At 38.4% G+C, this 144,179-nt stretch overlaps 1 protein-coding gene and 1 long non-coding RNA gene across 2 annotated transcripts; one reads left to right on the top strand and one right to left on the bottom strand.

The window, feature by feature from the left end:
• Nucleotides 1-25,559: 25,559 nt before the first annotated feature.
• Nucleotides 25,560-54,022, bottom strand: FUNDC1 (FUN14 domain containing 1). Its single transcript, XM_020996000.2, has 5 exons — nt 53,832-54,022; nt 52,247-52,403; nt 39,944-40,019; nt 29,026-29,154; nt 25,560-28,106 (listed from the first exon to the last, which is right to left on the bottom strand). The coding sequence occupies exons 1-5, from the start codon at nt 53,857-53,859 to the stop codon at nt 28,029-28,031; spliced, it is 468 nt and encodes a 155-aa protein (XP_020851659.1). The 5' UTR covers nt 53,860-54,022; the 3' UTR covers nt 25,560-28,028.
• Nucleotides 54,023-57,023: 3,001 nt separating this feature from the next.
• On the top strand, nt 57,024-141,097 carry LOC110214908 (uncharacterized). The gene is made up of 3 exons (XR_002326386.2): nt 57,024-57,622; nt 106,131-106,192; nt 140,909-141,097. It is a non-coding gene; the product is annotated as an uncharacterized LOC110214908 (long non-coding RNA).
• Nucleotides 141,098-144,179: the final 3,082 nt, after the last annotated feature.

Below are 144,179 nucleotides of genomic sequence, written 5' to 3'. Positions count from 1 at the left end.
GGATAGAGCTCTAGCTTTGGAGTCAGGAGGACCTGAGTTCAAATCTGGCCTCAGACACACCATATTCGCTAGCTACCTGGGCAAGACATTTAACCCCAATTGTCTAGCAAAAAGGAAAAAAAAACTTGAACTTTTACAGAGACAACCCACAAATCAACTTGAAAGCTTTGTTCAGATGCTAATGCTTCTAGGAGCATTCTAGGATGGGAATAGAAAACTAACAAAATGCAGCCTAAGAAGATAAAAGAATTGTTGTTGGGGGGGAAAAAAAGGAAATATACACATATCACATACATGATCAAAATGTCATCTGTTTGAAATTAGTTTATTATTTCAGTGAAAGTAGAATATGTTTAATATACATTGAAAATAATGTCTATTTTGCATAAACAATTTCAGAATCATAGAATTTTGTGCCCTATAATTCTTATTCTACATCATAATGACAAAATATATACCAAGTGATATGGAAGTATAGATCAAATGAGATAATATTTGTAAAGCACATAGCACAGTGCCTGGCACATAGTAAGTGCTTAATAAATGTTTATTTCCTTCTACTATATAGATTTGTTTCAGGTTCTATTAACTAGCAATGTAACTAGTATAATACCTCCCTCACTCTGGTTGAAAAGACAGTCTTGGGATACTATGTGCTGTTCTTTGTGATCTACTGATTATGAGTAAGGGAGTATGACTCCTGATTGGCTGAAAGAATGCTGAGCTGTGACACTGCCTACCTACCTGAATGGAAAATGGATTTCTTCAGATGGTTGGAGGACTTTGGGAGAAGTGGTCAAGAGAGGCAAGCATAGATTTCTGAATGGATATGGGAGTCCTCAGAGATTCAGACTTATAGAGGAAACCAGCCACCACCCCAAGCTTTCTTCCCCTTCTCCATTCCAACGAGTTTCTTGACTTTCAATTCTTGCAACCCTGGAGAATGCTAAGAACAGACTTCTCTTCCTTATCCCTGCCCTGCCTCACCCCCCACCCCGACCTGTAAGATCTTTTTTCTCTTTGCTGGAGCTGAGATCTTACTTATTCCCAGTGAAAAGATTTATTTGATGGTCTATTTTAATCTGCATATTTTCCCTGATTTCTTTTTACTGCTTATTTTACTGTTCTTCATTTCTCCCCAGGCTCCACTCCTGAGTCTCTGGACTTACTCTGTTATGCCACAGAAGGGTCCTCACTCTGGAAATTCATGCCACTTCCCACCTTCACACACTGGAATTATACTTCTTCTAATTGGCTGCTTCCTTCCAAAACCTCCATTTTAAGGAAAGCACTAAGGCCAGTCATATCTTCATTCCTCTCTACTTTTTTCTCCTGTCTCTGTGTATTTTTTCTGCTGTGTCCTTTTGTGGGTAGCTTCTTCCTCCCTGCCCCTTTCAGCTTCCTTTTAGTGGTCTCCTATAAGAATGAAAGCTTCTCGAGAGCAGGGACTTTCTTACTGCTTATATTTGTATTCTCAACCCTTAACAAAGTGCCTAATGCTTATTAAGCAGTTAAACATTGACTTCACTATTTTTATGATGTTCTTTTGTGTAACCAGTTCCTTTCCTAGGAAAGAAGTAGGCTGACAATAGTAGGTTAAATATTATCATCCCCTTGAGAATGATCAGGGAAAATGGCATTTATCCTGACCTGCCAGAGTACTATACCTCTATATTCTCAATATCTGAGATGTGGTAGATAGATTTCATTCTAGCCCAATCCACTGCTTGGAGACAAAGAAAGAAAGGAGTAAATGTCCAGAGAAATCCCTCCTCCTACTCCCTACAAAGACAAAAATTGCATTCTTTCTGGGAAAAGGATGGGTCATATATCCAATAAGATATTTATCCAAGTCATGTGCAAGCTGAGCTATATCTATATTTAGATGGTGATCACCACACATATATCTTACACTAGAATGGAGTAACAGAGTACACGAGGCTTTGCCCAAGTATGCTAACATATGGGAAGACACCTCCTCAACACACTTTTCCCCCACAATAAATCTCATCCCTATGATATTATATAATCTATATAGTAGAAGGAAATAAACATTTATTAAGCACCTACTATGTGTCATTGTCCTGCGGAGTCCCACTGCTGTAGGCGCCTCTCTTGAGACCCACTTTCTCCCATAACCCACAAAGGGTTGAAGGACAGACTCTGAATTCTTTGTGAGGTGGGCTCTCCTGGTACAAATGCATCCACAGTTAGACTATCCTCTGTTCCTCCAAATGAATTTTCCCCAGGCATAATTAGGGATAGTTACAGCTCTGCATTGAGCTCTCAGAACTAGAAAAGGGCAGATGGTACCTTGAAAAGGCATGATTCACTTGCTTTATTCTTTATCATCACACTAACAATTGATAATGGATCTACCTGAGCTTTTTAATGGAAGCAAAAGGTAGTTAGAGACAGACATAGAAAAGAAAAGCTGAAAGGAGTGGAGCTGCAAACAGTTAAATAAACTCAGTCCCCTGAAGGGATGCCTGAATATCTATCCGCATGATCCTTCCAAGCAACCATTCTCTCTAGGCATGACAGCAGATGGATGCAGGGTCAGGGTGCTAAAGAATTTCTAAGCAAGCCAGGAAGTATAGGAATATGAGTTAATGAGAGTGAATGTACAGAGGCAGAGAAACAGATGGGTTTCAAGACCAAAAGAAAAGTTCCTGGAGCAAGTCAGAGAAAGAAATGAGGAAAAAGAGACAAAACTGCAGAGCAGAGGGACCAACCTGGACCTTGCCCTTCATTGGTATGGATATTTTATGAATTATGAAAGTACAGGAAGGGAAAAGGACCAAGGCTGACTTTCTACTGATTCTGGATGTTTCCCTCATGGAAGAGGACTCCACCCAGGGTAGTATTATAGGTCTAGAGGACTAACGAAACCCTGGGAGGGTAGACTTCACCAGAGAGAGGGGAAAAACTTGGATAAAAGCATATGTCTCCCTGTTTTGGATGTTTGATATGAATATTTATTGAATCAGAAAGACTCCTGACAAGCTATATGAATGAGTAGTAATTTCTAAGGAAACTAAATGGCCTTCATTACCTCAAAACATCAAGAAATATGCCAATAAAAGTAAAAAGAGAAAGGGTTAAAAAAAAAGTAGAATGGAAAGAAATCCTCACATAGAAAACCAGCAGGCAAAATGAGTACAAGAAATAAGAGACATTAATTCAATTAATAAATAACGTGGGGTAAAAGAATGCTGTCACACAGTAAGAACTTAGAAATATGAGGAATACAGAAAAAAATGGGAAGAGCTGTATGAACTGATGCAAAGTGAAATAAGCAGAACCAAAAGAACACATGCACAATGACTACAATAATGTAAAGGTCACTTTAAGGAAATAAAACTTGTAGCAACTGAAAACTCACTAGGCCTCAGAGGAAAAATGAGGAGACATACTTCTCTTAGCACAGAGGTGGGGTACTACTAAGACAGAGTGATGTATATATTGTCAAATGTGAGCACTGTTATCAACGATTTTTTTCATGAAACTTTTTTTGGTTACACAGGAGGGATCAAATGGGTGCAGGGTAGGGGGGATATCTCTAGAAAATGTGTGGTATAAAAACAAAAGGCATCAATAAAACCATTCAAACGGAAATCTCCTGAAGGAAGTTTCTGTGACAACTAAAACTCCAGAAAGGAGACTGGAAGTAAATACTGTAACACCTTTTACAGTGATTGAAAAGCTTGATAAAAGAACTTGAGTCAGATATAAGAAAGGAAATTGAGCTTTTAAAGAAGAGTTTGAAAAGACAAATATGAAGTTTAAAACACTCACAGTGAAACCTTAATAAAGAAGTGGATGGTGATAAAAGGGAAGGGTAGAGATAAAACTCAAAAACTCCAAGAGATGGAACCTCATAGCATACAAGAGACAGCAAAATTAGGCATGAGATTTCTACTAATCAAAGCAACTTACTTCACCAAAAGAATATGACAATCTTTGACCTTCTGGAAAAATATGATGAAAAAGTCAAATACCATTTTCAGGAAAATCTCTGTCTCTCTCTTTTTCTCTCCGTCTCTAGCTCTCTCTGTCTCTGTCTTTTCTTCTTCTTCTTCTTCTTTTTCTTCTTCTTCTTCTTCTTCTTCTTCTTCTTCTTCTTCTTCTTCTTCTTCTTCTTCTTCTTCTTCTTCTCTCCCTCTCTCTCTGTCTCTCACTCTCTCCCTCGCTCTTAAATGACTGAGGAAACAAAGGTTCATTCTTCCCAGCATATTAATTTGTTAAGCAATGCATGACAATTGCCCAACAAATTGGGACCAGGCCCTTTCAGCTTAGGGCTGGATCTTGAATGCAGAGGAACACAGACTTTTTTATACATTAAAAACAATCAATCAAATGAAGCCAATTAATTAAAAGGGAACAATATAACATTAGAAATTGGATGGAAGATTAGGAACTTTCCAAGTTAGGAGGGGGAGAGTGAACAGGTGCAATTCCCTAAAATCAGAAAAGGACTCACTCCTCCCCATCCCCATCCCTCAAGGGTCTGTGGACAATCAAAGGAACATGGAAACAACAACTGATTGATCAGTGTGTGGCCAGTTTTCACATAAGATATATAGGTTGCTTGAGGTGTGCAATTGTGAGAAAATGTCTTACATCAATCTTTGGATCTGAGTTTCTGGTAGTATAACCTAGGTCCTTAGTCAAGGGTATCTAAACATAAGGTAGAGGTGGTTCAGCTTCCCAGCCACGCAGGGCTAAGTTCAAACGATGCAATAAGGTTTTCTCTCAATTCCCACAATTGAATAAAGTTTTTCCACAAGACAGAAATTGTTCTTATTTGTCTTGTGTTTTTTTATTTGTGCTTTCTTTCACAACATGACTAACATGGAAATATGTTTTGGATGACTGCCCATGTATAACCTATATAAAATTGCTTGTCTTCTCAATGTGGGGACTGGAGGGGATGGAGGAAGAGAGAGAATTTGGAATTCAAAGAATTTTTAAAAACAAATGTTAAAAATTGTTTTTACATGTAATTGGGGGAAAATGAAATATTAAATTTAAAAAATTAAACAATTATTGAAAATTCACAAACCAAATAAGTACAAAGAAATTTAAATAATTATGTTCAAATGAAATTGATTTTAAAAATAAATTTATAGTATTATACCTCCGAAGTTATTACAGATTAAAACTTTTTAAAAAACTGAGACAGAAGTTGAACTACACTAATAATTGAATAGAAAGGGAATTGAGTTAGTTCCAGAATTAGGTCACAAGATGGAGTCAGTGCAGTTCACTCAATTCCCACAATTAACCATTTGTTGTCCTAATCCCCTCAATTCCCTCAGTATCTCTCTCACACACACACACACACACACACACACACACACACACTCACATGGCCAGAAATACTAAAGAAAGAAACTAAAGTACAGATCAGTAGGAATCATGGAAGTCCATCATAGAGGAGCCCCCCATAAAACCCGTGCAAAAATATAATCACCAAACTCCAGGCTTTTGTTGGTGGTGTGTGTGTGTGTGTTTTTTAAGAGGTATTAAAAATATGCAAGAGGAAGCAGTTTACATATCAGGGAATACTTGTTCAAATTACACAGGACAACAAAAAAGAAAAGAAAGAAAAGATTGGAATATGATATGCCAAAAAGCAAAAGAAAATGGGTTGCACTCCCAGATAATGTATCCTGTAGAGATGAGCACACACTTACATGAGAAAAGTGTGTACTCTTCAACAAGATGACAAACTAAGTCATATCTCTAAAGAAAACAAGAAATAAACAGTCTTTGAAATTGAAACAAAACCAACAAAGGAAATTTAATTAAGATAAATAGTTCCATATACTGTAGCATAAAAATGCTAGGTGACAACATTAAATGGTTATGTGATATAAGGAAGAGATAAAACTTTTATTTTAAAAGCACTGTTTTGTCTGAATGTACTGGGTGGATCAATGAGAGAACAGGCATAGGCTAATCCCATACCTCTCTAAATTCTTGTGACATTCTTGTGAACTCTCTCCTACCTAGTAAATTGAGGCACGTATAGGTTAAGTGATTTGTCTGGGGTCACACAAATCTTGTGTCTTTGAGATACGTTTTTGCAACTGGACCCAAGTCTTTCTGACTCTGAAGTTGTCTCTTTATTTGTTATATCATGCTTTCTACCTTTAAAAATCCAACATTCATCTAGAAAGGTAATTCTAGAACCTTAAAAATCTGTGATCCTGGGGGGAGAGAAAACAGGGAATGAATTACCATCCCCACTCCCCTGCCAAAAAGCAAAAACAAAAACTCATTAAAGTGAAAAGCTTAATCTGTAGAGTTTATTTGCAATGTTGAGTTTTCTACTTTGAAATCTCTTTAAAATCGATCCTTCTCAGTCTCTTTGCTGGATCTTCATCTTATCTGCTCCTGCTAATTCTGGGTGTCCCATAGGTTTCTGTTCGGAGCCTCTTGTCTTCTCCCTTCATATGATTTTGCTCGATGATTTCATCAGCTCCTGTGGATTCAGCTATCATCTCTATGCTGATGATTCCCATGTCCATCCCTAATCTCTCTATTGCCCTCCAGTCTTGAATCTCCACCTGTCAATTGGACATCTCAAACTGAATGTCCCTTGGACATCTTAAACTCAACATGCCCCAAATTGAAAATCATTATCTTTCCTCCAAAATCCTCCCCTCTTCTTAACTTTCATACTATTATTGAGGTTACCACCGTTCTCCTGTTCATCCAGGCTCAAAACCCAGGGGTCATCCTCACCCCTTATGCCCAATCTGTTGCTAAGGCCTGTTGATTTCACCTCAGTAACACCTCTTACATTCCCCCCCATGTGTATACATACACATAAGTGTATACATACATACATGCATACATACATAAAATCCAGTGATCTGGGTCTCAGCTAGGCAAAGGGAGAAAGAGAAACTGTTGGTGAGGACAGAAATCTTGACCAAATTGCTTTAAGAAAAATAAACTGTAGTTACTTATGAGTGATTTTTTTTTTACAGGATCATATGGACAGGGAAATGAACCTGACAATATAATCTTGGAGAAAGTTGCAAAATGTATAAAAAAACAAAATTCGCCAATCTGCTGTATTCAAGAAACACACTTAAAACCCAAAGACACACATGGAAAGCGAGGACTGGGAATAAAATGTATTACAGTTAAAATGTATTACACTTTAACTGAATCTAAGGGGGGAATAAAGGAATTACAATCATAATTTCAAGTAAGGAAATATTAAAAATAGATTGTCAACAAAGGTAAACTAGGAAAATACATTATGTTTAAAGGAATCATGGATAATTTTTTTAACATTTAAATCAGTATTAAGGTTATATGCACTGAATGGCATAGTATCTCAATAGTTGTATTAAGACCAGATAAATAATGTTTTAGCAGTTCCATAATGTCTGGGATATAGCTGCCATATGCCTGAAGTATTTATGAAGATATGTCTATTATTTAAAGTTTTTGTAACTTCCTATCAGCTTTCTTTTGCCAGTGTAAATGTATACTAGAGAGTGTATACTTGTTTATACATGCTCTGTTGATAGACTGAGGTCCCATTATCCCTAATACTAGAACCCTATTGAAATTTTTCTCTCCTAGAAGCTAGGCTACCATTCATATGTAAAATTCTCAAGGGGAAAGTATAATTATTATTGCGTCTGGCCCTTCATAACCCCATTTGGAATTTTCTTGGCAAAGATGCAGGAGTGATTTGCCGTTTCCTTCTCCAGCTCATTTAACAATGAGGAGCTGAGGCAAAGAGGGTTAAGTGACTTGCCCAAGGTCACACAGCTAGTACACATCTGAGACCAGATTAGAACTCAGGAAAGGAACAGCACTCTATCCATTGAGCCACCAGCTGCCTGAAAAGTGTAATACCTTAAAGTAGAAGCTTTATTGTTCTTTTATCAAATAACTTACATCAAAACCATTGCCCTAGGCAGTGGCCAAAACTATTTAAGATAAAGAAGACTAGGGGCAGCTAGGTGGTGCAGTGGATAGAGCACCGACCCTGGAGATCCGAGGACCTGAGTTCAAATCAGATCTCAGACACATGTTACTCACCAGCTGTGTGACCCTGGGCAAGTCACTTAATCCTGATTGCCTTGTCCCCCCCCCAAAAAAAAAAGATAAAGAAGACTAATTGAGACATTCTAGAAGGAACTGATACCTGCTTACCTTCACAATTTGTTACCTGTCACTATTTTGCCTAATGGCACTAAATTGCCGAAAATATTCTCCTTACTTAAAAAAATTATAATACTAATCTCAGCCCAAATGAAGTCTTTTTTCTTTGGTAGCACACTAGGTTCTATTTCAACACACACACACACACACACACACACACACACACACACACACACCACACACAGAGATGGCTATATCCCAAGATAAAAAAAAAAAGATAAGGTGGCCCAGGGGATAGAGTACAAAGGCTAGAGTCTAGAGCCTAGATCTGAGTTCAAATTTGGCTTATTAGTTGTATGATCCTGGGCAAGTCACTTAACCTCATTTGCCTTAGTTTCCTCATCTGTAAAATGATCTGGAGGAGGAAATGGCAAACTACTTCAGTATCTTTGCCCAAAAGGGGTCATGAAGAGTCAGACATGACTGAAATGACTGAACAACAACAAAGATGAAGTCAGGAAAGCTAAGTGGTAAAGTGGATATAGTACTATTGAGGTCTAGGGGTATGGGGAACCCCAAAGTTCAAAGGCTAACGATGCAGGTCCTGCCTGTTAGAAAAATCTGAAACAAAAATCTACTACGGTGAGTTAGTGAAGGAAAGTCTTTATTATGCTTCTTGTGAGAGAAGCGGGCACAACGTACTTTAGTAGCACATGGGCACTGGTTCAGTGGTAGAATCAACTTTTAAACCATTAGTAAGATCCATACTCCACCCATCAGGGTTATGATTGATCTGGTTCATCTGAGTTACACCCTTCCTGAACCACCCATCACATGTTCTTTCATGTTCTGTCCACTCTGCCCCCTTCATGGGTCCCATGCTCGAAAATGGTGGCTATGTCTGCACTTGGGGTGTGTCAGTTCATATTCAATAAGCTTATTAAGCAAGCACAGTGGAGAAAATCCTTTGCCCTACCAAGGCTCAGTCCTTGAACTCCGCTGCTTGCAACTGGTTTAGCCTCCAGGGCCCTTTCTTAAGAACTAGTTGTTTATAATAAAGTTTGGAGTGCTTTCTGATTGGTTGAGGAACTATCCCACAAGATCTGGAATTTCTTATCCTCCTCTGGAAGCCTAACACCCTAAAATCTTTCTCACACTGCCTTGAATGAATTTGATCCAAGCCTTCTTTCAGCCCAAGACAAGGTTTATTAAAACACTGGTTGGGGTAGGCTAGATTTTAAGAATCCATGCTATTGGCCAGATTTTAAGAATCTGAGCAGAAACAAGGTTTTCTATTGCCAATAGAAGTGGCCCAGACTCTTAAGGGATCTGAGCCATTGGCCAGATTTTAAGAATCTGACATTTGCAATGAGAATACAACCAGGCCAGACTCTTAAGGAATCTGGAGGCAAGATGGACCTTTATATAGAAGACTGTGGGAAGATGTAGGAGTGGCCAAGTAATCTGGGATGACTAGGAAGTAACAGAGTAGGCCTCCAGAATGGCCGGGTGCCCCAAGAGAACACCAAGGGAAAGAGGTGTGAAGTGGCCAGGGGTGATCCTGAGGTAACAGACAATGAAGGGATGGGCTAGGTTAGAGATAACAGTGAATTGGAGATTGGGGCTCAGTCAAAGCCACACTGAAAGGATTATAGCCTCAGGAGAACGCCAGGGCCATGTGGAAAGAAAGTTCATTAGGGGTGGGGGGTGTTTCCAGGGCCCTTACGCTGTCAGTACCAGGCCTGGAATCAGGAAGACTCAACTTCCTGGGTTCAAATCTGGGCTCAGACACTTACAGACAATGGGCAAGTCACTTAACTTTTGTCTGTCTCGGTTTCCTCAACTACGAAATGGGGGTTAATAATAGCACCTATATCCCAGGTGTGTAGTAAGGCTCAAATGAAATATTTGTTTAAAAAAAGAGATTAACATAGTGCCCGGAACACAGGGCTATACAAATATTTATTCCCTTCACCTTCCTCTCACCTTATTTGTGAACATATCTAAATCTTCTTACCAGATTTTAAGTTCCTTAAAGTCTTGTCATATTATTCTTCACAGCACTTAGTACATTGCCTTATATTAGGATCATTGTTATACATTATATTATCAATCTGCACAAGTCGTTTTTGTTATATGTGATCAATAGATATTGTTCAGTGAATTATAGAAGCTTAACCTGCATCAGAAAACAAGATTTTATGTAATCCAAAGACTGTTATATCATTGTCCTACTTTTCTGGCTCTTCAAAATCTTAGGGCAACAGAAAAAAGGAGAGTCTTTTAAAATTCTTTTTAAAAATTTTACTTCTGATATTAAAAAAATAATAATATAACCAATAGTTGTGGAATATTTAAAGAGAATTTAAAAAATAGCTTATGCACAAATGTTGTACAGCACACAGTAGGAACTTTTTAAAACAGTCAATAAGCATTTATTTAAGCACCTATTATGCGTCAAACAAAGGCAGAAAGGGATGAAGACAGAGATAGAAACAGAGTCAAAGACAGACAGACAGAGAGGAACAGAAACAGAGTGTGATAGAGACTAAGACAGAGGAAGACAGAAACAAAAAGAGAGAAACAGAGACACACATGAAAAAGAGAGATGTGACTGTAGGCCTGACAATATGGCGAGAAGCCAGAGAGAGATTAGTCCAGGCTGTTGGCCTGCTCATGAGTGAGAGAGGGAGGGATGGAAGAAAGGCAAGAGAGAAAGACAGAGAGAGAAAGAGAGAGGGAGAGAGAGAGAGAGAGTTATATTTGCATTATCCCTATAATCTTCCTACTAGTTCAAGTCATACATTTAGCTAAGGCAATTCACCAAAAATCCTATTTCTCTGTGCTGGAGTCTTCAAACCCTGCACCTCAAAGTCCCTTAAGTGTTAAAGGCAAAAATGCATATTCTGCATTATAAATTCCATCCCATATCTGATGGCCAATAGCTCCATTTAAAAATATCTCTGCTTTTTAAGCAACAGGTCAGTTGGAATCAAAGGAGTCTTAATCAGTTAACAACAGAAGCCAGCTCTTCAGTTCACCAAGCCTTTAATAATATTTGCCAGGCATTAGGAATACTAATACACACAAAAACAGACCCTGACCTTAGGGAGCTATCATTAATCAAACAATGAACAAGTTCCTACTAAGTACTAGGCTCTATGCCAGGTGCTTTTACATGGTACAATCCCATGTTATGACCCATTGATGCTCTCTTTAATTATTGTTCTGCCTAGAGCTGGAACTGAGGGCATGTATTATTATGTCCCCACTTGAAACAAGATGTTTCAACATAACCACCTCATATAATTCTAGGCAAAACTTAGAACTCATTCTTCATAAAATTCAAATATTAAATGTTATTTTAAGGCTTTGGGGGGTTTCCCAAATGTAACTAAGGCTCAAAGTCCATTTGCACAAGACTCCTCAGAGGTGGAGATTAATTACTCAGTGTTTTGCCTCTGTGTAAGGGGTAGAGCTAGGAAGGGCTTGGGAGAAGAGAGATCTCAGGATTCAGGATTCTAGTTTCAAGAGCAAAGACGTTGGCTTCTAAATTCTGAGCTCCTAACAGCCCCTCTCACACATAAGGAGCACTGAATAATCAATCTTCACCAAAAAGGAAATCTTGTGGAAATAAATTTTGAGCCAGGGTTACATTATTTCTATAAAGAACCTTTTTCTTTCCTTCTCCCAATCTATTTAACACTGCAGCTAGTTATCTCTTCTTTCCACCCAATATCTCATTCTTCTTCTTTTTCTCCTTTTGCTTATATAGCTAAAATTTGTTTATGCAATAAAAGCACATCCAAAGGGAAAGGCCTGAAATTCCCATAAGTCTAAGACCTCAAAGACAAATTTGACTAAAGTTCTCAAGACTTGAATTCTGGTGAGATTGTGGACATTCTGTACAGAGGAGGTGTCATATACGTGGCCAGATTAAAATGTAACTAGGAAATATTTAACAACATAAATAAAAATACAGTAAAACATGGTTAATGTTAATTTGTGGTTTTCTAAGTCTGGAGCTGAGGGCTGCAGGATCCTTGTGTACTTTAGTGGATCCCCCACCCCTACCCTCTCAGATGAGATCCATGCTTCATATTTTACTGGAAATATTGAGGCCATTTGCCAAAAGCTCCCTCTTTTCTCTTTCCCCTCATCTTACATCTCTTGACACCACTGCTTTATAGGATAATTGCATCATTTATGGCATAGAACACTCTTACACATATACACATGCATACATGTATGTATGTTTATACATGTACATGCATGTATATGTGTGCTGTATGTGTATGCATGAGTGCACACACGATGCACATTACATGCATTATCTCATTTGAGCCTTATAACAACCCTACGAAGTAAGTACTACATGTATTATTATCTCCATTTTATGGATGAGGAAATGGAGGTACAGAGAGATAAATGCCTATGATCACTCTATTTGTGTGCATGTTATGGGAAACAGAGCTGAGTAATTCTTATTAGGGCAGCTAGGTGGCCCAGTGGATAGAGTTCCAGGCCTGGTCTCAGGAAGACTCATGTTCCCGAGTTCAAATCTGACCTTAGAGACCTACTACTTGTGTCACTCTGGGCAAGTTACTTAACCCTTTGCCTCAGTTTCTTCATCTATAAAATAAGCTGGAGAAGGAAACGGCAAATCACTCCAGTATCTTTGCCAAGAAAACCCCAAATGGGGTCATGAAGTATTGGACATGACTAAAATGACTGAATAACAGTAAGACTTACTAGCTAACCTACCAATGATATCAGTTGTGAATCCAGATCCAACTCATTTCAATTGTCTAGCTCAGAGAGAAGAATAATAAAAAAGGTACATTTGAGGTTAGAAAACCTGAAAGCCAAAAGCAAACACGCAAAAACCCATACTAATTAATCATGATGCATCTACTTCCTTAAGACTAGCAGCTAGTTATTTGTTTAAATAGAATCACCTGAGATGTGATTGAGTATTTTTTTAGTTTCTTCTGTTGGATGAAAAGGACGTAACAGAAGGGGCTTTCCAATCCAATAAGCTTGCAACCATGGGAGTATGGATTGTTTAAAGCCCAAGGGAGTTCTTTGCAAGTGGTAGTTGACATCCTAATAACGATAAATAAAAAAGTTATGTGCTTTTGCACCTTTCCTTTGCCGAGCTCCAGAACTTAGCAAACAAACACATAGCTTTTTGTGAGGCAGTATGTTGTGATAGGAAGAATGTTAGAGCTGAAGACAGGATTTAAATCCCAATTCAGTCACTAAACTGACTGTGGATAAATTCTTTCAAGTCTCAGTTTCCCCATCCACAAAATGGAAATCATTATAATTTCTCCACAGGGTCGCTCCTCTGTTAGCCGCAAATCCCTAGGTCAGGGGTCCTTAATCTTTTTTGTGTCTTGGACTCCTTGGTCTTTCTGGTGGAGCCTATGGATCAGAGGTTTTCTGGTCCCCTTAACAGAAGGGGCACTCCTCAGAATAATGTTTTTAAATTCATAAAATAAAATACATAAGATTACAAAGGAAACTAATTATATTGAAAGTTATCAAAAAAATTTGAATAAGTTCACAGATTAAGAATCCACACACAAGATAAATGTGAGCTGTAATTTAATTGCACCGTACCTATTCCTCTATGTCTAAATGAACAATCAGAGGCACAAAGGACTTCAGTCACTAATTCAAGAAGGCAAGAAGACCAAAGAGGCCTTTCTCCTCAGTGGGCCTTTGTTTCCACATGGTTTCATTCCAGATTTCTGTAATATGTCACAGGTACTTTTTATATTCAAGCTTATCTATAAAGTCCTTCACGATCTGGCTGCCACCTTTACTTTTATTTCATCTTCACTTTTGTTTCACATTTCTTCCCTTCACATTTTCTGTTCTAGTCAAACTGATTTTGCTATCTGCTTATATAACATTCCATCTCCCATCTCCCACCACTCTGTCGTAAATGTTTTCCCTATGTCTAGAAGGGGGTTTTTTGGGGGTTGTTTTTAGGCTGAAAGTCTTGTGGCCACTCATGGCCTAATGCTGATCAGCACAGAAACTTTGACCTTCTCTGTTGCTGACCTGGGCCAGTTCAACCTTCCTTAGGTAACCTGGTGATCCACCCCCCTGACCCCTACTTTCAGGAGCTCACCGTACTGGTGTGAGATTTAGTGCAGATACCCAATTAGCTTTAGACCTAATACAGTTCAGAACTCCAGAGCTCAAGGAATCCACCAGCCTTAACCACCATTATTGCCCCACCCCAGTAGCAGTGATTACAGGTGTATGCTATTATATATGGCCATGTCTGAAATGTACTAACTCACTCCCTCTTCACCTGTGCCTCATAGAATCCCTAGATTCCTTCCAACAAAGCTGAGGAACCACTTCCATACACAAGGCTTTTACCTCCACAGTTATTAATGCTCTCTCCCACTTGAAATTATTTTGTATTTGTATAACCTATACCAAACTTCTCACCATCTCAAGGAGTGAGAAGGAAAGGGAAGGAGGGAGAGAATTTGGAACTCAAATTTTTAAAAAAATGTCAAAATTGTTTTTACATGCAATTGGGAAAAATAAAATATCTTAATAAAGAAATTATTTTGTATTACTTTGTATATTTTGTGTTACCTTGTAAGTATGAGCCCCACATACAATGTGGATAATATAGATTTTTTCATTCTTATTTGCTCATTTATAGTTAATCAATTCCTCAACTTGCCAGCTGACATGTTCTCTTTTTGTTTTGTTTTGTTTTGTTTTATTTTTTCCCCCAATCAGCAAAAATCTGTTTCTCTCCTTCCCCTTCAACCGAAAATGAAACTTCTTTTACAAAAGTATAGTCAAGCAAATCAGATTTTCACATTGGCCAAGTTCAAAAGAAGATCTATTATAATATATAATTATGTATTATATAGTTATATACAATATTATGAGAGAGAGAGAGAGAGAGAGAGAGAGAGAGAGAGAGAGAGAGAGAGAGAGAGAGTCAGTCTCATTCTGCCCTCTGAATCTTTCCTTTTTTTTAACCAGAAAGTAGATACCATGTTTCATCATTAGTCCTCTGGAGTCATGCTTGGTTCCTAAATCTTTCAGAGATAAGAGTTTCTAAATCTTTCACAGTTGTTTGTCTTTACAATAACATTGCTGTTTAACTTTTTCTCCTGCTTCTGTTTGCTTCACTGTACATCAGTTCATACAACTCTTCCCAGCACAATAGCACAATTTCTTACAGCACTATCACACATATATATCATGACTTGTTCAGTTATTCTCCAAATAATAGGTACCTCTCCAGATTCCTATTTTTTCTCACCTCAAAAAGAGCTATAAATATTTTTGCACATTGTAAGGTAACATTTATTTTCCTTAGGACTATTCTCTCTTAATCTTTCTTTGTTGTTGTTCAGTCAAACTCTTCATGACCCCATGTGTCTTACTCTTCATGACCCCATTTGGGGTTCTCTTGGCAAAGATATTGGAGTGGTTTGCCATTATTTTACAGACAAAGAAACTGAGGCAAAGATGCTTAAGTGACTTGCCTGGAATCACCCAGTTACATGTCTGAGGCCAGACTTGAACTCAGGAGAATGAATTTTCCTGACTCTAGGCCTGGCACTCTATCCACTGAGCCACCAATTCCCTCTGTCTTACTCTACCCTTCCTCTAATTCTTCTTCCCTCTTCTCCTTTTCCCTCCTAATTCCCAACTGAGTAAAATGTATTTCTGTACCCAATTGTGCATGGTTGTATTCTTCCCTCCTTTGACTAATTCAGATGAGAATGAGATTGAAGCGTCAACTGCTCCCCACTTCCTCCTTGTTTGTATTGACTTCTACTTGTGCACTATGATTATTTGAAATGATTTCCCCTAACCTTCCTTTCTCTTCTCCCTTTTAGTGTATTCTTTTTCTCCTCTCTTTCCATCCTTCTGTTAAGGTCATTTAGATATAAAAGAACCATTATTAAGACTTTTGTCTAATTAGACTCACTCTATGGCTCCTAATGATTATAGAGTTCAGAAAGGACATACACTACATATATATGTATATATGTATGTATATGTACACACATATGTGTATGTGTATATATGTGTGTGTGTGTATATATATATATATATATATATATATATACATATATATAAAATCACCTCCCCAAATTAGAAAGTAGTTTATCCTTGTTTCATCCCTTATGATTGCTTATCCATGTTTACCTTTTTATATTTCACTTAATTGCTGTGTTTGAACTTCTAAGTTTCTATGTAGCTATGGTCTCTTCACCAGGAATGAAGGAAATCTACTTCATTAAAGATCCATTTTCCTCTCCATATGGTTATATTCAGCTTCTCTGAATTATTCTTAATTGTAAGCCTATTTCATTTTCCTTCTGCAATGTCATATTCCAAGCTCTATGTTTCTTCATGGTGGTGGGTGCTAAATCACATGTGATACTGATACTGACTATGGCTCCTTGGTATTTCGATTCTTTCTTTCTGGCTGGCTACAGCATTTTTTCTTTGACCTTGAAATTCTGGATACTGGCTAAAATGTTTTTGGGAGTTTTCATTTTGGGGTTTCTTTCAGGAGGTGACTCATGGGTTCTTTTTACTTCAACTTTGCCTCTGGTACTAAGAGACCTGGGCAGTTTTCTTTTAAGATTTCTTGAAATATAATATCTAGGCTCTTTTTTTCAGTCAAGTTTCCAATGATTCTTAAATTTTTTTTTCTACTCAATTTGTTTACCATGTCAGTTGTTTTTGGTGTTAGGTACTTTACATTTTCTTCTATTTTTTATTTTAAAAAATATTTGTCTCATGGAATAATTTACTTTTACTTGGTCTGTTCTAATTTTATTTGCTTGGGCAAGGCTTTCTTGTGCCTTTCCAATTCTTTCTTTCATAACTATAATTTCTTTTCCCATTTTTTTTGAGCACTCTCATTTTGTTAAAAAAAAATTTAACTCTTTTTTCTTAAGCTCTTACTTCACCTCTTCTAGTTATAGTTGAATTCATGCCCAAGCTGTATTTTTATTTGAGGCTTTGCTTATAGATGATTTGGAGTCATTCCAAATTCAAGCACCTCATAGAAAGACATTTTTTTCAACTAACAATTCAAACTACTAGTGCACCTCTTCCTCTCTGCATCTTCAATTCAATAAATTCAATAAACATGTATTAACCACCAACTATGTGTAGACACTGCACTCAGCACTAGGGATACAAATAAGAAAAAAAAATAGTCCCTGTCTTCAAGGGGCTTCCAATCTAATGGGGGAAGACAACATGCAAAAAAAAAATCCAGGTGTGGGGAGGCCACCAGGAAAACTTGGAGCTGGGCCAACATCATGTTACGTGGAGTCCAAACCAACCATAGCTGAAGATGGAAAGTGGAGAGTTTGTTTAAATATACAGTAACATTGTGTGAGAACCAAATAAAATAGGCATAACATTTCTCTTCATGGCCAAAAATGTTCAGTCCCCTGAAAATTATTTAGTGGTACCTCAAATTCTCCTTAAATTTTACCACATGGTAGTAATGGGGAGTAAAGCTGGCTGAACACTTGCTCTGTTACTCTCTTTCCAAACAGGAAAAAAGGGAAATGATCTGAATCCACCCAGATTACACTTTTTTCCTTCTACTGGGTAGACTCAGGAATATAACTTTCCCTTTGGTCTGTGCTTCTTTTCCTAGCTCCTTCCCCTTCACATCAAAGGCTGAAGTTTTGCCTAAGGCCTTTCAATTTTGAGTAACCACTCCCAGCTCCAGGATTTGAGTTCATTTTAGTCTACTTGCAAAATGCGCCCCACCCCCACCCCCAAGCATGTGGTCCATACGAATCACTTTCTTTGCTATGTTGGGTAATTCATATGAGACAAAAAACAACATTAAAAAGAACATAACATCTCAAAGCCCCAAGTTAGGGAAAAAATGCAGATACTCAGATAGAGGTTTAGATCTCTGCTTTATTTAAGTTCTGTGAATTTCCAACCAACCCTTGGCTTCCTCCTTCCTCTTTGCCCAGCACAAATGGAATATACAGACATGGAGTATAAGCCTTCATGATCCACCATGAATTTTTCTATAAAGTAAAAATTAGTATAAAGAAAAAGATTAGACTAAAAAGGGTTTTTTTTAAATTACATAACAATGTCTGTTATCAAATAAACAAAGAGAAGGGGAATCTGGAGAGAAGAAACCATTTAGAGCTTCTCTGGCACCTTGAAGTGGTGATTACAATCAGCAGCCTTGGCCTGGATTCTTTGTTTAAGGATGGAAGTAGAGACCCGAGGGTTTATTGTAATTATCCCCTTAGCTGCTATCTACTCCCCCCACTCTTCTCCTTCACTCTCCCACAAGCAGATTGCTTGCCAGTGTGCTTCATCATCTCCGCTCCATCTATCTCATTTCTCTGGCACAGTGTGTATACCTCTTTTTAAGACTTTAGGGTATGACTCCAGTCTGCTTCCCAGTTGAAAGACTGTGACTGTCCAAATCTCTCAGGGATATAAATGAACACTTGTCCCTCTGAACTATGAATCCCAGAAAGTCAATCAGTTCTCAATTCCTTATTAGAGATATTATATAAAATATACATGTCACAATGCAAAGCACCATTTGACAATTTGATTTATATGTGGAGGAAAACAATATGAAAATGGCAATAGCAATAATGAAAATAATTAAATAGGATCAAAACAATATGGCATTAGTAATTGTCATAATAATAGTTAAAAGAATAATGTATACATGATATAAAAAATGTGAAACATTATATATAATTCAACAATGAATTACATGTATCTGACGGAGTAACCATTCCTCCTGAAATATCGTAACTTTATCTATTTATGTGTTGGAAAGATCTAATCCATTTTGACCTACTTGTATTTCTCTATCTGTAAGTAAATTGATTGATATTATAAACTTACTACCATTTTTAGCTTCTGTGGCTTGCTTCTTTATCCAAAGGAATTCCACAGCCAAGGTTCTAGGCAAGAAAGGTACTGTCTCTGGGCTCAACTGTCCCCCCCCATATATGAACTGGGGTCCTCCTCAGTCCCAAGCAAAGTTATTGGATTTCTATATGTAGTGTCATTAATGTAAAACACAAAGTACTATTTTTCTCAAGAGTATTCTGTACTGACCAGAAAGAAAAAGAAGCTGAGCTTCAGCATTCTTGAGATGCTGTTTCAATGTATCAGGGTTGCTTTTTTAAAATTTTTAAATAGATTTTTATTGATTTTTTAAAAATGTTAGAGATTGCTTCATCCCTGAAGGAAGTGCAGGAGCCATTCCCAGGTCCAAACTCAATTCTGATCAGCATGGAAGCTTGATATGTCCTGTTTTTCCAACCTGTGCCAGTTTGCCCCTCTTTGGGCAGCACGGTGGTCCTCCACTCGCAAGGGTTTGCCATATGTTGATGCCACACTCTTGTATCTTTCCTGAAGCTCAGAACTCCCAAACTCAATCAAGTCATCAGCTTCAGCCTTCCCCAGTAGCAGGGATTATAGGTGTGATCTGACCCAAAATCTTCTGTTTTCATTTCATCTAGATTTCTGCCTTTATCCTACCTCCTCTCTTCCAAAGAGTTTCCTTATAACAAATAATATTTTTAAAGGAAAAAAGGAAGAGGAGGAAAATATTTAGAGATACAATGAACACATCAAATAAATAAATCCTGATTTATATATATCCTACAACCCTTCACGTTTTACCAATTTCTTTTGAGCACCAAGAAGTTTTTTGTATCAAGTGGATGTCTTGTTGCATTTCTTTTAAAAGTATGCCTTTGTTCTACCCACTTTCCAGGTTCTTCAGGTGAGATATCTATCTCACATTTAAGCTTTTCTATCTGGTTATTAAATTTCTCAAATATTTTCTTAATACTCAAATTTTGATGACACTGGGAAAGTCATTTAACCTCTGCTGCCCCCATTTTCTCAGTAGTCACACACACACACACACACACACACACACACACACACGTATATATGTATGTATGTATGTATGTATGTATGTCAGAAGAAGTGATACAAGGGCACTCTTAAAGTCTCTAAAGAACTTTGGAATCAACTATGAGACATGGGAGACACTGGCATAGGACCTCCTAATATGGCATGCCCTCATCAAAGAAGGCACTTGTGCTCTATGAGCAAAGCAGACTTGCAGTAGCTTAAAAGAAAAGTGAGATGTGCAGATTTAGAGACATCTCCACTCCAAATGTTCATATGGACTATTTGTGCCCAAGATGTGCAGAGCCTTTTGAACTCATACTGGTCTGATTTGCCAGTTGGACACACAGTACCTTGATTCCAACATGGTGAAGTCATTTTGGTCCTCTCCGAGAATGAAGGACAACACCACCGTATATGTGTGTGTGTGTGTGTGTGTGTGTGTATGATATCATACACACATTTATATACATAGATGTAAATACACACGTTATCAGTTAGGTGGCACAATGAATAACGTTGTTGCACCTGGATTCAGGAAGATCTGAGTTCAAATTAGGCCTCAGACATTTACTAGCTGTGTGACCCTGGCAAGTCATTTAACCCTCTTTGCCTCAGTTTCCTCATGAAGCTGGAGAAGGAAATGGCAAACCACTGCAGTATCTTTGCCAAGAAAACCCTAAATGAGGTCATGAAGTTGGATATGACTGCAACAACTCAGCAACAATATGTGTGTGTTTGTACACATATATACGAAAATGTATATTTCATTTGTTGTTTACATTCAGGACAAAAATATATTTTAAAAAGGAAAAAAAAGTCTGCTAGATGGTCGGTAAGAACTGTAAAATGGAAGGGAAAGGAATATGCATTTAGGAAGTGCCTACTATGTTGCCGGACTGAGCCATTCCCAGACTTCATGTCTTGCCACAGGACCCTCATGACTCTGGAGGAGAAAGTGAGGCTGATGACTGCACAGCCATGCCTCGTTTAAATCCCATTCACTTGCAAGTCAAGACATCACTCTGCTGATGTCATTGGTCCTCTTTAAGAATGAAGGACCACCAGCTGGATGGCACAGTAGATAGAGCTCTGGCCTTGGAGTCAGAGGACCTGAGTTCAAATCCAGTCTCCCATAACACACAACACTTACTGGTGGTGTGACCCTGGGCAAGTCACTTAACCCCGATTACCTAGCAAAAAGCAAAACAAAAAAACCCAAAAAGCAAAACAAAACAAGAATGAAGGATCACCACCAAGAACAATGCTATGTTCTAGGCACTATACTAAGTCCTTTACAAGTACTATCTTATTTGATTCTCACAACAGCCCTGGGAGGTAGATGCTATTTTCATTTTAAAATTGAGGAAATTAAGGCACACAGAGATTAAGTGATATGCCCAAAGTCACACAGATAGTATCTGGGACTAAACTTTAATTCCGGTCTTCCTCACTGCAGGCCCAGGTCTCTGTCCACTGAGCACTATGGAGCAAAGTAGTTTGTAAAGCATTAGCAGTGGAGAGTGGAAGGTTTTCAATAGGAACATTTCAAGGGCCCTCTATAAAGAGATGGTTCAGCAATGGACATTAATATCTGATGAGAGGGCAAGAAAAAAAAAGACTAAAGTCAGCAAAATTCATAATGAGAAAGTCAAAAGATCCAAGTCTGTTCACAGGGCTTTGTGTAGTTTCTCAGGATTAGAGATCTAAGAGGACCCAGTGTGTGTAGAAATGAACCTAAAGCTTCTTCCTGAAATCACCAGTGGGTCAGTGCCATGAAAGGTTCTGACTTGTCTAAACTGAGGTCAGCTGATGAGAAAGATTTTAGTTTCCCTTATTTCCTCCAACCCTCTCAACTGTTTGCTATTCCATCTCCCCACCCTCAAGCACCTTGTTTCTTCTTTTCTTTTCTCCATTTTTGCCAAGTTTTACCAGCAAAATGGCAACTGACACAATGTTCTTGTATTTACTGGCAAATCAAAAGCACTGCTTCCGTCTTCAGTTAGTATCAGGTCTTTTCAGTCAGAAAAACCAACTAGTGATTTTTCAGATTTTCTGTGAGCTTCCAGTTCTTAATACCATGTCTTTTGCTTCTCTCTAATTTCTATCTATGACTTCAAGATTTGGAAAAATAATAGTAACAGCTAGAATGCATGTAGTGCATTAAGGTTTGCAAAATACTTTAAAGCATACCACATTTGATCCTCATGACAAACTTTTAAATCAGATGCTGTTATTATCCCCATTTTTTGGTTGAAAAAACTGAGGATCAGAAAAGTGAAGTGACTTGGCCAGGGGTCATAAACCTAGTGTCTGAGAGGGTTTGAACTAGTTTTCTGGCTCTAAGTCCAATACTCTATCCACTGCACCACCTGGCTGTCAGATAAAACTGCACTACTTCAACATTGAACTGTACTTCCAAAGCTTTCCTCATTTAAAATGCATTTTCAAGATACCACAACTAAAAATTACAAATAAAACATCAGTAACTGTGACCTAACTATGGTAGCCAGAAATCTAAAGATGAGCCTTACTGCTTGGTGTTAAGCCTTTTCCAGTGAAGAAAAATCTATTATCTAAGAGATCCTATTCCAATCATATCAATGCCCTTGTTTTATTCTTATTGCTTCTTTGCTATCAAAATTTCTTCTGCTGTTTTCCCAATCTTAAAATGAAAAGAAAGTAGCTTGAGTGTTTTTGTTTTAATAATCACAAGCTGAAAGCCTTCCACAATCTTTAAGATACAAGTATATTTCTTGGAAAGGATGTCTTATAAATTCCTTGTGTTGATCACTACCCCCTTCCCCTCTCCACCTCCAATTCTCTCCCCAATGGCTTTAGTATTAAAAAATCTCCAATTTTAGGCTATCAAGTAACGGTAGATTCAGGTCTTCCTCACTGCAGGCGCACCTCTCTATCCACTGGTTCTCAAGTTGAGTTTTGATAGTAAGAAGTCTCTTCCAAATATTCTGTGCATATACCAAGGTTTTCTCCCTTTACCAGGAAGGTGTCAAATCACAAACGTCATTATGACACAATATTCTGGAGATCCTGGTTTGATTTAAAACTGACTCATGGGCAAAGAAGACTTTCCTAACTCCTGCCTCTCCATCTACTGATGGAGTTACATTTGCCTCATCCTCACTAAAGATATTAGTAAGATTTTAAGAATAAATATCTGTAATGTACTTTTAAATATCCAATTACTTCCAAACCTTCACCTTCCCAAAAATCACATTTACTTGTGTAGCACCTGAAGGTTTACAAACTACCTTCCTCATGAGGTTCAAGTACTCCCATTTAAAGGTGAGAAACTGAGGCAAAAGGGGCAAAATGGCTTTTTTGCCTAGGCTCCTAGCGTCATGGCCAGACCTCAAATGTAGGACTGCTGATCTCACTGTTCTTTTCCCTCCTGCCATACTAATTCTTCAACCTCTTTCTTGAAGCACTATTTGAGGACATGAGGCAGTAATTGTTCATTTGCTGAATCAAAAGCAAACCAAAGCTTATTACTTGTTGGGTACACTTTAGAATTCCTTTGTGGTTTAAATATTTTATAAGTCAGTGACAGCTTTGATCATGATGGAACAGATGAACTCAAAGGGCCAAACATCTAAAAGAAGCAAAAAGAAATGGATTCAACAGAATTGTTTGCACCAAAGGGCTACTGTTCTAAGATTTTCTCTAGCTTCTTTTCTGATTTACAGTTTTTGAAGAAGAAAATAGCTTTGATGTTTCAAATTCTTTGCAGGAAAAAATTCACAAGAGAATTTCAGGAACTGCTAAAAAAACTGAGTTAACTTGAGCATAATACTTAAGTCACTAGATCTGGTAACTTGAAAGGATCTTCTTTCTCTAGGTTAGGTCCAAGTAAATGCCAACATCACCACTGTATCCATAGACTGTATTCTCCAACATTTCCAGACAAAGGGAACTTCCACTGATCAACAGGAATAACCTCTGTCATACTTCCCAGTATTGCATTTTGTGGTGCTTATAGAAGCATTTCTCCCAAAGACTACAGTGATCATGTCGCCTACATAAGGCCCAAAACCATTAACAGACCAAAGGACCACAAAATATTGCAGCTACATTTAAGGGGGAAAGATTTTTAATCAAGCAAGCAGAAAGCATCTTTGGAAGTAAATTAGCCTAATCCTGTTTACAGATGGTATCCATGGAATCTTGTCCAATTGTAGGCTTTCCATTTTCTTGCTAAACTTAAGTTAGCTTTCAAGAAACAAATGTTTCCTTGTACTTGATCAGCAGACACAAAAAAATATATTCAGCCTCTAAGGTTCTGAAATGCTTGATATATATTATAAGTATTTTTAATACAAAGTGAAAAGAGTATTGGCTCAAAGTCTGGGGACTTCAAATCTTTTTCTATGATTACTATCTATATGACTGAGAAAAATCACTCAACTTCTCCATGTCCATTTTCTCATGTGTAAAAATGAAAGGGTTGGGCTAAATAGCCCTTGAGGTTCCTTTCAACTCACAATCTATGATTTTAGAAAAATCTCATAAAAATTTTTAGGTTTTTCTTGTCTCTACACAGTGCTTTTTGTGTGCAAATATTGTTTATATTACACATAAACACACTATCCCAATTAGTTAATATTGGAGTAAAAGGAGTGTCCTAAACAATGATAGACAAGTTCAACTATCAAGGATTTGAAGTTTTCATAAAGGAGAAAGACTTTTGGCTAACCATGCCCAAAGTCTTTCCTTCACTCGCTATATATGTAGTAAGGTACATAACAGTACATACCTTACTAAATATTAACATATTGCCTCACCCTTTGTCTTCAATATCACATAGTCTGTGACCCAAAACTAATGAAAACAAATCAATTTGTAGCTATTTCCTCCTACTTAGATGTTTAACAATGTGAAGGCAAAAGCAAAGAAAACTTCTTGAAAAATTTTTAATTCACATATGTGGACTTTCCTAGCATTTACCCATTTCACTCATCTGGCACCTTACCATGAGTGATCTGTCTCACATTCTTATATTATTATTTAATACTTCAGGTTTATGTTTTGTCTTACCACTAAGCTTTCAGAGCAGGAACCATTTATTGTACTTCTTTTTTTATCTCCTATATTGCCTACACAAAGCAGCAACCATTTATTGTACTTCTTTGTTATCTCCCATATTGTCTACACATTATATGTTAGGTGTCCAATAAATAGTCATTGAACGAAGATTTAGATAGCTTTTATGGATTTTCTCCCTTTGTTCTAAAAATGCAAATCTGAGTTGTACCACAATGTCAAATGAGAATTCTGTACTGATATTTGAAGAACTCAATACAACAATGGCAAAAGTTCCCTCTGTGGCTCTGATCATATTTTGACATCTTGGATTCATGTCTACTTATCTGTAATCTTCTTATTCTCAAGAAACAAAACTTGTTAAGGGAATAGTGACAGAAAAAAAAACACCGAAAGAAAAGTGTTTACAAGTGTAATCATTTCAGATTAATAAAGTATGGAGTTTATTTAGCCTCATACCTGAGGCTATCACTGATGTAAAGGAAAAAAAAATTTGAGAAACAACACGAACATAATTCTTATGATTACAGCTACCAGATTATAACCAATCACAGAAATCATGTTCCATTTTTTTATGCTATACAAAATGCAAAACAATAACAACTAGAAAACACACTGTGTGAAGCACCTGAAAATGGAAATGATATTACGTCTATGTACTCTGAACACATACTACACTGGCTTTAAATTCCCTCACTTTTAAATTTAGACCCTACCCTGGGCCTGCACAACCTGCGGCCCTCAGGCATGCCGAAGGATTTCGGGGGCCCCATGAAAAATGTAGGGGATGTTGTCCTCCACGTTCTTCACAGGCCACTCGAAATCTTTTGGAGTGCCGCAGGTTGTGCAGGCCTGCCTTACACAGACATAACCGTACATATTTTTTTAGAACAGGGAAAGATCACAAGGAATTTTCCTTTTCAATGAAGTATACATATTGTATTCATTCCCCCTCAGAAAACAGTGGGATGTCTCAAGGTTCAAACTGATACTAAAAGTCAGAAATTTCTGCAATTTTATTCATGTTTTTACATTTCAAATTAGATCAACTAAGTTATTCAGCTTAAGCTACAAACAACTTCACAATTATATAGACTCCGGATGCTCTTCAAAGCGCGCTATCCTTATTAAAAGCTAAAAACTGCTCTTACTTCCTTTTGAAATACGGGACTGGAATAGTCTCATTCTTAGAAACTTGAGCATTTGATTTGGAGTCAGAGGACCTAGTTGTTCAAATCTTGCTTTTGTTGCTTACTAACTACATGACCTTTTTTGTTGTTACTGAGTCATTACAATCTCTTCTTGACCCCATTTGGGGTTTTCTTGGCAAAGATAATGCAGTGGTTTGCCATTTCCTTCTCCAGCTCATTTTAAAGATGAGGAAACTGAGGCAAAGACAGTTAAGTGACTTGCCCAAGGTCACACAGCTAGTAAATGTCCGAGGCCCGATTTGAACTCAGGTGCTCCTGTCTCCAGGCCCAATGCTCTATGCACTAGGACACCTAGCTGCCCCATGTGACCTCAGGGTCACTTAATCTCCCTGAGCCTCAGTTTCCTCATCTGTAAAATGAATGATTTGGACCAGAAGACCTCTAAGGTCCCTTCAAGCTTTAAATCTCTGATCTATGATCATCCTCAAGACTAAAAATAAATCACTGGCACAACAAAGAGCAATGTATTTCAAGTCAGATGACTTAAACTTGACTATAGGCCTTTGCTACTTGCTACCTGTGTGGCTTTTGGCAAATCAAATCCCCTCTCTTGTTTCTTAGTTTTCTCATCTGTACAATAAGTGGGGTGGGGGGCCTGGATAATGTCAAAGCCTTCTTCCATGGCTGAATTCCTGTGACCCTCTCCAGAACATAAATTTTCTTCTTCCTAAAACATTAAAGCCAACAAATAAGGAAAACGTATTCCAAAGATAAAGAATATATACAGTAAGATGTGTTTTAAGGATATGACTTAAAAATTTAATGAAGAAAAGGCATTTAAGATACAATGAAAAAATGTGCTAGAATAGAGCATCCAAGAACGTTAGCATAGCTATTATTTAAGCAAATAGGCAGCACAGCACAATGTACAGAGAGGTGTCAAGCCCTCCTGGCTGTCTGACCCTGGGCAAGTCCCTTAGAGAACTGCCTTGGGGCATCAAGAGCTCAAGCTGCAGCCAACCTGGGTTAGTAAGTGGAGGTAGCTTCTTCACTGGGGAACTCCTTACACTATGAAATCAGTAGCCCAGTCCAATAGACTATGTTTGTAGGAAAATAAAATAATCTTTAAAAAATACCACTAAACAGCAACAGAAGAGTCTGTTTAATTTGTTTTTAATATCTCTAATAAATATTTCTAATCCTTCCATAAAAGTACGTTACAGTTCTACAATTTATTGCAAACAGATTTCTTATCTGTTGATATTCAAACTATAACACATATTATTTAATTATTGGCACTATTTACTCTACAGCACAATGGAGAATGCTTTTTTAAATAAAGAAAAAATAGCAATTCAGTGGGGAAAATGTCAAATAAAAGGTCCTTTTCCAAAGACAATTACATATCTACATCAACAGTTACATTAAAAATGCTAATTTCTGAACAGGCACAGGATTAAAAAGTCATGATGAAAGTTAGCCAGGTTTTGTCCAGAAATGTGATATATACTGCACAGTTTATTCATTCACTCATTTATTTATTTATTTATTTTTAGCAAATCCTAGTTTGCCAAGCTTCAGAAGGCAAAAGCCTAAAAGTATAAGTTTCAGAGTTGTCCAACTAGTTAGTCTTCTTGCCCAGAAGAATCTGGTGACTGGTAATACTTTGCAAGAGAGCACACTGTCACCAATGTTTTTGTTGTTAATTAATCCATCAAAACAGCAACATTCATGTCCTTAAGATGCCAGGCCTAGCAAGAAGCCTCCCACAAATCCGCTGGATACCACTATATTCTGTTTGATAAATTCTGTTGACTAAAAAAAAAAAATACTTTTGTTAGTTGCATACTATTAAAACATAAAATTACTTGACATTTTCTAGCCTTATTCAATTTCAATGAAAATGAGTTCTCACAGAACTTTGATATTAGAGAAATAAAATTTTAGAAAATGAGAGACATAGGTATCTACAAAAGTACAAGATCTTTATGTTTTCATTTCAAAAGTGCAGGACCCTTAGCTTATTTCGAGGCATGATGGTAACTATGGATCGTACCTTGAATATAGTGAGTGAGACTGCCCTAAGAGGCCATTTGTTAACCATCAACTCAAACTTCAAAGATATGTGGTTTAATCAGCATGGGTATTGTCTTCATTGCTACAGATAACAACTCTTCAAATAATTTAGAACATGGTCTTTAAGATTTACTGTGCCTCTAAAATTCAGCACCATGACAGTGATGAAACTCTTCAAATCAGCTGATTCAGCCCACTAAAGTTCTACTCTAATATTAACTATTAAATAAATTTCCACATTGTGCACACTCTCATTTTATTGGGAATAAAGGAGAAACATGTATGATGAAAAAGCTTTAAAAGGCAACTATTAAGTGCTCCAATACACCTATGAATATCAGTAAAATGAATTTAAGTCTTTTAGGCTCATTTTGTGTTGACTCCAACTAAGTAAAGATAAGATACTGAGCTGGGGACACAGTGACCAAATTTTCAGTACCACTGCTTCTGGAAAGGATGTTGACTGATTTGATTAGATCAAATGGATATCCCTGTCATTTCATTTACCAAAATGTCTCCCTGATCACTATTCCCCTACATTTTCTGTCTTCATCTAATAAAATGCAAGCTCCTTGAGGGCAAGTCCTATTATACTTTCTTGTATTTATTTGTATTTCACTTAAAAAATTCCCTCATATACAAGAATATTTTATCTTACCTCTTCAATGATGGTATTGATTTCAGGTGCAGCTTTATTTGCTCTTTTTTTAATCTGTCTTTTTGCTTTGTTTACATCTTTTTCAACTCTCTTCCAGTCAACTTGCACATAGCCACTGTGACTGGCAATCTAGGAAAATTGAACAAAATGATAAAATGGTATTAAACCAGTCAATCTGCTAAGCCATTCATTAAAGTTCCACTGCTGTTGAAATTATTACAACAGATTATTAAATAGAGCTACTTATGGTGTTCGTGTATGGGAAGCCTTTGCTATAATATGAACATTCTAAAGTAACTCCGAAGTTACTTCCTTTGGGGAAGAGAGCTGGACATTGTGAAAATACAGACATTTGAATATACAATTACTAATGTGAAGGGAAAAAACAGAGTTGATAAGATCTTTCCTTACTGCTATAAAAGCCCATCTTAAACTAACTTACTCCTGAAGGTAGAATGTAAAAATGTGGCAAAATTATGCTCTACCTAGTTTTTCATTGCATAAATCCTTTAAGCACAATTATAAGTAAATGCTTATTGTACAAAAAAAAATATAACATGGTAGAACTGAAGCACCATTATATTTGTGGATTAGAAAATATTTGCATATAAACAGGAGCACTTTAGAATACTCAAACAACAAAATCAGAAAATCAGACAAGCAGTAAATAACCCAGCCATATCATCTATTAAGAACCTCTTCTTAGAGTACATTCTATGTAAATCAATTCTTTGGGCTTTTCAAATAATGAAAATATCTGATGTCATACACAAAGGATGATTCTGAATCCTGGACATTCTTCTATCAATGTCACCCTCTGAAGAATGTATTTACCTACAATTCTTCTTTATATTCTTTTACTACGTCTCTAAAAACAACGTAAGAAATATATACTGTGTAGATCAAGTAGAAGATCAAATCTTTTTTTGGCAGAAACGTTTAGATAGCCAGCACGAAGTTGATGATAAAGTTCAGTGTTTAGTGTCCAATCCATGAACTCAAAAGATCTGCTACTTAACTCGAATCAGGTTTTGCAAGATTTATATTTGCTGCTGCATTTACTTACCGGTTTCTGATCATGCAAACCCTATGAGGGGGGCATATCTCTTTTGTGTATGTATATGGCTATAATTCTTATAGGGAATCAAAATGTTTCCTACACCAGTTTTCTTCCTGCCAACTTCACTAAAGTATAATTGCTTTTTTTTAAATTTTATTAATTTATTTTGATTTATCACAATCACTTCCATATGCTTTTGAGTTTAAAATTTTTCTCCCCCTTCCTCCCCACCACCCTCCCCAAGACGGTGCACAATTTCATATAGGCTATACATTTGCATTCCTATTAAGCATATTTTCACATTAGTGAAGTTGTAAGTAAAAATTAAAACCAATAGGAGGAACCATTAGGAAGAGGAAACAAAACTCAACAGAAGAGAAAAAAAATGATAGCGATTCAGCTTCCATAGTTCTTTCTTTGGATGTGGATAGCATTTTCCAACATGAGGCCTCTGGGGATGTCTTAGATCCTTGCATTGTTGAGAAGGGTTAAGTTTATCAGTATTAGTCATTGCACAACGTGGCTGTTACTACGTACGACGTTCTCTTGGTTCTGCTCACTTCACTCAGCATCAGACCATACAAGTCTTTCTAGGTTTTTCTGAAGTCAGCCTGTTCTTCATTTCTTATAGCACAATAGTATTCCATTACATTCATATACCACAACTTGCTTAGCCATTCCCCAATTGATGGGCATCCTCTCAATTTCCAATTCTTTGCCACCACAAAAAGAGCTGCTAGGAATATTTCTGTACATGTGGGTCCTTTTCCCATTTGTATGATCTCTTTGGGATATAGCCCTAGAAGTGCTATTGCTGGGTCAAAGGGTATGCACATTTTTATAGCCCTTTGGGCATAGTTCCAAATTGTTCTCCAAAATGGTTGGATCATTTCACAACTCCATCAACAGTGCATTAGTGTCCCAATTTTCCCAGATCCCCTCCAACATTTATCATTTTCCTGTTTTGTCATCTTGGCCAATCTGATAGGTGTGATGTGGTACTTCAGAGTTGTTTTGATTTGCATTTCTCTAATCAATAATGAGTTAGAGCATTTTTTCATGAATATAGATGGCTTTAATTTCTTCATCTGAGAACTGTCTGTTCATATCCTTTGACCATTTATCAACTGGGGAATGGCTTGTAGTCTTATAAATACCTTAATTCTCTATATATTTTAGAAATGAGGCCCTTATCAGAGAGACTGGTTGTAAAAATTCTTTCCCAATTTTCTACCTTCCTTCTAATCTTAGTTGCATTGGCTTTGTTTGTGCAAAAACCTTTCAATTTAATGTAATCAAAATTATCCATTTTGCTTTTCGTAATGTTCTCTATCTCCTGTTTGGTCATGAATTCTTCTGTTCTCCATAGATCTGATAGGTAAACTATTCTTTGTTCTCCCAGTTTGCTTATAGTATCAGCCTTTATATCTAAATCATGAACCCATTTTGACTTTATTGTGGTATATGGTGTGAGATTTGGGTCTATGCCTAGTTCCTGCCATACTCTTTTCCAGTTTTCCCAGCAGTTTTTTTCAAAGAGTGGGTTCTTGTTCCAGAAGCTGGGGTCTTTGGGTTTATAAAATAATAGATTACTATAGTCATTTACTACTGTGTCTTGTATATTTAACCTATTCCACCGATGCACCACTCTATTTCTTAGCCAGTACTGTGAGAGATGATCTCTCAGAAGTGAAGCTTCCTCAAAGGGTCATTAGTTCTTGTTAATGGTTCTGGTATCGTTGCTTTTGAGTGGTACATGGGTACCAAGACTAAGTGAAGACCCCTCAGAATACAAGACCCCCTCCCCTAGCCTTCTGCCTCCCCTACTCTTAGATAGTGTTAGCAGAAATTCCTGAGCCATAACAGCATCCTGTCTATCTCATCCTCTAGCTAGTTATATGACCTTGGGTAAAAGGCTGCTGAAACTGGGAGGCCCTGAAAAGGGGAACATGCTAACATAATTTCTATACCTCTTTGTTCTCTCTGTTACTGGGATAGTTTTTACAGGGAATAGATTGTACACCTGAGGCTCAGCCAATGAGCCGACGGGATGGCGTTAGGGTGGGCTACTGCGTTAGGGTCTTATATAATCTTGCCTTAAACAAAGCGCACTCACACTCTCAGGGCAGCTTAGGCAGCACAGGGGTGCACTTTCTCGAGAAAGTCAATAAAGAGATCTCTCCTTTTTGCAAACTTTTGTCAAGACTCTGGTTTTTAACTGAGTAAAACAATGTAAACAATGTGAGATCTCTCAGATGGGCTGAGTGTAGCACACTGTCTTAGACTGTTGCAAATTCGAGGTTGGTTACACTAACCTGAATAGGCCTAAGTTTCAGGTTCCTAGAGATCACATGATTTGTATTGTTACATCAGCATTAGGTAATGGCTAATTACTAAATAAGGATAAATAGCTAGGATTGGTAGTATTATAATGTGGTTTCTTGTTTCTGGGGTAGATTTTCACATTTTAGATTGTAAGGCTGAAATTCCTGTCCAATGGGAATTCAAAGCCAGTGGTGGGTGGTTATCTCTGCATTAGGGCTATATAACCTTTGTCCTGGCCTTTGTGCCTTGCCTAGCTTCACTCGGACTGCCAGATGAAGCAGACACCCACTTCTCATGAGAATGTAATAAATCTTTCACTTTATACCTAGAAAATCTCTGAATGTTATTTTTGGGCAGCTGTACCACACAGTACCAAGCAGTTTTGATGACTGCTGCTTTATAATACAATTTAAGATCTGGAATTGCCAGGCCACCTTCCCCTGCATTTCTTTTTATTAGTTCCTTTGATATTCTGGACCTTTTGTTCTTCCAAATGAATCTTGTTATTATTTTTCTAACTCTATAAAATAATTTTTGGTAGTTTGACTGTAAAGTATAATTGTTAAAAATACTTTAAATTGCAAATTTAGCAGCTCACAAAATATTTATCATTAGCTAGAAATGTATATGGAGCTATCATTATACTAACAGTAGCTGACATTTATATATTAGAATTTACAAAGTACTTTAAGATACAAATGAAATATGCTAACATTTAAGCCTCACAATAACTCTGTAAGGTAGACAATATAGGTATTGTCTTCATTTTTTTAAACAAATTAAGAACCTGAAGCTTAGAGAGAATGAGTAACTTGCCCATGACCACATTAATTGCGTCTGAGGAAGAATCTGAACCTAGACTTTTCTCCTGAATTATCACATTTTCATTATCTCATTACTTCCTGTGTATGTATAAAAAAATATAAAATGTATAAAACAGGGAAGTTATCCATTATATTGTTTCAGATACACAAAGAAACAGTCAACATATAACTATAAAGACTGGTTCTGTTAAGTCACACAACACATTACTTTATAATATGTATTTTTATGTATTTCATTTGTATGCACATATAGTTTACATATAAAATATATATGTAGCCATTTATGCAGCTAGTTCTCCCATTAGATAGGTATCCCAATCCAGATATGGAAGATGATGTTAACAAAGACCTACATTATTGGGAACATGGTAAAGCTACTAACTAAAATATTAATCCTCATTTAATCATGATATCTTAACATAGCAGTCTAATAACAAAGTGAGTGTGATAGGATAACATTTCTCTAAACCTACCCTTAAGGGATAGTCTGGTCAAATCCTAGGTATATACGTCCTAACAGGAAAATATGCGATCTAGTTCCAAAATATCTAACAGTATCTAACTCGGCTTCAAATCACACCCAATATAGAAAATACAAAGAAAGATAAACCAATCAGTGGTTCAGGTCTGACCATGATCAATTTGCATAGCATATCATATTGTATACGTGCCCCAATTCATGCTAGTAATCACAATGTATAGAACATTTTTCCAAAATAGATCAAGTATCAAGATGGAAAAAAAAACAAAAACAAAAACTGGTCCAGCTTCTAGTGAGGTAGAGAAACTGCATATTTAGTCATAATAAATAATTGGTAAACATCTGCCATGTAATTTTTGAATGAATAGCTAAAAAGCAATGTAGATTAGTAGATATTTTTCATTAACATACTCTATGGCTCAAGAGATCTGAAAAATCTTTAGCTTTCAGACCCTTAATTGTCTTGAAGCAGCTGGCGCCTCAGTGCTCTGAATACTTCCATACCAGGATGAATGAATGAAAAAGTATTTATTAAGTACTTACTATGTACCAAGCACCAAGGTCTTATGAACTGGCCTATATGAATATATTAGTAAGGTCCAGAGATTTCAGTGAGAAACCACAGAGCCACATCTATCTTAAGCGAAACAGGGTTGAATAATATACATGTATATACCCATTCAAAAAGGGCATGAAGGATATGTGTGACCTCCCCCTCACTACTATAGTGGGCCATCATGTTCACTCGATCTCAGGAAGTGAAGTTGTATAAGGAAACTGATGAATCCCAGGAAACCAGCTGAGCTTAGGCAATCAACTGGTGCTAGAGGACCTGTCAAAATGAAGGGGCTAAAGGGTTTTATACTGAGAGAAAAAGGGACCTGGATACTCCAATTTAGGGTAAGAAACCCCTACCACCTTTGAACACTGTAATTATGAAAAGGTTCTATATTTCTCTGCTTCATTTAGTAACACTAGTGGACTAGATGATCTTTAAGGTTTCTTCCAGATCTAAATGTATATTATACATATATCTGAATGTATCTAGACATGAGTAAGAGCCAAAAAAGCAGGTGATCAGGGCAACCCCAGGTTGGAGTTTTACAAAGGATTAACAGTGACAGGACAAGAAGTTCAAAGGGGGGCTGATAGTGTGTGGCTAACTGGTCAGACACATGCTAAGGTAAAGAAGTGAAGTCAAAACAGGGATTATTAAAAACTTAAGTCAAATAAGGCTAAACTTAGGGGTCGGCATAATTCCTTTGTGTGGATATTCACTGCCACATTCTATCCATCTTTGCCTCTATCTGCATGGCCCACTTGATCCTCTGGGTAAAAGGCACGTTCTATAATCAGCCTGCATCATTGTGTTTTTAGTAAGAGCTAATGATAAATAGTTTTGAGGAGAAATCTTTGCTATTAGAATATAAGAATCTTAAGACAAGTCATACTCAAATTGTTCCTCTATAAATCAAAGTAAATTTAATGAACATATGATAGTAGACTTAAAAGAAATTTAACATTCTCTCTCTCTCTCTCTCTCTCTCTCTCTCTCTCTTTTTTTAGGCAATTGGGGTTAAGTGACTTGCCCAGGGTCACACAGCTAGTAAATGTGAAGTGTTTGGTCTGAGGCTGGATTTGAACTCAGGTCCTCCTGACTTCAGGGCCACTGCTTTATCCACTGCACCACCTAGCTGCCCCGAAATTTAACATTCTACCACTTCTTTTAGTTCCTCTAAGTTTGGTTTTCATGGCTCCATGTTTATAGTGAAACTATACTGCAAGTGGATGCTTGTGTTCTTTTTACCTTAGTGATACAGAAGGACAAAGACAGGGAGTGAGGAAGCTTGCATAGCAAACATGGATGCAGAGTAACGCACATTTCATGAATGGATACAGAATCTCATAGCTTAGATTGTTCAACACTATTTGTATGGTGGGCAAAGAAAGGCTGGGGTGGGGAGGGGGAGCAATCTCTCTGCTCTTTGTGGATTTGTGTAAGAAGTGTCAACCTTGTCCAGCATTTTCAAAATACAATACTTATACGCTGGCAAGGTATGAAAAGCAGTTACTGAAAACTACTGTGGATCTGAATGAAATGGAGAAAATGCCAAATATTTAAGTCACAACAGAGTGAAGTTTAAAAGATAACAACATACAAAGTTTAGAAAACTCAAAAGTTTTCATGGAGCTGTTTTGTGATTATCTGAAAAGTACAAAGTGATATATTACTGGCTGCATCTTCATTCATTCTCCTCAGCTCAATGGTCTGAGGGGGCAGTTGGAATACTCCTTGTTCCCCACTGTCACTTCCAGGTTCTCTCCCTACCTCCATCACTCAGTAACTTCTCTTCCTTTGAGGATCATGCTATTCATCTCTACCACTCAGTTAAAATCTTGGTAGCTGCTGTCTACAGACCACCAAGTAACTCTCCTTTCTTCTTCAATGGGTTTCAGTAGATGGCTCACAGTTTTTCTCTCCTCTCCAATTCATGCCCTCATACTAGGGCATCAAGTACCTCAATCACTCAGTTCCTCAAATCACTCATTCCCCATGACCTACTTACTCCACCTCACCTAAGCCACACTCAAAAATTGTTATACCTTTGATCTTTCCATTACCTACAGATGTAACACCTCCATGATCAAGAACTCTGAAATCCCCTTATCTGACCATAATCCATTGGCTTTTCACCTCTCCCTCTTCCTTCCCTTACATAACACTACTCTTTCTCTCACTATGACCTCCAACCTCTTGCCCCCTCAATTCTCTCCTAGTCTATCTCCCCTGCACTAGCCACTCTGTCCTCTCCTCCTCATCTTGATTTATTGGTGAACAAATTCAACTCCACACTGCTCTCCTCTCTATCACCAATCACGCCCAGCTACAGTTCGGCCTTGCATTACTCCCACCATTTGTCACTTCGTTCCTATACAAATGCTGCTGAACAAAGGTAGAGAAAATCACTCAACCATTCTGCCTGAACTCACTACAAACATGTTACACAATCTCAACTGGCCCTCATGCCGCTAGGCAATGCTACTCTATTTCCCTCATCAATTTACTACCTCGACAGTAGCTCTTCCAAACTTTTTCATTTCTCAAACATCCCATGGACCCCTCTCCCCTCATTCTCTCAGCTGAGAGCTGTGTCCCATATTTAACAGAAAAAAACTGAGGCCATTCGCTGTAAACTCCTTCCTCATTTCCTATCATTCAGATACCTTCTGCCACTATCTCCTCCTTCATCCCTGTCTCTCATAATGAAGTTACTTCACTCCTAACTGATCTACTTGTACAAATGATCTCATTCCAACTCAACTCCTCCAACAGACTGCCCTCTCTGTCACTCCTATTCTCTCACTTATTTTCAATCTTTCCTACTGCCAATATCTCCCCCACCCGGAAAAAACTCTCACTGGATCCTTCCATCCTTGCTAACTATAATCCTATTTCTCTTCTGCCCTTTGCAGCTAAACTCCTTGAAAAGGCCACCTGTAATAGATGTCTCCACTTTCTCTACTCTCTCTTCTTAATGCCTTTACAAACTGCCCTCTGATCTTATCATTCCACCAAAACTGCTCTCTCGGGAAGTTACTGATTATCTCTTTGTTGCCAAATTCAAAGGCCTTTTCCTCAGTCCTCATTTTCCTTGACCTCTCTGTAGCCTCTTACACTGCTGATTGCTCTCTCCTCCTGGATACTATCTTCTCTCTAGGTTTTCAGGACACCACTCTCTCCTGTTCTCTTCCTACCTGACTGCTCCTTCTGCATCTCCTTTGCTGGATCCTCCTCCAGATCACTCCCTCTAACCATAGGTGTCCCTCAAGGTTCTGTCCTAGGTCCTCTTTTCTTCTCGCTCTATACTACTTCATTTGGCAATCTCATCAGCTTCCATAGCTTTAATCACCATTTTCAAAGCTGATGATTTTCAAATTTACCTTTTCCGACTCAATCTTTTTGCTGACCTCCAATCTCACATCTCCAACTGCCTACTGGACATCTCAAACTGTATTGTCCTATAAACTTCTTAATACTCAACCTCTCCAAAACTGAATTTTTTCTCTTAAACCACTCCCTCTTCCTACTTTCTCTATTACTGTAGAAGTCATCACTCTCCTCCTCATCCCTCAGGCTCACAACCTAGGAGTCATACTAGATTCCTCACTCTCACTCCCCCCTCCACATCCAAATTTTTGCCAAAGCCGGCTGATTTCACCTTTGCAATGTCTCTCTAATAGCCCCCTTCTCTCCTCTAACAATGCAACGACTCTAGTAGAAGCCCTCATCACCTCATGCCTTATTACTGGTCATTCTTCCTGCCTCAAGTCCATCCCCCACCCCAATCCATCTTCTAACTGATTTTCTTTAAGTGCAGGTCTGATCGTGTCATCCCCCCTACTCAAATTCTAGTAACTTTCTGTTACTTCCAGGAGCAAATACAAAATGCTCTGTTTGGATTTCAAAGCCCTTCATAATCTGGCTCTCTCCTTCCTTTCCAGTCTTCTTACACCTCACTTCCCAACACATACCCTTCAATTCAGTGACAGGCTTATGGCTGTTCCACAAACAAGACACTCCATCTCTTGTCTCCAGGCATTTTCTCTGGCTGTCCCCCTTGCCTGGAATGCTCTCCCTCCTCCAGTGACCACAAATCTCCCTGGTTTCCTTTAAGGCCCAACTAAAATCCCACCCTCCTATAAGGAGGCAATTCTATTGCCTTCCCTCTTTTAATTATTTCCTGCTTATCCTGTATATAGCTTGCTTTGTATATATTTGTTTGTACATCTCCATTAGATTGTAAGCTCCTTGAAAGCAGGGGCTGTCTTTTGTCTCTTTTTGTATCTCCAGCTCTCAGCACAGTGCAAGGCACATAGTAGGCACTTAATATTTATTGACTGACTGATGGCTGCTGTGTGCTATTAAATCTTTTAAAACTCTGGTGTGGATGACAATGTTCTGGAGTTACCAATATTCATTCCTAGGCATTCCCAATTTTTGCTTATTGTACTTATTACTTCACACTAGATTACTGCAATAGCCGCTGATTGCTCTCCCTTGCAACAAGACTCTCGACATTCCAGTTTATTCTCCTCTTGGCTGTCAAATTGATCTTCTTAAAACACAAGTGATTTTCTTATTCAATCAATTCTAGTGGTTCCCTATTACCTTCAAAATCACATACAAAATCCTTTTGACATTCAAAGCATTTCATGACCTAGCCCCCCTTTCTAGTCTTCATATAACTTACTTCCACTACTGGCCCCTCTTCCCTTCTAACTCCCCATAAACTCTGTGATCCAGTGACACCGGCCTCCTCGCTCCTTACACAAGACACTCATCTTCTAACTCCAAGGATGTTTACTGGCTTTCCCCCATGCCTGGAACTTTCTCATTTCTTCCCTAAGCTTCAAGCCTTGGCTAAAGGAGTCCCACCTCGGCAAGAAACCTTTCATAATCTTCCTTGATCTTAGTGCCTTCCCTTGCAAGAAACTCTGAGAGTCTTCCTCTCCCAGACTGATTCTTTTGTGAAGGCAAACTAGGCCATCTTTTGTCTCAATTCTAACCAAACCTTTAATCACTGAATGGGTGTCGCCTCAGACAAACTGAGACCTGGGAAAGTCAAGCCCTTGGCTTAAAAAGGCAACATCTCCCACTGCATCTCCCACTGTTTTGACTTAGGTCTTGCCACTGAACCCTAATGAGTCTGGAGGAGACAGTGGGGCTGATGACTTTGCACAGCCCTGTCTCCAGTTCACTTGCAAGTCAAGACATCACTCTCCGGACATCATTGGTCATCTTCTGAGAACAAAGGATGAACAACAGCCTTCCCTCTGAGATTATCTCAGCTTCTCTTGTGCAGGTCTTGTTCATACACAGTTGCATATATCTTATTCCTCCATTACACTATGACCTCCTTAAAAGGAGGGATTTTTTTTTTTGCCTTTTTTTGTATGTCCAGCACTGAACATAGTGCTTGGGACATAGCCGATGCTTAATAAATGCTTGTTGACTTGTACTCGATCTTCAGTGAAGGGTTTGTATGCATATATGAAACAAATATGGCTGTCAGTGTAGCGATAGGTATCTTCTGAAAACATCTTTATAACTGTTTTGAAAAGGAAATCAATAAAGCTCATTTTTCATTCCACTAACTGCTTAAATTCACTCACCTGCTGGACTTGAGGAATGGCTACACAAAACAACAGAATTCTGTAATCACCTACCTGCAGGAGAAGAAAGCCACCGCCCACTGCAGTTGCTGCAAGTTTTCCAACTTTCTGGAATAAAAATCCTGCACACCTTAAATTAAAAAAAAAAGTAGAGAGAAGGGAAAGATTAGTAAAATTCTAAAATAGTTCTCTAGCTTTCCTGGGGAAAACGTTAATTTTATTTGACTACAGAAAGATAGCTTTCCTTTCTGTATTACTGGGTTCTTAAATGGATTGTCCCTAAGTACTGGATAAAAATCCTAACTCCTTACTCTGGGAAACAAGATATTGTATATGCCAATCCATCCTATCCATTATCCAATCTTAGATCTCTATTCAGCACTCTATTCAGTTTATGGGACACATCACTCTCATACCGAACTTTGCTCATGCTATTGTGACCCCTTCCTTAGGTTGCTTTCTATCTTTCTTATTCCCCCATCTAAAGATCATTAAAGAAGATCCAGGTCAGTCAAGCTCTACCTCCTCCAGGAAAACCTCCAAATTTACTTAGGCCCACAGAGATCTCTGTCTTTTCTGAAACACTACTGAATTAATCTCTGTAGTACATCATAGCACTTAAACAAGATAAGGCAGCATGATTAAGGCCTTCACACACAAGTCCTATCTATCATAACCTACTATTATAAAATCTTTCCATTATTTTTCTTAAATATATTCTTTTCTCTCATTATGACCTCTAATCTCTCTACTCCTCAAGTGCCTTCCTTGCTCCTACTTCTCTGGTCTCCCTTCTCAGTCTCAATCCTTTAACTAGCCAATTTAACTCTACACTCTTGAATCCCTTACTTTATCATTACAATTTGACTGGATTAATCCCACCATCTACTTTCTTCAATTCTACTCACATGCCACTTATTCAGTAGATCTGGAGAAAATGATGTAATCACATTGATTGGGTCAAATTTATCTAATGCCAACCTGGCTCTCATTTCAGCATGGATCAATCCTTTTATTCCATTCTATTCTCTATCCCACTTTCCATAGAAGATATTGTAAAGCTCCTCTTCTCTGCTCAAAACTTCTATTATCAACCCTCTTACAATACCTTGATATTACCTTCCCATTCTCTCTTCTTTTATTCAGATCTTTAGTGGAGAAGTGAACCTTCTCCATGTCAGTAACAGCCCTTCTACAAGTAATCTTGTGCATCTACATAAGACTGACTCTACTATCACCTCTTCCCTCTACTGCTCAATCTTTCCCTATGATCTATAAACTCACTCAAATCTCTAATGTTCAATCTTTCCCTATTTATCCTTCCCTGCTATCTATAAACTCACTCAGGTCTCACTTATTCTTAAAATTCCTCACTAGATCATACCTACCCCTGCAAGCTATTATCTCATATCACTTTCTCAACTAAACTTGAAAAAAAAAAGTGTACACTCATCGCCTTTACTTTCTTCTCTTCTCAATCTCTTCTAAACCTTCTACAATGGGCTGATGACTTCATCATCCAACTGAAACTGCCCATTCCAAATAACCTCCTAATTGAAAGGCCTTTCCCAAACCACACATCCTTCTTGACCTCTCTGCACCATTTGACACTAAGATATATTCTTTCATCTCTGTTATCTCTTGGTCCTCTACCTGCAGGACTACTTTTCTTCAGTTTCCTTTGGTGGATTATCATCCATAACATGCTCCCTAACTGTAGGTATACTCCAAAGATCTCTTCTAGTCCTTCCTTTCTTTTCTTTCTATAATCTGTCTAATAATGATGATCACTCTATTCACATGGGTTTGTCGTCTCTACACTACTGCCTCCAGATCAATATTTCTAACTCCAACCGCCTACTGAGCAACTCAGTGTCCAAAATTGACCTCACCTTTCCAAGCTCAACTTTCTTCTAAACATTCTTTTCTACCGAGATCACTATCATCCTTCCAGTTTGCAACTTCGGTGTCATCCTCAGCTCCTTATTTAACTAGTTGCCAAACCTTGTCATTATAACTTCCATACCGTTTTTTGTATCCCATTCCCCTTCTGTCTACTCACAGAACCACCACCACTGCTTAGGCCCTTTCATCTGGAGTACTAAGATGGCGTACTAAGAGCTATCCCTGCTTCAGGTCTCTTTCCTCTGCAAACCATCCTGCACAACTGCCAAACTGATCTCCCTAAAGCAGAAATCTGACCGTGTCATTTCTCTATTCAATATGCTCCAGCAGCAACTTATTATCTTCAGGATCAAACAGAAACTTCTATTTGGTACTTGAAAACTGTCACGACATAACTTTTCAACATTATTGTATATTCCTGCCCTCCACACCCACACTGCAGTCCAGCCTCATTTTTGGCATTCTACTTCTCACCTCTGTGCTTTTTGTACCTTCTCTCCTGGATTTTCAGCTTCCTTTTGTGTGTTGTCTTCCCTCTTTAGACTGTAAGGTCCTTGAAAGCTGGAACTATCTTTCTTTTTCCTATCTGTATCCCTAGTATTTACCACAGTGCTTGGCATACTAGGCACCTAACAAATATATTTACTGTAAGTAAAACAAAATTAAATGAACATACATTTACTAAGTCAGCCAGTAAATATTCATTCATTCATTTATTGATTTTGCACTAGCTATACTTACTTGCTTACCCTGATTTTCTTCAGCTCAAGCACCATCTTCTACAGAAGGTCAATTTTAACTCCCCCAGGTAAGAGGACTTCAATCACCTTGCATCTATTTTGTATATGCCTCCATACAAAGCCATGTTGTTTCCTCTTCAACCTCCCATTAGACTATAAGCTCTTTGAGGGAAAGAGCTATTATCTCTTTTGTCTTTGAATCCCCCAGAGTCTAGCATAGTTCTTGGCACATATTCAGCACTCAACAAATCTGTGTTGATTGCTTGTGTCCCCAGTAAAACAGTAAGTTTCTTAATGTCAGAAACCATATCTTACGTTTCTTTAGTATCCTCAATAGCATCCAACATATTGTTCTAGGTACACAAGAGACGCTCAATAAGTAATTTTAATGAAAAAAATTCATATCCCAATTATACATGATCCTTAAATTTTAGGATATTTATAGCAAGGTACCAATTTTTTGGACATAGTCTAACAGAAAAACAAAATGAACAAATTATCTGGTTATTTCTATCAGTTTAGTTCCATATTTAGAAAACAGCTTTGTCACCCCTTCCAACTAAATGCTAATCTCATGTGCTAGTAATGTTTTGAGACATTAAAAAATTGGTTTAATGTACACTGAAACTGAAAACGTGAAAACAAATCAGCTTTATGATTTGAAAGGTTTTATGTAACAAGTACTTTAATATTTTAAATTGCATGAAAATGATTATAAAAATAAATGTGGCACAGTGAGAAAAAGTATGTGATTTGGAGTCAAGGGCAGGTGGTTTCAAATCACAGCTCTTCTACTTATTTGTTGTGGGACTACACAGTTTGTCTCCCGTGGTATTTCAGAAAACTTTTTCATTTTCTGGGCCTAACCTTTCTTAGGACACATTGCTTCTGCTCTAGACACAGCCCACTTCTGTTTTCTGGCGTTGTTTTCTGAAATTGTCTAGACATGCTACAATCCATGCTAGGAACTTTGACTTCCCATTAAACCTCACTAATTAGCTGTCTATATCATCAGAGGAGAATAAGACCCCATTCCTCTCTATAAAATACTTGTCCCTTTCCAGGAATCTCTGAGCCACCATGCTGCATGGAGTGACCAGGAGTTCAACCCATCCAAACTAGGAGCTACACCAAACTAGGAGCTTGGTGTAATGATTGCCTAAGGGACAGTCTCTTGCATCATGGACTCTCTCCTTTATACATGCCCTGAAGATTACCTTGCTCCCAAAGGCACTGACATATCTAGCTCAAACTCTTTCATCTTTCCTCATTCTACCTGCCAACCCAGTTTGGAGGGTAGCTACCATATCACTTCATTTGTTGCCCTTCTTGCCCTCCTTACTCCTCAGCATTAAGTCACAAAGCTTTTCCTTAAATGCCCCCAAATAAAGGCCTATCGGACTAGCCTAATTCTTCTATAAAATCCCCTTAAGTCTCAAATAGACAGGAATGAATTCTCTGAACCATCATCATAGTATCTGAGAGTTGGAAGGGGCCTTGGTAGTTCCCAGTCCAACGCATAAAAGAAAAGGAATCTCCACTATAATATACCTGACAAGTGGCCTCTATACTAAGATTTTCATAGAGGATGAACCTACCACTTCTTAAGGCAGCCTACCCAATTTTGCATAGCTTTAATTATTAGTAAGCTTTTCCTGACCTCAAGCTTCAATCTGTCTTTTTAGTAACTAACACTTATAGCTTGTGGCTCTATCCTCTGGGCCTAACAGAACAAATCAAGTCCCTCATCCAAATGACAGTCATTCAAATACCTTAAGACAGCTATCACATCCCACCCTTCCCTCCCCACAAAAAAATTGTTTTCTCTTCTACGAACCAATCATCCCCAGCTCCTTCAAATGATTCTTATATTACATGATTTCAAGACACTTTACCAACCCTAATGTCCTCCCCTGGACACTTTCCAGACAATCAATGTTCTTCTTAAACCATCCTGTCCACAACTGAAGACAAGTTGAGGTCTGATGAGGTCAGAGTACAGAGGCACTATCAGCACCTATTCCTCAAAGCAATGCCCTACTTAATGCAGTTTAAAATTGCATTAGCTTTTTGGATTGCCACATCATGCTGCTCACTCATATGGAACTTGAAGTCCACTAAAAACCCCAAATCTTTTTTTCAGAACTGCTATCTAACCAGGCCTCCCTCATTTTATATTTATAAAATTGTTTTTTTGTAAGCAAGTTTAAGACTTTACATTTATTCCTAGCGAACTTCATCTTACTAGATTCAGCCTAATACTAGCCTGTCAATATTCTGTCACCCAGTATGTTAACCAGCCTGGTGTCATATGCAAATGTGAGAAGCATACCATCTATGGCCTTTATCCAAGACACTGGAAAAAAAAATGTCAACAAGCAGAATCAAGTAAAAATCCTTGGAGCACTCCACTGGAAATGCCCTGCTATAGAGATACCAAATCATTAATAACTAGTTAGCCAGTTTCCTCACCTGTAGAATGGGAAAAACATTAGCACTACCTCTCTCACGGGGTTTTTGTAAAGAAAATGAGGTGTTTTATGTGTTGTTATTTTTACACACCAAGAGAACCTACATTTTAGTTAAAATATTTTAGGTAAAAAAAATTTTAATTACATTTTTACATTGAGTGAACTCGTTATTTTCTTTTTTTCTTTAAGCAAAAATGTCTTTTTATTACTTTCTAGTGATTGTTGCCAACCTTTTGTTCCCATCTTACCATGCAGAAGCTGGTTTTAAATTCATTTTTTTTTGCAAATAGTATTTTTTCTAATTACATGTAAAGATAGTTTTCAATATTCATTTTTATAAGATTTTGTGAATTCATTATTTTCTAAGAAAATTAATTTGGTTTGTATAAGAATCACCTTCATTAACCTTTCAAAAATCCTCTGCTAAGCTTTACGCAACTTCAAAACTAAAGTTGTGACTAGATTTAACCATAGGCTAGTTTACCTCTAATTTGTTTAATCTTTATACCTAAAATAAGGGGGGGAAAGACCTATTATAACCTTAAGATCTGAACTAACAACTGGTTAAATATGTGCTTATTATGTATTTCTTCATACACACTACAATGGAGTAGCTTAGTGGACCTGAAGTTAGCAAGACCTGTGTTTACAGCCTGCCTCAGATATTTCCCAAGTGACTCTAAACAAATCACTTAGTCTCAGTCTGCCTCAATAATCTCATCTGTAAAATGAGGATAACACCTGCCCTCAAATAAGACCATATGTGTACAACACTTTGCAAAACTTAAAACACAATAAAAATGTTTGCTATTATATTACTTTCAAATACAATTCTCTATAATTAGCATAACATCATGCTATCAATTTTTAAATTCTTTAACAAAAAAAACCCCACACTTCTTCAAAACATCAATATATGGTCTATAAAAAAAATCATTTCTCTCACTATAAAAATCTTTATTTATTTATTTTTCCTGATACTAATAGGGTTAACTAGTGGAACCTCTTGGAATTTGGCTCTAGAAGAAATATCTCAACCAAGTTTTTCCCTGTCCATGTGTTTAAATGCTCTGAGTTTATTTCAAAAAGTGTAGAAGTACATAATCTTGCTATAACATTCATGTGGGCACAAAACTTCAGCTTATTCCCCAACAATTTTAAAGTAAATTTCTTTTGCTGTCATCTCTAAACACAAACACTCCTGATTTTTTCTTATCCATTCCTATCCACCCACACACTGATTTAGATTCACCTTAACAAAATTATACTATAAAAATATAAAAATAAAAACTAAACTATATATAAAATACTATACTATAAATATAAATATAAAAACTAAACTATATATATATTAAAAAAAAAAAAGAAGGATCCACACAGAGCTAACAGAAGCATGGCAAACTACACTAAAAACCTAGGCTAAGGCCCTAGGTTAAAAGGTCTCCTATCCAACAGGATGAGGATAGTTTAAAACTGGTACTTTTCTTATTCTCACCACAAGTCTATGAAAGGAACTGTGTTCTTAATTATGCTCCACTCCTGCATGCAGTCCAATAACAGAATTTGGCACATGCAAAAAGGAATGACAACGTCCTCCTCTATCAAATGATCAAAGTGTTTTGAGCAAGGATGTCCTGTTTTTCTTTATGGGTCCATCAAAGTTTAAAATGATAGTAAAGAAAAGCTACAAACCTTGAACAGAAAGATCTATTTTTGCTAAAAGACATGACAGATAAATACAACGTTGCCCAATGTAAATACAAAATTCAAGATGGGTAGCACAGAAGTAAAAATGTCAAGATCTTGTGGGGAAGGCTCCTAATTTGTACATTTGTATTTAAAGCCATTTTATAACTTCACAATGTAACTAAATGTCTAAATCAGCTATGTATACAAAATAATTCAATTACATTTCAGGCATTCATTATTTGTTAATAGATATTTCTATATATTTTAAGACCTCCCTGTCAAAAAAGATCCAATCTAATCCAACAAGAACTGGTCCTGGAGTCAGGAAGAACCGAGTTCAAATCAGGCCTCAGAAACTTACTAGCTGTTTTACCCTGGGCAAGTAACAACCCTGTTTGCCTCAATTTCCTCAACTGTAAAATGAGCTGGAGAAGTAAATGGAAAACCACTCTAATATATTTGCCAAGAAAACCCCAAATGCACCTACCTCCCAGGTTTGTTGTGAGGATAAATGAGATATTTGTAAAGCACTCTGCAAACTTTAAAGGGCTATATAAATGCTAACTATTATTGTTGTTATTATTATCTCTGCTTTTCTCCCCTCTCCCTCTGCCCCCAATTCATAAAGACTGGCAACCGCATAATACTGAGCTCAGTGTTGGGAATGGAACAGTGAAAGGCGAGTGGTCACAAGAAAGAGTTTACATTCTACTAAAGGCTTTACCATATAAACAGATAAGATTATACATAATATGAGGAGAGAATACTAAAAGCTAAGATGATCAAGAAAGACTGGCAAAAACTAAGGATTGTAAGAGGCAAGATGGGACATAGCTCGTCAAAAGCTCAAAAGCACAAAAGCAGACAGAGGGCCAAATTCAGGGAACAAGTAGATGAGACGGGCTTTAATGTAATGCGTATGAAAGGAAATAATGTGAAAAAGGCTGGAAAGGAAGGCTAAAGCCATTGTGGGAAGAGCTTTAAACGCCAGGTGGAAGCATTTTCTTTTTATCTAAGAGGTAATAGGAGAGAAGGTTCCTGAGCAGGTCAGGAACATGGTCAGACCTGCACCTTAGTAAAATGATTTTGGGATTCATGTGGAAGACAGATTAGAGAGGGGACAGCCTGAAGCCAAGTGAGAGAGAATAAAGCCCTGAAGTGGGGTTATGGCCATGTAAAGAGACAGAAAGACATAAATGTGAGAGATGTGGAAGCAGAACTGGATATGAAGATAGAGGAAGAATGAGGGGTTGAGGGTAACTCTGAGGTGACAAAGTGATTAGAGGGAATGTTTTGAATAAACCAAAATGGAGAAATTCGGAGGACAAATAAGTTTGAAGGGGATAGCTCCATTTTGGACCTATTGAGTCACAGATGCCTATGGGCCACCCCAGTGGAGATCTAAAAATTGATAATGAGGGCCTGAAGCTCAAGGAAGAGAAAAAGGCTGGATCTAGATCTGGGAATCATCTGTGTAGAGACGAAAGAGAAAAGAAGAGGACCCAGTACAGACACCACAGGAATATCCACAGTTAGGCAGCCAGACATCGATCAATAACAAAAGGAGGCTAAGAAAGAATGGTTAGGCAAGCAGAAAAGAATTAGTAAAAAGCAGTGTTACAAAAACCCTGAGATAAGAGGAGTCATGTAGAAGCAGATGGGCAACATTGTCAAATGCCACAGAAAGGTCAAGGAGGATGAGGAATGACAACAGGCCATCATGTTTAGCAATTAAGAGATCGTTAGTGGAACATTACTATGCTATATTAAATAATGATCTAGAATACTACATATGTCAATTTTTTGATATACTGATCAGTTTGTTTCATTTCTTTTTCTCTTCCTCTTAAAAAAATTCTTTGCCATAATGGATGGCTTTTTGGGAAGGAGGGAAAAGAATACAGGGGGAAATCTAGGCAACCTAAAAACAAAAGATATCAATAAAAATCTATTTTAAAAGAGAATATTTGGAATATGATATTCCATAAGGCAAAGGAGCTTGGATTACAACTAAGGATCAACTACCCAGTGAAAATGAGGATGATCTTTCAGAGGAATTCAATGAATGGATATTCAACAAAATAGGGGACTTCCAAACCTTCCTGATAAAAAGACCAGAGCTCAACAGAAAATTTGATCTTCAAATATAAGACTCAAGAGAGACATAAAAAGGTAAATGGGACAGAAAGAAACTACATGTTATTAATAAAGGCAAACTGCTTACATCCCTACAAGGGAGATAACACTTGTAAGTCTTGAGAACTGTATTATTATACCTTGTTAAAGGAGTATACATAAAGGGGGTGGGTATAAATTGACTTTGATGTAATGAGAAAAAAAATCTAATCAAGTGGGTTAAATGGATCCAAGTAAGTGGACTAATCTGATCTAAGTAAGAAAATGTACTGAGAGAAAAGGAAAGGAGGAGGCAGACAAGGGTAAATTACATTACAGAAAAAGGCACAAAAACCTATTATACAGCAGAGGGAAAGAAGGGAGGGAGATGAGCATTGTTTGAACCTTACTCTCATCAAATTTGGCTCAAGAAGGGAATAACATAATCAGTTAGGTATAGAAATCTAACTTGCCCTATAGGCAGTAGGAGGGAAAAGGGGAAAAAAAGGGAGGGAGGATAGAAGGGAGGGAAGAAATAGTAAGGGTAAAGGTGATCAAAAGAAAAACACTAATGAGAAAGGAAAAGGAGGAGAAAGAAAAGCATTGGTGGGGGGAAGGATGTAGCGAAAGGCACAATAATAACTGTGAATGTGATATATGAATGTAATGGAATACTGTTGTGCTATAAGAGATGATGAACAGGCAGACTTCAGAAAAACCTGCAAAGACTTGTATGGTCTGATGCTGAGTGAAGTGAGCAGAACCAGGAGAAGGTCATACACAGTAACAGCCACAATGTGTGACCGACTAATATTGACAGACTTAACCCTTCTCAGCAATACAAGGATCTAAGACATCTCCAAAGACCTCATTATGGAAAATGCTATCCACACCCCAAGAAAGAACTATGGAGTGTGAATGCAGATCAAAGCATACTATTTGCTATTTTTTTTCTTCTGTTGTATTTTGCTTCCTCTTTCTGGTGGTTCCTCCTATTGGTCCTAATTCTTAGAACATCACTAATGTGAAAATATATTTAATGTATATCTATAGCCTATTATTGCGCGCTTGTCATGGGGAGGGAGGGGGAGAAAAACGTAAAATTCAAAAGCTTATGGAAGTGATTGTTGATAAATCAAAATTAAAAAAAAATAAAATTAAACTTCCTCATTCTCTAAAATAAATAAATAAATAAATGAGATTATTAGTAACTTTCAAGAAGAATTTTAGTTCAGTAAGGGCGGAAGACAGATCGAAAGGGGTAAAAAAGTAAGTATGAGAAAATAGAGGCAAGAAGTATAGAACAGCTTTTTTTCTAGGAGCAGGGCTGTAAAAGACAGGAGATAATAAGCTGAGGGGAACGACATGATCACATGAAAAGTTTTTAAACTGGGCAGACACAAGCAAGTTTGTAGGAAGCAGGAAAAAGGTTGGAGAGGAAAGCCTTAATAAGGCAGGGGATATCCTTGAGGGGTTGGCCTTGATGAGAAGAGACAAGACTCTTCATCTGAGATAAAGGAGAATAAAATGGGGGATGATATCATGGGAGTTGGGAGTTAGAAAAAAGGAAAAGGGAACTCATGGCAGAATACCTTTTTTTTTTTTAAGTTTAAGTACTTTAGGGTCATCAGAGCATAGGAAAGCAATGATCTATGAGTCTAAAGAAGAGAAAAAGAGTTCTGCAACAACCACTGGGAGGAGTGCAGTAGAGTCAATTAGGGAAGAATACAAATACATAGTCATACAGCAGTGAGGACCCAGCTGAGAGTAGATAACATGTTTTAATAGACTTGGTCAGCAAGCTCACATGACTTGCTTCATGTGGAGAGAAAAATGATGGTGAGGGGTAACACAAGGGTGAGGTTTGGCAAAGTTTAAGTGGCAACACAAGAGGGCAAGGCTTTTGAAAGTTACAGACTGGTTATTTATAGGGTCAAGGCCAGAAATAGAGGAATGTTAGGCCACTGAAGAGAAGATAGCCTGGGGAAAGCAAGGGACTATGGAGAAGAGGTCACAGTAAGGACAAAGGGCAGGTTTAGGAGGAGAAAGGGGAGAGATGAAAGCATGGGAAGCAATTGAATAAAACATTTCAGAGTTCTGGAAGATTTAACACTTATGGGAAATGGTGAGATGATAGGTATGACCATCTGTGTGAGACTGAGGAGGAATAAAGGTACATATAGGGTGACAGCAGCTGAGAAGGTTGATGAAATGGGAAGCCAGGGGGTGGTTGAGAGGATACCAACTCAAGTTCTCAAATATAAGGTCAGGGTTTGTAGCAGAAAGACTGTGAACCAGTTAATGAAGTGTGCACTAGTAAATAAATGCCAACAGGATTTAGAAAGGGTGATTTATTTGGATTTTATGAACCTGAAAGAGCACTGAACATAAAAAAAAAAAGAACAGTTGCTGAGTGATAGCAGCAGAGGGAAGATCTAGCATAACAGAAGGAACTTCTCCTGGTCTAAAATATCAGGCCAGAATAAAAGGTACATATGGTTTGGGTGGCCAGGGATACAGCATCTTCTGGGGAAGACCAGGTGTCCTTGAGGGCAAGAAGATGGAAGGATTGTGCCAGGAAAAGATATATGAAAGGAAGTTTTGTTAATGAAAATGGCAGTTCCTCAGGACCCAAACGAAAGAAAGGGTAGAACCAGAAGGGCTAAGGTGGAGTGTTAACACAAGGGAGGAAGGATTTCAACAAGCAGTCAGAATCAGAAAGGCAGATGAGAATTTGCCAGCCAAAGGTTAGAGATACAGTACCATTTGGCTGGTGGCCCCACCTCAAAGGTCCCTTGATCGGGAGGAAGAGAAAGAAACATCAGTTACCTCTATCTCAAACTTGAGGGTAGAAAGGAAGGCCAAGGTATTTTTCTTAACATGGGTGAAAAGTTAAGACAGATATCTGAGAGTATGAGGTTGATTATAATTTTTCCAAGATATAATTAGTAGAACACGGTAAGTTCAGCAGTACCAGTGAAGAAATCCCCTGATTACCTCCATTATTCACTTAAAAGCCCAAACTAAACTACTATAAATCAAAAGACTCATAACACTGGTTCCAGATTAAAATATTACAATTATGAGTATGGCTAATGTGTCTGTTTATTTCCATTTGCAACACACCTTACTTTATTGAAAAGGCATCTCTTGAAGGGTAGTTAACTATTTTTTGGTCCTAACTTGTGATTTCAAATGTGAACAAACTCCTCCTAAAAATCAATATCAGAAAAATATTCTCACAGCCCCAAACCATTTGCCTGGAGGCACTGAGATGTTAAGGGTCTTATCCCTGGTCACACAGCCATTATGTTTTAGAAGCAAGGCTTAAAATCCAGTTTCTAAGGGTGTTCTGCTAAGCAATCTCTTAGTTAAATATAAATAAGTCTTAATGAGTCAACGACGTCCTACAAGATTAGAAAATGTTATATTCTCACCATCCAGTAACTCCACCCATTACAATCTGAGTAGCTACAGAATATTTCTCTACAATAGGTCCAGAGCTGTGGCCAAAAACACGGTTCCACCAGTGGTGTCTTCTTGCATACTCTGTTAAATCCAGTACTTCATAAGAGTCATCATCACTGTCATGTTCTTTCAGAGAGAAAAAAACAAAGGCATTAAATTCAATCAAAAGCCAGGAAATGTTCCTTCCAGTTTTCTTTTTAAAATTATCACTACTTCTAATAGAATGGTTTTTCTGAGAAGCCTTAAATTTTTTGTTTTTTATATCTAATTCCAGATACCCAGAGATACATATGTGTATATGTGTGTGTGTGTGTGTGTCTATACCTATGTATAAAGATATACATCGTGTGTATATAAAACTTTGAATTCCTACTGTAAAAAGGTGATAGCAGTATTTCATTTACCTATCACAAAGACTTACTGAAACACCAGGTGAAACTGGGGCGAGTTAAATTGGATGGGGGAAATTAAATGGCAGAAGTCATGTATTTTCAGTATGTCTATAAAGTAGTGCCTATACAAGGCGAATGCCTTGTTAATTGATGGTAGGCCTTACAGCAAAAGAGTGACAGATGTAAAATGAATGGTAAAAGGGAAGAAGATACCCTTTTTTTTGGCAAAATGAAGTTTTCTACTTCAAACAATTAAAGGAATCCAGATTGCCCAGAACCAGAGAAATATAAGATAAATGCTGGTGGGAGGACTGAAATACATATGAACAGTGCCAAGGGATGTCAATATAGTTTATAAGGAACTGAAACTGAGGGAGAGAAGAGGTGTTTGCTTTTTTGGAGGGGAGGGAGATGGGGTTGGTAAACAACAAATACAGGTCTCAGAGCGGTTAAAACTGCATTAACACTTTTGGGACAACTTGTATAGAGGTGGATAGGCCTATGTCTTAAGGAGGGAACCTGGCTGTGTCCTAGTGGAGGAAATGGGGCTCAAGGAAGAAATAGGGGGAGGAGCCAGAGGGAATGAGATACGAGGACGTGAGGGAGGGGAGCTCTGTGACCAGGAGGGCACCCCAAAAAGGATAAAGGAGGAGACAATATACAGGTTGGGGGTTTGAGGGGATGCCGGGGCTACGTCTGCAGGGAAGAAGGCAGGAAGGGGATGCAGCTGTGTAGGCAGGGAAGGAGGATTTGCACCAATACGGAAGAGGGTAAATAAAGACTGGGGGGAGGGGTTGCAGGAGGCTCTGGGGAGGGGGGATTCCAGGGCAGAAAGAGGGGGTGGTTAGGTAGTTGTCTTTTTTTGGGGGGGGGAGGGAGTAGGAAGGTTGTGAAGCTGAGTGTCTGGGGAAGGGGCAAAGGGTCCATGGACTCGGGGTCCAGGCAGGAGGCATTGGGGGAGGGCGGGAGGTTAAGGGGTCTGGGTAGTGGGGAAGGGGACGGGTCTGGAGGTGCTGGGGGCATTGGGCCTTGGGGGGCGGAGGTAACAAGCCCCGTCCTAGGTCCGAAGGAAGGGATGGGGGGTTGGGAGGTGAGTCTGGACGGGGCATAACCGCAGTTTCTGTTTCGATTGCCGTCTTGGGGGCCCCTCGGGGCCGCTCACCTGTGGGACGGGGGTTCCTGGTCGCCATGATCCCGCCGGCGGCCTGTTGTCAAAAAGACCCCCACCCCCCGCCCTTACAAGCCCCCTTCTGCAAGCCGCTGACCCCACCACTCTAGGGGCCGCTCTACCCTGGAAGCGAGAGAAGTCCGAACTCTATGGTTGTCTTCCACCTTATCCAGCCCTTCTTTCTTCTCCCTGACCCCTGACCCCTGCCCCGCCCCCGGCATAAAGGCTGTCTGCGCAAGCGCAAACTGTGGGGGCCTGAGAGAGCCTGGCTGGGTGCAGCATCCGTCCTCGGCCCCGGAGGCTTATGGGAATTGTAGTCTTGGTGACCCGAGGGTGTGAGGCTGCAGGGCTGAGTATTCTCAGCTGTGCCTGGGTCCCCTTCCCCCTCACCACTTCCTGCGATCGTTCTGGTGGCCCTGGAGTCATTCTGAAAGGAAGTGGCCAGATGTTCGGGGCATTTCAGTTCAATTCTATACATATTTGTTACACTGGGGTTACAAAAAGGGGCAAAATACAGCCCCTGCCCTCAAGGAGTTCAAAATCTAACTAGGGAGACAACACACATATATACAAAGCAAAGAAAAATTAGAGATAATTAACATAATGATCTATCCACCTCCCACCCCCTTCAATTTTTCTTTCTCACAATGGTCAAAATTCAATGCTGGGGGAAAAGTGCCTCAAGAAAACAATTTTTAAAAACAAACATATAAAGCACTTTATGGGTAGGTATAAGATTTTGAAAACTAAGCTAAAGTGTCACTTGGAGGCAGGTTAATTCTGTCACCTTTTTTTCTTTGTTCCTCTCCTGCCGGCCCCAAGCTCTTCAGATATTGACTATTTCCCCACCAAAGGAGCCCTGTGAAACCACAACCAGATTCCCTAATTTGATCATTGGAAAGATCTGTGCATTCCTCTACCTACAAAGACTTCAGTGCTCCTCTCACCACCACCTCTCCCCGCCACCATCCTCAAAGCTTCCCTATCCTTGTAGGATATTTATTTATGCCTTCTCTGAAAGCCTACATAGATCTTCCTAACAAAATAGAGGTATTGCTTCTAGTTCTTTTGATTTAAGAGACTGAGAACAGTAGGGAAAAGGGTAAGTGGAATGGGGGTCGTAATAAAGCAGGTGGAAAGAAACTGACAGATTGATCAGTGAAACAAATTGCAGCAGAGAACATTGAAAAGATGGGTGAGGTTGACTCCCTCACTCAGATGCCCCATGGGATTATGCATATTAAGGAGGGTAAATGGGAGTGGGATTTGTTTCCCAACCCCTAGCTCTATTAATGTAGTCACCTAAACTAAGGGAATAATAAGGTGTTAAACTAACTGGAAAAAAAATGAGGCCCCACCTGGTGATCCCTTTATGACATGCAAACAAGTACCTTGTTTGAATTTGAAAGGGAGCCTGGCCGTTGGCTGAGAAGTAATTAGCACACCTGCCAGGGCGGCCTGTTGTCAAAAAGACACGCCCTTCCACAAGTCTCCTTCTGTGCGCTGCCAGGCCAGAAGTTTCTGGAGCACTATAGTGGACATACTTTTAGAGTTGACCCCTGGATTCAAGAGAGATCTAGGACAGGCAAAAGAATGAGAGCTTTGATGGGAAGCTGGACCTGGGAGCTCAGTTGACCAACAAACCCAACGAAGACCCAGGATTCCACACTAAAAGAAAGGACATTCAGGGCCTGTAGTGTTTGAAGTCATACAGTTACCTTGGCCACATGTGTACTCACTATGATTATGCTCCTAAGTTTGTGCCCAGTGAACCTGAAAGATACCATCTTTATTTGAGGGAAAAATAAGTCCAAAGTTTACACAAGGAATGTTATAGCTAGCTATTATGTCATTTGGTGAAGCTGTTTCTTTGAGACAGTTGATTGTTTATGAGAAGCAAACTAGCGGGTGGAGAGGGAGTCATATTGTTTTTAAGAGTGTTCTTAGGAGTACCCTATGTCTTCAACTTGCAAACTAGTGAGAAATGAGGAATGGTGTTGATCTGATCACCAGACAAGTTCAAGGAGAGACTCACCCTGAAAAATGTTTTAAAGTTCTATTATAATAGCAATTCAGCTAATACATTTAAGCAAAACAGTATTTACTAAAGGTAAAAGATAGCTAAATCTTGGTTTGCTGTTCCAGATTAATTTTACCTCAAATCAATATTCTGTCTCTGCTTTGCTGAACTTTGCTTTTCAAATTCTGAGCTATCACTGCCAAGACATTTGTGCTACTGAAATCTTACCTACCTTCCTGAAGAAAGCAAATCTAAGATTGTTTGGAGATGGCATTCATTTTAAACTGAAAAGCCGGGTATACTGTGTCAGTCTGGGAGGAGAAAAGTGAATTCAAGGTTGTATGTCTGGGAAGAGGGAGGCTGTATGGGGTGAGCTTATAAGTGGAATGGACAGGGAATTCAGTCTATTGTGTTCTTAAAATTCTCAAGAATAAATGAAGCTAATTTTTTTCTCACTTTGTTCAGTGTTCCTTTGATGAATTTGCATAGATTTATAGTAAAAAATCCTGGCTATGTGTGGCTATAAAATAGGCTAGCAGGAGCTAGTACATAAAGCCATGTAAAAATGAAAATGGGCTGTGCCTTAAAGGAGAGCTTGCTGTCCTTAGAAATTTTCAAAAAGAGATTGAATATGTTAAGTCTTTTACTTAGATGCCCCATGGGATTGTATAAAATGAAGGAGAGTATAGTTTACAAAACCAGGTTCCAGGAGAAAAGATCACCATACAAAATGATTTGAAACTATCTGGGCAATTTTTCCTATCTGGACTTGAACAAGCTACCCTTCCTTTACATTTGGTAATATTACAATAGTAGTTGATATTTTTATTGTGGACTAAAGTATACAAAGGATTTCTAAGCATGTTTTTCATTTGATCCTCACAACAACCCTATGAAAATAAAAATAAAAATATCTTCTTAAAATGATGAAATCAACCTAGAAGAGATATTGCCTGCATTCATAGCTTAGTAACTGAGTGAAATCCAGGTCTTTGTGACTCCAAGACCAGTTCCTTCCACTACACCATGCTATGCTGAACTAGATTAACCTTTTTCAGCTTGGAAATTTTACAACTTTATATTAATTAATTAATCAGTTTACTATATGTCAGCTTTCTATAAGGGTCATGTCCCTTTTAGACGAGCAAATTTAAATTTACATTATGAGAGGCAAGGCCCTTTCAGATATTGAGTGAATTATTCCACTCCTTGTAGGCAAGGATTTTATCTACCTACTCAATTTTAAAGAGCAACGGAAGACCATTAGAACTTTAAGACTACCCTGATCCCTGGAGCTATTTGGTAATTATTGCAAAAGGCCATCCATGACTTGGCTTGCTGAAATGAAGATGTGGGAAATATACTACTGATGGTCACTCTAAATTGGGGTGAGGTCTTTTAGCACTGAGGGGGGCCCAACCCTAAACAAGAAGAGTTGTCAGTAGAAAAGAAGAAACTTCTTACAATTGAGGCTACCCATTTCTGAAAGAGCACAAGTAACTTATCTTCAGTTGAGTGTTGTAACTGACTTAAGCTGGAAGTAGTGGGGGTTAACAGTTACCCATCAAGAAACAAGTTCAGGGAATCCAACAGATTGGAATCCAAGAGATTCTGTGCTGTGGAGAGCAAGCTGTCTAACAATCTAGCAGTCCAACAACCCATCCAGCAGAGGCCAAGGTCTGTAATGAACTTGTTGAGGAATCCACCAAGAGATTCCCTGCTATTCTGGAGAGAGAAGAAATCGAGACCCTACGATTTCAGAGTTGTGAGTTGTTTTAGCCATATGTGTTCTCTTCATATATCCTCACTAACAGTTCTTTTAAGTTTACAACCATTCTCCCTCATGAACCCTGTATTTGTGAGAACATATGCCCTAGGTTGAGGAGGAAGGAAGGGTAAATATTTTGCTCTAATGGTTCTTATAATGCTTTCATAAGAGCTAACTGAATCTTTTGGCTGATTGTTAATGGCCTACTGATAGTGAAGAGGTCTAGGGGTTTTGGGGTGCTGGGACCCCAAGATCACGGTACCGGGCCCTGCCTGAAAGAATTCAACTCAAATCTTCTTCAGCCAGAGGAAAAGTTTATTAGTGGTAAAACATATAGGCCAGGTGACACCCATAAAGGACGAGCGGGCATGAGAGGTTCTCAGCCTTGTGAGCCTGAGATTCTCAGCCCCGAATGAGGGCCAGGGTAGATCTTATATACTTTGGGTGACCAGGGAAGGGTCTGGGAAAATGGTCGGGGAAAAGGGTCTGGGAAAAAGGTCTGGGTGAGAATTCCCAGAGACTGGAATGTCTAAGAGATTGAATAGACAATGGGAATAGATAATGAAGGAACTGAAAGGTATCTGAATGAAATTAAAAGGTAGGCTAAGGCTTTCAAAGGGAGATGAGGGGCTGGGGCCTGTGAGTCAAATTCCCTTTGGGGCAAAGGGCGAAGATCTTGGCTTGGGCCCCGCCCCCATCAATAGGGGTTCATGAACTGTGTTATAGGAGTATGCACCCACTACTTTACCCTTAGAATTTGAGGTAGAAGTTTCCTGGGGAACCCAATCTGAGTGCATATTGGGGGAAGGGAGGATTTGGAAGAGTATATGGAGGTGCCAAATCTCAATGAAGCCGAATGCTTGTAGGGGGGAACACAAGGAAATCATGACTAACTGGAATCCAGCCCTTCCCTTTAAACACATCTAATCAAAAAGTCCTACCCCCCAAAAAAAACAACAACAAAACCCAGGTGTACAGGTAAACCTATAAGATCTGTGTATCTTCAGATCAGACTATAAACATCTACCCCAAAACATATTTTGAGGATTTTTCACTTCCAGTGAGCCTAGAAGTCATATTCCCACTGGAGGATAAATATTTACATTTGCTAAATTGAGAGGAAGGAGCTTCTCAAATGAAGATGGACTATGGCAATAAAACCTTGTATCATGCCACACATCATGTGAATAGTTAAGAAACTTATCCAAGAGAAAGAAATAAGCTTCAAAGGCCTAGAAGTTCACCTGATTTAAACACCATTGAAAACCTATGTGTTTTATAATCAATACTAGACTTTGGAAAAAATGTAATGTTCATCTTTGTCATAGGTGTGTGCTTAATATCCAGTGTGACAAAAAGATGTTTCAATGTGAAGAATAACAAATGTGTCAGAAATTTCAGAAATTCAATATCAAATCATGTAAACAAGGGATTACAGCAAAATTAGGACATATTGCAACGTTAAAATATGTTTGAAGTTAAAAGGTTTATCATTTATCAGTAAATGTAATTATTTTACTTATTACACTTAATTTGAATACCACCTGTATCTGCATTTGTGGTATCTGTGAGAGAAGGCTTTGATATCTAGCCCAGATGTGGAGGGGTGGGGTGGGGGGTCAGAGTGGGGAGGTCATGTTGAGGTTTATAGGTTTCAGGGGTGCTGGGACTCCAAAATAAGAACATGCTGGTATAGAGGACCCAAAATGTTGACGTCTAGGGATTTAGAGGCGCCGGGACCCCAAAATCAGAACATGCAGGTCCTGTCCAAAAGAATTCAACCCAAGACAAGATTTATTAGAACATCTGCCATATTGGGCAGACTCTTAAGGAATCTGAGCTGTGGCTAAATAAGAATCTGAGCACCTTAATGGAGACAAGATGGACCTTATATACAGAAAGACTGTGGGAGAGATCTAGGAGTGGCCAAGTAGTCTGCAGGAACTGTGAGGTAATAGAATGCCAGGGACCTGGACTAAGTGGCCTAGGGAAAAATGGAGCCTAGCAAGAATTAAGGGTGGGAAGTGGCCAGGGGCCCTGCTGGAGGCAAGACAATGGAGGGCTAGGCTAGGTTGAGAGTAACAGAGAAGTGGGAGATTGGGTGTAGCCACAATGAAAGGCCAGTTGATGAGATTATAGCCTCAGGTGAACGCAGAGATTTGGCCAGGTGGGAAAGTCCAAGGTTTTTCCTTTTTGGGGTCCAAATCCCATCCTCATCAGTAAGAAAAGGAAAGAATATTTAATCTTAACTTAGTTCTGTTTGGCCTTTGTTTAATTTGGGTATGGTGGCTCTGACTAAAGAGAAATTGTCAAAATAATAAAAATAGCTTTCATAAAAATATGTTTCATGATGAATTAGAATTATATGTTAACTGCAGCCTATCTTTTTCAAGGAGGTATTTGGGATGTGGTTGTGAAGGGCATTGAAGGCCAAAGGATTTTAATTGATCTGGAGGTGATAGGGAGCCCTTAGAATTTATCGAATGGACTGAGGGGAGGTAATATGGTCAGACCTGTACAACTCAGTGGAGGATGGAATATATTTTAAGGAGAGACTCATGGTAGCCAAACCAATCAGCAGGCAATGAAATGAGCTTACACCAATGTAGTTGCAGTGTCATGGATGTTACAAAGGCAAAAATCAACAGGTTTTGGTAACTAGATTAGATATGAGAAAGGATGTTAGATATTGGATATGCTGGGCAAGAATGATGACACCTAAGTTGTAAGCTTTGATGACTGAGAGGATGGTGATGCCCTCAGCAGTATAGGTAAAGTTCAGATACTATATGGTGAGAGAAATTATTAAATAACTAATTATTGGGGAAATTCCTATTTTCTTATTCTCTCTTCTAGGTCAAGCCAACATCTGAAGGACATTGATGATAATGAGATTGGATTATTTCTCCTCAATCTTATTCAGACCCCACCCAAGTGGGGGAAGCCCTGGTAGTTCCTTTGTCTAGATTGCCCCAGGCTGGGGATGATCTGGGAGCAGGAGTGATCAGAGCCCCCAGCCCCTCATTAGAATAAGCCCACCTCTCATTATAATATCCATTCTTCTCATTAGTTGTTAACCAATCAGAATTGATTGCCACCCTCAGGAATACTCACTCTTCCTAGGGCATATAAGCATTTATTGGTTCCATGAGGGGTCTTTGGCATTTGAGAGTGCCACTGACCCCTTTTGTTAATTATCCACTGGCATAATTAATCTCTCCAACTTTTCATATCTCACAATGGCATAATTGAAAGCATGCTAGATTTATAGTTGGAAGACTTAGGTTCTACATGTAATCTTAAATAAGTCACTTCTCTAACTCAAGTGATTTACTCATCTGTAAAATAAGAGTTTGACTACCACATCCATATTGTGAAAAGCCAATGAAATAAGAGTTTGTTGACCTGGATTCAGGAAGGCATTAGTTCAAATTCAGTCTCTGACACTTGCCAGCTGTGTGACTGTGGACAAGTCACTTAACCTGTTTGCTTCAGTTTCTTCAATTGTAAAATGGGGATAATAATAGCATTTACCTCCCAGGGTTGTTATGAAGATCAAATTTGGTAACATCTATAAAGCTTGGCACATGGTAGTCACTCAATAAATGCTTTTTTCCATTCCTTTCCTTCTTACCTGATTGAGGAGAGGATCAAATCTGGCTTAGGGAAGCATTGGGGAATCTAGGTAAGCAAGCAAGCAATGTAGGGTTGCTTTAATGAGAAAGGCTATAATACTTCAACAGCAGTATAAGTGTAAGAGAGGAAGAATATGATTCCTCTCCTTCTCTCCCATAATGCAGTCACAAGGTTTATTCAGTATGGTAATAGGTGGTAAATTAACTACAAAATTACAACTGGAACCACGCTTTATAAGGTATGAACAAACCCTGAAGGGCTTTAAATAGCTAAAGCCTGGACTTTAAGGCTTACAGGCTCAGAGTTATACATGGAAGAGACCCCTCTAAGCTTCTTCTGTCCCCCACCATTGACCATGGAATCTAGCAGAAGGAGTTTAAGACAGCATCACTTTTAGCCATAGTTAAGAGAATGATACAGCCCAGATAGGGATGGATACAGAAAGAAGGAAGAAGCAGCTTCAAAGAACAGGACTGTCTAGAATAAAGATAAAAGCAGGCTATGAAAAGAAGTAGAACCCAGCTGAGAAACCCACCCAGTAGAGACGCTACACCTAAGGTGGAAATGTGTGAGGACTCTACAAAGAAAGGAATTTTTAGGCCCAAAGGATTTTTAGACCATATAGTACCAAGAATTGGGTTGCCTTTGCCACATATATATCCTAGAAATATACTTCACTACCATCATACTCTTAAATTTGAATTCACTCCGTTCCCATGAATATTGTGTGTATTTGTGGGGCAACCAACCCTAGATTTATTTGGGGGAAGCTTTTGTAGCTACCATACCATCATAGTAAATGTCTTCTGCTAAGAGTTAATTGTGTCTTTTGGTTAATCATTAATGACAAACACACTAGTGAGGGCTTGTGCTATTAGTTGTAGCCAACAGAGGATGCCTTTGTGTAAATTGGAGGAGTATCTCAGAGGTGTTGCTATACAGGTATCTAGGGAGCATAATTTTCCTGTTCCCCTGCAAAAACAGCGTACTAAGTAACCTCAGATGGAGGCAGCCTTTCCACCACTCTGTCAAGTATAAGAAGGCAACAAAGAGTAAGAAGGGTAGACTTAATATACACTTCAAGATTCCTCCTGATTGTTTTACCCAAAAGTCCAGACCTGTTCTGTACAGGTTATCTCCCCGGAGCTTGAACTAGCTGCACTGTTTGTTGTCTGTTATCTGACCTTTAGATTCAATTCCCATAGACAAAAGTGATTTTTAAATTTTAAAATGCCATCCAAAATGCATGCTATTATTATTTATTTCTAATAGCCTGAATTCTGGCTAGAATCAAGAGGCTGGGTACACAAGGGGAAAAATAAAATAATTTCTTCCCCCTTCTGTAGGCAAAACTTGCAAAGATAAAATTGCCCTTTTGAAACTCTCCCACTTTCTTTCCTAGTCTCTTTTTCCCAGACCCCTAGAAAGATCAAAGATTTAGAGATGAACCATAGAGGTTGCTGTCATCTAAATCATTTACAAATAAGGAAACAGAGTTCTAGAGAGAGTAAGTGATTTACTCATTAGGGTCACACAAGTAATAAATGGCAAAGGTGAGATATGAACCTGGGTCTTCTGACTCCAAATCCATTCACTCCAAGTGGAGATGTCCTGTCAGCAGTTGGAAGTACAAATCTGGAGCTCAGAAAGGAGGCTGGGAAATGAAATTAAAAAAATAAAATCTGGCATATATATTGCACTTTAAGATTTATAATTGTTGTTGTTGTTTAGTCATGTCCAACTCTTCATGACCCCATGGACCATGGTATGCCAGGCCCTTTTCTCCTCCACTGTCTCTCAAAATCTGGCCAAGTTCATGTTCATTGACACTGTCTATCCATCTCGTCCTTGGCCATCCCCTTTTCCTTTTGCCTTCAAACTTTCCCAACATTAGGTTCTTTTTCCAATGAGTCCTGTCATTTCATTATGTGGCCAGAGTATTGAAGCTTCAGCTTCATTATTTGATCTTACGGTGAATAGTCTGAATTAATTTCTTCAAGTATTGTACTGATTGATTTGATCTCCTTGCTGTCCAAGGGACTCCCAAAAGTCTTCTCCAGCACTATAATTTGAAAGCATCGATTCCATGGCACTCAGCTTTCCTTATAGTCCAAATCTCACAGCCATACATTGCTACTGGAAACACCATGGCTTTGACCATATAAACCTTTGTCGGTATGGTGATGTTTCTGCTTTTTAGTATGCTGCCCAAATTGGCCATAGCTTTCCTTTCAAGGAGCAAGTGTCTTTCAATTTTATGGCTGCAATCGCTGTCTACAATGATTTTGGAATCCAAGAATGTGAAATCTGACAACACTTCCATTTTTTCTCCCTCTGTTTGCCAGGAAGTGATGAGACCAGTTGCCATGATCGTAGTTTTTTTGTTTTTTGTTTTTGTTTTTGTTTTTTGTTACGAAGTTTCAAGCCAGCTTTTACACTCCCAACAAGAGACTTCTTAATTCTTCACTTTCAGCCAACAGAGTGGTAAATATCTGAGATTGTTGATATTTCTCCCAATAACCTTAATTCTGGCTTTTGATTGTCACATGATATACTTTGCAAATAAGTTTTTAAAAATAAGACAACATATAGCCTTTTCATACTCCTTTTCCAATCTGAAACCAATCAGTCGTTCCATGTTCAGTTCTAGCTGTTGCTTCTTGACCTGCATCCAGGTTCCTCAGGAGACAAGTAAGATGATCTGGTACTCCTATCACTTTGTGGACTTGCCACATTTTGTTGTCATTGTACAGCCTAAGGCTTTAGTGTAGTCAGTGAAGCAGAAGTCGATGTTTTTCCAGAACTCCCTTGCTTTCTCCATAATGTAGCAAATGTTGGTATTCTAGTTCCTTTACTTTTTCAAAAACCAACCTGCTCTTCTGGTAATTCTTAGTTCACGTATTACTGAAGTTTGCAAAATCTTAAGCATAACCTTGCTGGTATGTGAAATGAGTGCAATTGTTTGGCATTGGTCCTCTTTAGAATTAGGGAGTAAACTACTCTTTTCCAATCCAGTGGTCATTAATGAGTTATCCAAATTTGCTGGCATATTGAGTATAACACTTTAATTGAGTATAACAATTTTTAGGATTTTAAATAGCTCGACTGGAATTCTATCATTTCCACCAGCCTCATTGTTAGCAGTGCTTCCTAAGGCCCATTTGACTTCATTCTCCATTATGTCTGGCTCTAGATCAGTAACCACAGCATCCTGGTTATCAGTTATGTTAAGATCTTTGTTGTATAGTTCTTCTGTATATTCTTGCCACCTCTTCTTAATCTCTTTTACTTCTGTTAAGTCTCTGCCATTTTTGTCTTTTATCATGCCCATTTTAGCATGAAACTTTCCCTTGATATCTCTAATTTTCTTGAAAAGATCTCTTCTTTTCCCCATCCTATTGTTTTCTTCTATTTCTTTGTATTGCTTATTTAAGAAAACCTTATGTGTCTTTGTTAGTGCATGGAATTCTGCATTCAAGTGGGTATGTGTTTTCCTTTCTCCATACCCTTTCATTTTCCTTCTTTCCTCAGCTAATTGTAAAGCCTCATTGGACAGCCATTTTGCTTTCTTGCTCTTCTTTTTCTTTGGAATTTTTTGTTGTTGTAGTTGTTGCTTCTGCTTCCTGTACAATGTTGCAAAATCCTCTGTCCATAGTTCTTTAGGCACTCTATCTACCAGATCCAATCCCTTAAGTCCATTCATCACTTTCACTTCGTATTCATAAGGGTTACTATTTAGGTCGTACCTATATAGGCTGATGGTTTTCCTTACTTTCTTCAATTTAAGTCTGAATTTTGCAATAAGAAGCTCATGATCTGAGCCATAGTTAGCTCCAGGCTTTGTTTTAATTGACTGTATAGAGCTTCTCCACCTTTGGCTGCAAAGTATATAATCAATCTGATTTTGATATTGACCATCTGGTGATGTCCATATGTAGAGTCACCTGTTGGGTTGTTGAAAAAGAGTGTTTGCTATGACCAGCAGATTATCTTGATGAAAACTCTATTAACGTCTCCTCAGCTTCATTTTGTATTCCAAGGCCAAACTTGTCCATTATTCCAATTATCTTTTTATTTCCTACTTTGGATTCCAGTCCCCTATGATGAATGTGATGTTTTTTGGTGTTATTTCTGGAAGATGTTGTTGGTCTTCATAAAACTGATTAACTTTGGCCTCTTTGGCATCCATGGTTGGAACATAGGCTTGTATCATTGTGATGTTGAACAGTTTGCCTTGGATTCAAACATATGTTCTCCCATTTTTGAGATTATATCTCAGTACTGCTTTTTTTTCACCCTTTTATTATGAGGGCTATTCTATTTTTTCTAAGGGATTCTTGCCCACAGTTGTAGATATAAGGATCCCTAAATTAAATTCACCCATATTCCCATACATTTAAATTCATTGACACTCAAAATGTTGATGTTTAATCTTTTCATCTCCTGTTTGACCACATGCAGTTTGCCTGTGTTCATAGATATTACATTCCAGCTTCCTTTGCAATATTGCTCTTTATCGCATCTCACTTTCCTTTCATCACCAGACCCATCTGCAGCTGAGCTTCTTTTCAGCTTTGGCCCAGTCACTTCGTTAGTACTGGAGCTACTTGGAGTTATCCTCTACTCTTCCTCCGTATTGTGTTGGGTATCCTCCAACCTGAGGGGCTCATCTTCCAGCGTCCTATCTTTTATCATTTTAATACTGTGCATAGGGTTTTGTTTTGGTTTGGTTTTGGCAAAGATGCTGGAGTGGTTTGCCATTTCCTTTTCCAGTGGATCCACTGGAAATTAATTGATTAATTGATCTACAGTGGATCCCTTTTGTCAGAACTCTCAACTATGGCCCGTCCATCTTGGGTGACCCTACATAGCGTAGCTCATAGTTTTGTTGAGTTTCGTAGTTTCATTCACCGTGATAAGGCAGTGATCCAGCAAAGCACTTTACAAATTCTTATTTTATTCTCACAACAACTCTGGAAGTAGGTGTTATTATTATATCCATTTCACCAACGAGAAAATGGAGGCAGAGTGGCTTGCCAAGTGTGACACAGCTAGTATGTCAGTGTTCAAATTCATATTGGCATTCAGGTCTTCCATACTCCAAGTCCAGCACTTTGTCCTCTCTGCCACCTTGCTGCCAAAATATGGGAGTCATCTGCATACATAGGTGAAGCTGTAGAAGTGAATGAGATTTCTAAGGAGGAAAGTAAAGAAGAAAGAGCAAGAAGGCCAAGGATGCCCACCTTGAGGGCTTGAGAAGAGGATAGGAAGCCAGACTGGAGAATGATATTGTCTGAAGCCCAGGGAGAAGATATCCATAGTAGTGGGGTGGCAAGGGAAGAGGAAGTGTTAAAAGCTTCAGGGAGATCAAAGAGGATTATTGGATTAACAGTTAGGATCTGGTCACTAAAGGAGAAATTTCTGAGTGATAGGGGCAGGGGATTTGTGGAGAAAAGAGTGGGGAGTGAGGAAGCAGATGTGTCTTTTCCAAGAAGTTGAGAAGTTAAAGGGAGTGAAAAAAGAGGGTGATAATTAGTAGGATAGAAGGGCCCCGGAAAGCCCTGTTTTGGATGGAAAAGCTGAACATATTTATAGGCAATAGAAAAAGAATGAAGAAGAGATAGGAGATAATAATAATTTGATAACTCACATTTGTATAGCACTTTAAGATTTGCAAAACCCTTTACATCTTTTTTACTGAGAGTCTTCCCTAACCCCCTTTTAATTCAACTTCCTTCTCTCTGTTAATTGTTTGTTATTTATCTTGTATATGTGTGTGTATCTATATAGAAATCTTTCTCTCTATATATATATTTGCATGTTGTCTCCCCCATCAGACTATAATAAGTTCCTTGAGAGCCAGGACTGTCTTTTGCCTCTTTTTCTATCCCTAGCACTTAGCACAGTGCCTGCACTGGCACGTAGTAGGCATTTAGTAAACATTTATTGATTTATTGATTGATTAGAAAAAGAATCAGTAGTGGAAAAAGAGATTAAAGATAATAATTTAGTAGCTCACATTTGTATAGCAGTTTAAGGTTTGCAAAGCACTTTAAATACATCCTTTCCAGGAAGCCTTCCCTAACCCCTCTTAATTCCAGTACCTTCCCTCTGTTAATTGTTTCCTATTTTTCCTGCATAAAGCTTGCTTTGTTTGCATGTTTTCTCTAGCTTCTTGATGGAAAGGATTGTTTTTGCCTCTTTTTGTATCCCCAGCATTTAGCACAGTGCCTGGCACATAGTAAGTGCTTAATAAATGTTTGTTGATTGACATACAACCTCTCTCATTTGGTTCACACAACAATCCTATAAATTATTATTACCCTTATTTAATAAACGCATGAAAAAGAAAGAACGATGCTTGAGCCAAGTCTTGTAGGAGGCAGGACAGAATGAAATCATTGGGCCATAGTGGTGATGCCTCTTTATCTTTGGCCAAGAGTGAAGGAGAAGAGAGTGATAATGCTGAGAAATTATTAGGAAAGGAGAAGAGGAACTGAGGAAGTTCCTATCAATTGGTGAACATAGTGAAGAAAGAAGCTAATAGAGTTTCTGGATGTGTTGGGACAAGATAAAATGTTTGCATTATTCTACATGGGGGATGACATAGGAAGCTGTAAGGTTTAATGAAAGCATCATGAAAATCATTAATAGGAAGCACCAGCCTATCTCTCTAAAGACAATAGCACTTAAAGGCCAGAGCCTCTGGGCTGCAGCTGTTCCTAAACTGCATGCCCAGGGGCAGAGCTGATTGTGTTGGAAGGAGGGAAGTCAAACCAAGTCAACAAGCATTTATAGAAAGATGATTAAGAAAGCTATGGTATAGCAGCTTGGAGTTCTAGTGTTTCTAAATACCTTTGACTGTGCATCTCTGCAATCCCTGTGTTGTGTACTGGTCCGTGGGAAAATCCTATTGGCTGGGCTGTGTAGCATCTACCCAACACAAGCCTAAAAGACTCTGAAGGGTTAGGTAATAATACCTTCATCACAGGCAAGTGTCACCTATGACCTTGACAACACATACTCAGAGGCCTTCTATGTTCTCTTGGGGGTTTTATCAGATACTTTCTGACGTGATTGAAAGCACACTTGATTTAGAGTTGGAAGACTTGGGTTTTACACATAACCTTTAAAAAGTCACTTCCCTAACTCAAGGGTTTTACTCATCTTTCAAATAAGAGGTGCCTGCTGGACATCTCCATCTCATCGGTATCTCAAACTCAACTTGTCTGAAATAGAACTTATCTTTGCCTATAAAGCCACCCTTCCTCCAGACTTCCCTGCTTTGGTTGAAGCTACAACCCTTCACCCAGGTTTACAACCTACTTGAGTAATCCTTTTCACTGTCACTCATCCTCATAATGAATCAATTTCTAAGTCTTGCTGAACCTCACTTCATTACATTTGGCCCAGTACTCTGACTGTCAAGGTTTGTATTTTTTTTCAACCTTCATGTTAGCAATCTCTCCCAACTTTGTGTCTCAGAAAATTTGATAAGCATGCTGTCTGTGCCTTTATCCAAGTCACTCATAGAAGTGTTAAACATCACAAACCCAAGGACAGATTTCTAGTCTAGTAATGGAGACCTCTTTACAAGATGAAACTAAGCTACTATTAGTACACATTGGATGTAGCCATTCAACTCATGAAATTACGAAAATATTAGCCATTATCTATCCATCTATGCCAGAAGAATGGTATCAAAGACTTAATTAAATGCTTTGCTAAAATTTAGGTGAACTGTATTTATCACAGTTTACTCTGATTTGCTAGGCTAATAACACTATCAAAAAGAATTTTAAAAATTTTTTAATTTTAATTTCATTTTTAAAAATTTAAAATTTTTAAAATGTAAAGTTTGGCAAGACCTATTATTCATGAAACCAAACTGTTTTTTTTGATCATTGACTCCTCTTTTAGATGTTCCCTGACCATCCCTTTAATACTACCTTCTAGAATTCACTGGGGATTAGAGGCAGGTTTATTGACCTACAGTTTGTAGATGTTCATTCTTTTCTCTTTCTCTAACAATTAGGACATCTACTCTTCTTTAATCCTGGAGTGCCTTTTTCCTTCTCCACTATCCTTTTTTTTTTAAAGCTTTTAAAATATATCTCTGTCACTTTCTAATAACTCCCTGTCCTCTGTACCTTCCCTTACAATACAGAACCGTAATTAAGCAAAACCAACACATAAGTTAGCTGCATCGAACGATCTAGTCCTCATTCAGCACCTGTAGTTTATCATCTCTCTAATGAGAGCAACAAAGCATAGGACTGGGATCCTACATAGGTAAGTTCTTGATAATCTTTCTGAGATCACACGTGATCTGAACAATCGCATCTCCCAAGTTGCAATCCTGACTATCCTAGATTTTCTTTATAATACCCCAGAAATCTCTCCAACCTGGGAGATCGCTGCAGCCCTGGACTTCACACTTTGGAAGTACTCTCTGGAGTGTTTCCAAACATGGTAAGTACAGTCACAGAAGAGTGTTTGGGAAACACAAAATGCATGAGTTTAGCTAGAGTACAGTGTTGAAAGGTGTTTGAGGCTGACTCAGGACAGTTTTCTGGTACTTTAGGTTATATATAAGAACAAAATGAGGCATCTCTAGGTCATTCAACATTTAACAAAAGGAGATTTACTTAGCCATCGAAGAAGGATATTCAACAAGGAGAGACTTTGGGGAGGCTTCAAGTTAATTCAGCTGAGGGAAGCTGGATCTAATCTAAGGAGCTGGTCATGTCAATGGAGAGCAGCTATCATTTATATAGTACTTTAAGGTTTGCAAAGTGTTTTATAAATGTTTCATTTTATCCATACAAGAACCTTAAAGGGTAGGTGCTATTAAAATCCTCATTTTACAGGTGAGGAAACTGAGGCAGATAGGGATTAGGTGACTTGCCCAGGATCATATAGCTATTAAGTATCTAAGACCAGATTTGAGCTCAGGTCTATCCTGATTCCAGGCCCAGAGCTCGATCCACTGTGCCATCTAGCTGTCTCTAAGAAGAGAGGATAGGTATGAAAAATCTTATAGAGATAGAATCACCAATACTTGGCAACTGATTTCATGTGGGGGGGGGATGGTGAGAGAGAATGAATACTTAAGGATGACGCTGCCACCTTTAATAAAAAATAGGGAAGTTTAGAGGAAGAACAGATGTAAGGAGGATGATGAGTTCAATTTAAGAAATGTTGAGCTTAGACGTTGATGGGACTCCCAGGTGAATCTCTTCAGCAGGCAATTGGCAAACAGGATTGGACCCGGGGAGCCATCTGCTTAGAGATAGATGGTAGTTCCCCTGATGAAATCAGCAAGATAGAGTGCAGAGACAGAAAAAAAAAAAAGCCTAGGACAGAGCTTTTAGAAACAGCCACACTTTGACGGCAGGAATGTGGATGATCATTCTTTTTGGCAAAGAAAACAAACAAATGAACAGTTGAACAACCTTCCTTCTGTCTTCTGTTGATCATCATCCCATCCACTTGAATACTGGTCCTCCTTTTTATCATCCTTTCCCCATAACATAGCTAAAAAGCAACGATGACAATTTTTTTCCTTAACTTTTCTTTACAGCCTCAGTTCACAAATACCTTCCTGTCTTCTTACACCTTCCAAGACACTTTCATATCCTGACACTGGGCATCTTCACTGGCATTCTCTTACATTTCTGCCTCCTGGCTTCCCTGACTTTCTTCAGGTCTCAGCTAACAACTCTCTGCAAGTCTTGAATCTTAATACCTTCCCTTTCCTATTATTTTCAGTTTATCCTGTTGGTACATCATTGTTTGCATGCTGCCTTCACCATTAGACTGCGAGCTCCTTGAGAGCAAGGATTGTTTTTTGTTTTGTTTTGTTTTGCATTTATTTTGTGTCCCCAGCATTTAACATAATGCCTGGAACATACTAGACACTTGACAAATGCTTCTTTTTTAAAATTTTACTTATTTTGTTCTGAGCTTAAGAAATAAAACAAGCATTTCCATACCATACTAGAATAGAAAAAAAAAAGATGATCATACATGAAACTGCAAATCTATCATGTACAACTTGCTGTTCCTTTTAGAAATATAATAAAGTTATATAACTTATTTTTCCTCCTTCCCACCCCTAGAGATGGCTACCATTAGACCCAAATGTGTGTGTATGTGTGTGTGTAAAACCATTCTATACATACTTTTATTTATCAGTTCTTTCTCTGGATGCAGAGAGTATCTTCCTTCATATGTCCTTTGTAGTTAATAAATGCTTCTTGACTTAACTTAAACACTCCTGACACTGTGCATATTTTTTCATTTATCTTAACATTTCTTGATCTTATTTCCATCTTTTATGCAAGTCTCTTAACATCTAAGGTGGTTGATGAGTGCCCCTGAATTCACATCAGTATTTTTAGACTCTTCCCCTCCCCTCCTTTATCTTCCTCATAGGAATGGTTTCTCTTTGTATCTTCAGAATTTTGTGAGCCCATTTATTGTTCAGGGTATCTTGATTAAATCTCCATTTAGGACTTTTTAGTTTGTGTTCCATGTATTGATTACTATTTTATTAACATTATTTTCTGCAAAGGATCTGTTCAGTACTTAACACATTTTTACATTTATGTGTCCCACCGCTACTACCACTTTTCATGTGTCAACCTCAGAGTTTGGTCTAAGAAAGACAAATGATTAGATTATGTCCATCATTTTATTTCTCTCAAAGCTGGCGACATGCATGCATGGGAGCCAGTCTGGAACTGGGCTCCCTTTGGAGTTGGGATGCACTGTTTTTAAACCCTTCCAACAGGAGCTGATATCATTTCATCATCAATTTATCTCCTGACAGAGGAAATACCTCTTCTATCAGATTGCTCACCACCACCCCCTCCGCCCCAACCATACCAGACCGTTCTCAGCCTTGGGCTGTCTAGACAGAAGAATCTGTCTCTACCCAGAGTTGAACAGAACATAGTGGGGTTTCCAGTACCTTAGATTAAATTATTTGCAAGCTTGGGTTGAGGTTTGACCAGGATAAGGAGAGTCCATTACATGGACTCATTATCAGAAATGTCCTTCTGTAGAAAAACTGAATTTAAAGTCAGGACTTTGAAAGAAGAATGCTGGGGGAAGCTCTGAATCTCCAAGATATTAGTTATTAATAATCATTTTTCACGTATGTCAGGTGGCCCCTAGGAACTCATATATCCCTTCTCCTATAATATAAATTTTTCCTCGGTAGTTACAGCAATGTCTCAAAAAAGACAACTTTCCATTGTAGTAACTTTTCTTAAACTAAGTCTTTCACTAGGTCTTTGTCTGACTTCTCCCCTATAAGAGTGATCTTCACTGGCTGGCATAACAGTTTCTCCATTTTGGGTCCAAACACAGCCCTCTTCCAGTCCAGCAGCCTCCCTTCCTGCACAGCTCTCCGCCTTGCAGATACACAATAGAAATCACATCCTTTCATAATTCAACCTCAGATTTTGTAGGGGAATATTAGTCATTCTGTTCCACCCTTTTTTTTCTACCTCCCTGCAATCTTCCATTCCACCATTTACTCCCACAAAATACATTGATTGGGGGAGGAAGGAAGGGAGGTCAACACTTACTCCTTTGTTTCTCCCAAGTCTTTAGTTCACCTGAAATCTTTAATCCTCTAGGCCTTTTTTTATTCTTTGAAGGTCTCTGTTTTTTATTTCAATCCCATTGATCAGTCTTTCTCTTCTACTCCCCATAAAACAATAACCTGTAAAAATGAGATAATTCATTTCATTACTTAGTCTTCTTTGTACTAATTATGCCAATTTACATTTTTAATGCTTTGGTTCAGAGCGTTTGCAAGTCAAATAACCTATCCAACCCTGCTCTTTTTTGCTGAAATGTCTTAAGTAACTCTTTTTTGTTGAACATCTAATTTTTTTCATTGGTAATTTTGTTCTGGTTTATAGGATGTGACATTTTGGGTTGAAGCTTGAATCCCATTGCTTTTTAGAATATATTATCACATTCTCTTCTCCAGTTTTGTATAACTACAGAATACTATTTGAGTTGTCTTTCTTTCATAGTTAAAGGTCTTTCTCCTGGTCGCTTGAAATTTTTTTGTCAAGGAAGAATCATTAAATTTAAATATTCTAAGTCTTCTAGGTTGAAGTGCAGGATTGTTTGTTGTTGTTTTTTCCACTTTGTAATCAGCAGATTCTTTCCATCAATCCTTTGTTGTTTATATTTAGATGTTCTAGTCAGCTTTCTTATATTATTTCTTGTACTATAAAATTTGGGCTTCTGGATTTTTAATATTCTTCTGGGAGACTTATAATCTTTAAGTCATCTCTTTCCAATCCTCTTCCAGGTCAGTTACTTTGGCTTATCTACACTTATGTGTTCTTTTAACATTGCTTCTCTTCTGCCTTAAATGAAGTGTGGCAAAAGAGCAATTTTCAAACAAGGAGGTTGGTCATTTCAGGAGCCTCATTTTTTTTTATCCAAACTAGGACAAGGCAGGTTGAAAACACAGACACACATGCATGCTAGGGTGTACTGTTGCGGTCTGAGAGGTTGTGACCCCTCAAAGACTGAAGTACACAATGGGTTGTCTGGAATGAATTCACAGACTCAAGCATTCTTTAAGTCAAGTTGGCAAAAAGTTTATTGTTACGCGTTTCAGCAGGCAAGGATTCTTAAGGATCCTGCAACCTTAGAGTGGTACAGTTAAAGTTAATATGGGATAAAATACAATAAAACATGTGCCAAATATGCTAGCTAGGTGATTCAGGGTGGGATTAGGGAGTGGTTAAGGAGTGGTCAGTTCTTAAAAGACATGCACTTCTTATACCTACTGCACAGGCATTTTACCCAGAGTTCACTAGGAAAAGCCCACAAGGGGGGCCACATGGAGGTGTGGTTTTAGGCCTGCTATGTCACTAAGTTAACTAGAGTTCAGGGGTAACTGAGAATTGTCCAGTCTGCCACCAGTCAATGTCTTGTTTGATAAGATAGATGTAGGGAGTATACATATGTCTTAAGTCTAGAATACAAATAATGAGGAGCTCAGGATGTAGATAATGAGGTAGGGCATAGGGCGGTAGTGTAGATAGTCCAGTGGGTAAGAATGTCTTTATGACCCAGTGCAAAGCCAGTTCAAACTAATAATTCTTTCAGGTGCTGTTTGTAACTGCACCAAGGAAAGAGATAAGGGTCTTGCTAGGGCCTACTCATGAGTAATTGCTAGGCACAGTGTCCTTAGGCTGGGGAGAAACTGTCAGGGATAGTGTTTCTGAGGCTAGGGAGAAATTGGGGTCCAAGCACAAGTACCCAAGCACCCCATCAGTACCATTTAATGTAGAAATTCATTAAAAATCAATGGGGGAACTAAGTAAGGCTGGGCAGAGAAAAGGAGGGAGATTTAAGAGAAAAGGTCAAACTGGGGAGAAAATATTCACGAGTGAAACAAGTTTCACAATATATGGGATGGATTATAAAGTGAGATTCAAGAGTGAAGAGAGGAAGGGCAAAATAGTTGAGTTGATACTAACATTAACCCCATTTCCTTTCTTTCAATATCTTTATTTTTTTCAAAAGAGGGGTAGGAGGCAAAGAGAAGTAACATTATTAATAGGATATGATGAAGAGAGAAATGTGCCTAACAATCATTAACTATAAATTGAATAGGATGATTCACATATAAAACAGGGGAGAGTGGTAGAATGGATTGGTAAGAAGAATCTAATAATATGTTATTTACAAAGAAAATGCATTTGAAACACTAAAATTTACACAGTTAGAATGAGCTGGAGCAGAAATTTTATGCTTCAGGTGAATTCAAAAAAGCAGGGATGGGATTCATGTGCTCAGTCCAGGCAATAATAAAAATAGACATGGCTAGATTAAGGTCCTTTCTAGCTCTAAATCTGTGATCCAATAATTTTATGAGATAAAGAAACATTATTCTTAAAGGTACCACCAATAATGAAGTATCATTTGTGTGTGTGTGTATGTAACATCCACACTTTGGTCCATTTTCTCTAAACTAAATCTTTTGTCTTCCTTGGTGTATGACTTTTGTAGGGTATTTTATTCCCCCCCCCCCAGCTACATGTAAAGAGAATTTTTAACACTGGTTTTTAAAACTTTGAGTTCTCACTTCCTTCCTCCCCCCCTCCCCCCCCCACCACCACCATATTGAGAAGGCAGGAAATTCGATATAGGTTACACATGTGTAGTCGTGCAAAACACTTCCATAATAATAATGTTGTGAAAGACTAACTATATTTCCCTCTATCCTATCCCACCCCTCATTTATTTTATTCTCTCCTTTCACCCTGTCCCTCCTCAAAAAGTGTTTGCTTCTGATTACTCCTTCCCCCAATCTGCCCTCCCTTCTGTCACTCTACCTCCTTTCTCTTATCCCTCTCCCCACTACTTATCTGTAGGGGAAAATAAGTTTCTATACCCCACTGAGTGTGTATGTTATTCCCTCTTTAAGCCCAATTCTGATGAGAGTAAGATTCACTCATTCCCTTTCCCTCCACCCTTTTTTTCCTTGATGTTTTTCTTGCCTGTCTTATGTGAGATAACTTATTCCATTCTGCCTCTCCCTTTCTCTTTTTCCCAGTGCATTCCTCTCTCACCCCTTAATTTTATTCTTTAGATATCATTCCTATGAAGAGGATATTCATATTCAACTCATCCTGTGCCCTCTGTCTATATATACTCCTAACTACCCTAATAATGAGAAGGGTCTTATGAGTTAGAAATATCATCTTTCCATGTAGGAATGTAAACAGTTTAACTTTAATAATTCCCTTATGATTTCTCTTTCCTGTTTACCTTTTCATGCTTCTCTTAAGTCTTGTATTTGAAAATCAAATTTTGTATTCAATTCTGGCCTTTTCTCAATGCATTAAATTCCTCTATCTCATTGAATATCTATTTTTTCTCCTCATTGATTATACTCAGTTTTGTTGGGTAGGTGATTCTTGGTTTTAATCCTAGCTTTTTTGACCTCTGCAATATCATATTCCAAGCCCTCAGATCCTTTAATGTAGAAGCTGCTAAATCTTGTGTTATCCTGATTATGGTTCCACAACACTTGAATTGTTTCTTCCTGGATGCTTGCAATATTTTCTCTTTGACCTGGGAAATCTGGAATTTGGCTATAGTATTCCTGGGAGTTTTCGTTTTGGAATATCTTCCAGAAGGTGATCAGTGGATTTTTTCAATTTCTACTTTACCCTCTAGTTCTAGAATATCAGGGCAGTTTTGCTTGATAATTTCTTGAGAGATGGTGTCCAGGCTCTTTTTTTGATCATGGCTTCCAGGTAATCCAATAATTTTACATTCTCTCTCCTGGATCTATTTTCTAGGTTAGTTGTTTTTCCAATGAGATATTTCACATTGTCTTCTATCTTTTTATTTTGGTTTTATATTATAATTTCTTGATTTCTCATAAAGTCATTAGCTTCCATTTGCTCCATTCTAATTTTTAAGGAATTATTTTCTTCAGTGAGCTTTTGGACCTCTTTTCCATTTGTCCAATTCTGCTTTTTAAGACCTTCTCCTTAGACCTCTTTTGCCATTTGGTCTAGTCTATTTTTTTCAGGTGTTATTTTCTTCAGTATTTTTTGGGTCTCCTTTATCAAGCTGTTGACTTGATTTTTCATGATTTTCTTGCATCACTCTCATTTCTCTTCCCACTCTTCCATGGCCTGATATCAATTCATATTTTTCTTGGAGGCTTTGGATGTAGGAGCTTTGATTTTGTTGTCCTGGTTGTATGTTTTGATTTTCCTTGTCACCAAAGTAAGTTTCTATAGTCAGAGGTTTTTTTTTTTTTCCCTGTTGGTTTGCTCATTTTCCTAGCCTATTACTAGACTTTTTAACTCTTTGTTAAGGTAGGACTCTGCTTCCAGTGTGGAATGCACTTTCCCAAGCTTCAGGGATTTTGTGCAGCTATTCTCAGAAATACTTTTAGGGATCTGTAAGTTTTCAGTTTTTCCAAGGTGGTATGATCTAAGGAGAGGTGTTTACTCCTCTCCTGGCCTGTGCTCTGGTCTGTGAGTGACCACAAGCACTGTTTTCTGCCATGGAACTGTGAGCAGGGTACCCTCTGCACTGCTGCCACAAGCTCTGTTCTGCTAGTGCTCCTCCTCACCCCAGGACTGCCATCCAAGACTGTGACCCAGATCCAAGTATAGGCAAAGCAACAGAGTTCTGCCTCAGTGCTAGCAAAGAGACCACTGTAATCTCCTTCTGATCAGTTGTTCGATCCCCTTACCATCTTTGGGCTGAGAGCTCTAGAAGCAGCCGCTCCTGCTGCCACTGCTGATTCAATCACTCCCAAAGTCTGCTCCTGGTTTTCTGTGACTGGGGTTGTGCTGGGACTGGGGTGGATTTTCTCACCCAGGTCTGACAAACCTTTCCTACTGACCTCCTAAGTTGTCTTTGGCATTTGTGGGCTGGGAAGTCTAGAAATCTCCACAGCTGCCAGTGATTCTGTCCCCTGAGGCCTGCTCCAGGTTCCCTGGGGCCTCATTTGTGCTGGTGTGGCCTGCATTTGACTGTGCTCCTCTCTCAACCTGGCACAACAGATCTTTCCTGTTGAACTTCCAGGTTGTCTTGGGCTGGAAATTTGTTTCACTCTGTCTTTTTGTGGGTTCTGCTGCTCTAGAATTTGTTTAGAGTCATTTTTAAAAGGTATTTGGAGAGGTTTGGGGGAGAGCTCAGGGAAGTCCCTGCCTTTACTCTACCATCTTGGCTCCACCCCGCTGGGTCTGCATTTCTAACAACTTATGTAACAAGCCCCCACCAATGTACTTCTCATTAATAATCAGGCAGTAGATTCAATTAGCAAAGACATTTGCTCACATGGCATAGCAAGAATAGAAGTTAATGAAAAATCCACCCCTCCCCTGTGCCTGGAGCATATTCTCCCACAAATATACATATTATCTATGTGTATTCAAACTTGGACTGCAATGGTAGGGATGCATATGTTTGATGGGCATGCAGAAAAAGCAACTCATAACTTCTAGTAATATAAGACCTGTGTAAAATTGAAAATTGGTTTAATTCTATTTTACCAACATAGTACTCAAGCTAGATTTAATATTCCCTTTCCCAAGGGGTTCCTTCTCCTTATAAATTTTATCCACCACTCCCATCCCTAAAGGTTAAGTAAGCTTTTCTCTTATAATTACCTCCACTTTTGTAACTCCACCCATCACCCACTTTCCAGAGAAACTTGATTATACCTAAAAGGTCAAGTCTCATCAATCTAAACTATCATGGCAACTCCCATCTCCTTAGAACCTTTGTCTTGTGACTCAAATCACATTTGGTCTTGACTGTGGTTAAGGGCATTTTGGAAGGGGAGGTCTAAATGATGTAATCTCAATTCAACTATGTCCAGATAGCCAATCAGACACACCTATGTTGCCCCTCACCTTGCTATTTGTTATAAAACAAACAAACAAAAACAAACTTTGTCAGCCCTTACTCAAGGTCTCTAGTTATTAAGAAGCCATAGACTCAATTTATTAGTTATTGCTAGCCTAACTAATAAGTTGATCATGCTCTTTCTCTCTCAGTTTACCTTAATTTCAATCTCGACACCTGAAAATCCTTTCTCCTTTCTTACAGTCTTTAGACAGCTTCCCTTAGGTACATTTTGGAAAGCCACTCAGCTGGGCTCCCAGAAGTTGTTTCTCTCCAGTACTAGCTTTTCAAAATTGCTTCTTCCCTTGGATGATTGTCTCTTGGGTCCATGACTGTGTGCAGTGTGTGCGCCTCTGTTCACACTGGATGAAGTGTTTCAGTCTCATCTAGGAACTGCCCTTTGAAGCTACATTAGAGGTAAAGGGAAGAGAGAAAAATTTCCTCTGTCCTCCTTTTAGGGGTCTCTTCCACGGGCCGCTCCTGGCTTTCATCTCTCTTATTCTCAAACTGCTAAAATTCATTCAGGGCCAATTCATTCATGTTGTTATATCATGGCTGTTCCTTTGTCAATTAGAGACATGTTCACAATTTTTAAATTGATCAGAACACAGATACTTTTACAGTTTTAACATTTAATACTGTGTCACTACATTATAAGTCTTCTGTGACTACTTCACCTGACCTGACAGTTGAATTGCAGAAAAATGCAGAAAATGGGAAAGTACATAAATTCATAAATCAATGGCCAATTTAAGGAGGAATAGACAACAAAATAATCATTGTTTTGGTCTTTAATAAATGCCTTTCTGACTTAGCTAAATCCAAAAAGAAGATAAATGAGAAAGAAAAGAATCAAAAGAATTTTAGAAAAGTTAAATGATAAATCTCGGGGGCCTACTTAATGGGAAGATGAAGAATATATACATTTCTTATCTATGTATCACACCTTTACAAAAATTGACCATGAGCAATAGCATTAAAAACTCATACCAAATGCAGAAACACAGATTATTAAATATGTTCTTTAGTGACCATAATAATAATAAGGATAATTTGAAGAAAATGTTTGGACTTAACGTATATTAAGGAATATAATCCTAAAGAATATGTGGGTTAAAGAACAAGTAATAAAATAATTTTATTCAAGAAAATTATAAAATAAGACAACATACCTAATCTTGTATAATTTAGTCAAAGGAACCATTAGAGAAAACATAATATCTGTAACACTTTCATCAAAAAAGGAAAGAAGCGGGCAGCTAGGTGGTACAGTGGATAGAGCACTGGCTGTGAAGTCAGGAGGACCTGAGTTCAAATCCCTCCTCAGGCCAAACACTTAACACTAGCTGTGTGACCCTGGGCAAGTCACTTAACCCCAATTCCCTAAAATAAAAAAAAAAGAAAGAAGCAATTAATGAATTAGACATGAAACTACAAAACAAACAAAAGTAAAACATACACATACACACAAAACTAGAAAAGCAACAAATTAAAACCTTACCTAACCACAAAAATAGAAATTCTAAAACTCAAGGGATCAATGAAATTAAAAGCCAAAAAACCATTGAATTAACAAATAGTGGAATTTTTTGAAAAAGATTAATAAAACAGATAGACTATTATCTAATTTGATTTTAAAATAAAGGAAACAAATTACACACAGCAAAAAGGGAAAGGAAATCAAACCAGATAAAAATGCAATAAAAGGAATTATTATAAACCATTTTATGGAATTATATGACAACAAAATTGATAACTTAAAAGAAACAGATGAACATTTAAAAAAATGGATTTAAAAAAATAAGTGAATTCAATAGAAAGTTCAGAAAATAATTAAGGCCATATTTTTTAAATTTTAAAATTGTTTGCAAAAATATGCAAAGAGGCTTTCTAACAAACTCTTATGAAACAAATTATTTCTTATGAAACTCTATAAAACAGATTTGGTCCTGATAACTCAACTAGGGAAAGATAAAACAGAGAAAGAAATCTGTAGACTGATTTCTAATAAAAACTGATGCAAAAAATGAATAAAATTTTAGCAAAGAGGACATGGGATCATAGTCAAAAGATTATTCACTATTGCTGAGTTGGATTTATGCCAGGATTTCAGAGTTGTTTCAATATTAGGAAAGCTATAAACAAGACAGCATAACAAAAACAATAAAAATCACATGGCTATTTTAATAGATTCAGACTTTTAAAATGCATTATTAATTTATAATAAATACGAGTAAGCATAGGAATAAACAGTTCATTCCTTAAAATGCTAGAAAGAATCTTTTAAAAAATCAAGAATTACTATTATCTGTAATGGAGAACCATTAGAGGCCCTTCCAATAAGATCAGAGATAAAGCAAGTCCATCATTATTTATTATGTTTCCAGAAATGCTAAGTATAGCAATAAGACAAGAACAAATAAATTGAAGGAATAATCAAAATAATCTGAGAGGAAACAAAAATGTTTCTATTTATGAATGATTTACTTGAAGAACTCAAGATATTTATAAACACACATAAATCTTCAGCTTTTTTGCATGCTAATAATAAAATACACCAGAAAGAATTAGAAAAAAGAATTCTATTCAAAAATAATTACAGAATGTACAAAATATCTGGAAGTTCAATTACCAAGACACATTGAAAACTAATAGGAATAGAATTAAAAATATTATTTACAAAAATAAAGGAAAACTTAAATAATTGGAGAGAGATTAATTCCTGATGTTTGGGTCAGTTTAATATAGTAAAAATATGCTACATAAATTAAGTGCAGATTTATTTCCATCTCCATCATATGATATCTGTAGTTTACTTGGGTTGTTTTGTGGAACTAGACAAAATAATAATAAAACTCATTCAACAGAATAACAACAATCTCAAGGGAAGTAATAAAAAATTTAGAAATGAAGAGTCCTAGCCGTACCAGATTTCAAAATATACTACAAGGCAGTATATGTCAAAACGTTTTGGTACTGATTAAAATACAAAAAAGTTCATCAATGGAACAAATTAGGCAAATGAGAATTGATACAAATATATACAAACCAGAACCATTTCCCAGTAGATAAGTGGCCAAAGGATATTACTGGGGAATTCTCAGTAATAAAGAAATGAAATGAAATAAAGAAATGAAAATTTTCAACTACCATATGGGGAAAAAAAGCTCCAAATCACTAATAATAAGAGAAATGCAAATTGTAACAACTCAAGTTCTTCCTCATACCCATAAGATTGGCGAGAATGATAGTAGGAGAAAATAGCCATTGTTGGAAGTGTTGTGGGCTATCTAATACTCATTTGGTGGAGCTGTGAATAGTTGCAGCCATTTTGGAAAGGCATTTGAAATAACGTCCAAAAAGTCACTAGCGTGAACATACCCTTTCACCCAGTGAAACTATTGTTAAGCACGTACACTGAAGAGGTCATAAACAGAGGGAAAGAATTTATAGGTACAGCAATATTTATAGAAACATTTTGTTGTTGCTGTAGCAAAAACCTAAAAACGAAACAGGTCTCAATTAATTGGACAATGGCTGAAAAAAATGGTAGTATGTGAAAATAATGGAATATTATGCCGTAAGAAGTTATGAATATCACAGATTTAGAGAAATATGGGAAGGTTATATGAACATCAATGCACTGTGAAATGAGCAGAACCAAGAGACCAGTTTTCATGATGACCACAATAATGATGTAAAAAAGAAATAATGCAAAGAAAAAAACAATTAAAATAACTCAAAACTCTGATCAAAGCAACAAAGAACTTATGGCAAAGAAGTCATGGACTAGAAGCAGATAATAAGATAGTCATTCTCAGACATGGCTAATATGTTGATTTGTTTTGCTTGACTGTACATATTGATTACAAGGAGCACTTCTACTTGGGAGGGGCAAGGGTTTGTGGAGGTGGGTTCTGATACAGCATCAATAAAACACTATGAAATGCATAGAAAAAACCCCCCAAAAAGTACAGAATGGGACACAAAGAAATAGAGTCACATGTATGTGTACTGTATGTATATATCAAACTGTGTAACTGAAGAGCCCAGTTCCTCATACAATCCATGCATTCTTTTTTCTTTCTTATATATTGAAAAACTGAAATGTTTGCATTTTGGTGATTGTTAAGTTGTCAACAAAAGAAGAAAAATTAAAGTAATTTAAAAAAAAAACAAAGGATTTTATGGTGTATAGCCAAAAGGGGGGAATAAAAAGCCATTTTCTGTTACTGGAACCATGAAATCCCAGACCAGTAGAAAAATGTTTAGTTTTTAAGAAGGAAGCAAAAGACAAGTTTAGTAATAATTTCAACCAACTATTTTGTAATGAAGAAAAAAAATAAAGGTGCACACAGCTCAGTTCAGTAAGCATACTATTAAAGGAGAAAATCATTCACAAGTCAGATGATGGGGATAAAGGAAACAACAAATTCAGTAGGATATAAATGCTTAAAGTTAGAATAAAATTTCTCTGAACCACCTAGCTTATCATAGTTTATCCAAAACCTGTTGGCAGATAACCTGGAAAACTTCTGTGACTTTTTTTTTTCTTTTCTGGCTAGTTTTTATATAACTGAAAACACTTTCTCTGGGGATCACAAAGCAAACATATGGCCAGCATAGTCAGCCCTGTCTATGTCAGGAGATAGAACTGCTGCCAAAAGCCCATTCCCTGTAGTATATGTCTTTTTTTACCCCCATACACAGCTTTCAAAATATTTTTCAGTCCAAAAAAACTAGCACACTGTGACAGTTCTTGGATCAGCGCGATTGGATGTGTTTGGAATTGGATCTTTGAGGTCAGATTTGCAAAAGAAGCAGGACCTTTGCTATGACAAAAGGGAGCATCAAGAAAGAAAAATAACACTCAGTAAATAAATAAAAAGTAAATTTCCTAGAACACATTTTCATTCTTAGTCTTTCTGACAATCCACTTGTTTTGTTTTCCATAACCCTCATCAATCAGGGATTTTGATCCATGATCGCCTCTAAATTTGGGGGTCATTCAAAGAATTTTGCAATTTCTCAAAGGAAATCCAGGCTCTCCTCCAGCTCAATTCTGAACCCAGCTCATCAGTTTACAGTGTTTGTCGAAGATATCTGTCTCTGTAAAAATATATAATACTTGTACACATCTACACATATGTGCACAATATGCATGCAAACATGAAGAGGAAAATACATATGTGTTTGTACATGTATATGTGTGTACACTACATTACTAGTTAAAGAGGTTGCTCATCCCCCTGTTTATTATTGACTGGACAATAAGCGTTCTTCATCTTGTTTTTTCCTAGGTGGATAGTTAGGTCAGACTCCTTTGAGTGGGCGATGGAGCTTAAGACAGGAAGTTTTGCAACGTTTGAGAGTTTGATGCCATTAGCATAGCATCATCTGAAAAAATAAATATCTAGAGGACCTCACTGTCTAAGAAGAATCCCTCTCTGACTTGGTCTTTAAATGGAATCTTCTCCATAATAGTGGTAAAAAAAACCTTTGTGATCATTTAATGACCTCAGATTTCTCTCTGAAACTAAAGTTTCTCTTCTAAATGTCGTAAATACCCTCTAGGTTCATTCCCACAACTCATAGTCAGGCTAGCAGGTGGGGTCCCAAGCATTGTCTGATGCCTTGGATTCTAGGGGTTATCCTGTGGATGATCAATAAACATTTATTAAGTGCTTCCTATGTGCCAGGCACTGTGTTAAATGCTGGGGATATAAAGGAAGGCAAGACAGTTCCTGCCCTCAAGGAGCTCACAATCTAATGGGGGAGACAACATGCAAACAGATTTGTACAAACAAGCTATACGCAGGGTCAATAGGAAATAATCAACTAGAATTAAGAGGGGTTGGGAGGGGTGTCCAGCGGAAAGGGGGATTTTAGCTAGGACTTGAAGGAAGTCAAGAAGTAGCGATGAAAAAGAAGAGCATTCCAGGTATGAGGGGACAGCTAAGGAAAATACCTAGAGTCAAAAGATGGACTGTCTTGTTCAAGGAATAGCAAGGAGATCAGTGTCACTGAGTCACAAAGTATATGGGGGTGGATAGAAGGTGTAAGAAGACTGGAAAGGTAGGTGAGGGGGTAGGTTATGAAGAACTTTGAACACCAAACAGAATATTTCCTATTGATCTGGAGGTAATAGGAAGTTACTGGAGTGTACTGAGTAGGGAGGCAACATGGTCAGATCTGGGTTTTAGGAAGATCACTTTGACAGTTGACTAGAAGATAGACTGGAGTGGGAAGAGACTTGTGGCAGGCAGACCAACCATAAGGCTATTGCAGTAGTTCTAGGTGTGAGGTGATGAGGGCCTGCACTAGGGTTAGCAATGTCATAGGAGAGAAAGAGGTATATGTGAGAGATATTTTGAAGATATAATCAACAGGCCTTGGAAACAGATTGGATAGGGAGGAATTGAGGTTGTGAGCCTGAGTGACTGGGAGGATGGTGGTAACCTTGGAAGGGAAGAAGGATTTGAAAGAAAGATAATGAGATCAGTTTGGGACATGATGAATTTAAGATGTCTTCTGGGCTGTTGGAGATGTGAGACTGGAGGTCAGCAGAGGTTAGGACTAGGATAAAGACCTTTTAGAATCATCACTATAGAGATGATAATTCAATCCATGGACAGAGAGCTCATAAGATCACCAAGTCACATAGAGGGAGAAGAGAAGAGAGCCCATGACAGAATGCTGTGGGCTACCCATGGTTAGCAAGTGTGACCTGGATGAAGATCCAACAGAGGAGACTGAGAAGGAACAAGTTGGATAGCTAGGAGAACTAGGAGAGAGTAGCATGATGAAAACCCAGAGAGAAGAAAGTATCAGGGAGAAGAGGGTGAGCAGCAAAGTCAAAGGCTACAGAGAAGACAAGAAGGATGAGGATTGAGAAAGGGCCATTAGATTTGACAGGGCAGCTAGGTAGCTCAGTGCATAGAGTGCTGGGCCTTGAATCAGGAAGACTCATCTTCCTGAGTTCAAATCTGGCCTCAGACACTTACTAGCTGTGTGACCCTGGGCAATTCACTTAACCCTATTTGCCTCAGTTTCCTCATCTGTAAAATGAGCTGGAGAAGGAAATGGCAAACTACTCCAGTATCTTTCTCAAGAAAACCCCAAATGGGGTCACAAAGAAGTGGATGTGACCAAAAAACCAACTGAACAATAAAATTAGATTTGACAGTTAAGAAATCATTCATGACTTTGAAGAGAGTAATCTTGGTTGAATGTTGATTCATCAGAATCCAGGCTATAGAGAGTTAAGCAGAGTGAGAGGAAAGGAAGTGATGGCATTTCCTTCTCAAGTTTAGCCACAAAAGACAGGAGAGAGATGGGACAATAGTTAGCAGAAATGGATGGATCAAGTGAGGGTTTTTTAAGTATGGGGGAGACATGGGCATATTTGTACTCAGTAGAGTGACAGCCAAAATAGAGACAGAAGATAAGTGAGAATATGGATGATAGAAAGGGCAATCTGTTGGGAGAAGATAGAATAGAATGGGATCATTTGTGCATGTAGAGGGCAAGAAGAAAGACGACCTCTTCATGTGAGACAGAGGGGAAGGAGTAGATAGTGACAGAAGCCAGCTGGAGGATGTGTGATGAGGAGGAGGGGAGAAGAGAGAGCTCATGGAAAATGGCATTTTTTTTTTCAGCAGAATATAAGGCAAGATTCTCCGCTGAGAGCAGAGAGAGAAGGCCATGGGAAATCTAAGGAGGGATGAAAAGATTTGGAAGAGTTGCTGTGGTATGTGAGATAAGTGAGTTAATTGGGGAGCAGTAGAAGGATTGCCTTGCAGCAGTGAAGGCCCATTTATGTGATATAAACTTGTGGTGGACTAAATCAATATGGTTTCATGATTTTCCTCTAGTTTTGTTTGTCAACACATATAGAAGTGAAGGCAGTGGATGGTGGAATTGATCCAAGGCTGAAACTTGGAAGGACTAGATACGTGGCATGAAAAGGGGGCAAGAGAAAAGGACGGTGTATATTTGAATGGATTCAACCAGGAGTCAAGATGGAGAAAGGAGAGTAGAGGTACTGTAGGGTTGATGGCCTAGGAAAGGGACTGGAGATCCGTGTTACAAGGCGGAGGGAGAGATAGAATGACAATATATTATGATCAGATAAGGGAATTTCAGAGTTCAGGAACATAAAAGTGCTGCATTTGTGGTTGTTGTTATTTGTCCTTGGTTCTCAAAGAGGACCATGGCATCAGGAAGATGATGCCATGACTTGCAAGTGAATTGGATTTAAGTGAGGCAGGGTTGTGCAAAGTCACCAGCCTCACTTTCTCCTCTGGAACCGTCTGGATCCAGTGGCAAGATATAGATCAGGATGACTGGAGATGGCCCCCACAATTGTGGGTGATGACAATATCAAGGGTATGACCACCTCTATATAGCTGAGATGGGGTGGAGGAGTGGGTTATGTGAAATGATTTGAGTTATTTCTCCTGAGGGATTAGAGCGCCCTCTCAGGAGAAAAACGCTTGAAGCCAAGGCAACTCTATAATGGGAAAGGAATAAGAAAGAGCCAGAAAATGTCAGGTAAAACTTTATCCTAAAGCAATCTGTTCAGATAGATCTTATCAAATAGGTCTTCCTGAAAACCAGAGCCTAGAAATCACTGCAACAGAGAGCCCTTCCCCATCCCAGGCTGGCACTGATTTCTCACAGACATGGCTTCTAGGAGGTTGGAAACCTGATCTAGCAATCTGGTGCATAACAATGCAGAAGTTGATGAGTAGGGGCAAATTTCTTATACTAATATGGGTGGCATTTTGCCAAAGGGTGACAGATTTTGGACCACTTAGATTAGATGAGTCCTTCAATTGGCACAAGGAGCCCAGTTGGGTGGAAATAATTGCCTTGCCCTTAGGGGGTTAATATCGTCATGTGCCCAAAACAACATGACATTAACCACCCCAATGTCCATATTGGCAATGGACCCATCCCCAACCTTTGCTGCACTTGTGATGGCTCCAACTTCGTTGTGTAGTGTTTGATTTCTCTTAAGGGTGTCGGTATGCCCCATAAACAACTATGTGGTATGGGAAGCATTAAAAAATTTTCTCCATTGATCCTGACCCTCCAAATGGAGAACCTTTGATTATCTTGTCCTGTGCTCTCTAGGTTTTTGACCACTTGGTAATACCCATTACCAATGTCTGGGAATTAGTGTAGATGGAGATATTCTTTTCCTTATTCCTTAAGGTTCTCTCAAATTCTAGCTATGCAGCCTGAAGTGTAACCCATTGGAAAGACTTGCCAGGATCCCCACTGTCTAGGACCACTCATTAACAAATTAATGACTACTAAAGTCTAGTTGTGCATGCCTTTCTTATAGTGGGTGAAGCCATTGGTAAATCAGGCAAAATGATGTTCCTTTGGAGTCAGGAGAGTTGGAGGTCCATTGGGCCGGTGGAGGAGGAGGCCTTCTAGAGTCTGGACTTGAGATCTCAGTCTCTGGCATAGTTACCACCTGTTTGCTTAGGGCACTAACAATGGAGGAAACCAGGTAAGCATAATTTTTAACGTACCATTTCCATTTAGCAGTGGAAACATTTTGTGTTCTACCCATCTTGTTAGAGAGGCCATCTTGCATCACTACTCTGGACAAAGGGTAATTGTATGACCTTGCATTATCTGTTCAATAAAAGCCAGAGCCCAGTAACAGTCAACCAACTGCTTTCCAAAAGTGGGCACAGTGAGTTACTGCTTTGAGGAACCTGGAACTCCAGAAGCCTGACTGTCACTTCTTTTGGCCACCTCCTAGTGTCCACCAAAAGGTACCTGGTCATTATGGACAGAAAGCTCCAGAAATCTGAATTCTTTGGGGTCATAAGGACCCAAAGGAGAGACTGCTGAACAACCTGTGTGACATCTCCCAGAGCCATAATCTGTTCTAGACTCCACTTGAAAGAAGTAGACTTATGGGAGATTAGTAAATGGGCAGCCATCAAGATAACCAAGTGGGAATATGGGTTCTCCAAAACCTGCAGAGTCCAAAGATTTCAAAGCTTCCTTCTTAAAATATGGGAAAGCAAATGTGTGAGTAGTTTGTTCTGGACTAAATATCTTTTACCTTCCTTCCCCATTCCCACCCCAGGAAATGATAGTGATGGTTCAGGTAACTCTAAGTTTCCATTTGGCCCTTCCCATGGTAATATTCATAGAGGTGGATGAAAGGGCCTGCATGGATTCTGAGCTCATAATACCCCTCCTTCCACAGGCTGCCCTCTATGGCTTCCCCTGAATGATCCAAGTGATTCAGGGGCCTTATAGAGTATGCCTCAGGCTTGGGTAAGGCTGAAGGGCCCCTTGTGCCCTGATACTGAATTTCCCTATACAGTTTTACTAGCACCTCCAAGGACTGGGCATCAGTCGCTCTTTTACCAATCCTGTGTTTCTATAGCCACACCCAAAGCTCTCTTTGGGACCACCCTCTACCCAACTGGCAAGACTGTGGTCTACTTCCACCACCCTCAGAGCACCCATTCTCTTTCTCTACTGTAGTTCTTTCAGTAACAACCAATGTTGGGAGATGACCTGGGAAAAAAAATAAACGTGTGTGTGTGTGTGTGTGTATTTGCTCTGAAGGCCACATCTCTTTTGGGATCAAGTACTCATAAGTCATTGAACAATTAACCAAAAAGTTCACTTTGCCCTAAAAACATAAAACAAGGCCACAGTAGCTTTGAAACACAACTTCCCTCATCTCCTTATAGAAAACCATCTGGTTTTCAGGTCAGCAGGGCAGGATATAGTGAGTCTCAAGGGCTCAGGCACCCACCAAGTCCAAAATGGCCAAACTCCACATGGTGAGACTTTTTATGCCTTTACCTAACTAGGAAGGTGCGTCAAAGGAAATAGAAGCCAGTTAAGTCCCAGAGATGTTTTGTTGCCTTTTAAGGAAAGCTCATTCCTATAGGTGGAAAATGGTAAACCCGGTCCTACCACAAAGAAGATACAGCAGGTATACAGATAAGGAAATAGGAAGTCATTTACAGAAGAAAAAAAAGGGGGAGGGGGCTAATAATTGGGAAATGGGAGTGAAGGAGAATTGGAAAGATATGTTAATTAATAATAGTTGTCAGTTCCATCAATCTGAATTCCCAGTCCCATACTTTCAATGCGTATTTTTGAGTCAGCTCTTCCAGGCCCCCAAAGAAGCCTTTAGAATTGCACAATGTTGGCTCATCTATTGGCCAGAATGAAGTATCCAGAAGAAAGCACTCCGAGTTTGGAAATCTTACTAAATGAGGTAATGCTCCACCCAAAGCAAGTAACCAGTTGCTCAAATATTCTCCTAAAATTGAATTTAACCACATATGTCCACTTTTGAAGGCCTTATCATCAGAAGTAAAATGACTAAATACTCAGCCCTATGTCCTGCTAGAGACCATTAAAAATGAAGGGTCTTTTGTTACAGTTGTAGCTGATCTAATATGTGTGTGGATGTGCCTGTATACATACATACGTGCACACATACATTCAGGAAAAAATAGATTAGTTACATACTATTGTGATATCTATAGAAAAGCCATGTTGGAAAAAGTTTTGCCACTCTTTCTTTTGAAGGCTGAGTTAGAACAAATTGGGTTCACCTCTCCCTTACTCTACGCTATTCAGGAGTCTTCTGTGTGAGCTCATGAATTTTAGGTAGAGATAACTAAAAAAATAGAAATATATTTAATTTTAACCCAATTACTTTAATTTTCCTTTTAGCTATGGTTGATTATTCCCTACCTCCTTTTTTTAGTAGTAGAACTATTTTCTTATGCTTCTTTTTATAATATAAAATTTTCAAAAGATTGTCATTTGAAATATGGTATGTTAGGGAGCCCTTACTTGTAGTCATGCTGATCTCACTCACCCAGAGCTCTGAGCCCCCTTTGGGCTACAAAGTATGCTCTTTTTTCTTAACAGAAATTCATTTTTTAGACACTAGTCCTCTTTCTTATTACTCTTGGCGTACTGAAATGTTCGTGTTTGTTTTAAGTTCAAAATAAAAAAAATTCAAAAGAGAAAAAAGTTTTCTTTTTGTCCCCTCTACTGCTCAAGAGCAACGTCACTGATTTTTTTATTTTTTATTTGAATTTTCTTTTCAATTATGGACTTAATAACAAACAAACTTCAACATTTCAGTACACAAAGAATAACAGAAGAGATTAGTATATGAAACCATGGCTTCTTTAGGGGAAGAAATTGTGCTTTGAAGGGGACAAAGTGGGTCTAGAGCTCTAGTGTGAGCTTAAAGAATTGTGTGTGTAGGGGAAGATCATCTGCCCACAGAAAGCTGCCATCCTCAGCATTTTATAATCCATGGCCAAGCCTTTTGGTAATGCTCAAGAGATGGACTGCACAGAAGACACCTCCAGTGGGCAAATCTCTCCAGAGTAAGTCTCCATTCCCAGGTGAGGCTCCCATTTCCACTGCAGATAGCTCCTTCTGCAAGGCTTCCAGCAAGAGGTGTGAATGTCTTGTCACAGTTACTTCTATATCTCCCAGCAGGTGGCGTCCAGCATCACTCCTTCTTGCAGTTTTTTCCTGCATTTATTTGAGGATCTTGGCAAGCAACGTCCAGCATTCTCACTGAGGCTCCTTTGGCCACACTAGCCACACCAAGTTCCATCTTGAGACAACTAGGTGGTACAGTGGATAGAGTGAGGAAGTCAGGAAGTCAGGAAGAACCAAGTTGAAATCTGGTCTCAGTCATTTAGTAGCTGTGTGACCCTGGGCAAATCAGTCTACCTCAGTTTCCTCAGCTGCAAAATGAGGATCATAGTAACAGCACCTACTTTGCGGGGTTATTGAGAGAATATTTGTAAAGCTCTTTGTGCAATGCCTGGCACATAGTAGATGCTTTGTCCCTTCTTTTTCCCTTCCCCCACCCCCATCAGAGATATTCTTGTGCTGGGTACCATACTACCACAGAAGAGGGGCACATGCTAGAGGTTTCCCAGGTAGCAGAAGAAACAGGTTTTCTTGCATCATAGCTTTAATGCAACTCTAATTGAGTGACCTGTACTTACAGAATCTCTTCCTTTGAAACTGTTCCAACCAACTTCTAGTCTCAAGAGGTTTGCTTGGGAACCAGGAACACACCACTCCTCTTCATCTTAAGGAGATTAGAAAAATTGTTGGATTATGGGAACTGGATATGGTACGTGGATACGGATCTCAACTTCAGATGAAAGTTCATAGATGTTGTAAGAGTCAAAGTAGAAAAGGGTCCATTTGAAGTTAGGAGACATGACAAAGTGGTGACATTTCTGGTGTTTAATCTTAGGTCTTCCCTCTTTATGCCATCATTATGGTTAATGGGTGTTTGTGCTGATCCATGTCATACCTTATGCTGCCAATGATGCTATAGAATAAGCTCTAGCCTTGTACTGTTTATTTGAATGATACCAGTAGAACCTATCCCCAGTTCCCATCCCTAGGATGGAGTTGGGTATCCACTGCCATTCATATCACAGCAATCTACCATTCCAAAGGATGCAGAGGGGACCTAACGACTATCAAACCTTTAGCCTGTTAGAGACATCAAGTAGATGGGGATCATTCTATGCACTCCAACATAAAAGCCTATAAAAAAAACCCATAGAAGATAACATAAATGTTTTCTAAAACTCTATGAGCATAGCAAATTGTATTGAGTTTTTTTTTAACAAGGTCAGACTGACTTATAACAAAGATAGTGACAAGAAAGGTTACAGTCAAGATGAGGTCCCCCCCAAAATTCCCCAACAGCAATGAAAAAATGTTATAAGACTAAATGATCAAGAAAACCAAAGGAGAACCTTAGTAAGCTCTTTTATCTAGTCTAGGACTGCACAAAACGATAATTAGAAGGGTGCAGGCACTTTGGTCAGGTATGTACTACGAGCGATGTAAGCCAAAGAGATCTCAGCCCTGGCCCATTGGAGTTATGATAGGAGATAAAGCTACCTCCTTATGTGTGACTGCCCAAGGACCCAGAGGCAGGGCAGAATAGCCTGAACAATCTGAGTTAGGAGAGCTGTGTAGGAGTCCTGAAGGCAACATGATCTCTAATATTTGGTGGCTATCCCAGGGAATCAAGGAAATGGAGATGCAGTAGGCCTACACAGGCAGCCTGTACCAACAGGTTTTCTAGGAGGCCTAAAACCAGTATGATCTCTGATACGTGGTCAAGGGTGCAAGATAAAGCAATCATCAGGAAAACCAAGGTAAATCATCAGTAAACTCCTCCAGTCTGTCCAGGACTACTTAAAAAGTTGGCTAGAAGCATGCAGGCATTGTAGCAGGGGGAAAAGCTGACTCCTGGTTGGTTACTGCTCAAGAAGAAGGAGAGGCCCATAGGCCTGAGGTCAATAGAAGACATGAGCCTTAAGAAGACAGAGACAGAAGCCATGGATTAAAGGAGGAGATGAGGCCTATTCCCACTTCTGGGCTACCTCCCTGCCCCAAATGAGGGTTGTGAAAGAGGGGGACTTTGAACCAGTCACATCATCTAGAATTATAGCAGGAATGTGGCTAAGACAGTGACAGTGGCATCCAAACTATGGAAGGGACAAGACCAGGTACCAATTAACCCTTCCAAGAATACTAAATGGAATAGAACCTGGCCCTGGCACAAAAGTCCAAATGCAGGATATAAGACTAGAAAACATGAATTAATTAAAGGAATTTTAATAAAATAAATACTATAGATTAAGAGAAACTTGACAGGTAAAGCTAGAAAGGTATATCTGTAATAAGTATAAGCAGAGCCTTAGTGGGGGGTGGGGGGAGAATAGTTTGACCACCAGCTATTCCAAGGGTAGGTAGAATAAATAAAGAGGGTTTTATTTTGTGAAATGAAAATGAAAGTTCTTGAGGAAAAACAACTGAGAACAGAAGATAGGCAATAACACAAGTGGTAGACTCCCTGAAAAACAGAATGGCACAAACAGAACTCAATGTTCAGTGAGATGACAAGAAATTCTAGAACAAAGCCAAAAGATAGAAAAATTATAACATGAGGAATATAAAGAAAAATCAGAGCTGGAAAACCTATGGAAGAGAGACAATTTTAAAAGCACTGGACTCCTTTAAATTCATAGCCAAACAAAGAATGTGTTTCAAGAAACCACAAAGAACCATATTTCAAGAAACCATAAAAGAAAACTATCCAGAACTGTTAGAGTCAGAGGGCAAAGTGAAAATAAGAAAAAACAAAACAAACAAAAAACCCTCCTCTTCTAGGAAACTTGAAATTAACCAACTTTTATCCAGAGACAAAAGAAAAAAAGGCTCATAACCAAGAATAACTTACTCTAAAAAAATCGAATATAATCCTGAGAGAGGGAGGAGGATAAATCTTTACTAGAATGTAGGATTTTTAAGCATTTGCTGATGTTAAAAGATCAAAAGGAGGTTGAATATTTGAAATGCAAACACAGGAAACAAGAGCAGCCTAGAAAGGCAAATTATTTTGAAAATGTTATGATGGAGTGCTTATATTCTAATAGAGAGATAAGAGACAAGGGTCCATTCAGAATCCCACCATCTTTAAGAATGACAAAATGAGTAAAGAAAGACAAACACGATGTCTTAATGTGGTTTTATGCTGCTGTTTTTGTTTAAATTAAGAGCAAAGAAAAAGAAATTATTTTCTTAAAAATCATTTTTTGATTTTGTTTTAAAAGGAAAGAACTTGCCATTTCTTGTACTTGGATTGTGTCAGAAAAAGAGTATACAAACATGGCTATGGTGGGGAAGAGGGGGGGGATGTCAAGATCCTCACTCTTATCTAAACCTTATCTAAAGGAGGGTTGATAATCCCACAGAGAAATATTCCTTCCAACAAGTCCAGCAGAGAGTCTATTTGTTTTGGAGAGCTTGAGGCAAAATTAGGGGAGCAGGGACACACTCCAAAGCAAAATGAATACAGAGAGGCAATCAATCAAGCAAGGAAACAGCTTTGAGGAATGGTGGCAAAGACAGTTGAATTATGGAGATGAGCCCACCCTGTGAACTCAAATGAGAAAAATCCAGCAGAAATGATAAACCCAGGGGGAGTTGTTTGAAAACTCTATAAGAGAAGATTTCCTTTGCCTCATGTGTATCCCATGTGTGTGCCACATTGGATTGTACATGTGAATCCATTCTTCCTGTATACACATGATGTATTTGTGGGAGAGTGCACCCTGGGCTCATGAGGGGAAGAGGGAAAATGCTTTGTAGCTATTGCTTTTACTGTGTCTTCTTAGAAAATTTGATTATTAATGGGAAGCACACCAATGGGAGATCATAAGCTCTAATTTTACAAGGTTGGCCCCACAGGCTCCTTTTGGAGACATTTAGTAGTAATCACCCTCTAGGAAGAGTATCTTAGAAGAGGTACTAGACTGTTTGAATCCTGAGGAAAGAAACCATTTCTTCCCTGTATTGGGGTTCAGAAGGGGTTATGGCCTAAAGGAGCACACAAATTCAGGATTCACTGCTGGTGTTTGAGACTAGTCAATGCTAATGCCTATATAGAACATCACAGCGTTAGAGGATGGAGAGAAGGACCAGGGAGGACCTCACTACAGAAGGGGAGAAAGACTGCAGAGTTCATATTCCTTGCTATCTTTTTCTATGCTATTCTTTTTCTAGCTGCGGTTCCTTCTGCTTTATGTGCTCCCTAGAGGCGTCTTGAGTGTTAGGCTGTGCTGCCAAGCTTTCTGAGATCTGAAACACAGAGAACACCAAGAAAATTGGCAGCGATCAATCTTTGTCACAGAACCAACAATATCCCTTATCCTGACAATGGCATCTAAGACTTTCCCTCTTCCCTAATATATATTAGTTTCAGAGGCTCAGAATCCCCCACAAGTAACCCTATAGCAGCATTTCTAAACATTTTGTGTGTGTGTGTGTGTGTGTGTGTGTGTGTGTGTGTGTGTGCCATGGACTGTTTTGTCAGTGTGATGAAACCTATGGATCCCTTCTCAGAATAATGCTTTTAAATATATAAAATACTTAAGTTCACAAAGGAAACCAATTAAATTAAAATATAGTTATTAAAATATTTTGTAAAATTCTATGATATAGTAACATATATATATACACTTCTTTATGAATGTATTTTTTTCTTTCTTTGTAAAACAGTATTGTATTTTCCCCAATTACATGTAAAGACAAATTTAAAATTCAGTTTTTTAAATTTTGAATTCTGAATTTTTTCCCTCCTTCCCTTGCTTCCCTCTTCCCTAAGACAGTAAACAATTTGTTATAGGTTATTTATGGGCAATCATGTAAAACATATTTCTATGTTAGTAATGTGAAAGAAGAAACAGACCTAAAGAAAAAAAGACTATGAAAATAATAAAGAGGGTTAAAATAGTATGCTTTGGTTTGCATTCAGACTCTATCAGTTCTTTCTCTGGATGTGAACGGCATTTTTTGTCATGAGTCTTTTAGAATCGTCCTGAATCATTGCATTGTCGAGAATACCTAAGTCATTCGTAGTTCATCATCATATAATGTTGTTGTTACTGTGTACAGTATTCTCCTGGTTCTGCTCACTTCACTTTGCATCAGTCTACATATGTCCAGGTTTTTCTCAAATATACCTGCTCGGTATTTCTTATAGCACAGTGGTATTCTATTACATTCATATATCACAACTTGTCCAGCCATTCCCCAATTGATGAGCATCCCCTTAATTTCGAATTCCTTTGCCACCACAAAAAGAGCTGCTATAAACATTTTTGTACAAGTAGGTCCTTTTCCCTTTAAAAAAAATCTCTTTGGCATACATACCTAGTAGTAGTATTGCTGGATGAAAGAGTATACACAGTTTTATAGGCCTTTGGGCATAGTTGCAAATTGCTCTCCAGAATGGTTAGATCAGCTCACAAATCCACCAACAGTGCATTAGTGTCCCAATTTTCCTACATCCCCTCCAACATTTATCATTTTCCTTTCCTGTCATATTAGCCAATCTGAAAGGTATGAGGTGGTACCTCAGAGTTGTTTTAATTTGCATTTCTCTAATAAATAGTGATTGAGAGTCTTTTCTCATATAACTAGAAATAGCTTTAATTTCTTTATGAATATATTAAATAATAAGAGAATACATTTAAATATAGGCAGGTTGAAGTTAATTTAAAAAACATATCAGGGTGAAAGCTATTTTTTTGCTTAGACTGAATAAGAAGATTAAACTGGGATGGTCTTTAACAAGTCAGCATATATATCATGTTGGACATCAGATCAATTTTGGTTTTTTGTTTATATGGATAAAATGTTAAGAATCCTAATTTACAAAGATATGCTATTTAAAATGGAATTAAAGCTTCCATAGCTTGCTTTACAAGGCCTCTATGAGATTTTTGAGTTAAATTTTAATTGTAATATTTTTGTCCTACAATGAATGAGTTCATCTTTAGCTAGGTCAACACCTTCAATATAGTTTATATTAGTAAGGAAAGAATTATGAATCCATAGTTCATATTTAATGCCATCAAGATAGAAGTAACTTTTGATAGTTCTGAAATGTCTAGAGGTGTCCACAGATTTCTCCTTTCAGAGAAACTGACAAAGAATTAGGAATCTCAATTTCATACTGGTAAAGTACTTCCTCCAACATTGGAAAGTTTGCAAGTATGTCAGCCTCTACTGTCTTCTTGCATATCTGCAGTTTAGCCATGAAACCTTGTAATTTTTTTCAGCAGTATCCATAATGGTGACTTTAGGACCTTGACACTTAGATGGTTGACATTATCTTCCAGGAAAGCCAACCAGTGAATAAAATCCTTTTTTGTAAGTGTTCTATGAGTGAGTTTTCTTTTTCTTTTAGAAAAATGTATAACTTTTTTCCTTAGTTTGAACAAGTGCTTTAAGATGTGTCCTCTTGTGAGGTAGAGAAGCAATTCATATTCAGCTCCCATTTCTTTCTTTCTTTCCTTCTTCTTTCTTTCTTTCTTTCTTTCTTTCTTTCTTTCTTTCTTTCTTTCTTTCTCTCTCTCTCTCTCTCTCTCTCTTCTTCTTCCTTCCTCCCTCCCTCCCTCCCTCCTCTCTCTCTCTCTCTCTCTCTCTCTCTCTCTCTCTCTCTCTCTCTTTCTCTCTCTCTTTCTCTTCTTTCTCTCTTCTTTCTTTCTTCTTCTTCTTTCTTTCTTTCTTTCTTTCTTTCTTTCTTTCTTTCTTTCTTTCTTTCTTTCTTTCTTTCTTTCTTTCTTTCTTTCTTTCTTTCCTCCCCTCCCTCCCTCCCCTCCCTCCTTCCCTCCTTCCTTCCTTTCTTTCTTTCTTTTGTTTTTTTGCTTTTTCAGCTCCCATTTCTTGACAAAATCTTTTTTAAAATTCAGACACCTGCTTCTGATAGAGCTGATGACTTTTATGACTCTTGACAAAACTTTCAGGGTTATTGGATGTCTTTGTTGCCAATCCACATGTAAAAATCAATGAGTGACAACAACGTGAGAAGTTTCCCTTCTCATTAAAGAAGCAAAATCAGATGTATCACAGGCAGCTAGATGGTGCAGTGGATAGAGCACTGGCTCTGGAGTCAGGAGGACCTGAGTTCAAATCCGGCCTCAGATACATGATACTCATTAGCTGTGTAACCTTGGGCAAGTCACTTAACCCTCATTGCCTCACAAAAAACCCAACCAAACAAACAAAAAACAGATCTATCACCAAGTATAAGAGGAGCTCCATCAGTACAAAGAGTATGATGTTTTTCATTTCAAAGTTTTGTTTCGCAAAACACAAACAAACAATGGCAGCTAGGGGGCGCAGTGGATAGAGCATCAGCCCTAAAGTCAGAACAACCTGAGTTCAAATCCAACCTCACACCAAACACTTGACACTTACTAGCTGTGTGACCCTGGGCAAGTCACTTAACCCCAATTGCCTAAAAAAAAAAATCCAAAAACGAAAACCAATCCTTTTAAAAATGTTGATGGCCTCTGTAATTTCCAAGAAGGACTCCTTAAATAAGAATTTATCTTTTATGGTAACAGAATGCACAGAGCAAACAAAAACAAGGAGCTACATATATTGAGATACGTCTGTAGTTTAATCTAGTTACAGACTGAAGAGGAATAGAGCAAGGCTCCCAATTCCCCAATGACCTGCTTCAAAACGTCAAAAGAAATAGTTTAGACTCTAGAATGTATCACAGCATTTGACAATGGAACCACTTCCAGTTTTTTCCTTTCATCCAGTCCACAAACAGGCTTAACCATTTCCAATGCATATGGCTTTACTAGAATCTCTCTAATAGTTTGGGGCTTCTTTTTTTTTGCAATTCCATGAACTGATAGTTGGTGAGCTGAGAGTTAGTCTGCCATGACCTGTGAGCACATGTAGACTGGGAGACACCAATCTCAAGGAATCTAACAATGGCTCTAAAAACAACTGCCGTTTTAAAGTAGTAATAATAAGATACTTCAAAAAGGGGTCTTTGTGAAATGCCAAATTCAAATATTGGAATTTTCCCAGCTTTTTTAAAATTGAATTTTCTTCATATGAAAATAGCCTTTATCTTTAGATTCATTTGCAGGATGGACATATATAAGATGGCTTTTAGTGTTGCTGGCTTCATTCTCCTGTTTGCAAGAATTTTTCTGCACATACAAAAAAAACCCCTCACTGTGGCTTTTGTGTCATATGTTCTTTAATGCAAATGAAACCACATAATATATATTATTCATAACATTTTTCTTTCTTCAACATTTCAACTTAAATTGTGTCTGTCAAAATATTAAATGAATAAACCTAAAATAAAATGTTTGATTTATTAATATTTTTGAAATCTAATATTTGCATTATTTTTATTTGATAATTCTGCACAGAAATAAGTAATTTATATGCTAATTGAAGTCTAAGATATTAAAGGAATTTATATGACAAGTAGTAAAATTAGACAGTTTTTATAATTTACCCAAAGTTATAACACTTTTAATGGCTATTAACTCTCTACATATGGATTAGAGAAGTAGTTCATGAGTCATGTCCTTCCTGAAATTTAGCTATTCTTTCACGTGTTGTTGCATGACTTTCTGTGGCTTCCTAAAAATAATAGTTCTCATTTCTAATCTCATTTGCAGTTTTCTCATGACAGTATTTTTTTAAATACATGGTATTTTCATAGAATAATAATACAGGAACACCACTTATACAACCTCCAAATATATGCAAGCCTTTACTTTATAAAACAGGAAGCATACAAAATGAGACTACAAAGAGAAAAAAAAATAAAAGAATGAAACCCTCTACTTATAGAACTTAGAACACTGTGTAGGACTCACATCACTGAGAAATCTGTTGGCAATAATGAGAAGTTACTTCAAACCAAATAGTTATCTCAACTGTCAGATGTGTTGGAACTTACTTGATCTATATTGGCTATCTCTGTTTTAAAAAAGGGGTGGGGGAAGACTTGTCAACTTGTGGAGGTTTAAGAATTCTCATCTGAACTGACCATTTTTGCAAAACTATAATGAACAATGAAAATGATTCATCTTCTTCCATATATCAAAAGACAGACTATTATAGAGAGGGAACACTAGAAAATAATATAGATATCTGGATGACCAATATGAGAAAATGCAACCTCATTCTAGGATGGCACAATAGGCTGATAGTTGACCCACCATGACCTATGAGCACATGTAGACTGGAAGACAGCAGTCACATTGTGAGCTAACGTTGGCTCTAATAACGACAGCAATTTCAAAGTATTAATGAGTGTAAATGATGTTTCAAGATAGTTGCTATAAGTTATATGAAAATATGTGTGATTTCTATTGATGACAAAGTCAACATGGCTCCAGAGGAGAAAGTGAGGCTGATGACTTTGCACAGCCCTCCCTCCCTTCAATCCAGTTGACTTGCATGTCATGGCATCACCTCCCTGATGTCATGGTCCTCTTTGAGAACTAAGGACAAACAACGACAACACTGTAGGTACAGCTGCTTTGGCTATGATCTGTTGCTTACATTCATATTTAAGGAAAATACTTTTTAAAAAGTTAGTTAGAGCTTAGTGAAAACAAAGGATTTTTTCCCACCAATCCAAGTTCAGAGACTCTCCAAAGTCTATCCATGTACCCCAAGTTAAAAACCTCTGTCCTAGAGGCTCTGAGAAAAGATGTCTAAGGGGTAAGTGACCAGCTGTAAGGATTGTGTGTATGATGGGAAAGGTGTCTGCTTGGTGTCTGGTTCAGCAGAAGGTTCCATCTCTAGGTAGCGGCAGATATCTTAAATGCTCAGTGCTTCCTCAAAGTCATTGTGGTTAAACCTGCCACTAGATTTCACCACCAGCTTCAGTGTATTTCTTGCCATTAGAACCCATTGTTTTGTTCTCCTCATACTTATGTGATTACTGCTCAGTTTTCTTTGCTGGGACATCATCCATATTCTGCCTTATAATTGTGGGTGTTCTGTACTGGGACCACTTCTACTGTCTCTCTACACCATCTCTTTTAATAAGCTCATCTACTCCCATGGGTTTAAATAGCATTTCTAAGCAGACAATTCCCAAATCTATATTTCCAGACCTAGTATCTTTTCTGAGTAATAGCCTTGCACCATTAACTGCTTATCGGACATTTTGAACATGAATGTTCCATAGCCCTCTCAAAACATATTGAAAATGGAATTCACCCTTTACCTCCAAACTCACCTGTCTTCAAGAGCCCTATTTTTATTGAGAGCATTACTATCCTTCTAGTCACTAGGGTTCATATTCTCAGAGTTATCCTTGATTCTTAACTCTTATTTACACCTTGATCCAGGTAATTGTTAAGTTTTATTGTTTCTACCTCCACACTTTCACTCCCATCTTTCCAGTTTCTCTGCTAACCCAATCTCTATCCTAGATAAGGCCCTCATCAGCTCTTCAGTAGATTGTTGCCATAGACTCCTAATTCTTCTCCCTCAAGCCTTACCCCTGTCCAATTCCTCATCCATGCCATTTTCCTGAACCACAGCACGTCACTCCACTTCTGAATACATTCCAGTTACCCTGTTACCTCTAAGACCAAATTTTTAAAAATCGCCTGCAAGGCATTTAAAGGCATTTCACAATCAGAATCTAACCTATCTTTCTAAACTTTTTTCATACACTTTATAATCTAGCTTAAATGGTCTTACTTTTCTTCACCCTCAACACTCCATTTCCATTCTTGTGTTTTTACTATTCCTCTTTAGTGGATTGCCCTTCTGCCTGACCATTGACTATTAGGAGAAACTCCTTAGTGGCCTTCAAAGATCAGCTTCAGGGGCAGCTAGATGCACAGTGGATAGAGCATTGGCTCTGGAGTCAGGAGGATTTGAGTTCAAATCTGGCCTCAGACACTTGTCACTTACTAGCTGTGTGACCTTGGGCAAGTCACTTAAACCTGATTGCCTCATCAAGGGGTGGGGGGGTGGGGGGAGCAAAGATTAGCTTCAGCATAACCTTCTGCATGAAATTCCTTTCCTGAGCCCTAGCTGCTAGTGCTCCACTGTCTTCCAAAATATCATCTTGAATTTACATATTTATTTTATATGGACATATATAATAAGCACATGTCTCCTCTAATGGAAGGTAAGCTCATTAAAAGCAGGGACCATTTCCATTTTGTCTTTGTATACCTAGTAACTAGATCTTCACTAACTATTGTCCCACAGCTCTCCTTCCTTTTGCGGCTAAACTCCTCAAGAAAGCCATCTACAATAGATGCCTCCTCTTCCTCTCCTTTCATTCTCTTCTTAATTCTCTACAGATTGGCTTCCGACTTCATCATTAGACTGAAATGGCTTTTTTTTTTGCTTTTTGGTGAGGCAATTGGGGTTAAGTGACTTGCCCAGGGTCACACAGCTAGTAAGTGTCAAGTGTCTAAGCCCACATTTGAATTCAGGTCCTCCTGGCTCCAAGGCTGGAGCTCTACCCATTGTGCCACCTAGCTGCCTCCGAAACTGCTCTTTTCAAAGACATGCTTGTTTGCTTTTTAAATTGCCAAATCTGCTGGCCATTTCTCAATTCTCATCCTTCTTGATCTCTCTGTAGCCTTTTGACATTATTGATCACCCTCTTCTGTGTGTGTGTGTATGTGTGTGTGTGTGTGTGTGTGTGTGTGTGTGTGTGTGTGTGTATGACAGAGACAGAGAGAGAGAGAGAGAGAGAGAGAGAGAGAGAGAGAGAGGAGAGGAGGAGAGAGAGAGGAGAGGAGAGAGAGAGAGGAGAGGAGAGGAGAGGAGAGGAGGAAGGAGAGAGAGGAGAGGAGAGGAGAGAGAGGAAGGAGAGGAGAGGAGAGGAGAGAGGAGAGAGACAGAGAGGAGAGAGAGGAGGGAGGAGGGAGAGGGAGGGAGGAGAGGGAGAGAGAGAGAGAGAGAGAAAGAGAGAGAGAGAGAGAGAGAGAGAGAGAGAGAGAGAGAGAGAGAGAGAGAGAGAGAGAGAGAGTACTTTCTCCTGGTTCTCTTCCTATCTATGTGACCACTCCTTCTCAGGTTCCTTTGCTGGATCTTCTTCCAGATCATGCTCACTACCGATGGATATCCCACAGGGCTCTGTCCTGGGACCTCTTTTCTTCTCCCTATATTGTATATTATTTCACTTGGTGATCTAATCAGTTCCCATGAATTCCATTATCATCTCTGTGCTGATGATTCTTTAATCTGTTTGTCCAGCCTTAATCTGTCTGGTGACCATCAGACTTGATATCTCTAGTTGCCTATTGGACATTTCAAAATGGATGTCTATAGACATCTTAAACTCACTGTATCCATAACTCATTATCTTTCCCTCTAATTTCCCCCTTCCTCCTAACTTCCCTATTATCTCAGAGAGTACCACCATCCTTCCAGTCACTCAGGCTCACAACCTGGGTGTCATCCTCACCTCCTCATTTTCTCTCACCTCCCTATCCAGTCTGTTGCCAAGGCCTGTTGATTGTACTTTTTAAATGTCTCTCACACATGCTTTCTTCTCTCCTGTGACATTGCCACCACCCAAGTTCAGGTCCTCATCTCCTCATGCCTGGATTATGGCAACTGCCTGCTGGTTAGTCTGTCTGCTAAAAGTTTCTCCTCACTCCAGTGCAGCCTCCACTCAGCTGCCTTCCTAAAGTGTAAGTTTGACCACGTCATCCCCCTACTCAATACACTCCAGTGGATCCTCTGTTTGGCATTTAAAGCCTCTAAGGCACTTTATGAATAATGATCTCATTTCATCTTATTATCTCTCTTCTAAAGATAGAGAAACTGAGTCAATCAGATTAAATGACTTGCCTGGGGTCACACAGCTAGTAAGTATCTAATGCTATATTTGAACTCAGGTTCTCCTGAATGCACATCCAGGAAGGAATGGCATCCATTGGAGACAGCCTTCTCAAGTTTAGCCATAAAAGGCATGAGAGGTATGGGATGACAGCAAGGATGGATGGATCCAATGAGGGTGTTTTGAGGATGAGGGAGACATAGGCATGTTTGTAGGCAGTAGGGAAGCAGCTAGCAGACAGAGAGATTGCTTATAAGGTTGAGGGTGAGGATGATGGAAGGGGTAATCTGCTAGAGAAGACAGGATACAATTTGTTCACATCCTCCTTGGCAAGGAGGACAGATGCCTCTTTATATGAAATGGAGATGAAGGAGGAGGAAATGGTGGAAGGCATCTGAGTGATTCAAGATGAGGAGGAGAGGAGAAGAGCATACTCTCAGAAAATGCCTTCAGTTTTTTCAGTGAAATACAAAGCGAGGTTCTCAGATGAGAAGGGAGGTTTGAGCAGGGATGAAAAGGTTTGTAAAAGTCGCTGTGGTATGTGGGACAGTGACTCAATTAGAGAAATGCAGAAAGATTGCTATGCTTCACTGAAGACCCAGGTGAGATTTTGTAACATAAATTTATAATGGAACCACTCAGCATGGTTTTAGGATTTTTTTTTCATTCAGGATATGAATAGGAGTGAAGACAGTGGATGGTGAGAGTAATGCAAAGTGAGACTTAGCTGTGTGAGATTGGCAATAGGATAAAGTGGCAAGGAACTCAAGAGGACAGTGTAGAACTGAACTGGTTGACCAAAGGGTCAAGTTGGAGAATAGAGGATGGTGTGGCCATTACATGGCATCATGGCTGGGAAAGAACTGATGGATTGAGTGACTAGAGGTCACAGTCAAGATAAACAGCAAGGTTATGAGTTTCAATACCAAGGGAAAAGTGGAATTACAAGAGATTATGATCAGATACATAGCACCTACTGTGTGCCAGGCACCCTACTAAGCAGTTTTTTTCCCTAACAAATATGATCTCATTTCATTCTCACAACAACCCTTTGAGATAAGTGCTGTTATTATTGCCATTTTACAGTTAAGGAAACCAAAGCAAACAGAGGTTAATCTGCTTGACTAGGGTCACATAGCTACTAAGTGTGTGAGGCTGGATTTGAACTCAGGTGCTCCAGACTTGAAGCTCTCCATTGCACCAAGCTGCCCCTAAAGGAATTTCAGCCTTCACGAACATGGAAACGGAGCGCTTGTGGATGATGGTAAAATCAAAGGCATGAGCGTATCTGTTTAACTGAAGTGCAACGAGGGATCAGATCATAGGGAATGAGTACATTGAAAAACTGCAGTTGTTTTTCTTTTTTTTCTTTAGGGGGGAGGAATATCAGTGTGTATTTTGAAGTCTGGTGGCATGAGTCAGGCACTGAAAGCATTGAGGGAGGAAGGAAAGCATCCTGGGAAGTTGGGGGTTGTGAGGGAATATTGTATATATTTTGAAGTCCTCTAGTACGAAGGCAGGAGTTGGGGAGGCGGGAACCCTCCCCTCCTTTCAGGGTATGTACCAATATCACTAATGAATATTGATGGGAAAATCAAATAAAACACTAGCAAAGAAGTTACAAGCATATGTTCCCCCAAAATTATTCATTATATGACCAAGTTGGATTCATACCAGAATTGCAAGGATTCCACACCAGAGAAGTTATTAATATAGTTCATCACATACATAACAAAAATGCCATAACTCACATGGTTATTTCACTGAATGTGAAGTCACAGATCCTATCTATCCATGCCACACATGAGCTGCGTCTATACATTTAGGACATACATATCTCACATAGACTCATACATACCTTAAATGGCCAAAGATTGGGGAATGGCTGAACAAATTATGGCATATGGATGTAAGAAATAGAAATAGAAATAGATGAATTAATTCAGGGTGAATAAAATAGAACCAAAAGAAAAATATGCAACTACGAAAAAATAACAGCTAGGCAAAGACAATAATAACACAAACAAAGGCTTGATAAACATACAGAAAGGTATTAAAAAGAAGTTGCAGAAACCAACAGAATAATTTTGATTTTACCTTAATTTACACATCAAGAAAATTCTATAAATAACAGAATTTTATAGCTACATTTATAATTATAGAAGAAAAGATTTAGAGCTTTAAGGAACCTTTCAGATTATTTAATTCAATTTCATTTTACAGGTAAGGAAACTGAGCCCTAGAGAGTGACTTATTCAAGGGAACAAAGGTACGGAGTGGAAAAGGTGAGATTGGAGTCTAAGACCTAGGACACAAAACCTAAGCCACCTGTGCACTTTACCAAATCTCACCTATAATCCCTTTTATTTTTTTCAAAAATTTATCTTGTTTGTGGTTTTGTCTTTCCTCTTGTTCTGTCATTGTCATTATCATTATTATTATCATTGTTTGTGTGTTTGACTATTTCAAGGTATTATTCTTATGATCATTGTATATTTGATTATTTGAAGGAATGTTGGATTGAGGGCCAGAGGACCTGGATTCAGATTCCAGCTCTGCCTCTTGGGCAAATCACTTAACAGGAACAGCTAACTCTTATATAGCACCTACTGTGTGCCAGGCACTGTGTTAAATGCTTTACGATTATTATCTTATTAGATCTTCACGACAATTCGGGGAGGTAGGAGGTGCTATTATTGTCCTCATTTTACAGATGAGAAAACTGGGGCAAACAAAGGTTAAGTGACTTGCCCAGAATCACAAAGCTAGTAAGTGTCTGAGGCTGGATTTGAACTCAGGTATTCCTGACTCAAGGTTGAGTGGTCTGCACACACTACGGCACCACAGAACATATAATCTTTCTTGGCCTCAAAATTTTTTTCATCCGTAAAATAAGGGGGTCGAACAAAATCAATTCTAAGGTGACTTTCAGGTTTAAAACTGTGGTCCTACTGGTACTTAAAAAGTAGGACAAGAAATGTCTTTCTTAAAAACTTGCATGTCATCTTGAGATGGGGGAAGGGGAGAGATGGAGAAAAAAACTTGGGACTCAAAAATCTTATGGAAGTGAATGTTGAAAACTAAAAATAAATAAATTTATTTTAAAATATTTAAAAAAAACTTGAATGTCATGCAGAATGAATCTTCTCTTATTCTATGAGTGTAGAGGTCACGTGATATATTAGAAAGTCCACTGGTTTGGGCATCACCAGGCCTGAATTTTAGCCCTGTCTCTACCTCTTACTAGTGATATATTCTCAAGCAGACCATTCAACTTGTTTGCATTTCAGTTCCCTCTTCTACACAATGAAGGTGTGTGTATGTGTGTGTCTTGTGTATATCTAAAGATATTTTAGATCTCTCTCTATAGATACCTATATCTACATTTACACAAATATCTCTATCTCTACATCCATAGATAAATATCTCTATCTTTATAGATATCTATATGTCTACAAATATCTAGATCTATGGAGATCTAAATCTCTCTCTATATATATACATATACACAAGACATGCACGTACCTATTATTGTTAGAAGTCAAAATATACAGCTGCAGATCTATAGCTTTATTACTTACTATATACTGAGCACTTGCACTAAGCACAAATAGAAAAACTGAGACTATTGCTGCTTCTTTACTTGGGAGATACAAGACAGAAAAGAAAATCTAGTTGCAGGTTGTAATGACACTACTTAGAAGTCCTAAGGGTACTGCAGTAGAGTAGATGGCAAGGCCCAGGAATCCACAGATCTGTAATCTATTATTAATATAATAATAATATAATATAATATAATATAATGTAATATAATATGATATGATATGATATGATATGATATGATATGATATACTATGATATACTATGATATACTATGATATACTATGATATACTATAATACAATATAATACAATATAATATAATATAATATAATATAATATAATATAATATAATATAATATAATATAATATAATATAATATAATATAATATAATATAATATAATATGATATAATATGATATAATATGATATAATATGATATAATATGATACAATATGATACAATATGATACAATATGATACAATATGATACAATATGATACAATATGATATAATATGATATAATATAATATAATATGATATAATATAATATAATATAATATAATATAATATAATATAATATAATATAATATAATATAATATAATATAATATAATATAATAATAATAGCATTTGTATAGCACTTTAAGGAAGATAGGTGCTATTGTTTCCCCCATTTTTCAGATGAGGAAACTGAAGCAAACAGAGGTTAAATGACTTGCATAGCATCACATAGCTAGTCAGTGTCTGAGGCCATATTTGAACTCAGGACTTCCTTCCAGGCCCATCGCTCTATCCATTGTGTCACTTAACTGCCTCTGTATCAGTTGTCACTGTTATTATAAATGAGAAACTGAGTATTGTCAATCAAGCATATAAGATATTTAAGAGTAAGGATAGTATCATTCTTTATATTTGTATTTCCAATGGTGAGCACATGCTTGGAGCATAATAAATGCTTTTTGGTTGGCTGCCTGGTACAAACATACATACTAACTCTTCAGATTTAGGAGGAACAAGAGATAACTTTCAACTGCAATAGTGAGGGAAGTTTTAAGGGGAAAGGAAGGATTTGAAAGCTAGCTAAGGATTAAGTAAACAGAAAGGATAATAGAGGTGACACCACATTCTACTCCTCTGATAAGTGGGGATATACTAACATTTTGTTGTATATGAACCAAGCATTTTTAAGGGTTAGAAAAACAGGTGGAGTTTTGAGAGGTGTTAAATGCTGGCTGGACCCCAGTCCATCTGTTACAGCCCCTCAATAAACTGGTAACAAAAAGGCTAGCATAGAGTGAGAATGCATATTTAGGAGGTTTGGGGTAAGCCAGAAAGATATTCTTAGATTCCACTGTCATTTTAAAAGAAATTGTAGCAGAGCCAAGATGGCGGAGTGATAAGAAGCAATGCAGTGAGGCATTCTCCATGAACTTCTCCTAACAGATCTATTTACAGACTGAATGCAGATAGAGAAATCCAGCAAAGTCAAAATGAATCTTCTGTCCAGCCCAGATTGCATACGGAAACAAACAGAGAGATGTGGGGAAGGAGTTTGGCAAGGAGCAGGAAATAAGGCCTGTGGACTACTCCAATACCCAAAGAAAGCCTGTGCATCATGGCAAGAGGTCTCAGACCTATACCCAGGCACCCCCACACCTGTCCTGGGGTACTGTGACAGAGACAGGGGTCCACTGGAAGCTGTGTCACCCACTCTGCAGTCCCGTGTCAGGGCAGAGTGACAGGGGACCTAGGACCTGCACACCACCATGGCATTTTCAAGTAGAGAAGCCCTGGGTGGTGTATAGAGAAAAAAGGAAGTTCAGAAGCCTGCAGCAGCAATGGTGTGGCTCGGGCCTCAGGTGCAAAGCAGAGTCTCACTTCCACTGTCTAGTCCAACTCACAGAGGACAAAACCAGGGCAGGAATCTTGGACCAAAAAGAGCCTACGATTCTGCCCCTCTGAGCCAACAGAGCCTTCCAATTGGCTAATAGAGGCAGAGCCCAGGAAAGCGATTTGCTCTTGCTCCAACCTAAACCCAGGCCAGGACCCTGCAGAGCTCAGGCCAGAGGGGCAACAATCAGATTTTGCCCTGGATCAAAAGAAATTTTATTTTCTACCTTTAGAGATGCCCGCTCTTGAGTCTCATGGATCATTTTGTTTACACCTCCCTTATTATCATGTAATTAATTTTTTTTTTTGGCTTAGGCAATCGAGGTTAAGTGACTTGCCCTGGGTCACACAGCTAGTAAATGTTAAGTGTCTGAGATTGGATTTGAACTCAGGTCTTCCTGTCTCCAAGTCCAGAGCTCTATTCGCTGCACCACCCTGCTGCCCTGTAATTAATTATTTTACATTATAGTTATTGATAGATAAATGTAGATGGGCTGTGATCTATACTGAAGGAGGGTATAGTCACCACATTAAAGAGATAAAAGATGCATTGAAGTTGAAGTGTATGTCTGTGCATGTCTCTGTGTGTGTGTCTGTGTGTGTGTGTCTTACCTATAATCTACTATCCTGAAAATTCTATGAAGTCTTAACCTAACTTTTATATCTTTTCCCAATACCTAGCAAATTATTCTGTACACAGTGGACATTTAATAAATGTTTATTGGATTAAATCAAATGTAAAGAAGATTCAAATGAAGTGTTAAAGCAGTATTTGAGCTTCTTTGCTCCTTTGGGAAGAGTAAAGTAGTTTCTTTAGTAAACTTGATTTACTAGGCAATTAGTCATTGTGTGGCCGAGTGATCAGCCACGCACCTAATGTGGTTTTAAAGACAAGCCTGTCAAATCTGTATATAAGCACTCATTAAGCAACTACAACCTGCCAGGCCCTGTTCGAAGCACTTCACAAATATTATCTCATTTGATCTTCACAACAACCCTGGAAGGCAGGTAGTATTATTACCATCCTTACTTCATGGTTAAGGAAACAGAGGTTAAGTGACTTGTCCAAGGTCATGCAGCTAGTAAGTGTCTAAGGTCAGATTTGAACTCGGGTCTTCCTCACCTTTGGCAATCAAGAAAAGAGATAGCAATGGAGGAAGAACCAATTATTGAGAAGGAATGCCTCTTCAGCTTTTCCATTGTACCCATTCTAGAATCCAGCACCCGCATGAGGTACCATGCCCTACAAAGAACAGGTCTAGGGAGTCTAGCTGTAGAGTTGAGTCAAGCTTCAGAGAAGACCAGGTCCAGGGAACTCAGTACAGTTACAACCATGCAGAGATACTCTACCTAATGAGAGGAGTAAGTAGGTGACCCATTGAGACAAGACTTCAGAAGACATTGAGCAGCCCTCGGTGCCAGCAGTGTGAAATGCCTTGGCCAGATGCGTTACCTCCTGGTGTATAGTGTGCTCTATATGTGTGCTCATTTTTCCTACTAACCCTGTGTATATTTAGCAGAGTATGCTCTGGGTTTACAATGGAGATGTTTCATGGCTGTGGTTTAAATAAATGTCTTTGTTTTGAGCTAATAGTGTCAACTGGCTGAAGAGTTGAAGTAATCCCATTGGTGGGGGGTGGCTCCTTAGTGAGATTTCCAACAGTGTGGGCTTACCTAGTACCTTGAACCAGCAGGATCTGTCCCCTGAGGTGCCCAAAGCACCAGTGTATGGAAGGTGTAGGGGGACACCTAGACAAGTTGTTGCATAGATTTTTAATATTCCTTAAAGGGAGTAGTGAACTTTTTAACAGATGGCCCAAGCTTCCTTCTAGGACCATCCAAGTTCAGGGCAAATTTGATTTAAACAAGAAAAGACTATTTCCTTTTTCAAACAGACCTGTGGTTGCACAGTTTAGAACTCTATGAAAACAAGTTGCCAGCTGCCTACAATTTATAATCTTGGAGAGTTGCTTAGGGCACTAAGAGATTAAGTAACTTACTCATGGTCGCTAGTATGTATCAGAGGCAGGACCTGAATCTAGGTCTTCCTGTTAGTACTTTCTAAAGCCAGACCTAGGTGAATTCCTTTTTAGGGCCAATTCTAAGTATTCAGCGGCCTGGCAGCCAAGATGGCCTGCTGGGCATGATACAGTGTGCCCAACTCCCAAATACTTACTCCAGAAAAAAACCCAAAGTTCATACAAGACAGGAAAATGATCAAGAAACCCAATGAGAAACTTCAGTGAAGTCCCTTTTTCCACCCCAAAAATGCACCAAAACTCCCCCCCCCCCAAATGCAGAAAGCAGCCATTGAGCACTGGGGAAAGGAAGCTCTCCAGTATGACCAGAGATGGGACTCGTCTATGTGTGGTTGAAGCAAGAATGAAAAGCTCCCTTGAGAAAGCCCCAAGATAATCAGAAAGTCTCCGTGTAGGGACCTTGGAAGCCCCAGCAAACAGCAGCCACAGCAACCAGTGCAGTACTGAGCAGTGCGGTGCCCGCAGTGTTCCAAATAGGACAGCTCAGCCCAGGGACCTGAGGTCCCTAGCACTGTATCCTGAGACACCAGAGAAGGTCCTGAAAATTAAGTGCCCATGAGGCAGAGGTCAATGGAGGAATCCATTCCCTCTTCAGTATTATCTTCCCTTTTAATCCCTCCCTTTACTATCACCACTTGTTTCTCAGTTGAGCTTGTTATAATTTTTATACCAAAGTGGTATGTGTGTGTGTGTGGGTATGTGTGTGTATGTGTGCATTCAACATTCTTTTGTCTATTCCAGATGAGAGTGGGATTCATCTGATGTCTAATCCTTCCATCCCTTAGTCCATGTTTGTATATTCTTCTTCCCAATGATGAGGAAGAGCAAGTTCTGCTCCTCCTTCCTCCTTTCTATACCACTATATTCCACATTTTGTCCTCCCTTTTCTTTCCAGTATTCAAACCCTTGGAACAGAACCAATCCCTCCCCTCTCCCCACCAAGTACCTTGGCTATTTCAGGATGATGTTGTGGCTCACAGGGAACTCTTTTTTTTTTTCAATTATTTATTTTTAGCTTTCAACATTCACTTTTATAAGATTTTGAGTTCTAAAATTTCCTCCCTTCCTCCCCTCCCCGCAAGAGGGCATGTAATCTGATATAGGCTATACATGTACAATAATCATATTAAACATACTTCCACATTAGTCACATTGTAAAGAAGAATCAGAACCAAAGGAAAAAACCACAAGAATGAAAAAGAGAAAGAGAGAGAGAGAAAACAGTATTTTTAGATCTGTATTCAGACTCCATAGTTCTTTCTCTGGATGTGGATAGCATTTTCCATTGTGAGTCTTTTGGAGTGTCTTAGATCCTCGTATTGCTGAGAAGAGCCAAGTCCATCGAAATTGATCATCATACAATGTGCCTGTTACCGTGTACAATGTTTTCTTGGTTCTGCTTACTTCACTCAGCATCACTTCATCACATGGAACTCTTAAGTGTATAAATCATCGATGCTTTCTGAGTTCTGTACACACCGTTACAAAATGATGGGCTTTGCCATCTAAATGTCTGAGACCACAAAAGTCATCCATGGTAAGAAGATGAGTTTGAGGAAAGAAAAATTAGAGAGTATATGACATGATCGTCTAAGGCATTTTGGAGAGGTTTCAAAATTTTTAACCAGGTTGCTTCACTTTTCCAAATCATGATCACTCCTTATTTCCAAAGACCCTCACTCCTCCACCCCCACCACAACTATACACAAAAATGCTTATACCCTTAATCTTTCCATTACCCATAAACTTATCGCCTCCATGTTCAAGAATCCTCAAGTCCCCTCAGCTGACCATAAGTTATTGGCTTTCCACTGCTCCTGCCTTTCCTTACCAAATCCTACTCTTTGTCCACACTGTAACCTTTAATCCCTCCATTCTCTCCCAGACTATCTCCTTATACTGGCCACATTCTCCTCTATTCCCCATCTTGACCCCTAGTCTCTTCTCTTGAGTCCCTGACCCCCTTATCCTATGTACAATTAAGCCCTGCTAAACTTCAGCCTTGGATCACTGCCACTGTCTGCTACTTTTGATCCTACACTCATGCTTCTGAACAAAGGGGGAGAAGATCACACAACCATTCTGACAGGGTCCACTATAAATTTATGTTATATAATCTAAATGGGCCCTAACTGTTCCTGGGCAATCCTACTATATGTCCCTTGTCAGCTCACTATCTCATTCTCCACAGCCGCACTTTCAAAGCTTTTCGTCCCTTCTCAAATCTCTCATGGCTTCCTCTCCCTCACCCTCTAAGCTGAGAACCTTGGTTTATATTTAACTGAAAAAATTGAGGTCATTTGCCAAGAGCTCCCTTCATTACCTCATGTCACTCAGATGTCTTCTGCCACTATCTCCCTACTGACCCCCCATCTTCTATGAAGAGGCGGCCTTACTGCTTACCAAGACTAACACCTCTACCCACTCAAGTGATCCAATTCCACCCCGTTAACTCTTGCTGATTGCTGTCTCGGACCTCCCTATTCGCTCAGTCACTTATTTTCAATCTCTCTCTTCTTATTGAGTCCTTCCCTACTGTCTACAAACATGCCCATGACTACTCCATCCTCCAAAAAACCCTCCCTTGATCCTTCTATCCACACTAACTATTGTCCTATACCTCTTCTTCCTTTTCTGGCCAAACTCCTCGAAAGGTCCATGTATAATAGGAGCCTCCAGGTCTCTAACATTATCTCTTCTTAATCCTTTATAATCCAGTTTCTGACCTCATCATTCCACCAAAACTCCTCTCTCTAAAGGTACTGGTGATCTTTTGATTGCCAAATCCAATGACCTTTTCTCAGGCCTCATTTGTCTTGACCTCTCTGCTGAATTTGACACTCTATTCTTCTTGATACTCTCTCCTCACTAAGCTTTTGGAACAACATTTTCTACTGGTTCTCTTTCTATCTATCTAACTGCTTGACCCATATCCAAGTCATGCCCCCTAAGCTACATCAGGGTTAGATGTCTCATAGGGTTCTGTCCTGGGCCCTCTTCTCTTCTCCCCCTATATTACTTCACTTGGTAATCTCATCAGCTCCTATAAATTACAATCTCTATGCTGATGATTCTCAGATCTCCCCATCCTGCCCTAATTTCTCTGTTGACCTCCACTCTCACATCTCCAAATGCTTTTCAGACAGCTCAAGCTGCATATCTAGTAGACATCTTAAACCCAACATATCCAAAACTTAATTCATTATCTTTCCTCCTAAACCCTCTCCAATTCCTACCTTCCCTGTTACTCTCAAGGGCAACACCATCCTCCCCGGCCTTCAGGCTTACAACCTAGAAGTTATCCTCAACTCCTCACTATCTCTCACCCCTGTATCCAATCTGTTGCTGATGCCTATTGATCTTACCATTGCCTCTTAAATACTTCCCCTTCTCTCTCCTGAAACTGCCCCCACTTTGGTGCAGGCCTTCATCATCTCATACTTGGACTATTGCAGTAGCCTACTGGTGGGACTGCCTGCCTCAAGTTTCTCTCCACTCCAATCCATCCTCCATTCAAGCACCAAAGTGATTTTCCAAAAGAGAAAGGTTTGCCACATTACCTTCTCCTGCTCAAATAACTCTAGTGGCTCACTACTGCCTCCATGATAAAATACAAAAACCCTCCATTTGGCATGCAGAGCCTTTCATAACCTACTGCTTTTCAGTACTCTTTCACATTACATCCCCCAACAGACTTTTTGATCCAGTGACACAGGCCTCTTTGCTGTACCATGAAAAAGATACTCTTTTTCTATATATTGTATACTTTCTCTGGCTGCCCCCCCCATTATCTAGAATGTTCTCCTTCCTCATCTCTACTTCCTGGATTCTCTGACTTCCTTCAAGTCATCTCATCTTCTTCTTTTTTTTTTCTTTTGGTTAGGCAGTGGGGTTAAGTGACTTGCCCAGGGTCACACAGCTGGTGTTATGTGTCTGAGGCTGGATTTGAACTCGGGTCCTCCTGAATCCAGGGCCGGTGCTTTATCCACTGTGCCACCTACCTGCCCCCTCATCTCATCTTATCTTCTACTATAAGCCTTTCCCACCCCCTTTTAATTCTAATGCTTTCCCTCTGTAAATTATTTCCTATTTATCCTGTATGTAGCTTGTTCATATATATTGTTTGCTTGTTTTCTCCTCATTTCTCCCCCACTCTCTCACCCCATTAGATTATGAGTTCCTTGAGGGCAGTGACTGTCTTTTGCCTCTTTTTGTATCCCCAGCACTCAGAACAGTACCTCGCACACATCAGGAGCTTGATAAATGTTTATTAACTGACTACAATTAATGAATCAACAAACATTTAGTGAGTGCTTCCTAAGAGCTACACTGTGCTAGGTGCTAGGAATACAAAGATTAAAGAAAAAAAATTGTACCCTCTGGGAGCTAATATTTTATCTGGGGCAGACAACATGTTTACATGAAACCACTAGGTGATACCGTAAAGGTAAATTTTGGCTGGGTACTCCCCTTCCCAACAGAAAAAGGGGAAGAGCTGAATCTTCCAGACTGCTCGCTCTCTCGCGCTCTCTCTCTCTCTCTCTCTCTCTCTCTTTCTCTTTCTCTCTCTCTCTCCTTTTACTGTATGTAGCAATCTAGTACAATTCATCAAATATTTATTAACCATTTACATGCAAAACACTGTGCTAAGCATTGGGGATACAAAGGAAATGAAAAACATTCCACGCTTTAGGAACTCACATTCTCCTAGGGGGCAGCAACATGTAAAGAGATAAGTATAAGATAAGAGGAGAAAGAGAGCACTGAAAAATAAGGAGATCAAAAGGCTCATTTCTGATGTCACTGTCAGATTATACCTTCTCACTTCCACACCTTGGGAAGAGGGAAGGAATAAGCATTTTTTTAAGTACCTACTATGTGCCACGCACTGTACTAAGCACTTTTTACAATATTATCTCATTTGATCCTCACAACAACACAGAGGAATATTTTTATTCCCATTTTACAGTGGAGAAAATTGAGGCAAACAGAAGTGACTTGCCCAGGGTGAAACAGCTAGTAAGTATCTGAAGTCATATTTGAACTCAGGACTTCCTGACTCCAGGCCCGGTGCTCTGGGCACTGCATTACCTAGCTGCCTTCATTTCTGGTGCCTATTCAGTATACAACATATACCTTTTCATTCTTCTTTGGGCTATTCCCAGGAACATTAGTCAATAATGAATTTATTGTTTGTTCAAATCTTGTTCTTAAATTTGTTTAAGATAGATGGATGACTTGTTTGAAGTGTCATTAAGGAAGTCACGTGCTAACACAGCATTTCATGCAAGTGGTTTTTTGTTGTTTTGGGGTTGTTTTTTTTTCTTTTAGAGTTCAAAATAAGGGCATCTCCAAAGAAGTTTTAATTGCATGGCCAAGTATAAAAGCAAGACAATAACTGAACTGTGAGCAATGCCAAATATCTTTTTAGTCCAATCCAATTATTTTCAACGTTGAGCTAGTATCACCAAAAATACATTTTAAAAAAAATCATAGATACTTGAATGCTTTTTAATCTTGGTGCTTGAGAAAACTGCACCTGTACATTTTGTGCTTAGAAGTGAATGTGGAGGTCTAATCAAAGTACAAACTTTACCCTGCACAATAATAACATTCTTTCCTTTCCTTTCCATTCAGTGAAAAAATTAAAATGGAAAATCCATAGTTAGGAGAAGTATTTCTAATTCTTGAGCAAAAGGAGCTGAATTTATCTTTGTTATGCATCATATAAGCACATATAATGATCTTTTGATGTAAAGGCTCTTTTTAATGCAAAATGAGAAGAATAAATATTTTTCTATGTGATGCAAAAAAAAAAATTTAAAGAGATCTCCCTTTGGGGGATTTTCAAAACAATTTTCTTTCATCCTTTGGGTAATTGATTCCTCTCAAGGAACTTTTGTTCTATCCATTTTGAAATAGCCTACACTTCTGAAGTTTTGAAAACATTTCAAGGTCCTCTCCTTGGGAATACACATAATATGCTCTCTTAATCTTGGAACAGCTGGAGTGCTGGAATGATTTAATTTGTAACTAGTAACTGAACCAATGTTACTAATTTCTTGAGAACAGGAGCATTTTAATTTCTTTAGGTTTCCTGGGCTTATTTCTCACAGATTTGGATTTTAAGTACTACATTCTACTACATATCTGCATATTCTAATTCCCAATACCTAGCTCCATATTTTGTAGTGGGAAGCTAACAATGCCATAGCTGTAGCTGGGACAGCATCACTTTTTAAAGTCCTTATCTCAAGGCCTTCAAGGTTCTTTGAAAAATAGCTACTGGAGCTAAAATTCCTTAGGCCCTGTTTCAAGGTCAAAAAGGCTTTTGGGTTGGGAGGTGTTTTGGAATGGGAGTAGAAACTAGGAACAAGGAAGTCTTTAAGTGAAATTTTCAAGTCATTTGCATGCTAAAGGTGATTTCAGTTTTGAGATATCTGTTTTTTGTTTGTCTTCTGGATTGACCACATAATGATTTCCTATTGACCTTGTATACTGAGATTTCACAGAATCAACAGCATCTCAAAGTTGGAAGAGACTTTGGAAGGCTAGTCTAACCATTGGCCCTGTTATATCCAGACCAGGCAAATATATCTGGAGTTACAGGATTAGTAGGATAAGCTCTATCTTGTTCAAAATATGGATAGCACTATAGGAATTAAGCTTAATGCTCAATATCTATAATCTAGACTTCCTGAGAGGAAGATAAAGGACAGTGCTGGCCAAGGGCTTCAAGGAAGCACCGAACCCTTCAACTCAAAGGTAGATCTAAAGAAAGTTAACTTTGTTTTTTACATTTGTACTGTAGCGGGCCTGATTCAAGCCAGCCCCATGAGACTCTCAGGATTGAAAAGAAATGAGATGCTCATAGAGCATATAATACTAAAAAAAATAAGTTTATCTAACAATATCATGGAAAGGCTCAAGGAAACAGCATTAATTCATTTGGGCACAGCCATCTCTTCTTCTGCTTTTGCCACAGTGGTCCAGCAAGTCAAAAGAATATGTTAAACCTGAAGAGCTTCCAATTCCTTGTGCTCTGGGATATCATATCACATTACATTACATTACATTACACATTACATTACATTACATTACATTATTATATTATATTATATATGATATATTAATTATATCATATCATATCATATTATATCATATCATATCATTATATTGTATTATATTATATTATATTATATCACATCGTGTATTGTATCGTATCATTCATATCGTATCGTACCGTATCACACCATATCATATTATATTACATTATATCGTATCATATTATATCATATCATATCATATATTGTATCATATCGTATCATTCATATCATATCATATCATATTATATTTAGATGGTCAAGAACAGTCAACAGTTAGAGTCTTAGTCCTCTGAATCAGTTAAGTCTCAGGGATAGTTTCATTGCCTTTTAGGGGAAAACTGGTCTTTCCTAAGATGTTGTTCCTACCATATCAGTGCCTGAGAAATGGAAGAGCTATCTGAAAAACAAACAACATGACAGCTGAAACATGTACTCACTGCTTGAGTGGCATAGAGGATGGACCAATGGGGCAATACACACAATCTAATTATTGCAATCAGAAAAAAACAAAGCGGAGTTGAGATGGTCTATTACAGGCAGCAACCCTGCTGAACTCTCCTGACATTCCCCTCCAAACAGCTTTAAAATAACTCCTCAAATCAAATTTTGGAAAAGCAGAGCCAACAAAAGAGCAGCGTGAGACATTTTCCTTGTCTAAGACAACTTCAGAGGTCAGCAGGAGAGGTCTGTGACATTGAGGTAGAGACCAGCCCAGAGCACAAGGGGCAGCAGCACCAGAGGTGGTTGCAACAGTGACAGGAGCAGCAGCTTCAGAAGCTCTCAGCCCAGAGATGGAAAGATGGGTGGACAACTGGTCAGAAAGATATTTTGTTTTATTTGGGGTTTTGGCTAGGCAATGGGGTTAAGTGACTTGCCCAAAGTCACACAGCTAGTAAGTGTCAAGTGTCTGAGGCTGGATTTGAATTCAGGTCCTCCTGACTCCAGGTCCAATGCTCTATCCACTGTGCCACCTAGCTGCCCCTGGTCAGAAAGATATTAAAGGGACCCTTTGCTGACACTGAGTATAGCTGGTGTCATTTGGCATATCTATTGCCCATACATTGTTGTGGGTCAGAGTCCCAGGGTGCAGAGAAGCACTTGTGATCAGACAAAAAGGAAAAGGGCCCTGGTTACAGTTCCAAGGCAGAGAGGAAGCTTAATCTTGTGACTGAAGGAGAACAGGGAATTTGGTCACAATCCTATGGCGAAGAAGAGTGCTAGTGCTTGTAGCTGTAGGGAATGAGGGGCCCTTCCTGGGTAAAGACCAGAGTACAGACCAAGAGAGTAACAACTACACCTCTCTCCAGATTATACCATCTTGGAAGCCCTCAAAAGTTGCAGATACCCAGAACTAGCTCTGAAAATAGTAGCATGAAAGAGGCTGAAGCTTGAGGGGTGCCTCCCCACCCCTAGGTGAGCAGAGTCCAACTTCACCATAAAGTTCAAAGTCAAGAAACGGGCTGGAAAAATGAGCAAACAACAAAAAGAGAACCTAATCATAGAAAGTGGTGGCAGAAAACACCAAGGCATGAACTCAGAAGAAGGCAGCAATGTGAAATTAGTTACAAGAAAAGCCTTAAAGAAAAAAATGTTAATTGGACACAAGCCCAACAAGAATTCCTGGAAGATTTAAAGAAAGAGGTGAGTGGTAGAGGGAAAATTGGGGAAAGAAATGAGAGTGATCAAGAAAATTATGAAAGGAGAGTTAACAGCTTGGTTAAAAAAAAAAGGCACAAAAAATATTGAACACCTTAAAAAACACAACTGACCTGATGATAAAAGAGGCACAAAAATTCACTGATGAATAACTGCTTAAAAAGTAGTTATAGGCCAAATGGAAAAGGAGATACAAAAATACAGTGAAGAAAAGACTCCTTAAAAAGCAGAATTGGCCAAATGAACAAGAGGTAGAAAAGCTCACTGAAGAAAAGAAATCCTTAAAAATTAGAATTGGGCAAGTGGAAACTAGTGATTCTATGAGACATCAAGAAACAATAAAACAAAGTCAAAAGAATGAAAAAAATAGAAGAAAATGTGAAATATCTCATTGGAAAAAAAGCTAACCTGAAAAATATATAGAGGAGAGAGAATTTAAGTATGATTGGACTACCTGAAAGCCATAATCAAAAAAAGAGCCTAGACATCTTATTTCAAGAAATTATAAAGGAAAACAGTCCCAATAGATCAAGAAGGTAAAACAGAAATTGAAAAAAAAAAATCCATCAATCACCTCCTAAAAAGGATCTCAAAATGAAAACTCCCAGATATTACAGCCAAATCCCAGAGCTTTCAGGTCAAGGAAAAAAAATATTGCAAGCAGCCAGAAAGAAACAATTCAAATATTGTGGAGCCACAGTCAAGAACACAAGATTTAGCACCTTCCATATTAAAGAAGCAGAAGGCTTGGAATATAATATTCTGGAAGACAAAGGATCTAGTATAACAACCAAAAATAACCTACTTAGCAAAACCGAGTATAATACTTCGGGGAGGGGGGAGGGGAAAATGGATATATAATGAAATGGAGGACTTTCAAGCATTCCTGTTGAAAAGACCAGAGCTGAATAGAAAATTTGACATTCAAACAAAAGACTCAAGAGAAACATAAAAAGGTAGAATGAAAGAGTAATCATAAGAGACTTAATAAAGTTAAACTACTTACAATCCTATATGAGAAGATGATACATGTAATTCCCACGAACTTTATCATTATTAGGGTAGTTGGAGTATGCGGAGACAGAGGGTGTGGGTGTGAGTCAATTATGTTGGGATGATCTTAAAAAAAAAGGTGAGAAAGAGAGATGCACTGATAAGAGAGGGAAGGGACAAGTAGAGTAAGAAGTTTTCTTACAGAAAACAGGCACACAAGGAAAAGTGTTCATAGCGGAGGGGAAGTGGGAAGTGCTTGAAAAAGGAAAATGCTTGAACCTCACTCTCATCAGAATTGGTTCAAAGAAAGAAGAATATATCTATATCTATATCTATCTATCTATCTATCTATCTATCTATCTATCTATCTATATAAACACTCAGTTGAGTATAGAAATCTATCTTACCCAGTAGAAAAATGGGAGAGAAAGAGGATAAGAGATATGGAAGAGGAGGGAATGATAAAAGGGAGGGCAAATTAAGGGAAACGGTGGTCAGAAGCAAAACAGACTTTATAGGGAGAGAGAGGATAAAAACAGAGAGGAAGATAAACAGAAGAAAATAGGATGGAGGGAAACACACAGTTAGTAATCATAACTGTGAATGTGAATGGGATGAGTTCACCTATAAAATGGAAGCAGATAGAAGAATGGATTAGAAACCAGAATTCAACAATATGTTGTTTATGAGAGATACACTTGAAACAGAAACACACATACAGAGTTAAAATAAAGAGCTGAGACAGAATCTATTATACTTCAATGGAATTAAAAAAGGCAGGGGTAGCAATCATGATCTCAGACAAAACAAATAATTTATTGATTATTTTGAATAATTAGTTAATTAAAAGAATCAAGGAAATCACATTTTATTAAAAGTATGAAAAAATTTTACAGCCTGTTTCTCTGATAAAAGCATCATCTCTCAAACATATAGGGAACTGAGTCAAACTAAAAATAAATTCTCCAATTGATAAATGATCAGAGGATATGAACAGGAAGTTTTCAAAAGAAGAAATTAAAGGTATCTCATATAATCACTATTGATTAGAGAAATGCAAATTAAAATGACTCTGAGGTACAACATCATACCCATCAGAAATGACAAATGGTAGAGTGGAGAAAATAGGTATACCAATAAACTCTTGGTGGAGTTGTGAACTGGTCCAACCATGCTGGCAGTTTGGAACTATACCCAAAGAGCTATAAAACTATGCATACCATTCGACCCAGCAATAATTTTACAGGGTGTGTACCCCAAGGAGATCAGAGAAAAAGGAAAAGGGCCCACATGTGAAAAATATTTAGAGCATCTCTTTTTGTGGTGGCAAAGAATTAGAAATTGAGGGGATGCTCATCAATTGGAAAATGGCTGAACAAGTTGTGGCACATGATTCTGATGGAGTATGATTGTGCCATAAGAAATGATGAGGTACAAATGTGTTTTGCATGACTACACATGTATACCCTCTATCAAATTGCTTGACTTCTCAATGAGGGTGGTGAGGGAGGAGCGTATTTGGAGCTCAAAATTTGAAAAAAAAGAATGTTAAAAATGCTTTTATACGTAATTAGGGGAAATTAAATATTGAATGACACTCAAAAATAAAAGAAATGATTAGGGCAGTGGTTTCAGAAAAGACATGGAAAGATCTATATGAACTGATGCAAATAAAGTGATAAGAACTGGAAGATCATTGGACACAATAACAGCAATGTTATAATGATGGTCAATTGTGAAGGACTTGGCTGCTCTGTTCAATATGGTGATCCAAGACAGCCCTAAGGGACTCATGATGAAAATGTGCTGTCTACCTCCAGGAAGAAAGAATGAACTCAGATTGAAAATTGAAGTATGATTTTCTCATTCCATATATATATATATATATATATATATATATATATATATATATACATACATACATGAATATCTTTTTTTGGTATATGGCTAATATGGAAATACGTTTTGTATCATTTGATATGTATAATTGACATCATTTTGCTTGCCTTCTCAGTGGTAGAGAAGGGGTGGGATGGAGGGAAAGAATCTGAAATTCAATTTAAAAAGAAAAGAATGGTTTAAAAAATAATAATTTTTAAAGAAGAACCCCAAAATTTTTGTTTTAAAATTCTTATTCTATCTTTTGAGCAAATGCCTCTAATCTAGACCTACTTCCTTCCTGGCATCATTCCCTTTTTTCTGGAAACTTCTATGCTATAAATTTGTCTCCTAATGCATCATGGTGCCTCCCTACCTAGGAGAGGAAATCAGTCAGACTCACCTGATTGAGACCATGCCCATATCTGTAAAGTTCTGTCCTAGCCTCCTTACGGTCTGCTACAAAAGTTGATCATCTCTAACGTAGGCCAGTAGGTAGACGGTATGCCATAGAATTGAGGATTTTCTTGTAATTCTAGATGGGGAGATCAGTTTGTGGCTATAATCTGGGAGTCATTAGCTCCCAATCCTAGTGTCAGGGGAGGGTTATGCTGCCAGAGTGTAGAAGATGATCAGCCAGTTGTCACACTGATTCTGAGGAGTGACCAGAGAACTGAAACTAGGAATGGCAAATGCTAAAGAGAAGCTTGTTTCAGCACTACTGTTGCATCCTCTTTTTCATCATGCCAGAGACCACCAGACTGAAGGCTCAGATTCTAACTTTCCCTTGCTGTCCCTGCCTACCTACTCTGTTGATCCTGCCCTCCTCCCAGTGTTCCATTAAGTCTGACACTTTCCCTTGTGTGAGCTAAAATATGGCAAATAAAGACATGATGATTTTAACACCGCTAGTTAGTCTGAATTTTTTGAGAATACCTAAGACCCCAAAATAGATACCACCAGACCCCAAAATACATAATAAATTAGTAATAATTCAAATCATTTTGTAATGATTTTAAAAGTAGAAAAATGTATCAGTGAGATGGACTAGACAAGGAAGAGTCAGAAATAATTGAACTTAATAATTCCATGTTTGATAATCTACACACATAGCAGATATCCTTGATGAGGGTTTTAGTAGGAAATAGGCAGGTTTTCACAAGTGATGTTTCACAGTGGGACCACATCTCTACCTTCACAAAATTGAATGAACGATGCTGAGAAAATAAGATCCAATTTTACTTACTATTTGTTAATTATAAAAAGTATTTAATTAGTAGGACAAAACATCTTAAACACTCCTTCCTAACAAGATGTCTCCCATACATACAGCAAAATCATTCATGATTCATTGAAATATAACAGAGATAACCTCAACTTAGCTCAGTTCGTATATAGGACTGTTCTTTCCAATTTCGTATCCAAAGGCCTCCTTTTCATCTCTGCTAGATGAGTCCTTGTTTTAGCTTCCACTAGATAGGGAACTCAAAGGTCCTCCTAAAGATTGCTCTTGCTCCCCAAAGCATTTATATTGTTCCGATTGAGATACCTGGCTACCAGGACAAACATTTTTGAATACCTTTGTAGACAATCAGAAAGCCTCATCGTCAACACATGGTTAGTCAACCAGAAACTAGTTACAGAATGTCTCCAGTCTTTTTCTCCAAGACACTTCCCTTATACATCATCATGATCCTCCCACAACTAGACCCTAGAGAACTCCACATGGACAGACGTTCTCTTCGCCCTGGTGCTCTCCACATGGAGACACCACCTGCAGGGTTTTGCACATACACCAGACTCTTATTACACATATGGCCCTTTGCTTTTTCCTTTGATCTCCTTGGGGTATAGATCTAGAAGAGCTATTGTTAGGTCAAAAGAAATGCACAGTTTAGTATATAGTCATGGGGAGGGGGGAGCTATAGTTTTAAAATGTTTGGTACAGAATAGCTGAACCAATACACTGCTCCTCCAACAGTGTATTAATGTGCCTGTTTTTGCACAGTCCTCCTTCCAACATTTGTCATTTTCCCTTTTTTTTTTTTGGTCAACTTGGCCAATCTAATGAGCATGAGGTGGAACCTCAGAGTTGCTTTAACTTGCATTTCTCTCATTATTTGAAACATTGTTTTTTCTTATGAGTATTGATAGCTTGGATTTCTTCCTTAGAAAACTGCCTGTTCGTATCCTTTGACCATTTGTCATCTGGGGACAAAATGCTTTTAATGACCTCATACAAGCCCTAGAAACAAAGATTGATTTTTAAAATACCAGTATTCTACCAGTGTTGTATGACTTTGAGGCCTGAAACTACAGTCTCCACAGAATTGAAAATGATTATTGCACAGAACAACGAAGAAACACGTTGTGTTTGTGACCAAGCTGCAGCATATCATTAATGAAGAATTGCAAAGAACAGGAGTAAAAGATGTCATTGTGGAAACACAGAATAGAACATGAAAATAGGCTGATTTCATGGCAAGGGCAAAGGATAACAGGTGGATGACAAAACGTCAAGAGAAAGCCAAGAAGGCCTCGAGCACATTGGTGGACCTCCAGCCATGCATTTATGGGAGGACATGGAAAAGAGACAAACAATAATCAGGCAAAAATTATAATCTGTATTACTAAAGGGAACATCCAAGTTAATGAGATCACAGATCTATTTGAGTATTTTTTGAGTTCCATCTATTGGTTATCATCCTTCCAGTTTCCCAGATATTCATGACTTGAAACAGGATTTTCAAAATTTCCACATGTTGGCCTGGAAGCAGCCAGTGAATATCTGTGTATGCTCTGTATAATTCACTAAGAAAGGCAAATCTGAACGTGTTCTAAGGACTACTCTATCATATTACACATATGCATAGTCTGTGTGTGCTACTGCTCTGAAGGCAGAGCCATGGGCCCCAGGGCCTCTGTTTAAAGCCTGACCTTTCCTCCCAGCTTCCCTGCTTTTGGACTTCTTTGAAACTCATCGTGCTCTTGCTCGGGGTACCTTCTCTGCCTTCCACTTTTCAGCTTTCTTTTGTGTGTTGTCTCGCTTCATTAGATTATAAAATCCTGTATTTTTTATTTGTAATTGTGTCCTCATGACACAATGCCTGGCACAAGTAGGCATTTAATAAACATTTGTTAACTAACTACTGTGAATGTGTAACATAGTTCATAATGCATGTATAATATGTTACACAATGATTGACCAGACTGGAAATAACCACTGGGAGTGTCAGCTGAAGGGTTGTTACAGCAAGCCTCTATACTCAGTCGTTTTGGTCTCCATTTTACAGTTAAGGAAACTGAGACAGAAAGAGGTTAAGTGACTTACCCATGGTCTTACAGCAATAAGTATCTGAGGCTGAATTTGAATTCAGATCTTCCTGACTCCAAGGCTAGCATTCTTTTGAATGCTTCACTTAGCTGGCTCATGAACTTAGAATCCATGAATTTTTCACTCAATATTTTGATCATTATATTTCAATATAACTGGATTCCTTTGTAATCTCATATATTTTGTTTTATACACTTAAAAATATTCTGAGAAGAGGTCCATCCTTTCACCACAATACCAAAGGGGTCAATTACACAGAAAAAGGATTAAGAATCCCTGTTTAATCCCTTCCAGTTATACCACTCCTCTCCCCACCTCCCTCCTCACCAAGGGCCATACTTTTCTCTACCTTGTCTTTTAGCTCTAGTTACTCAGCCACCAGTAGAATGTGGTACATTCAGCACCTTTCCTCCTATTTCATAGCATCCATTGGGACATCAATTCTTTTTCTTTGCCCTAGGGTTCCCTCACTGCCTTTAACCACCACCCTACTATGCTGTCTAGATTTATGAGTAGGTCAGTTGCTGTATCTTGAATCATGGCAAGGTTGATCATTAGTAGATGAACAGGGCTTCCATATCGACCCAAACTCTAACCCTAACCTGACAAAATGAATAAAGCCTCCATGTGAGTGGAGCTCCTGCAAGGAGGTCATTTTGGCTATACTGGGAATCTGGCTCAGAGGAGGTGGACTCATATCTGGCTATTTTCATAGATCCAGGCCAGCAATATCAAATTACACAAGTATACAGCACCCACAGCCCCACGCCCCACGCCCCAGTTGTCAGTCCACCAGTCTAATTAAATTAAATTAATTTCCAGAGGAAAGTTTCTCTTCTGGGCTACTACATCACTACGGACCCCCTCTATCCTTTGGAATAAGGCTGTTTCCCACACTGGAGCTCTATTAATTTTATTTGCTGCATTTAATGTGTCAGTTGTTAATATGTCAACTTATTTAAATTCCCTGGGATTATGCCATTGTTCTATAGATTAAGGATCCAGAGGAGGAACAACCGTGTTGGAATTTACTTTGCCGTCACCCAGTTCTTTGGCACTATATTATTCTACAGCCTCTGACACCTGTATTGGTGCCTGCCCCCAGGCTAATTTGATGCTAAAGACTGGGTGGTCTTCTTCCTATTCCTCCAATAAGAGGACTTGCACAGCTGCCCCATCTCAGCTCCTGCCTTTATTTCCTAAGGAGTTGAAGATATATTTTCCCAATCAAATGGGGACCAGCCCTAGGGCCCCTCTTCTATATCCTTTAGGAATTAGGCTTCCCTAATTTTTGTATGAAGAGTAACCAGGAAGCAGCCTTTCTTACAGTGATCCATACTTCCCAATCTTTCTCCTTCAGAATCTACCTCAATTATACCTGTAAGTTTGATTGAACGAGTTTCCTGTCCCCCTAATGAGCTTTACCCCACAAGGTCCATTATTCTTGGGCCAATGGAATTTGAATTCTTACTAGGCTATCCCACCATTCAAGGATTCTCTTCCTCTTAACTACCAGCCTTCCAAAACCATGAAGCCTGCTTGGCAACCAATTGTAACCAGGAACTTCAAACTGTGCTTTTCTCTGGAGCAACCAGGCACTCAGACAGTTTGGGTTCAAAGGGCAACTTTACTCTCAACAGATATAGCAGTAGCGGCATGGAGGATAAAGAGAGAATTCTGTTTCCCACAGCCTTTTTCACTAGAAGGAAACTGTCAATGACCAACCTTTCTCTCAAAGCAGCTCCCACCCCATTAGCTTACCTTAATCTAAAGGGTGAGGGGCCAAGAGAAGGAAGGGCAATTTTCTTATACTCCTTGAGGGGAATGGGAGGGGGGGTCCTCTCCATGTTAGGTAGTTACTTGTTGGAACCTGCACTTAAGTCCCAGGGTATCCATCTGAACTAAGTTGCTTAGTAACCCAAGCTAATGGTCTGAACTGTGGTGTGATCCAATTCCCAGGGAGTCTCATCCAATATGGCTAATTATCATAGAAAAAAAAAAGAAAGAAAGAAAAGAAATTGCTCAGTGGCCAAGCTATTGGTAATAAGTTGCTCTGTACTTAACTGTTAGTCCTTGGACAGCACACTCAGCTTCATATTGGGACCATAATCAAAGCCTTTCCAGCTGGCAAACCTAACATCATAGGATCATAGATTTAGAACTGCAAAGGACCATCAAAAGCCAAATCCCCATTTTACAGAAGAGGAAACTAAGGCATGACATTTTAAATGACTTCTTCAGGGTGGCACAGCTAACAAATATCTGAAGTGGTAATTGAGCCCAGGTCTTCCTGACTCCAAAACCAATGCCCTATCCATGACACCATGCTGCCTATGTTTTCCCTTGTGACTACTCTTTGCAATCACAAAAATGGCTATTAATGTTTCTCCCAAGCCTTTTCTACTCCAAGTTAAATATCCATGACCTCATTACTTATAAGGGTCTTGAAGTGGAGAGGACATCTGTACTTTAAATGAAGCCATTTTGAAGCCACCCAGGGGTCAATTTTTCATGGAAAATATTTGAAAGATAGATAAGTCTTCAAAAATGCAAAATACTTCAGACAGTGTTATTTACCACCCCTACCCTCCAAGGTCAACCAAGAAGACATCAACTACCAATACATGTGAATCTTGTCTCATCTTTATAAAACCTTCATGAAAATTCTCTATGTGTATATCAAGAGTATCCTCAATAAAAATGAAATCCAAGCTTGGCTCCTGGGATCTTTACTGGACACTATTGCTACAAGAGATGTCAGTCTCCAGAAATAGATAATAAATGCTGGCCAAGAGTTCTCCCATTTGCAGATGTCTTTTGAACTTACCTTGGAGAATTCTGGGAAGAAAAAGCTGGCAGATCTTCCAGGTTGCTCATCTGCTTGGAAGGAAGAATGAACAGTGCTGAGTGGTACAGCCAGTTTCTGTGCACTGCTCCCTTGTCTCATTCCTCTCAAGACTTTCATGAGTTATTCGTGCTGGTCAGTGGCAATCAGAACTGATGGGATGCTAAATAACCTTCCTTTACATTTTTCCCCATTATTTCCTTTGATATTTTTCATTTTTTGTTTTTACAAATGAATTTTGTTATTATTTTTTCTAATGCAGTAAAAAAAAATTGGTAGTTTAATTGGGATGGCATTATTTTGGTAAAATTGTCATTTTTATTATATTGGCCCTGAGTACCCATGAACAATTAATATTTCTCCAATTATTTAAATCTGATTTTATTTGTATAAAAAGTTTTTTATAATTTTGTTTATATAGTTCCTGGGTTTGTTTTGGCAGGTATAAGCCCAAGTATTTTATATTGTCTGGAATTATTTTAAATGGGGTATTCCTTAGTATCTCTTCTTGCAGAGTTTTGTTTGGGACATATAGGAATCCTGATGATTTATGTGGATTTCCTTTATATCCTGCTACTTTGCTAAAATTATTAATTGTTTCAACTAACTTTTTAGTTGAGTTTTTGGGATTTTCCAAGTATATCATCATATTGTCTGCACAAAGCATTAAACTTTATCAAAAGCTTTTTCTGCATCTATTGATGTAATCACTTTTAAAACTTTTATTATTGATGTAATCAATTATGTTAATAATTTTTCTTATGTTAAATCTTCCCTGTATTCATGGTATAAATTCCACTTGATCATAACATATAAAATGTATAAAAACAATAACATATTGTTGTAATCTTTTAGCTAGTATTTTATTTAGGATTTTTACATCCATATTCATTAAAGAAATTAGTCCATAATTTTCTTTTTCTGTTTTTACTCTTCCTGGTCTAGGTAGCAGTACCATATTTATTTCATAAAAGCAGTCTGGTAGGATCCCTTCTTTACCTATTATTCACTATAATAGGATCTTCACTGTAGGCCCTTCTTTACTTCCTGCCCAGTTTGGGAAGAAATAGGTAGAAGAGGAGACAGAGGTTTGACCTTGGCTACACCCAAAAGTTGTCATTGTTTGTTTATGTTGTTTGCTCCTGATATTGTCCTATGTCTGATTATAAACAAAGAAAAAAAAAGCAGTGGCCACCTGTATGATTAACACTGTCAGGAGGTAGAGATTCGGGAAAAGCCTTTGACCCTTTAAAGCACTCTTTCTACTTCACTGCGAGCTAAGATGCAACAGGAGAGGTGGACTCACTGGTCCCATTTAGATTTTCACAATGCAAGAGAAACGTATCATAATCATACCCCTTGATGAATGAAGAACTTTAACTGATGTGTCCCTGGGCCCAATGAAGATATAAGCCTTCAATGAGCTCTTACTCCCTAGTTCATATGTTATAATTTAGAGCTGGAGCACTCCTCTACCCATGAGTCCTAGGGGCAAAATGGAAAACATCTACTACAAGTGAGGCTGCTCTATATACAAGAAACACCATGGGATGCCTAGACATCCTTTACACAAATTTGAGGAGGTAACAGGTTTTACTAAAAATTATCTGCAGCAGTCTGGATCTAGCACTGGATGACAAAGAAGCAAAGTATGGTCACTATCTTGTAGCACTTGAAGCTGTTGAAGAAATATTATTTTATTGCTTTTTTTAAAATTCATGTTCTGGCTCAAGAAAAAAAGCTTAATGCCTTAATAGTAAGGATGAAGATTTACACTGTGATTTTGCTTGCTTAATAGTCAAATACCTGGTACACAAATCTTCAGAGGAAAAAAAAATAAGAGAAAAAGTCATTAATGCTATTGGAATAGAACAGGAGTTCTTGATTTGCTCTGCATGTGAAGCTGATGGATATGAATTATACTTTAACAAAGTAGACATTAAATTTGTAGCAGAGAGACAAGTTGGAACTGGGTTTTTACAAGATTATGAAAGCAGAAAATCCATTTGACTTCATGTAGAGTATTTCATTTGATGAGAAAACTAACTTCTTTGAGAAAAAATTAGGAAAATATCAGAAGATAGGACTGATGGCCAGCCCAACTGACAATTCCCTTTTCTCTGTAAGCAGATTTTAAAATAAAATTGAAGACATGCTCTTATTTAGCTGAATTTTGGTCTTCACCAGAAAAAAAAAAAGTTACTTTTAAAGCTATGCTAGGAAATTTCCATTATTGATGTTTTTTATAATGTTCTAATACGGTGATTTCAGGGGGAAAACTTGTTTAATATTGTTTGGGATGTGGTGGCACATGAGACATAAACAACTCATATTTATGATAAGTCTGAAAATGAAAGTGCTAATACTTTTGCAAGCAAGTTGATCTATAATATAATACAATAAACATTTATTAAGCACTTACCATGTGCCAGGTACTGTGCTAAGTGGTAAGGATACAAATAAGAAAAAAGAGACAATCCCTGTCCTCAAGAAGCTTACAATCTAATAGGGGAAAATAACATGCAAAAAGAATTTGAAAAGTGGAAGGCGGAGTGGAAAGAAGAAGGTATCTGGCACAGGGGCACAATGATGGTGAAGTCAAATCCCAAGAGTGCTACTGGTGAGAAATGAAAAGTTGGCTGCGCTTTTGAACCCTCTTTAAATGGAGACTTTGGACCTCATACCTATTAGATTGGCTAATAGGACAGAAAAAGTAAATGACAAATGTTTGAGGGGATATAGGAAAAATGAGACATTAATGCATTGTGATGGAGTTGTGAACTGATTCAACCATTCTGTAGAGCAATTTGGAACTATGCCCAAAGGGCTATAAACCAGGCATACCCTTTGATCTAGCAATACCACTACTAGGCCTGTATCCCAAAAGAGATAAAAAACAAAAAGGAAAAGGACCTATATGTACAGAAGTATTTATAGCGCTCTTTACTGGGGGCAAAGAATTAGAAATTGAGAGTTGCCCATCAATTGGGGAATAGCTGAACAAGTTGTGTTATGTGATTATGGAATACTATTGTACTTACTATAAGAAATGATGAGCAGGTTGCTCTCAGGAAAACCTGGAAAGACTTGCATGGATCAATGCAAAGTGAAATGTACTGTGTACAAAGTAACAGCAATATTGTAAGATGATCAGCTGTGAATGACTTAGCTGTTCTCAGCAATACATAGATCCAAGACAACTCTGAAGAACTTATGATGAAAATTTATATCTATTCCCAGAGAAGGAACTGATGGTGTCTGAATACAGATTGAAGCATACTTTGTTTTGCTTTCTTTACTTTTCTTGAGTTTTTTGTCTATGTTTTCTTTCACAACATGACTATTATGGATATCTTTTGCATGACTATGCATGTATAACCTGTATCGAATTGCTTGCCTTCTCAATGAGGAGGTGGGGAGAGAGGGAGGAAAAGAGAGAATTTAGAACTCAAAGTTTTAAAAACAAATGTTAAAAATTGTTTTTACATGTAACTGGGGAAAAATAAAATACTAAATGAAGCATAAAAAAAAATAAATGGAGACTTTGGAAGGGGACCCGCATGACAGGACACAGAGGCCTTCATGTTAGGCAACCTGGAGATACTCCAAAGGCCCTTCAAGATGCCTCCAACTTAGATGAACTGGGCGTGCTCAGACAAGTCCAGGTTACAAAAGTATTTCTTAAGTGCTTATTATGTGCCCAAAACCATGCTAAATGCTGGGGATAAATACAAGCAATCCAGATAGTACCTGCCCTCAGGAAGCTTACACTCTGATGGAGGAAGGCCACACATAAAAGTTGAGCTGGAAAGGCTGAGGGATGAGGTAGTGGAAGGGACACATAGTAGTGTGATGTGGAGACTTCCAGGAAGTGGTTTGGAGATTCGGCTCCCAGCAAGGTAAGGAAAAATCTTACCTATTAGAGCCAGGGACAGAATCTAAGTTTGCAAAGGAGGAAAGGAAAAGAGGAGGAGAATAAATACAACATCATCATTTCTTATAGGATAATAGTATTCCATCATAATTACGCACCACAACTTGTTCAGCCAATCCCTAACTGATAGGCAACTCTCAATTTCTAATTCTTTGCCCTGAGAAAAGAGCACTATAAATATTTTTGTACATATAGGTCCTTTTCCTTTTTGTTTTTTATCTCTTTTGGGATACAGGCCTAGTAGTGCTAGCCCTTTGGGCATAGTTCCAAATTGCTCTACAGAATGGTTGAATCAGAGTGAAGGCAAGGTGTAGGTAAGATAGTCACCAGGAAATGAAAGAGGGGTGAATCATTTGTGATCTCTATGTCTGTACCCCTCTATGTATGCCCCTTAGCAACACACATTCCTAACACCTAAGCACTTCTACATATGTCTCTGATGCATGTCCACACTGCCCATTAATGTTATACGTACTTTAGGAACAGTGCGTCCTAGGTTTTTGAGTAAAATATTTTATCACTACTTTTTTTTTTTTACACAATCAGGGTTAAGTGACTTGCCCAGGACTGCACAGTTAGTAAGTGTCTGAGGCCAGATTTGAACTCAGGTCCTCCTGACTCCAAGGCTGGTGCTCTATCCACTGCACCACCTGGCTGCCCCATCACTACTTCTGTACATGAATTTGTTAAATAACTTTGTTTTGAATTAATTTGTCTTTTCTGAAAGTCCTTTAAAGACAATCACATTAATGGATGCTCATGAGCTATGGTTTTAGAAAATGTGGACCCACACCTCCTAAACCTAGGGTAGTTATTCCTTGAGTAGACACAGCCTATGAATTGTGGGAGGGAGACGTGCTTAGGGTACTACAGTGACTATAGTCAGTCAAAAAACATTTATTAAGTACCTACTATGTGCCAATCACTGTGTTGTCTTGGGGATATAAAGAAAGGTAAAAGGTAGTCCTTGCTCTCAAGAAGTTCGCAGTTTAATAAGGGAACAACATGCAAACAACTATAAATAAGCAAGCTATATGTAGGATAAATTGAAAATAATCAATAGAGTGAAGGTAATAGAATTAAAGAAGAGTGGGTAGGATTGTATCTGGGACTTGAATGAAACCATAGAAGGAAGGAGTGGAGACGAGGAAGGAGAGCCTTCCAGCCATGGAGACGGACGACGAAAATTCCCAGAGTCAAGTGATGCAGTGTTTTGTTGGAGGAACAGTAAGGAGACAAATGTCACTGGATGACACAGTACATGAGGGTGAGGGAAAATAAGGCCTAAGAAGACTGGTGGGGGGGTAGTATTAGTTGGCAGGGTGAGGGGGGAATAGGTAATGAAGGGCTTTGAATACCAAATAGAGAATTGTGTATTTGACCCTGGAGGTGACAGGGAGCTGCTGGAGTTTATTGAGTAGGAGGTGACATGGTCAGGCATGCACTTTAAGAAGATCATTTTGACAGATGAGTGGAGGATGGACTGCAGTGGGGAGAGACTTGTGGCAAGCAGACCAGTCAGAAAGCTATTACAATGAAATTAAAAGACACTTGCACCTTGGAAGGAAAGCTATGGCAAATCTGGACAGCATGGTAAAAAGCAGAGACATCGTCCTGCTGACAAAGGTCCGTATAGTTGAAGCTACGGTTTTTCCAATAGTAATGTATGGCTGTGAGAGTTGGACTATAAGGAAAGCTGAGCACCACAGAATTGATGCTTTTAAACTGTTGGTGCTGGAGAAGACTTTTGAGAATGTCTTGGTAAGCAAGGAGATCAAATCAGTCAATACTTAAAAAGTAAATTCAGGCTATTCACTGGAAGGTCAAATACTGAAACTGAATTTTAAATATTTTGGCCACATCATGAGAAGATGGGACTCAGAAAAGATACTGATGTTGGGAAAGATTGAAGGCAAAAGGAGAAAGGGACATCAGAGGATCAGACGGATAAATAGTATCATGGAAATAATGAACATGAACTTGGACAGACTTCGAGAGATAGTAGAGGATAGAAGTGCCTGATGTGCTATGGTGTATGGAGTCACAAAGAATCAGACATGACTGACTGAACAACAACAACAACAAAAACCCCTTTAAAGTATTAAGTAAACATCTTTTATTATTATTATTGTCCAGGTTAAGCCTCCCCGGGTTCTCCAAATGTACTCTTAGAGCATGGTTTCACATGCTAACCACCATTCTAGACACCTAAATGCATTATTGCTTGTCAGCACTCTTTCTAAAATGTGCTGCTCAGAACGGGATACAAATGTCAATGATGGTCTGACCAAGACAGTTGAAGAACTGGTGAGTACTCCTCTTCCCCTTTGCCAATCAATTTATAATCTAATTTAACACAGTCAACAGTTCAATGCCAGTACTAAATACACACACACAGAAGTACTATAGCCTAAAACTGCAGGAAATATTCTTATGATCAGTTATCCTTTTTAATATTTGTTATTCATAATAATCTTCATTGGCCATAACTTCCATGAGACATTTTCCAAAATACCTTGAGCCATATAGATTTCTCTAACAATTCCAAACTCTTCTGGAACTTAAAGCATGCCATTTACTGTATGGATACAAAGGGTATAAGGCATATCTCTTTCCCTCAAAGAACTAACTTTCTAGGTATACAATAATTTATTTATTTATTAAATAATTTTGGAATAATAGGTAAAGAAGGGATTCTATCAAATTCCTTTTATGAAACAAATATGATACTGGTACCTAAACCAGGAAGAATAAAAACAGAAAAAGAAAATTATAGACCAATTTCTTTAATGAATATGGATGCAAAAATCCTAAATAAAATACTAGCTAAAAGATTACAACAATATATTAAAAAGATTATGCATTATGATCAAGTGGGATTTATACTAGGAATCCAGGGATGGTTTAACATAACTGTTAACGCAACTGATTACATCAATAATAAAAGTTTAAAAAATCATGATTATATCCATAGATACAGAAAAAAAACTTTTGATAAACTTCAACACTCATTTGTATTAAAAGCACTTGAAAATATTGGCATAAATGGATTTTTACTTAAATTGATAAAAAGCATTTATCTAAAACCATCAGCAAGCATTACTTATAATGGGGATAAACTAGAAGCCTTCCTAGTAAGATCAGGTGTGAAACAAGGATGTTCATTATACCAATACTATTCAATATTATATTGGAAATCCTAGCAATAGCAATAAGGAAAAAAAAAGAAATAGAAAGAATCAGAATAGGGAATGAGGTAATAATACTATCTCTTTTTGTAGATGACATACTTGGAAAACCCCAAAGATTCAACTAAAATGTTAGTTGAAACAATTGATAATTTTAGCAAAGTAGCAGGATATAAAAGAAATCCACATAAATAATCAGCATTCCTATATGTCACAAACAAAACTCTGCAAGAAAAGATAGTAAAATATACCCCATTTAAAATAACTCTAGATAATATAAAATATCTGTGAGTATATCTGCCAAAACAAACCCAGGAACTATATAAATGAAATTGTAAAAAACTTTTTATACAAATAAAATTGTATTTAAGTGATTGGAGAAATATTAATTGTTCATGGTATGCAGGGCCAATATAATAAAAATCACAATTTTAGCAAAACTAATTTATATATCTAAAGCCATCCCAATTAAATTGTCCAAATTTTTTTTACTAAATTAGAAAAAATAGTAAATTCATTTGGAAAACAAAAAGCCAAGAATATCAAAGGAAGTAATGAAAAAAATGTAAAGGAAGGAGGTTTAGCAGCACTAGATTTAAAACTATATTATAAGTTAGTAGTTATCAAAACTATCTGGAACTGGCTAAGAAACAGAAAGGTAAATCAATGGAATAGAGTAGACATACAATTTATAGCAACAAATGAACATCATAACCTCATATTTGACAACTGTAAAGACTTAAGATTTTGGGATAAGAATTGATTATTTGGTAAAAATTGTTGGGAAAACTGGAAAGCAATATGGCAGAACCTCGGCGTAGACTAATATCTTATGCCACTTACCAAGATAAGGTCAAAATGGATACACTACCTGGATATAAAGAGAGATTTTACAAGAAAATTAGAAGAAAATGGAACATATTACTTATCAGACTTATGGAAAGGTAAACAATTTATGAATAAACAAGAGATAAAGAAGAAAGTTAGGTGTAAAATGGATAATTTTGATTATATCAAATTTAAAAGTTTTTGTACAAATAAAACAAATGTAACCAAGATCAGAAGGAAAGCAGAAAATTGGGGGGGAAATTTTACGGACAGTTTATCAGATAAAGGTTATTTTATAACTAAAGGATTGGCTAAAATAATAGGAAGGAAAAGTGACAAATGTTGGAAAGGCTGTGGAAAAATTGGGACACTAATTCAATGTTGGTGGAATTGTGAACTGATCTAACCATTTCAGAGAGCAATCTGGAATTATGCCCAAAGAATTATTAAAATACCTATACCCTTTGATCCAGCAATACAACTACTTAGTCTATCTCTGAAGATAATTAGGAAAAAAGGAAAAGAACTTATATGTTCTGAAATGTTTATAGCAGTTCTCTTTGTGGTGCCAAAGAACTGGAAATTGCAGGGATATCCATCAATTGGGGAACGGCTGAACAAGTTTTGGTATATGATTGTGATGAAATACTACTGTGCTATAAGAAATGATAAGCTCAATAATTTTAGAAAAACATAGAAAGCAATTAATTAATGAAGAGAGAAACGAGCAGAACCAAGTGAACCTTATATACAGTAACAGTAATATTATTTTAAGAATGACTTTGAATGAATAAGTTATTTTGACTATTATAAATACACAAATTAACTATAAAGGACATATGAAAGAAGACACTGTCAGCATCCAGAGAAAGAACTGATAAATAAAAGTATGTATAGAATAATTTTACATATATATACCTATTTGTGTCTAATGGTAGCCATCTCTGGGGGAGAAGGGGCAGGGAGAGAAGAAAAAAAAGAAATTTACGTGATAATTTTGTTGTATATCTGAAAGGAATAGCAAGTTATGCATTGATTTGCAATTTCATATATAGTCATCTTTGTTATTGTACTGTTATTGAAATGCTTGTTTTATTCCATAAATTGAAAAAAAAATTAACAAAAAAAAAGAAGTGATGACGGGCAGGCAGGTGGTGCAATGAACAGAGCACTAGCCCTGGAGTCAGGAAGACCTGAGTTCAAAGCCAGCTTCAGACAATTAGTAGCTGTGTGACCCTGGATAAGTCACTTAACCCCAATTGCCAGGGAGGAGGAGGAGGAGGAGGAGGAGGAGGAGGAGGAGGAGGAGGAGAAGAAGGAGAAGAAGAAGAAGAAGAAGAAGAAGAAGAAGAAGAAGAAGAAGAAGAAGAAGAAGAAGAAGAAGAAGAAGAAGAAGAAGAAGAAGAAGAAAGTGTATTTCTTACGTTATTATCCTGCTCTTCAAAAACCCACAAACCTTTGCTCACATATGCTTTGTAGACTTCACATTTTTCAGCAGGGAGAATTACTAAAGCTTGTATGTGCCTAGAGAAAATTATATGGTGACTTGATGAACAAATTGTTCATCTCTAATTTTGGTGTCAGACTCAAATAGAAATGAGGCCACTAACACGTATAGCCATATATTGACTTAGAAAACCATGGGCCCACCCCTCCAGAAGAGGGGTGGAGCCCGTTTCTGGCCAGAAATGTCTAAATCCTCTGAACTTTCTCTGTAATAAATTTTCTTGATACTAAATTTTTGGTGTCAAGCCTATTTCTAACAATTTGGCGCCCAATGTGGGGCTCGATCTAGACTTCGGAGTGGACAGGGTAAGACATCCCGGGAAGAGCGCTTCCGCTGTATTTCAGTGGTCTCGGTGAATTGAGCCTTTCCCAACTGAACTCCTGATCTTGGACCATGTGGGAGAAGTCCAGGGGACTGGGGAAGCTGCCAGCAGACCACAAGAGCCAATATATTGGGCAAAGGAGTTTTGTGAGGTGGAACTCTTACTGATTAAGTGTCCCATTGAAGACACCTCTGGACTAAAGAAATTAGTCTAAATCCAGGTGTGGTTAACAACGAACTGATTGAGCTACTGACCCATAACGTCAGCAACCTGCAAAGAGGTTTGTGAGCTGTACCTATTATGAGCTGCAAGAAGGTGTTCTCATGGGAAGATCGGGAGAACGACTTTTCTGCATGGCTGAGGAGAGTGGATACAAGAAGAAGGATCTCTGCAGGAGGAGAGTCTGCTGGACACAGTTTGAACAGCACTTAGACAAGAAGACTTCACCGGATGATGTCCAGAGTGTCAGACAGCGGTATGAGAAGAGAGTTCTGAAGCTTTAAATGGACAATTTATCATTACTTTTGCGTCTCTGTATCTGTACTTAATAAGGGGACTGCCCCCTTTTTAATTTGTCAATGCGTCGGTCAACTCTTCCCTTTCTTCTCTCATTTTGTTTTAAGTCCCCAAAATCCCTTGATGAAATGTTGCCCAGCAGCACAGTCCCAGGTAGAAACATCACTAAGGCATTGAAAGTGATGGTTAGAATCAGGTGGAGGTAGGATGATGACTGAGAGAGTTAATGATCATTCCTCCTCCTCTGATGAAAAATGCTAACTAATGTTAAAATGCTTTGAGGAAAGACAACAGGAACAAAAAGTGTGGAAACATAATTCTTATTGAGAAGAAGAGGAGGGAGTTGTTAGAGTTAGAAGGGCTTACGTTTCCACAGGTAGAATAATGCAGAGATTTAAAGAACAACAGCTCCAGGAAGTAGTACACTGCAGGTGGGCTCGGGCTTAGCCAATAAAAAGTAAGTGGATTGTTCCAAAAAGATCCCAAAATCAAGATAAGGGTCGAGCCAGCTCAGACCAGTTAGGGTCAATCTGAGGACACCTGAAAAATGTTAGTGCGCCTGCCTAATGAGCTTCATTACTATTATCTGACACACCCTGCATAAAATTAGAGCCTCATTAACGAGTCATGGGACGTATGACCAAGGGAGGGGAACATATTTGAACATATCAAGGAGAAACATGTAAGGAAAGGTGTAACCTGAGAAGGATTGGCCCAATCCCAGCCTGGGAGGTTTCGTGCCGAATTCAACTGCATAAAAGCACACTTTCCCTTGCACTCAGGGCCCACCCTCCTGAATAGGGATGGAGCCCGCTTCTGGCCAGAAATGTCTAAATCCTCTGGGCTTTCTTTATAATAAATTTTTTTGATATTTAAAAAAAAAAAAGAAAAGAAAAGAAAAAGAAAACCACATTAGCATTATCTACTCTAACCCAGGCTTGTCTGTGCATGCCCACTTCTCCTAACACGGAGGCACCCTGAGGGGCCTTTGGAACATACCCAGATTTCCTAACATGTAGTCCCTTACCATGTTGGGGAGGGGTGTAACCTTCTTTGATTGGCTACCTGAATCTTTAGAACTGGTGAGACTGAGCCCTTCACCCTCTCTTTTCTGTTCCTTTCCCTTTTGGTCACTCTTACCTGCTGTGTCCAGAGAGTGAAGATCACCCAGGTCATCTGTAGCATGGGTGATGTGAATTGAATGAGAGAGAGAGAGAGAGAGAGAGAGAGAGAGAGAGAGAGAGAGAGAGAGAGAGAGAGAGAGAGAGGAAGGACTTCCTTCTGCTCTTCCCTCTTTAACCCTAGCTCTGTAAAACGGGCATGGAGGTGTTTGGTCACTTCTGTGTTGTTTGTCCTCCGTTTCAGGTCCTGGAGATGTTCTCCACAGGAGATCTATAGGAGCTGGATTCCTGATGACCTGGAAGCCAGGATTGCAGCGGGATGGTGCAACCAGGCGGCTCAGCACAGAAGGCCTGAAAAGCCAGGATTTCTTGGACTCCAGCCCAAGGGTGGGTTTTGGGCTTGGAACTGGGGCTGTACTCTATGGGAAATAAGCTAAGCGAATAAACTTAATCCCTTTCCCCTCCCTAAAGACTGAGGTGTTACAAAAGGGGCAAGGGAATTATGCCTCCCATGTGTTTGTATAGTTGTGGACCATATTTTTTAAAGTAACTATTTCCTTATAAAAGCTAATCTGACTGTTAGTGGTAATGGAACTGGAGCTCAGGGAACTCCACACACACACACACACACACACACACACACACACACACACACACACACACACACACACACGCACACACGGAGGGGAGTGCCATTTTCAGAGAGCCTGGATACCACCACTACCTCCAATCCCCTTAAGGTCTGGAAGAACCCTGGGGAAAGGATGAAATGTAATCTGCCTGGCCTTCAGGTACTGAAGGGGGCCAGGGTGACTAGTGTTACACTACATTATATTGTATTTTTTACTTATTTTGTCTAGTATTTCCCAATTACATTTTAATCTGTGTTGGGCTGCACCTCAGGAGTGTTGCAGATGCCGCTGTATGTTTGACACCTCTGATCTTTTTTTTTTCAAGAACAATGTTTTTAATAGCATACCAAGTGTTCATAATCTCTAAGCTACGTGGGTGAAAAGCTTGCAACATATAGAGACCTAGGGGAAAGAATCATGTGGGAACAGCCTGAGGAACATGCCATCCTCACAGTCCTGCTTCCTCCTAGAATTGTCCTAAAGATGTATTCTTTACTTTTTAAAATTTGTTTTATTAATTTATTTTGATTTATCAACAATCACTTCCATATGCTTTTGAGTTTAAAATTTTTCTCCCTCTTCCTCCCCACCACTCTCCCCAAGACAGCGCACAATCTGATATAGGCTATACAATTACATTACTGTTAAACATATTTTCCATTAGTGATGTTGTAAGTAAAAATTAAGACCAATAGGAGGAATCATCAGAAAGAGGAAACAAAACTCAACAGAAGAGAAAAAAAAAGATAGCAATTCAACTTCCATAGTTCTTTCTTTGGATGTGGATGGCATTTGCCATCATGAGGCCTCTGGAGATGTCTTAGATCCTTGTAATGCTGAGAAGGGTTCAGTTTATCGATATCAGTCATCCACAATGTGGCTGTTATTGTGTACAAAGTTCTCTTGGTTCTTCTCACTTCACTCAGCAGACACCTCTGATCTTTAAGAGCTCAATAAATGTTTACTGGATAACTAATTAAATGAATCCTGAATCCAGCTTTCCACTGCCTCACCACCAGACCAGACCCAGAAAAACCCACCCCTTACCCTCCCAACCCCTGCCCCCAACTTCAAAACTCCTCAGAACCTCTAGCTCACAATATAATAATGAGATCAACTCTGAGTCCTGGGCTGCTAGATCTGCTCATGGGAAGGGTGTGACTCTTCTATGTCTACTGTTCTATGGCTAACAAACTTTCCCCTACACGGGGTCATTGTGCTTCAGACGTTGGCTGCCTAGGCAACTCTCTACCCTTCCTACTTCTCCCCATTTCTTCATCCCCATCCATGTCAGTCTTAGCCCTCTTACATATTTATCCTGCTCTGCTGCCCCCACCCACTGCATCCTGGGACATCTCCACTTGTCCAGATCTATATCTGGCCACTGGACCCAGATGGCTCCAAAGGAGAAAGTGAGGCTGGTGACTTTGCACAGCACTCCAATTCACTTAGAAGTTATGGCACCAACTTCCTGATGTCATGGGCCTCTTTGAGAATGAAGGACAAACAACAACCCCCCCCACACACACACACACATATACACATTATACCTTATATTACCTATGTTCTATTATTAACAAACTGCAACGTCTATTAGCGGCTTTTCTATCACGCTCTTACCATCTTCTTGTAATCCTAATGTAGCAGGGTCTGAAGCTGCTTTCTCCACCCCCACTTGCCTGGCAGATTAGAAATCCAGAAAGTAGCTACAATGTCTCCCCTCAGGGTTCTAGAGGTGGAGAAGGGATTGTGAAGGGGAGGGTTGGGTTCTAAGACTATAGTTTATAAACCCCTACTGGTATGCTTCCTTCCCTCCCTAATGATTATCAGTTGATATCAATTTTTCACCAGACTTAATTAGCTTTTATACTAAGGTTGTATAGCAAGAACAGTTGGTATAAAACATTTTCCCCAAAGTATGTGTCACACTCTCCCACAAGTACATACAGAGCCCAAGGGAAAGTGAGACAAAGAGTAAGTTACAGATGCTGGATGCTAGAAATACTTTTCCCCCATTGGCAGGACTTTTATACCCATAAGTATGGTATAGTTTTCCTATGGAGTCCTTATAGCTGCTTTTCCCCAATGTCTAGTTTACAGATGGCAGCTGATGAGACCCTGCATCCAGCCACTGTCCTTCTAGTGATACTTCTAGGATGCCTATGAGAAGTCCAACCCTCGAACTTCCAAAATTCATAGGGATCGCAAGTAAGGAAGCAGAGGCTGTCTCTCCCCCCCTCAAATGATTCCCTTTTGGGGGCTTGGATGAACTGCTTTCTCTGTATTACACACTAGCATTCTATGTTCTAGTAGGTCTTCAGAATGTGACTAAGTTTCTATAGCCAATCCAAATTTACCTCCTGTGCAGTATCACTCCATTTATTCAAGCATCCATTCATTTATTCATTTATTTATATTTTATTTGCTTTAATTGGCCAATATCTGCCTTTTCATCCTCCCACTTGACTCCCACCCCCAAGTAATAACCCCAAGAAAAACGCCATTATTTGTCTTTTTTTTTAATTTTACTAATTTATTTTGATTTATCAATAATCACTTCCATATGCATTTGAGTTTAAAATTTTTCTCCCCTTTCCTCCCCACCACCCTTCCCAAGACAGCACACAATCTGATATAGGCTATACATTTACATTCTTATTAAACATATTTTCACATTAGTGGTGTTGTAAGTAAAAATTAAAACCAATAGGAAGAACCATCAGAAAGAGGAAACAAAACTTAACAGAAGAGAAAAAAAATAGCAATTCAACTTTCATAGTTCTTTCTTTGGATTTTCCATCATGAGGCCTCTGGAGATGTCTTAGATCCTTGTATTGCTGGGAAGGGTTAAGTTTATCAATATTATTCACTGCACAACATGGC

Source organism: Phascolarctos cinereus, unplaced genomic scaffold (genome assembly GCF_003287225.1).
Source record: "Phascolarctos cinereus isolate Bilbo 61053 unplaced genomic scaffold, phaCin_HiC Scaffold_726;HRSCAF=1367, whole genome shotgun sequence".
Taxonomy (NCBI): domain Eukaryota; kingdom Metazoa; phylum Chordata; class Mammalia; order Diprotodontia; family Phascolarctidae; genus Phascolarctos; species Phascolarctos cinereus.
The sequence above is the reverse complement of the archived record's forward strand: the minus strand, read 5'-3'. Positions and strand labels throughout refer to the sequence as shown.

What these genes read in the sequence shown, in the direction of transcription:
- FUNDC1 (XM_020996000.2), bottom strand. Translation starts at nt 53,859, where the DNA reads ATGGCGACCAGGAACCCCCGTCCCACAG. An exon ending in ATGGGTGGAGTTACTGGATG is followed by an intron (nt 40,020 to 52,246) that starts GTGAGAATATAA and finishes TTTTAATTTAAG; the next exon opens with GTGTGCAGGATTTTTATTCC. An exon ending in TCAATACCATCATTGAAGAG is followed by an intron (nt 28,107 to 29,025) that starts GTAAGATAAAAT and finishes TTTTTTTTTTAG; the next exon opens with TCAACAGAATTTATCAAACA.